Consider the following 144,179-nt stretch of genomic DNA (forward strand, 5'->3'; position numbering starts at 1 on the left):
TTTTTGAAACATTTCCGGGAATTTCAGCACAAGGCTGGAGACTACGGAGCCCCTGTCAGCACCTCCGACTTGGAAAAATTCTGCTCATGGGTGTGGCCAACTTTTGGTTCTGGGTGACCTCCTGAGGGAAACGCAGACCTATCTATAGCTTATAAAGTCCAAAGGATGATTTTTGGTGATTGAGGCCACCCTGACCAAATCCCTTATATACTAATTTGGATTGAAATTTTAACAAAAAAACCCAAGTGGTTATGGTCTTGCCTGGAGTCCCCCCCCCCAAAAGATCCCTCAGAGCCAAAACAGCCCTCTTAATAAAAACCTCTCAAAAAAAAAAAATCTAATGGGATCCCAGTATTGACAGGACCATTGGAGTATCTACTCTTAATGGACCCTCCTCCATACCCAACAGCCCCTCCACCACCTCTAAGGCCAGAGGAGAGAAATGGCCAAGAGGCAGCAACCAGCCCCTCTAATAGCTGGGAAGTGCCCTTCAGTCCCCCCCATTCCAGAAATGGCTCTGCTTACCACCCTTCTTCTTGTTCACAATAACCGGATTCTTCTGGAGTTCCAGTTTTACCTTTGAGGCAGGTTGGCCCTGCCCTGGGGGACGACCACCCACCTTTCATGGTCTATATCCCCTTTTTCTCTAGCAATCTATATAATAAAAAAAACCAGAATCCCTATTTCTCTAAAAAGCCTCAAGGGCTCATCTCCCTCTTGGAGGCTGTCTTTTTTTTTCATTATTAATTTAAAAAATTAACTAACACAACATTTAGAAATCATTCCATTCTACATATACAATCAATAATTCTTAATATCATCACATAGACGCATATGCATCATTTCTTAGTACATTTGCATCGATTTAGAAAAAGAAATAGAAAGACAACAGAAAAAGAAATAAAACGATAATAGAGAGAAAAAAATAATAAATAAATAAATAAATAAATAAATAAATAAAAAAGAAAAAACTATACCTCAGATGCAGCTTCATTCAGTGTTTTAACATAATTACATTACAATTAGGTAGTATTGTGCTGTCCATTTCTGAGTTTTTGTATCCAGTCGTGTTGCACAGTCTGTATCCCTTCAGCTCCAATTACCCATTATCTAACCCTATTTCTATCTCCTGATGGTCTCTGTTACCAATGACATATTCCAAGTTTATTCTATAATGTCGGTTCACAGCAGTGGGACCATACAGTATTTGTCCTTTAGTATTTGGCTAGTCTCACTCAGCATAATGTTTTCTAGGTCCATCCATGTTATTACATGCTTCATAAGTTTATTCTGTCTTAAATCTGCATAATATTCCATCGTATGTATATACCACAGTTTGTTTAGCCACTCATCTGTTGATGGACATTTTGGCTGTTTCCATCTCTTTGCAATTGTAAATAATGCTGCTATAAACATTGGTGTGCAAATGTCCGTTTGTGTCTTTGCCCTTAAGTCCTCTGAGTAGATACCTAGCAATGGTATTGCTGGGTCATATGGCAATTCTATATTCAGCTTTTTGAGGAACCACCAAACTGCCTTCCACAGTGGTTGCACCATTTGACATTCCCACCAAGAATGGATAAGTGTGCCTCTTTCTCCACATCCTCTCCAGCACTTGTCATTTTCTGTTTTGTTGATAATGGCCATTCTGGTGGGTGTGAGATGATATCTCATTGTGGTTTTGATTTGCATTTCTCTAATGGCCAGGGACACTGAGCATCTCTTCATGTGCCTTTTGGCCATTTGTATTTCCTCTTCTGAGAGGTGTCTGTTCAAGTCTTTTTCCCATTTTGTAATTGGGTTGGCTGTCTTTTTGTTGTTGAGTTGAACAATCTCTCTATAAATTCTGGATACTAGACCTTTATCTGATATGTCGTTTCCAAATATTGTCTCCCATTGTGTAGGCTGTCTTTCTACTTTCTTGATGAAGTTCTTTGATGCACAAAAGTGTTTAATTTTGAGGAGCTCCCATTTATTTATTTATTTCTTCAGTGCTCTTGCTTTAGGTTTAAGGTCCATAAAACCACCTCCAATTGTAAGATTCATAAGATATCTCCCTACATTTTCCTCTAACTGTTTTATGGTCTTAGACCTAATGTTTAGATCTTTGATCCATTTTGAGTTAACTTTTGTATAGGGTGTGAGATACGGGTCCCCTTTCATTCTTTTGCATATGGATATCCAGTTGCACCATTTATTGAAGAGACTGTTCTGTCTCAGGTGAGTTGGCTTGACTGCCTTAACAAAGATCAATTGTCCATAGATGAGAGGGTCTATATCTGAGCACTCTATTCAATTCCATTGGTTGATATATCTATCTTTATGCCAGTACCATCCTGTTTTGACCACTGTGGCTTCATAATATGCCTTAAAGTCAGGCAGTGTGAGACCTCCAGCTTCGTTTTTTTTTTTCCTCAAGACACTTTTAGCAATTCGGGGCACCCTGCCATTCCAGATAAATTTGCTTATGGGTTTTTCTATTTCTGAAAAATAAGTTGTTGGGATTTTGATTGGTATTGCATTGAATCTGTAAATCAATTTAGGTAGAATTGACATCTTAACTATATTTAGTCTTCCAATCCATGAACATGGTATGCCCTTCCATCTATTTAGGTCTCCTGTGATTTCTTTTAACAGTTTTTTTTGTACTTTTCTTTGAATAGGTCTTTTGTCTCTTTTGTTAAATTTATTCCTAAGTATTTGATTCTTTTAGTTGCAATTGTAAATGGAATTCATTTCTTGATTTCCCCTTCAGCTTGTTCATTGCTAGTGTATAGAAACACTACAGATTTTTGAATGTTGATCTTGTAACCTGCCACTTTGCTGTACTCATTAGCTCTAGTAGTTTTGCTGTGGATTTTTCAGGGTTTTGGACATATGGTATCATATCATCTGCAAACAGTGATAGTTTTACTTCTTCCTTTCCAATTTTGATGCCTTGTATTTCTTTTTCTTGTCTAATTGCTCTGGCTAGAACCTCCAACACGATGTTGAATAACAGTGGTGATAATGGTCATCCTTGTCTTGTTCCTGATCTTAGGGGGAAAGTTTTCAATTTTTCCCCATTGAAGATGATATTAGCTGTGGGTTTTTCATATATTCCCTGTATCATTTTAAGGAGGTTCCCTTGTATTCCTATCCTTTGAAGTGTTTTCAAAAGGAAAGGATGTTGAATCTTGTCAAATGCCTTCTCTGCATCAATTGAGATGATCATGTGATTTTTCTGCTTTGATTTGTTGATATGGTGTGTTACATTAATTGATTTTCTTATGTTGAACCATCCTTGCATGCCTGGGATGAATCCTACTTGGTCATGATGTATAATTCTTTTAATGTGTTGCTGGATTCGATTTGCTAGAATTTTGTTGAGGATTTTTGCATCTATATTCATTAGAGAGATTGGTCTGTAGTTTTCTTTTTTTGTAATATCTTTGCCTGGTTTTGGTATGAGGGTGATGTTGGCTTCATAGTATGGATTAGGTAGCTTTCCATCCACTTCAATTTTTTTGAAGAGTTTGAGCAGGGTTGGCACTAATTCTTTCTGGAATGTTTGGTAGAATTCAGATGTGAAGCTGTCTGGTCCTGGACTTTTCTTTTTGGGAAGCTTTTGAATGACTGATTCAATTTCTTAACTTGTGATTGGTTTGTTGAGGTCATCTATTTCTTCTTGAGTCAAAGTTGGTTGTTCATGACTTTCTAGAAACTTGTCCATTTCATCTACATTGTTGTGTTTATTAGCATAAAGTTGTTCATAGTATCCTGTTATTACCTCCTTTATTTCTGTGGGGTCAGTGGTTATGTCTCCTCTTCCATTTCTGATCCTATTTATTTGCATCCTCTCTCTTCTTCTTTTTGTCAATCTTGCTAAGGGCCCATCAATCTTGTTGATTTTCTCATAGAACCAACTTCTGGTCTTATTGATTTTCTCTATTGTTTTCATGTCCTCAATTTCATTTATTTCTGCTCTAATCTTTGTTATTTCTTTCCTTTTGCTTGATTTGGGGTTAGTTTGCTGTTCTTTCTCCAGTTCTTCCAAGTGGACAGTTAATTCCCGAATTTTTGCCCTTTCTTCTTTTTTGATATAGGCATTTAGGGCAACAAATTTCCCTCTTAGCACTGCCTTTGCTGCATCCCATAGGTTTTGATATCTTGTGCTTTCATTTTCATTCACCTCGAGGTATTTACTAATTTCTCTTGTAATTTCTTCCTTGGCCCACTGGTTGTTTAAGAGTGTGTTGTTGAGCCTCCACGTATTTGTGAAATGTCTGGCACTCCGCCTATTATTGATTTCCAACTTCATTCCTTTATGATCTGAGAAAGTGTTGTGTAAGATTTCAATCTTTTTAAATTTGTTGAGACTTGCTTTGTGACCCAGCATATGGTCTACCTTTGAGAATGATCCATGAGCACTTGAAAAAAAGGTGTATCCTGCTGTTGTGGGGTGTAATGTCCTATAAATGTCTGTCAAGTCTAGCTCATTTATTGTAAATTCAAATTCTGTTTCTTTATTGATCCTCTGTCTAGATGTTCTTTCCATTGATGAGAGTGGGGAATTCAAGTCTCCAACTATTATGGTAGATGTGTTTATTTCCCTTTTCAGTATTTGTAGTGTATTCCTCATGTATTTTGGGGCATTCTGATTCGGTGTGTAGATATTTATGATTGTTATGTTTTCTTGTTTAATTGTTCCTTTTATTAGTAGATAGTATCCTTCTTTTTCTCTTTTAACTGTTTTACATTTGAAGTCTAATTTGTTGGATACTGGTATAGCTATTCCTGCTCTTTTCTGGTTGTTATTTGCATGAAATATCTTTTTCCAACCTTTCACTTTCAACCTATGTTTATCTTTGGGTCTAAGATGTGTTTCCTGTAGACAGCATATAGAAGGATCCTGTTTTTTAATCCATTCTGCCAGTCTATGTCTTTTGATTGGGGAATTCAGTCCATTAACATTTAGTGTTATTATTGTTTGGGTAATATTTTCCTCTATCATTTTGCCTTTTGTATTATATATGTCATATCTAATTTTCCTTCTTTATACTCTCTTCTCCACACCTCTCTCTTCTGTCTTTTCGTATATGACTCTAGTGCTCCCTTTAGTATTTCTTGCAGAGCTGGTCTCTTGGTCACAAATTCTCTCAGTGACTTTTTGTCTGAAAATGTTTTAATTTCTCCCTAATTTTTGAAGGGCAATTTTGCTGAATATAGAAATCTTGGTTGGCAGTTTTTCTCTTTTAGTAATTCAAGTATAGCATCCCACTGTATCCATGGTTTCTGCTGAGAAATCTACACATAGTCTTATTGGGTTTCCCTTGTATGTGATGGATTGTTTTTCTCTTGCTGCTTTCAAGATCCTCTCTTTCTCTTTGACCTCTGACATTCTAACTAGTAAGTGTCTTGGAGAATGCCTATTTGGATCTATTCTGTTTGGGGTGCACTGCACTTCTTGGATCTGTAATTTTAGGTCTTTCATAAGAGTTGGGAAATTTTCAGTGATAATTTCTTCCATTAGTTTTTCTCCTCCTTTTCCCTTCTCTTCTCCTTCTGTGTGCTTCATATTATCATTCAATTCCCTGAGCCCTTGCTCAAATTTTTCCATTCTTTTCTTATAGTTTCTGTTTCTTTTTGGATTTCAGATGTTCCATCCTCCAGTTCACTAATTCTAACCTCTGTCTCTTGAAATCTACCATTGTAGGTTTCCATTGTTTTTTTCATCTCTTCTTCTGTATCTTTCATTCCCATAAGTTCTGTGATTTGTGTTTTCAGACTTTCCATTTCTTCTTTTTGTTAATCCCTTGCTTTCTTCATGTCCTCTCTCAATTTATTGATTTGGTTTTTGAAGAGCTTTTCCATTTCTGTTCATATATTCAGCATTAGTTGTCTCAGCTCCTGTATCTCATTTGAACTATTGGTTTGTTCCTTTGACTGGGCCATATCTTCAATTTTCCTGGTGTGATTTGTTATTTTATGCTGGCTTCTGGACATTTAATTGGATTTCCCTGAGTGTGAGACCCAGCAGGTTGAAAGATTTTCCTGTGAAGTCTCTGGGCTCTGTTTTTTTTATCCTGCCCAGTATGTGGCACTTGTCTGTCTGTGGGTCCCACCAGCAAAAGGTGTTGTGGCTCCTTTACTAATGCCACTGTTTTTATTTGGTTGGACCCAGTCCAGCCACTGTCAGAAACTCCCTCCTCTCCCTCCAGGCAGCTGCCTGTGGGGAAGGGGTGCCGGTCACCGGCTGCCACGGCTTGGGGAACCTGCTGATTGGAGACTCGTAGCCAGTCCGGGAAGCTGCCCACGAGAGAGGGGTGCCAGCTGCCAGCTGCCGCAGCTTGGGAAACTTGCCTCTCTGAGACTCTCAGCCGGTTCGGGAAGGAGGGAGGGAGGGGTGCCAGCCACCAGCCACCACAGCCCGGGGAAGCGCACGCCACTCAAGGAGCTCACCACAGTGGAGTCTCACAGCTGATCCAGCCAGTCCAGACTGGGGCACGCTGTGTGTCTGGTCCCTGCTGTGGCCCTGGGAGCTGTTCTGCACTGTTTCTGGTCACATAGTAGTTGCTCTGGAGGAGGAATTAAGATGCACATACCTTACTAAGCCACCATCTTGACCCTGACCACTTGGAGGCTGTCTTTTTTACCCACCAGCCCACCTGGGATGACTGCCAACAACTCCAGACCCTCTCACCTCCAAAGAATGAAACCAAGTCAGGAAAGAGGCAAAAAAGTTAATTATTGGACCTAGTGGACAACCTACTACTAAATCAACCTGATTAGAGGCTATGTTCCCCTCCATCTGTCCCAGATGGGACCCCAACACTGATAGAGGTAAGGAAGCTCCTGATCGGTATCGCCAAACTCTGCTCCAGGGAATACAAGCAGTGACCAAGAAGCCGACCAACTTGTCTCAGGTAAGAAAAACCATACAAAAGCCAGACAAATCTCTGGCCACTTTCCTTGAGCACCTCCTTGAGGTATACTGCTTGTACACCCCTATAAATCCAGAGGCACCTAAAAATAGGTGAGCTGTAAATATAGCATTTGTCACCCAATCAGCCCCAAATTTTAAAAAAATTTACAGAAATTAGAAGGATTTGAGAATAAAATGCTGTCCAAACTGATAGAGATTGTCCAAAAGACTTTTTTTTTTACACAGGTAGACACCAGGAATTAAACCCAGGTCCTCTGGCATTGCAGGCAAGTATTCCTGACTGCTGAGCCACTGTGGCCTGCCCCCAAAAGACTTTTAATAACCAAAATGACCCCATGACCATGCAGTCCAAAAACATAGCCAAAATTTTAGTATCCTCAATGGCTGAACAGGAAAAACAAAAAAGAAGACATGAAACCATTAAAAAAAGAAAGGAAAAGGAAAGAAAAAAGGTTGGGCCTAGGTGCAAATCAATGTGCCTACTGCAAAAAAAATGGACATTGGAAAAATGAATGCCCTAAAAAAATACTTAAAAAAATGAAACTGGCCCCTGTTCTGGTTGAAGAGGCGAATTGATGGGGCTGGGGCTCCATTCTGTTAAGCCCCTGGGAGCCCAAGGTCACGTTAAAAATTGGGGGCAAACCTATAAAATTTCTTGTGGATACTGGAGCGACCTTCTTCATTCTCCAGCAAGCAAAAGAGCCCATATCTAAGGAAAAAATCCCCAAAGAGGGAGTAACAGGATAGACAAAGTCTTACCCATGGAGAAAGACTAGGATCACTAACCTTGGAAAAGGAAGTGTCACCCACTCGTTTCTTATAATGCCAGAATGTCCATACCCCCTTTTGGGGAGAGACCTTCTCCAAAAATTGCAAGGCACCATGTCTTTCAAAACTGATTCGGCTGAGCTCTCCTTCAATACAAACCCCTCAGCAATCCTCCTCACTTGCCGCTTACTGGAAGAGTATTTACTTACTGCAGAAGTGGCACTGCTGGCCACAGGCCCATATTTGCAGGAATTAAAAAAAAATACCAGGCGTATGGACAGAAACTAACCTACGAGGATTAACTGCCCACTGGCCCCCCATTGTTGTCCAGCTGATTAGCACCACCATCCCAATCAGAGTTCAACAATACCCAATAAGCTTTAAGGCTAAAAGAAACATTGCAGTCCATATCAAAAGACTCCTGGAGGCAGGTATTCTAGTCCCCTGCCATTTGGCCTGGAACACCCCCCTTCTCCCAGTCCAAAAACCCGGGACTGACCATTTCTGGTCAGTGCAAGATCTCTGAAAAATAAACAAGAGAATTGAAACTATTCACCCCACTGTGCCTAATCCATATATGTTCTTAAGCCTGTTACCTTCCAGCCAGCAGATCTACACTGCTCTGGACTTAGAGGATGCCTTCTTTTCGCTTCCCCTGGCTGCAGTATATCAACCCATCTTTGCTTTTGAATGGACTGACCATGGACTCGGTTGCCACAAGGTTTCAAAAATTCTCCCACCCTGTTCAATGAGGCTGTAAGCCAGGATCTGGCTCATTATAGACAAAAGCATCCAGAGGTAACCCTCTTATAATATGTAAATAACCTCCTACTAGCAACTAGTAACCTGTCAAATTATAAACAAGCAACCAAAAACTTGTTACAGGAGTTAGCTCAGCTGGGCTATCGGGTCTCGTCCAAAAAGGCCCAATTCTGCACTAGTTCAGCAATGCACTTAGGATATAAATTAAAAGGGGGAAAAAGAGCTCTGTCTTCTAATCAAATTAAAGCTATCCTAAAAATACTACAACTGAAAACAAAAAGGCAGGTGTGGGAATTCTTAGGAGCAGTTGGATATTGTCAGCTCTGAATTCCCGGGTTTGCAAAAATAACCAAACCCCTGTACATCAGCACAGGGGGAAAGAAAGAAGCCCTAACATGGACTGAGACTGAGTACAAAGCTTTCAAAATGCTAAAACAAGTGCTTATAAGCGTCCCTACCTTAACCTTGCTAGACCTGTCCAAACCTTTTCAGCTCCACATTGCTGAAACCTGAGAAATATTAAAAGGAGTCCTCACTCAGACACTAAGACCATGGAAAAGGTCGGTTGCCTACCTGTCTAAAAGACTAGACTATGTGGCAGCCAGGTAGCCAAGGCCATTGCTGCCATGGCCATTTTAGTGAAAGAAGCATCTAAACTAACGCTGGGACAGGACATACATATAGTGACCCCACATTCAATAAAAACATTACTAAGAAGCCTACCTAAGAAATGGGTCTCAAACTTCTGGATAACCCAATATCTGGTACTGTTGCTGAATCCCCCAAAAATCTGCTTCTTAAAAATGGCAGCTCTGGGCGGGCCGCGGTGGCTCAGCGGGCAAAGTGCTTGCCTGCTATGCCGGAGGACCTCGGTTCGATTCCCGGCCCCAGCCCATGTAACAAAAACAAAAAAACAAAATACAATAAAACAAGAAAATGTTTAAAGATGTTTCCCTTTCTTCCTTCCTTCCTTCCTTCTCTCTGTCTTTCCTTTAAAAAAAAAAAAAAATGGCAGCTCTTAACCCTGCCACCTTACTTCTGGATAATGACCCGCCCAAGCCCATCCATGACTGTCACAAAATTTTGGAATCTCTCATGAAACTGAGAGCTGACCTGACTGACAACCCCTAGCCAAATCCTGATAAAAAAAAATTATATACCTCTCGGAGGGCATCAGGTATGCGGGGGCAACAATAATAACTGTAGACCAGGTCATCTGGGCTCAGGCTCTAGAACATGGGACTTCAGCCCAGAAGGCCAAGCTAATAGCTCTGACCCAAGCCCTAAGGTGGGGAAAAGAAAAGGTTGTCAACATCTACATGGACAACTGGTATGCCTTTGCAGCTGCGCATGTCCATGGGACACTATATAAAAAATGGGGCCTTTTGACATCAGGGAGAAAAAGAAATAAAAAAGTACCAAAAATACTCGCCTTGCTAAAGGCTATCTGGTTACCAAAAAGGGCAGCTGTTATACATTGCAAATGACATAAGACTGTTAAACTCAAATTGCCAGAGGAAATGCCCTGGCTGATAAAATGGCAAAAGAGGTTGCCCAGAAAACCAGTGGGGACACTGCAGATACTTCCTGTTTTACTGGGGCGAGTGCTGCTAAGTCCTCCAGAATATACCAGGGAAAAAATTAAACTGGGTGAAACTCTGGGCACCAGAACAGATCTGGGCAGTTGGAAACTTCTCCCGAATGGGAGAATCCTAATGCCAGAGCACCTGGGGCACAATTTGGTTGCCCAGGTCCACCAAAATACACATCTGGGCAGTACAAAACTAACTGAACTCTTACAGAGAAATTACTACATTCCCTGATTACAACAACAAGCCTGGAAAATATCTTCCAGATGCCACATCTGCACCCAAGTAAATTCCAGCCAAGGGAGAGAAAAGCCCCAAGGAACCAGGCTGAGGGGACAAGCCCCAGGGGAATGGTGGGAAATAGACTTCACGGAAATATTACCTGGTCCATATGGATACAAATACCTGTTAGTCTTCATCGACACCTTCTCTGAATGGACTGTGGCATTTCCTACCAGAACCAAGACAGCACAAATAATAATAAAAAAAATTAGTTTCTGGAATTGTCCCCTGATTCAGCCTCCCAACTGCAATGGAGTCTGACAATGGGCCGGCGTTCATTGCCCAAGTTACCCAATTGTTAGCAAAAATATTAAATATCAAATAGAAATTACATTATATTTATAAGCCACAAAGTTCAGGGCAAGTTGAAAAAATAAATAGAGCAATAAAGGAAACTTTAAATAAACTAAAGCTCGAGACTGACAAAAACTGAGTACGTCTCCTTCCATTTGCCCTCCTAAAAATTAGATGTACTCCCTATGTTAAAGGAATTACCCCATATGAAATCATGTTTAAGCAACTACCTCCACTAATCCCTAAATTGGGGGAAAAAATAGCTGAATTAAATAACCATTCTCTCCTAGAATCATTACAGGCCCTGCAATCTACCACCCAGCAAACTCAGAAACTGGTGAAAGCAGCCCATCCGGGACCAACAAATCCTGCCCCTAAAAAAAATCTATTTCAGGTGCAGCCCAGAGACCTAGTCTGAATAAAAAAACTTCAGCCAGCCACCTTGGAGGCCCAGTGGACAGGACCCTTGCCAGTGACCCTCTGAACTCCAACAGCAATGAAAGTTGCAGAAAAACGGCACTGGATTCATCACACCCAGATAAAAAAAAAAGCCACCCAGACGAGATCCCCCAAAAATGGACCATCCAGTGAACCAAGAATCCACTAAAGATAAGACTTTCCAGAAATCCCTCTGGGTCCTCTTAATATCCCTGGTGGGGGGCACAGCAAAAAACCCTCACCAGGTTATAAACTATACCTGAAAACTCACAGAAACGGTGGATGGAGTACTGGTGGCTACAACCACCACTCCTTCCCAACCAACTCTCCATTTTGATCTCTGCCAACTGTTTGGACACCTAGGGAAAGGGAGTTATAATAAAATGATCAGATATGGTGTGCTACCCCCCACCAAAAAAAAAAAAAGGCATATGGCATACCCAATACTATACCTGTCCTGTGGAGGAAAATTTAAACTGCCAAGGGCAAAGCCAATATTATTATGCCAACTGGGGTTGTAAAACAATCACAGAATGAACCAATCAAAACCCATTGATAACCTTAACAAAAGCACCAGCCCATAACCCCAAGAATTGCACCTGAGGCAACTGTAACCCAACAATTATTACTATCCTTTCCTGGTGTAGCCAAACCTGGGTGAATGAAAACACTTGGGAATTAAAATTGTATGTCTCAGGTTCCAACCCAGGCACCATTTTCACAATTCAGAGGTTCCTTCCCCATAAAGTGGACAATCCCATAGGACCTAATCAAGCTCTCAATGCTGGCATAAAACTGGCACAGCCCCCCCCCCCAGACTCAGGGTCCCACCTCTGATAGGCTCGAACTCAAAAGCCTATGCTACCCCAAACTCCCAAATAAATTCCTCTCCCTCCCCTAAAAAACCCCTGCTCAACATGTTAAATTCAGTTTTCCAGTTTATAAATCAAACCAATCCACTTATTACTGAAAACTGTTGGTTTTGCTTAAACCATGAACCACTTATTACATAGAAATAAGAGCTAATATCTCCCTAGGCCTCACGGATACCCATATCAGAAACTTCTCAGTCCAAGAAGCACAAGACCAATATCTATGCAGGTGGGGACAGGAACTGAAACACACCCTAGGAAATCTCCAAGAGCAGGGAACCTGTATTTATTCTGAAAATTTTAATCTAGCCAAATCCCCCTATAGTGACTCCTGTGATCTCATCATGTCACTAAAGGGCATTTTAACTTCAACCCCAGGTGAATGGGATCATCTCCCTATAGTCCCTAATAGTACTTGATTTGCCTACACAGCTGGCATTACCCCTTGTATAACTCCCCCAATAATGGCAGTCGAGGAAGAATTTTGTATTTTGGTTCATATTATCCCCCAAGTATATTATCATACTGGGGAAGGAGATAAGAAACATTTAAAACCCACATACCGACAAAACTAATTCAGAATATATGAGCAGACATGGGAAACCTCATCAAAAACCAAATCATTGAATTGAGGGAAGATATGAAGAAGGCAAGGAATGAACAAAAAGAAGAAATCAAAAGTCTGAAAAAATAAATCACAGAACTTATGGGGATGAAAGGTTCAGGAGAAGAGATGAAAAAAACAATGAAAACCTACAATTTGGTAGATTTCAAGAGACAGAGGTTAGGATTAGTGAACTGGAGGATGGAACATCCGAAATCTGACAAGATACAGAAACTATAGAGAAAAAATGGAAAAATATGAGCAGGGACTTAGGGAACTAAATGAGAATATGAAGCACACAAATATATGTGTTGTGGGTGTCTTGGAAGGAGAAGAGAAGAAAAAAGGAGGAGAAAAACTAATGGAAGAAATTATCACTGAAAATTTCCCAACTCTTATGAAAGACCTAAAATTACAGATCCAAGAAGTGCAGCATACCCCAAAGAGAATGGATCCAAATAGATATTCTCCAAGACACTTACTAGTCAGAATGTCAGAGGTCAAAGAGAGAGAATCTTGAAAGCAGCAAGAGAAAAGCAATCCATCACATACAAGGGAAACCCAATAAGACTATGTGTAGATTTCTCAGCAGAAACCATGGAGCCGAGAAGAGAGTGGGATGATATATTTAAATTAATAAAAGAGAAAAACTACCAACCAAGAATTCTATATTCAGCAAAATTGTCCTTCAAAAATGAGGGAGAAATAAAAACATTTTCAGACAAAAAGTCACTGAGAGAATTTGTGATCAAGAGACCAGCTCTGCAAGAAATACTAAAGGGAGCACTAGAGTCAGATATGAAAAGACAGAAGAGAGAGGTGTGGAGAAGAGTGTAGAAAGAAGAAAAATTAGATATGACATATAAAATACAAAAGGCAAATGGTAGAAGAAAGTACTACCTATACAGTAATAACACTAAATGTTAATGAATTGAACTCCCCAATCAAAAGACATAGACTGGCAGAATGGATTAAAAAATAGGATCCTTCTATATGCTGTCCACAGGAAACACATCTTAGACCCAAAGATAAACATAGGTTGAAAGTGAAAGGTTGGGAAAAGATATTTCATGCAATAACAACCAGAAAAGAGCAGGAGTAGCTATACTAATATCCAACAAATTAGACTTCAAATGTAAAACAGTTAAAAGAGACAAAGAAGGATATCATGTATTCATAAAAGGTACAATTCAACATGAAGATATAACAATCATAAATATTTATGCACCAAATCAGAATGCCCCAAAATACATAAGGCAAACACTGCAAACACTGAAAACGGAAATAGACACATCTACCATAATAGTTGGAGACTTCAATTCCCCACTCTCATCAATGGACAGAACATCTAGACAGAGGATCGATAAAGAAACAGAGAATTTGAATATTACAATAAATGAGCTAGAATTAACAGACATTTATAGGACATTACACCCACAACAGCAAGATATGCATTTTTCTCAAGTGCTCATGGATCTTTCTCAAAGATAGACCATATGCTGGGTCACAAAGCAAGTCTCAACAAATTTAATAAGATTGAAATCATACAAAACACTTTCTCAGATCATAAGGGAATGAAGTTGGAAATCAATAATAGGCAAAGCACCAGAAAATTCACAAATATGTGGAGGCTCAACAACACACTCTTAAACAACCAGTGGGTCAAGGAAGAAAGTACAAGAGAAATCAGTAAATATCTCAAGGCAAACGAAAATGAAAACACAACATATCAAAACTTATGGGATGCAGGGCAGGCCATGGTGGCTCAGCAGGCAAGAATGCTTGCCTGCCATGCCAGAGGACCCGGGTTCAATTCCCGGTGCCTGCCCACGTTTAAAAAAAAAAAACTTATGGGATTTAGCAAATGCAGTGCTAAGAGGAAAATTTACTGCCCTAAATGCCTATATCAAAAAAGAAAGGGCAAAAATTCGGGAATTAACTGTCCACCTGGAAGAACTGGAGAAAGAACAGCAAACTAACCCCAAAGCAAGCAAAAGGAAATAAATAACAAAGATTAGAGCAGAAATAAATGAAATTGAGAACATGAAAACAATTGAGAAAATCAACAAAACCAGAAGTTGATTCTATGAGAAAATCAACAAGATTGATGGGCCCTTAGCAAGATTGACAAAAAGAAGAAGAGAGAGGATGCAAATAAATGAGATCAGAAATGGAATAAGAGACATAACCACTGACCTCACAGAAATAAAGGAAATAACAGGATACTATGAACAGCTTTATGCTAACAAATACAACAGTGTAGATGAAATGGACAACTTCCTAGAAAGGCATGAACAACACACTGTGACTCAAGAAGAAATAGATGACCTCAACAAACCAATCACAAGTAAAGAAATTGAATCAGTCATTCAAAAGCTTCCCAAAAAGAAAAGTCCAGGACCAGATGGCTTCACATGTGAATTCTACCAAACATTCCAGAAAGAATTAGTACCAACCCTGCTCAAACTCTTCAAAAAAAATTGAAGTGGGGGGAAAGCTACCTAATTCATTCCATGAAGCCAACATCACCCTCACACCAAAACCAGGCAAAGATATTACAAAAAAAGAAAACTACAGACCAATCTTTCTAATGAGTATAGACGCAAAAATCCTCCACAAAATTCCAGCAAACTGAATCCAGCAACACATTAAAAGAATTATACAACAGGACCAAGTGGGATTCATCCCAGGTATGCAAGGATGGTTCAACATAAGAAAATCAATTAATGTAATACACCATATCAACAAATCAAAGCAGAAAAATCACATGATCATCTCAATTGATGCAGAGAAGGCATTTGACAAAATTCAACACCCTTTCCTCTTGAAAACTCGTCAAAGGATAGGAATGCAAGGGAATTTCCTTAAAATGACAAAGGGAATATATAAAAATCCACAGCTAATATCATCCTCAATGGGGAAAAACTGAAAACTTTCTCCCTAATCAGGAACAAGACAAAGATGTCCACTATCACCACTGTTATTCAACATTGTGATGGAAGTTCCAGCCAGAGCAATTAGACAAGAAAAAGAAATACAAGTCATCAAAATTGGAAAGGAAGAAGTAAAACTCTCAGTTTTTGCAGATGATAGGATACTATATGTTGAAAACCCTGTAAAACCCACAGCAAAACTACTAGGGCTAATAAATGAGTACAGCAAAGTAGCAGGTTACAAGATCAACATTCAAAAATCTGTAGTGTTTCTATACACCAGTAATGAACAATCTGAGGGGGAAATCAAGAAACAAATTCCATTTACAACTGCAACCAAAAGAATCAAATATTTAGGAACAAATTTAACTAAAGAGACAAAAGACCTATATAAAGAAAACTGCAAGAAACTGTTAAAATAAATCACAGAAGACCTAAATAGATGGAAGGGCATATTGTGTTCATGGATTGGAAGACTAAATATAGTCAAGATGTCAATTTCTACCTAAATTGATTCACAGATTCAATGAAATACCAATCAAAATCCCAACAACTTACTTTTCAGAAATAGAAAAAGCAATAAGCAAATTTATGTGGAAGGGCAGGGTGCCCCGAATTGCTAAAAGTATCTTGAGGCAAAAAAAGGAAGCTGGAGGTCTCACGCTGCCTGACTTTAAGGCATATTATGAAGCCACAGTGGTCAAAACAGCATGGTACTGGCATAAAGATAGATATATTGACGATTGGAATTGAATAGAGTGTTCAGATATAGACCCTCTCATCTATGGACATTTGATCTTCGATAAGGCAGTCAAGCCAACTCACCTGGGACAGAACAGTCTCTTCAATAAATGGTGCCTAGAGAACTGGATATTCATACGCAAAAGAATGAAAGAGGACCTATATCTCACACCCTATAGAAAAGTTAACTCAAAATGGATCAAAGGTTTAAACATCAGGTCTAAGACCATAAAACAGTTAGGGGAAAATGTAGGGAAATATCTTATAAATCTTATAATTGGATGCAGTTTTCTAGACCTTACACCCAAAGCAAGAGCACTGAAGAAAGAAAGAAATGGGAAGTCCTCAAAATTAAACATTTTTGTGCATCAAAGAACTTCACCAAGAAAGTAGAAAGACAGCCTACACAATGGGAGACAATATTTGGAAATGACATATTAGATAAAGGCTAGACCCAGAATTTATAAAGAGATTGTTCAACTCAACAGCAAAAAGACAGCCAATCCAATTACAAAATGGGAAAAAGACTTGAACAGACACTTCTCAGAAGAGGAAATACAAATGACCAAAAGGCACATGAAGAGATGCTCAATGTTCCTGGCCATTAGAGAAATGCAAATCAAAACCACAATGAGATATCATCTCACACCCACCAGAATGGCCATTATTAACAAAACAGAAAATGACAAGTGCTGGAGAGGATGTGGAGAAAGAGGCACACTTATTCACTGTTGGTGGGAATGTCAAATGGTGCAACCACTGTGGAAGGCAGTTTGGCAGTTCCTCAAAAAGCTGAATATAGAATTGCCATATGACCCAGCAATACCATTGCTAGGCATCTACTCAGAGGACTTAAGGGCAAAGACACAAATGGACATTTGCACACCAATGTTTATAGCAGCATTATTTACAATTGCAAGGAGATGGAAACAGCCAAAATGTCCATCAACAGAAGAGTGGCTAAACAAACTGTGGTATATACATACAATGGAATATTATGCAGCTATAAGACAGAATAAACTTATGAAGTATGTAACAACATGGATGGACCTTGAGAACATTATGCTGAGTGAGACTAGCCAAATACTAAAGGACAAATACTGTATCATCTCATTGATATGAACTGACATTAGTGAATAAACTTGGAATATGTCATTGGTAACAGAGACCATCAGGAGATAGAAATAGGGTAAGATATTGGGTAATTGGAGCTGAAGGGATAAAACAGTGCAACAGGACTGAATACAAAAACTCAGAAATGGACAGCACAATACTACCTAACTGTTGCTTCCTATTGAAATGGAGCTCAAAGGATATTAAGGAATGATGAGAAAAAAAGAAAGAAAGGAGAGAAAGAAAGACACAGATGTGCTCAGAGGGTCTGAAGTTTGATTTTACTTCAGACAGACTTCGGACAATTTTATTCTTAACCAGATCCTGGTTATGTACCACAGGATGACAATAGGCATGCATGCATTTCCTGAGGGAACAAAGTTCTTATCTTTCAGTGTTCTTCCTTCCTACTTAAAATAACCATTTGGGGTAAACAAACTTTCTCTTCCTCCTAGACTGTCTTACATAAATCAGATAACATAAAGCAGCTTACTGCCACCACCACCCTAATACCATCTACTCCCAAGTAGTTCTGCAGGTCTTATGTTAATCCTATCTCCTACATTTCCCCCTTTTTATTTTATAAGCCAAGGTGACCGTGCCTTTCTTAGGTTGCCCTTAGTCTCTGAAGGAAGGGTCTTACCCATCACTGGCTGCCAGTCAAGCTCTCTGACTTTGATTATTTGTTGTTAAACACAGCTGAGGAGGAAGCCAAGAGTATAAACAGCCACAAACCTAAGATTATTTAGCTCTTGGGTAAGTGATTGTGTAATATCACCTCCATAGGCTACACGTAAATTATTCTGAGATAATTCTAATACCCCTTTTTTGTAATTCTAAGATATCAGGACTTAAACTATCTGAAAGCCCTAAAAGATGCCTTTTTACCTTTTCCCATTCTATTTCAGATAGGTTACATGTTAAAAGGGGGTAATACAAAAACTGCTGTCATTCCATTTATACTTTAAACTTTGTAAAAAATTTAAATTATACATTTTTTTTTTTAAAGGAAAGACAGAGAGAAGGAAGGAAGGAAGGAAGAAAGGGAAACATTTTTAAACATTTTCTTGTTTTATTGTATTCTGTTTCTCCGTTTTTGTTACATGGGCTGGGGCCGGGAATCGAACCGAGGTCCTCCGGCATAGCAGGCAAGCACCCTGCCCGCTGAGCCACCGCGGCCCGCCCTAAATTATACATTTGATCTCCAATTTGAACCAAAGTCATTTCTATATCATTTAATCTATTATTAATTTGCCCATCAATGAGATTATCTATGCCACAGTTCACTGGTGTTTTTCTAACAATGCTGCATCTGTATAGTTTGATGCAATGCATTTCCAGTGACTGCAGCCACTGTGATGCTTCCAATGATTCCAATGGCAGCTGCAATGATGAGTCCAATTAGTCTCTTAGTCCTTTTTAGATATTCTTTTGCCAAATGGATCAGGACTTGTGTTTCTGGAGAGGATTGCCAGGATCTTGACATCTGCGCCAGCAGCCAAATACCTCTTCTTCTCCTTGCTGCTACAATCGTCTCATTTTTCTGCAATATAAATGCTTGGAGACAAGTGAATAGAGAATAATTCTTATAATTAAAAGTTTGATTTCCTGTATGTATATAGTGTTTATGGTGGCTATTTAGAGAGAAGTTATAGTTACTAGAATACGCTATAAAAATTGGTCCCAGTCCTAGGAAAATTTCCCATAAATTTCTCTGACTAATGTATTTATCATCCCAAATTTTGGCAGAAATCATTCTTTATGTATTAAACTCTGGTTTAGCTTGCCTGTCCATATAATCTCAGTTATCTCAAGTTAGAGATGGGAGACCCCACAAGGGCCGCATCTCTTGCAATTCCATAGGAATCATCAATTATGATAACTGCTCAATCCATATGACATAACTACCATCCATTCCAACTTTCCTTCCCATCTAACAGGCAAGTATCCTCTGTTTCCATAGAGTTATGCATACAGGTCTTTCTAAAAATGGAAGAATTAAATTTGACACCAGTTTTCTTCTTACTGGACCTGGGAATCCTAAACTTGTATTCAGATTATTTTGGTAAAGTTGGATTGGCCCATGTTAGGGCTCACAGATAAACCCAATAAGTATAAATATGTCCCTGTCCTTCAGCAATTAAAATTATATGTCCTATAATATACATTACCCATTTAGTTATTTTTGTCCGGGTTGACATGTCTGGGTTTTATTCTCTTTGAGGGAATCCAAACCGAGTTTCCGTCATCTGCAATGACAAGAGCAAAACCCCTACCCCACACCTTTACCATTCCTGGTTTCCATAAATCATCTTTAACATCTTTCCAATAGATTGGCTACACCTGCAGTTCTGTTTGGGTTGTATCATTTTTCTTTCCCAAATTACTAAAATGTTGTTCTGCAGGAGTCTGTGATGAATTATCATAAATGTTTAAAAAATTTAAAGTAAACATTTGGTTTTGCTAATTGATCTTTTGATGTACACATTTTCATAACATCATCCTGATCATCATCTCCCCCTTTTTGTTTCAAGAGCATAGACTTTAGCATCTGGTTTGCTCATTCAATAATTCCTTTCCCAGAGGGATTATGTGGAATTTTTTGTGATATGAATAATAGGAAAAGTAGTATAAAATTTACAAAATTGCTTTCCTGTATCAGCAGGACTATTGTCCATTTTATTAGATAACAGAAAAAGCATTAAGTAAATATGATTGAACATGGCAAAAAAGTTCTCCATATTGTGAGGTAGCCCAGATGAGATGAGAACAAGTGTCTATGATACTGCATTTTACCAAAATGTGAAATATGAATAACATCCATTTGCCATAATTCAGCTTTTTTAGATCTATTTGAACAAGTTGTCCTTTTTGAATGCATTGTTCAATTAATTGTAACTCGTTCAGCTGCAGCTGTTAACTTCCTTTTGCTTAATAAATCAGAATCTCCTTGTAAAATATCAAACAAGTTTTGTGACATATAATTAGGAATCCCTAAAGTGGCAGGTAGCAAAAATAAAAGCAGAGTGTCGATAGTGACGTGTACCCATAGTAAATGACCAGATTTTTAAAATTGAATTCATCAGATTGATTGAAAAGAAATGCAGGAATGTGGATTCTTTATAATTGGTTGTGCATTTTTGCTAAATTTAAATTTATTGCAATCAGTTTTTATGGTATTTTCTCACAATAGTGGCCAAATTTCGATTTGCTTACATGACCGGGCCCAGTTGGGTCCTCTGGGAACTGGCTAGGGACCAAGAGGAGCTTCCTGGGACCTAGATATCTTTATTAAAGTACACTTCCTTCTGGGGGGATAGCCAGTCCTCCCAGCTAGAGTGCACATTTTAATTATTTCTTACCAAGGTCATATGATAGCAACATCAGTTGCATGTAATGGCAACATCAGGTGAACAAAAAGACTCCACAAGTATATTTTTTCCTTGCATTCAGCTCTCAAATCTGATCTGCTCCCAAATAAGCCATGGTTATTTTAGGATAAATTTAGTTTATACATACATAGTTTACATAAAGACTGGAAAAAGCCTTAAGATATTTTGGCTTAAAAGAATATAAGTATTTATATGATTTGAATATGATTTAGCCAGTAATAGATTCATTTATAGTAATAGTATTTAGATTAATAGATTAAGCCACCTGGTTTAGGGCAAAAAAAGAGGCAGTTTTTGCCAGTATAATGATACCCAGGAGAAAATCAGTATTTTTTATACAGATAACAACATGATAAAAGTTAACATAAGTTATTTTGATAAAACACAGATTCTGCTTTTTAACTAATTATTTAGAAAAAAAATTTTTTATATCTTTTCATTAGAACAGCCTAAGAGTCCAAGAAAACATTGTCATTTTAGACTCATTAAATCTTTCTTGATTTTAACCATAATTTCCATTTTTACAAACCTTCAGCACTTATTATACTAGTTTAGGCTTTGTCCTATATTTTTCTCATTTAGTAACAGTTATTCATTTTAGGATAAAACTATTCTGTTTTCCTATTAATAAAAATACATCTTTCATATTTTTAATACTTAAATCATTACTTTGAACAAATATTTTACCACATATAATTACCATCAAAATTAAATGTTAGAATAATGTTAACTACTTAAAATACTTTAGTTAATGTTTCAAATATGCATTAACTATCAATATATAGTTTTTAACAAGAATTTTTAGTTTTAAAATTCTTAAAATATATTTCTTTTTAAAATATGAATAGGAGCTAAACTCATGGCCAGTTTCCAAATTGCTGTTTGTTGAGAATCTAAGTTAACAAAAGGAGATGGGGTTACTATTCCCATTCTTTGTCACAGATATTATTTGTAGCATAAGCCTAATTTCAGTAGAATAATTATTTAGATTAAACCAAGGTAACTTAACAGAACACTTTGAGTCAGAACTACAATCCTGAATTGCATACCCCTTAGGAGACTGATCTATTATAATTCTACAGGAACCATTAATTAGTACTGACTTTTGTTCGGCATGGCATTGTTCCTATTGAATATTTTCTGACTCAGGTGTATACGAATTTTTATATAAAGGCAGCTCATATTGATGTAAAATTTTTGTAATTATGCATCCCATCTTAAGTTATTTATTTGCTGTCCTTTTCCCTTGCCTCAGGTTTACACTTCTGTATTTCTATTTTGAAGATTTTTTTTTTAAGAAATAGCTTCTTTCTTGAAAAAGCTTTTTTAACCTCTTTTTCCCAACTAGAGTTACATTGTCCCTGGCTATTATTTCCTGGCTGTGTCATCTTTATGCTATTAACTACTTCCCTTTACTATTTTCTTCTTAACAACAAGAACATAGTTTCTTTATTTTTCCTAAACTCCCTTCTGTTATGGCCCCATGTGGCTTCACTGTATTGTCATGGAAAACTGTTTTCAACTCAGAACTTTCTTCACTCCTTTTCCCTCAATGTCTCCCATCTCACTATGGGGAGTCTGCTTTAGACTCTTCTCTGCTTTATCCACAAAGTCTTTTTCTTTAAAATACAAATAACTTTTAAACATTATTAGACCTTATTTTAGTAATGGCACCCTAATGATGTTTTCAACACACAAACATACAAACATACATACATACATACTCCTCCAGCCACCTATTGTGATTATCCATTACCCTGATGATCCAAGGAAAATGCTTACTTACCAATATGACTCGAGTACTCTTCTATTGGCTGAACACATGTGCCTCTAATGAGACTTTTCCTTGGTTCCTTAATATTGATTTGGAGTCTTCTTTGAGCCCCATGTTGGATGCCAGATGTTGCTTCCTGTTGAAGGAGCTCAAAGGATATTAAGGAATGATAGGAAAGAAAGGAAGAAGAAGAGAAAGAAAGACACAGACGGGCTCAGGGGGTCTGAAGCCTGAGTTTACTTCAGACAGACTTCAGACAATTTTATTCTTAACCAGATCCTGGTTATATACCACAGGATGACAATAGGCATGCATGCATTTCCTGAGGGAACAAAGTTCTTATCTTTCAGTGTTCTTCCTTCCTACTTAAAATAACCATTTGGGGTAAACAAACTTTCTCTTCCTCCTAGACTGTCTTACATAAATCAGATAACATAAAGCAGCTTACTGCCACCACCACCCTAATGCCATCTACTCCCAAGTGGTTCTGCAGGTCTTATGTTAATCTTATCTCCTACACCTAACTGCAATATAATTATGTTAAAACACCGAATGAAGCTGCATGTGAGAATGATAGAGGGAGGAGGGCTGGGGACATAAATGAAATCAGAAAGAAAGATAGATGTTAATGATTGAGATGGTATAATCTAGGAATGCTTAGAGTGTATAATAATAGTGAAATGTACAAGGTACAAATTTAAAAACGTTTTTGCATGAGGAAGAACAAAGGAATGTCATTATTGCAGGGTGCTGCAAATAGATGGTAATTAATATTTTTAAAAGTCACCTTCTGTGTGAGACTAAAGCAAAAAATGTTTATTTGGTACAAAATTTATATTTTGACTAGTGCATTTCCTAATATAACTTATGTAGATAGTTTGATTGAATGCCATAAGTACTTGGAATCTCAGGTAGGACATGAGATTTTGCTTGTTTGTCCAGAGTGATGCCCTGATGAGTCCAAGAGTGATTCGATCAGTGAGTGGAAAAGTATCTGCAAAGCCCCCTTTGGGGAGTGGTGAGAATGGCGAGAAATTCAACTTCCCCAAGTCGAATTCTTGATATTCTCACAAGCAGTGTGGACAACCAAAGCTATAGGCTGAGCCCCCAGTCTTGGGGTTTGTTCATATGAAACTTAACCCCACAAAGGATAGGTCAAGTCTACTTAAAATTTAGGCCTAAGAGTCACCCCCAAGAGAGCCTCTTTTGTTGCTCAGATATGACCTCTCTCTCCAGCCAACACAACAAGCAGTCTCACCACCCTACCCCTCTCTACAAGGGACATGACTCCCAGGAGTGTGGACCTTCCTGACAATGTGGGACAGAGATCTTGGAATGAACAGAGACTCAGCATCAAGGGATTGAGAAAACCTTCTCGACCAAAAGGGGGAAGAGTGAAAGGAGACAAAGTGTCAATGGCTGAGAGATTCCAAACAGAGTTGAGAGGTCATCCTGAAGGTTATTCTTATGCATCAAGTAGATATAATCTTGTTATTCAAGATGTAATGGAGAGGCTGGAGGGAACTCCCTGAAAATGTAGAGCTGTGTTCCAGTAGCTGTTTCTTGAGGATGACTGAATAATGACACAGCTGTCACAATGTGACTGTGTGATTGTGAAAACCTTGTGTCTGATACTCCTTTTATCTACCTTGTCAACAAAGGAGTAGAACATATGGAATAAAAATAAATAATAGGGGAAATAAATGCTAAAATAAATGTAGTTTGAAATGCTAGTGATCAATGAAAGCAAGGGGTAAGGGGTATGGTAGGTATAATCTTTTTTTTTTTCCTGTGTTCATTTTATTTCTTTTTCTATTGTCTTTTTATTTCTTTTTCTGATTTAATGCAAATGTTCTGAAAAATGATGAATATGCAACTAAGTGATGATAGTGTAAATTACTGATTATGTATGTTGTTTTATTTTGTTTCTTTATTTTTTTAATTAATAAATAAATTGAAAAAAAAAAACCCTTACCGGGCCAAGTGAGCCCCAATCTTAGTGCCCCTCCTTGTCAGACTTGGCATTGCAGGATCAACTGCAGTCACAACTTCAGCTCTTATCACCAGGGACCAAAATTTTAAAACTCTTAGCAAACAAATTAATCTGAATCTTAGGAAATTAAAAAGCTCCATCAGTCATTTGGAAAACTCCCTAAATTCACTGGCTAAAGTCATCCTCCAAAACCGCAGAGGCTTAAACCTCCTATTTCTAAAACAAGGGGGGTTATGCGTGGCCCTCGGAAAAACCTGCTGCTTCTATGCCAATCATTCTGGAATAATTAAAAATAGTCTATCCCTAGTCCATAGCAGGTTATGAAAGTGGGAAAAACGCCGATGAACTAAAACCAATGATATAAAAACTTATTTTTCTGGCCTCCATGGCTATCCACGCTCTTGTCCACTGTAGCAGGGCCCCTAATTCTCATATTATTAGGCTTAATGTTTAGACCCTGTGTAATCAACTGTCTGACCTCTATGTGCAAAAAAAAAATACAAACTGTTAAATTATTAGTCCTTAAAACCCAATATCAACAGATTTATGATCAAAATTAAAAAAATTTAATTCTCTCATAAAACCAGTGGGGAATGTGGAGGGCCAGGAGCAATCAATCAGGCCCAAGCAGGGAAAATCCCCACAACATTGGGGCAGAATGTCCCCAAGAGTTAAACAATAACCAATGTCAGAAAACTGATAAAATGGGATATGTTTTGGCAACAGCTAATGGCATTTTCTGCTTCTATGATCATGCTTGCTTGCTAGCAACTGCAAAAACCACAACATAATTTTAGCCTTTATAAGCACACCTTAAAAACCCCTGGTGCTGCTCCCTGAATCCTCTTTCTTAAAAGTTCCTAAGGCAGTCACCGGCCGGCTAATAAAAACTCCAAATTGGCTTGCAGTTTTAATTTGTGTGGTCTCTCTTTTGGTGCACACCACAACAGAAGGAGAAAAATGAAAGAGAAAAGTTAAGGAAAATCAGAAAAAAAGAAAAGAAAAGAAAGCAAGGTACCAGCAACACCTGTGAACTGTGGACTAAACCTGCTTCATTACAAAAACAGCGGAGAGAGAGTACCGTGGTGGATTCTGGGAATTGTAGTTGCCCAGGTGCATCCTTGTTGAAGTCACTTCTGCAGAGGAAGGGTGGGGCTGTAGCCATCAGTCTCGCGGCATTCTGGGAATTGTAGTTCCTGCGCTGCCTTGGGTTCACGCACTTCCGCTGCTGGAGAGAGTGGCTGCTGCTATGAGTCCCTTCCCAGAGGTGAGTGAGCCCCGCTCTCTGGGTCCTCTCCAAGCTTTCCTGGCCCGGACATGGGGTCTACGGGTGTCGGGGCCTCGCTCTAGTGAAAGAGAAACTGCAGCCAGCGGTGGGGGGTGGGGGCTTAGCGGTTTTGTGACCTTTGGTGTTTGGGGTGGTTCACGGGTACCGTGTCGGGGGCAGATCCCTGTCTTGCATCGCGGGGTTTCAGGGTCTTCACGGCCTTACTCAACCGTGTCCCACCTCCTGGCTGGAAGTCAGAAGGAGAGACAGAGACAGGACAACAGCAGCGGGGAAGGGAAGGTTTATTAGCAGAGGGACAGCAGGGAGAGTTGACTCGAGAAATCAACTCCAGCCGGCCTTTGGTTCGTGTAGGAGTTGTAAAGGAATTTGGGGGTAGGGGATCGAGCAGGGGAGCTTATCACAAGAATGCAACTGTGAAGGTTGAGTAAGGGAGGTTATCACAAGGACCCAGCTGCTGGAGGGTGAGAAATGTGAGTCTGGAAAGTTCCCAGAGGATTGCGGGAAGGTCTGGAGATGTTCATCCTCGGTGCGGTAGTTTCAGTCCTTGCCCATTTCTCCGGCTCAGCTTTCAAGTATTCTGGTCTGTTTCATTATATGGAACAACATTAGAGGAAATTGGGAAGAGTTAGAGGATGGTGTGGTGGAACACGGTTGTTAGATCTGGCTGCTTCCTGCTGTTAGGGTGCCACGGATGGGGTGGTTTCCTCTACCTTTTCATTGGAGGAGTGGAGATTTAGTTTTAATTGGTTATTTTGCTCACCATTGAGACGCTGATATCCGTGATCTTGGAGAAAGAGAATATGATTAATTTGGATTTGGGTTATAGATTAAATAGTTTTTCTTTTTGCAGAAACTGTATAAAAAGTTTGAAAAGTTATGGTTCTAGAGATAGGAAAAGGAGTATTAATAGGAGAGGAGTTAGGAATAGCAGAAGGATGGTTGTTGAAAATACGTGAGGGAGGTGGTAAGACCCGTATTTCTATTCCTGTGGTTATTCCTAGCGTGGTGAGGAAGGTGATGAGGTGCAGTATTTGCTTTATTTTGAAAGAGAGTGCTGATTTCCTTTTGGAGTGTTTGTGTCTTTGGGGTGTAAATCCAGAGGGAAATGGGGGTAAGGATGGCTGAGTATGCTGATGTTGAAAGAGAGAGATAGAGCCAGCAGTTAAAACGTGAGGAATTTGCTTTTTTTTTTTTTTTGGAAGTTTTTGAGTTAGATTGAGTGTGGATTTGAGGTGCTGGGAGAATAAGAGTTCCAGGACCAATGTGGCAGCATAAAACAAAGGATAAGGATGACGGTGGGGGGGAGATAAAAAGGTAGAGGTGACAGCAATGCTTAAGAAAGTAGATTTATGACGCATATTGAATGAATGAAAGTACAGAATTGAATTTTTCCTGTGGTGAAGTCCTGTAGGTTACCCTGTGAACAGATGTACCACGTGAAAAAGAGGAAGTTGGTGATTTCCTATCTGGATAGTCTAAATAATTTAGATTCCCCCGCAGAAGGTTCCTGCTTTTGATTGTTTTACACTTCCATGACCCTGGCCGATACTTATTTAAACTTGTTTTTACTTGTTTGGTGCCAATTTTAGGCTTAAGTCAGAAGTGCCCTCCTTCCCTGCCTGCAGCCTCAGTTGTTCTGCAGCCCTTTCTTGCACCATCTTGTGTGAAAGCTAAACTTAATTTTCTTACATATCCCCTCTCTTTCTTTTTGAACTTTTTTTAGTTTTCACATTTTATTGTTTCTTCAAATTTGATAAGAGCTTTTTCACACTTTTCATCATAGGGATCTTCCTTTTTAAGGGGGTGTAAAATGTTTTGTCTGTACTGAATAGGTATTTGCTTGGTTACGGCAGCCTCAGTTAGTATCTGAACTAACCCTCAGGCACATGGGATAATGCAGCATGCACATGCTGTGAGTACCCCAGCTAGGATGATTAAAGAAATTAACATGGACAGTGCCACCCCTTTTCATTTCCTAGACTAGTTTTTTTTTTAAAGCATCCCATGAGGGGGTCATCAGTGCTTGAATTTTTCACCAATTTTTTAGATAAGACCCTCAGACCTCAGGCTGTATTATTGGGATAAATGTATAACTATCTCCAACCATAAAGCTAACACCTCCATTTTCAGTTCACATCATGTCTAGGGCCATTCTGTTGTCCCATGTCATTTGGCTAGTATCATCCAACACTTCTGCTCATCCTTCAGCTACATCCTTGGTGTAATTGATCTGATTAATCTAATCCACATTTTTGTTGATGGTGACCCACCAGAATAAGAATGACTTAAATTCTGCAGCTACTTAATTTCTAGCCTTAAATTCATCTGAGATTTCCCTTGGTATCCCTATACTTTATAAATTAACTCAGTCCTCCTCCTTTGCAAATGCCAGAGTGAATGGGATGGTCATTTGGACCAGAGCACAGGTCCTTTTCCCCTTCTTGGGTAAAACTGGTTGGAGGATGCCCTTTCCACAATGCCACCAAAGGCCTATTTGTGGTGTGATTAAACTGGAGAAATTGCCAGTACTATCCTCAGTCACATCCCATTCTTGGGTACATAAGACCATGGTCCCAAGGTCCTGGACCCCTTCTTTCCATCTAGAGAGACAGGCAGAGTGGTTTCCTGAACCAAGGCAAGAAACCTATGTGGCCTTGACTTTTCCACCCCTGACTGAAAGGAAAAGAGAAGGCAGTGTACTACAATTTTCACCAAGAGTAGTATTCTGAAAAAGGAGTACCATGCACTTGAACTCCTTTTCATGTTCCTCCGTACCCATCAGAAAAGGCATGACAAGAACAGTGGGTTGGCCTGTTGTGCACACATAACAGTTGCTCTTGTTTAGACTCTACACTGTATATATGATCCAATCCACCCAGGCATTTGTGTCTCTGCACCCTGTCCCTACCCTTATGGTTTCCTCCAAGTTTACTGTTCTGTCTATTCCATCAACTATTAATGCATCTCTGCTGTTGCCCTCCGCTAGAGGTTTGTCTGTTTTCTTTATGGTTATTACCACTAGGTTATAGTACTTTCACATCTGTGAAATTAACTCCATGTCCACGGTTCATCCTTGAAATTGGTTAGTCCATCATACATCATCCCAGGTGGGGGAAGGAGAGGCTCAACTGTAATACCCCTCTACTGGTTCTGGACACAAGTATTTTTTTTCCCACTCAATTGCCATTGATTTGTTAAGTCTCTGCAGTCTATTAGTTGCCAAACATTAAATATTAGGCCTGGAGGACAGGACCCCCTTCCCCCAGGATGTAACCTACCCCCAGCAAATATTTTTAAAAATTTAATTTAAGAAGAAAGCCCCTCTTACTCCAAACTGCCTCATCCCAGCATCTCCTTTGCCCTCCATCAGTTGTCTTTTTATTTAAAAAAAAAACAAAAACATAACAACATACAAACATGAGCATTCTTACTATGTGATCGTTCCATTCTTGGTATATAATCAATAACTCACAAAATCAATACATAGTTGTATATTCATCACCACGATCATTTCTTAGAACATTTGCATCAGTTCAGAAAAAGAAATAGAAAGAAAAAAGAAAAAACTCATACATACCATCCCCCCTTAACCCTCCCTCTCATTGATTGCTAGTATTTCTATCTACCCAATATATTTAAGCCTTTGTTTCCCCTATTTTTTCCATACGCCTTATCACTTCCTTTCACTGATCACTAGCATTTCAATCTACTAAATTTATTTTAACATTTGTTCCCCCTATTATTTATTTATTTTTAATCCACATGTTTCACTCATCTGCCCATACTGAAGATAAAAGGAGCTCAGACACAAGGTTTTCACAATCACATAGTCACATTGTGAAATCTCTATCATTATACAATCATCTTCAAGAAACATGGCTACTGGAACACAGCTGTATGTTTTCAGGCACTTCCTTCCTGCTTCTCCAATATACTTTAACTAAAAAGGTGATATCTATGTTGTTCTAGTTTGCTAGCTGCCAGAATCCAATATACCAGAAACAGAACAGCTTTTAAAAAGGGAAGTTTAGTTGCAAGTTACAGTTTTTAGGCCATGGAAATGTCCTAATTAAAGCAAGTCTATAGAAATGTCCAATCTAAGACATCCAGGGAAAGATACCTTGGTTCAAGAAGGTGATGAAGTTCACGGTTTCTCTCTTAAGTGACAAAGCACGTGGCAAACACAGTCAGGGTTTCTCTCTCATCTGGAAAGGCATGTGACAAACACAGCATCATATGCTAGGTTTCTCTCCTGGCTTCCTGTTTCATGGAGCTCCATGGGAGGCATTTTCTGTCTTCATCTCCAATTGTCGCTGGCTGGTGGACTCTCTGGTTCTCATGGCTATGTTGTTCTTCTCTGCTGTCTTTGAATCACTCTCATTCTCCTCTTTTATAGGATTCTAGTAAACTAATCAAGACCCCTCTGAATGGGTGGAGACATGTCTACACCTAATCCAGTTTAACAACCACTCTTGATTGAGTCACATCTCCAGGGAGATGATCTAATTACAGTTTCAAATATACAGTACTGAATAGGGATTAGAAAAAACAGCTGCCTTTACAAAATGGGATTAGGATTAAAATATGGCTTTTCTAGGGTACATACATCCTTTCAGACCGGCACATTCCACCCTCTGGACCTCAAAAAAAGACATGTTTTCCCAATATACAAAATACATTAATTCCATCACAATATCAGAAGTCCTTAAACCATTTAGTAGCAATACAAATGAAATACAAAGTTAGAAACAGTACAGACTCCTGTCAAAGTTAGTTACAGGCATGGTCTGTTCTAAGGAAAAAATTATCCTCTGGCTCTGGACCTGTAAAACTCAAACCAGTTATTTACTGCCAACATACAAAGGAGGAAAAGATACATATAACCATTTCCATAGGGAGGAAAGAACCCAGGGGTCACTGGACCCATTCAGTTTTGAAAGCCCACAGGGCAAAGTCCATTAGATTTCAAAGTCTGAGACTCATTTATCTTCAGGGCTTTGAAAAGTGGCAGTCCCACCCTTTCCTAGGGCCTATGCAGCAGATTGCCTCTCTCCAAATGCAACCTTGGGGGATGTTGGGGAGATCACCTTTTTCTCAGTTCTACTCTCTCCAAGCATTGGGGCCACACCCGGGATTTCTGCCATCTCCAGGGCACATGCTCAGCCACTCCATGTGGTGGCAGCCAGGCTTTCCCCAAACCCCAAGGAATGTGCATTATCCTGTCCAAGGGCTGAGGCGGCATGACTTTTCCACTGCAATGAGGTGAAAGGCCCATCCTCTGCCTTTGGGGCAAACTCACTCTGTTCATGGGCTTTGGTGGGTCTGCTCTCCTGGTCCAAGGCTTCTTGACTTTAGATCCTGGCCTCCATGGTTTTTCCTCTGAAGTTATTTTCCCTCCAGTGTGTCCCTTCTCTGTCCCTCTCAGTCCTGACTGACAGTGGTTCTGTTTATACAGATCCCATATCTATACAGTAGCCTTGGATCATGCCCATCAGACATAAGAAGCTTCCACAAATTCTTCCTGGATAACTCCATGTGCAATCCTGGCTTTCTCTAAAATGGCTGACTGGTTCTGCATTTGGCCAAATCCTCATGTAGGCACCACTCTCTGGAGTCTCTCTTCCTGGAAGCCCAGAATTTTCCAGAATATCAGTTTTTGGTTTCTTTGTACCCAAGAGTTCAGTTCTCAGCCTATCTTTTTCCTGTCGCATTTTGCAGTAAGCTGAAAGGAGAAACCAGGCTGTGCTTTCCATATTTAATTTGGAAATCTCTTCTGCTAAATATCCAAGTTAATGGCTTTTAAAATCTGTCTTCCAGCCAAAACCACTAATCAGTTTTGCCAGATTATCTGCTATTTTAAAACAATGATTGCCTTCCTTCCAGTTTGCAATAACATGTGCCCCATTTCTGTCTAGAGCTTCATCACGGGTATCTTTAGAGTCCACATTTCTACCAACAGTTTCTTCAAAGCATTCCAGGCCTTCTCTATCAAGATCCTCACAATTCCTCCAAAGTCTTCCCCTTATCCTCTTAAAAAGCTGTTCCAGCATGTTTGGTATTTGCAAACTGCAGCAACACCCGACTCTCTGGTACCAAGCTGTATTAGTTAGGGTTCTCTAGAGAAACAGAATCAATAGGAAATAGCTGTAAATATGAAATTTATAAAAGTGTCTCACATAACTGTGGGAACATAGAGTCCAAAATCTGTAGGGCACACTGTTAAGTTGACAACTCTGATGGCAGGTCTGGACAAACTCCACAGGAGAGGCTTGCCAGCCAAAGCAGGAAGAGAGCCTGTCTCTTCTGAATCCTCCTTAAGAGGTTTCCAGTGATTAGATTAAGCATCACTCATTAAAGAGGACATTCCCCTTGGCTGATTACACATGGAATCAGCTGTGGATATAGCTAACATGATCATGATTTAATTCTATGAAATGTCCTCAATACAACATACAGGCCAGCACTTGCCCAACCAGAAAAACAGGTTTCACCAGCTGGCCAAGTTGACACATGAACCTGACTGTAACATATGTAATGTGCAAGAATAACCTCCAGGATAATCTCTTGACTCTGTTTGAAATCTCTCAGCCATTGACACTTTATTTTGTCTCATTTCTCTCATCCCCCTTTTGATCTAGATGGTTTGGTCTAGGTGGTTTTCTCATTTTGTTGATGCTGAGTCCCAGCTCATTCTAGGATTTCTGTCCCATGTTGCCAGGAAGGTTTACACCCCTGAGAGTCATGTCCCACTTAGAGAGGGGGAGGGCTGTGAGTTTGCTTGTCATGTAGGCTGAGAGAGAGAGGCCACATCTGAGCAACAAAAGAGGTTCTTTGGGGGTGACTTTTAGGCGTAGTTTTAAGTAGGCTTATCCTATCCTTTGCAGGGATATATGAACAAAGCCCAAGGGTGAGGGCTCAGCCTATTGCTTTGGTTGTCCTGACTGCTTGTGAGAATATCAAGAATTCTCCACATGGGGAAGTTGAATTTTCCCCCTTTCTTGCCATTCCCCTAAGGGGACTTTGAAATACTTTTTTATTCACTGTTCAAATCACTCTGGGATTTATTGGGGCATCACTCTGGCCAAACCTACAGCATCTCATGCCCTGCTCAAGGTTCCGTGTACTTACGTTGTTCAATTAAACTGTCCATATAAGTTATATTAGGAAATGCACTAGTCAAATTGTAAATTTTGTACCAAATAAACATTTTTTGCTTTAGTCTTACACATAAATTTAAGTTTTAAAATAAAACAATCACCATCTATTTTCAACACCCTGCAATATTGACATTCCTTTGTTCTTCCTCTTGCAAAAACATTTTTTAATTTGTCCATTTAGTCACTATCATTGTACACTCTAGGCATTCCTAGATTATACCATCTCAGTCTTTATCATTTATTTTTCTTTCATCAGCTGCCATTTTGCAGTTGCTTCTCATTATTCAGCCTCCATTCTCTAGCAAATGCATTCTTGTGTAAACTCCCCTTATTTATTATTCACCTTCTGGTATTTATAACCCTGTCTACCTAAGGCAGCATTGAAATTTTAAACTTTACCAGTGGAAAGTTGCCAACTCCAAACTTAGCCCCCTATTTCTGAAAACTAGCCAATAGGGACTTGCTAACCCTTGCACCCCAACTTTGACCCTAAGCCTTAAAAACCTTTTCTCCACCTGCCACCTCAGGGCAACTGTCTTTCTCTTTCTCTTGAAACACTGCCTGGGTGGCTCTGTTTTTCCCTGAAATAAGGCCTTTGCTTAAACCCTTTTGTTCCACCTCCCTCCTGGTGACTTTGCTGAGTTTGCTTTTCATCAAACTACAGTTTGGGGCTTTAAACTTCAGTTACATCCATTACTAATTTGACAGAGCTTATTTTGTCCCAAATTTGAAACTTTATGACTGGTGTAATTTTTCTCATTTTTAAATTGGGCCCCAGATCCTTTATCTGTCTTACTTGGGTAAGACTTTTCTTTGGCCAGGGTCACTATTAACTATGTTAGATTAAAGTTCCAGAATCCAAACCCCAAATCCAAAAAAACAAAACAAAACAAAACATGTTTACCCTCCCAACTATTGTCTTTTAATGTGATTTTAAAGCATCCAAAGTTGGAATTATTTCCCAGGAATTGGACTGTATTGTTGGGTGTTTATCATCTGGCTTAGGTGTTGGTCCTTTCACTTGGGTAGTGAATCCAGCCTTTCTCTGCCATCTGGATGGCCATTTCAGTTGTCAACATCTTTTCCAGGCTGATTGAAGTTTGGACTCTTTCCACAATTTAGTGCAGACCCAACTGTCAGGTTGGGGTTGATGGGCAGAAAATTCAAGAGGTGGGGTCTCTGCCAGTAAGCCAAGGTGTCTTAGGGACAACAGAGTAGAGGACAAAGCCAATATATAATTCTTAAGGAAGAGGTCCTTTGCAAAGTCAGCTGCTGGCATGGTCTGTCCTAAGGAAGGATGCTCCTCTGGCTCTGGACCTGCCAAGCTCAGAACAAGTCATTTGCTACCAACATACAAAGGCCATAGGATATATATTCCTATCTATATGTGTAGAAATTGGAAGGAACACAGAGTCACCAGACCCAAGCAGCCTCAAAAAACTGGCAGGGCAAACTCCACTGGACTTCAAAGCCTAAAAGTCATTTATCTCCGGGGCCCCAGAAAGTGGCAGTTCCACCCTTTCCAAGACCTACACAGTGGCCCACCTCTCTCTGAATGCAACCCTAGGAAACCCTGGGTAGACCACATCCCTCTTGGCTCCACCCTCTCCAAGCATTGGGCCATACCTGGTCCCTCCTCCACCTTTGGGGCACAGGCTCAACCCCTCTATATGGAGGCAGCCAGACTCCTCCCAGTCCCCAAGGAATGTGCTCAACCCTCTTGTCAAGGCCTGGGGTCTCACCACTCCCCCACCATGACCTGAAAGACCCAACCTCTGTCCTTGGGGCAAACCCACCCTCTCCAAGTACCTGGGTGGGTCTGCTCTCCCAGCCCCAAGGCCTCTTGACTTCAGACCCCAGCCTCCATAGTTTTGTCTCCAAAGCTCCCTTATACCCCTGAAACTGTGAGGGAGCTACCGAGAATTTGAATTCCTATGAGGAGACTTTCAATGCCTCCCTTCCCTGCCCCTCCCAGCCCCGATTGGCAGTGACTTTTTTTTTATACAGGTGCTGCAACACTCTCACTGCCCCTTCATGCAGCAGTTTCAGGTCATCTTTAAATTCAGGCATTTCCTTCTAAATGACCAGGTTTCCCACAGTGATAACACCCTGCTGAGTCTTGTGTCCCCCTCGCCCCTTTATCCCCTTTGGCCAGGACTGTTTCTCTGTTTCACCTCTGCCTGTCTCCTCCTTGTTCTATCTCTAATCCTTCCTTGTCCATGTGGTCGACTGTGCTCAACATGATTTTAATTTGTTGTTTCTGTTTTCCTTTTCCCTTTTCACAACCTATTATAACCAGTGGCATGGGAGGGGAAGCCATCCAGCTAGGTGACTTGGTTTTTGTACTTAGCAGGCAGCCTAGGAAACACCCAGCCAATGTTCGCACTTGGCCTCTTGGCCAAGCTTGTCCCTGGCCCATCCTGGCACTGGTACCCACCCCCAGTGTAGTCCTGGGAGCCCCAGGGTTGGACCATGCTTGGAGGAGGGGTTTGGGGCTTAGAGGAAGGAGCCAGGAGGGTGCTGAGCCCATGCTCTCAGAACTGACTGACCCATATTCAATTACTGTTCACATGAAACCCTTCTCCATTTTGGCCTTCAAAATTCTCATTTGAATATTTGCTATTACCACCAAGATCGTATACCTGTGGTGGCTCTACTGGGGCCTATGTCCTAGGTATCAAGTCTTATCACAGCGGTGCTCATTGCAGCATAGCACCCATGGGGTTGTGGGATCCAGGCAGCAGTGGCCCACCCTGTTCCCATCCTTCTTGGCATGTGTCCTGACTGCTGACCACAGCTGGGTATGTGCCCAACACTCCTGTGCAATCCATTTTTTACAGCCCTGACACTGAACAGTTTTGAACAACTCTCTCTCACCTGCTTCCCACCTCCCTCTTATACAGCTCCTCAAAGCAGACAAATAAGAAACAAATCCCACACCTGTGCCAAAGAAGGAACAGATGATTCTGCATTTAAAATAAAATGTGGAAGCAAAGAAACAAGCCTGATTGGGTCTTAAGGGCCACCATCATCAGTAAAGTAGAATACAGCAAAACATCATGATTAAAATACACTCTGAGACTTTCTTAATAATTTTTCTAGTGGTTTATCCTTCCACATATTTATTTTGGATAATTTTCTGAATGTTAGCCCAAGACCCCTGTTACATACTAGGGCCACAGGACTATCAGGGTTCATCCCTGATATTTCCTTATTTGATCCATCAACTTTAGCAGGTAAGCAGAGTGAGTTTTGTTTAAGTTTATTCCTCAACATACAAACAAAAACAAAAATGTAATACCTGACAAGATTTTGCTGTAAAAGATGCATCTTTAGTTTAACTAAGAATTCTTTGTATCTCTTTAATCATCCAACCTCTCCTTGGCTCAGCTACTTGTCTAGATTAAATTAGAATGCAGGCATCTTTTCTGCCACTTCATATAATGCCAACATTATTGCTCAGAAGTAGTTGGCAGGTCTTGTTAGGAGACACCATAACCCTTCTAGGAGTCCAATTCCTGCATTGACACTTTCATCGAGACTGAACTCCTACAGGAAAATGCTCCCACATCAAGTTAGTTTTATTCACCCATTTGCTTCACTCTTCTTAGTAGCAGGTCTGCAATTTCTGCATTTGGCAAGTGGACTTAATATAGGGAAATCCAGACTCTGCATAAAGTGGTCACATACCACTTTGAAGTAGTTCTATTGAACCAGAGACAAAACTAGAAAATTACCAGAATACAAGTAACTCTGGGTAGCTTCTTCAAGTCCCCTTATAAAGACAAAAAATTACTGGATAGTTTAAGCTGTCTTTTCCATGAGAAACCTCAAAGGCTTTATTTAAGTTCTGAGATCTGGGTACAGCCAATTTTATCCCCTGTATGGTGAGGCTTTAAAAGTCTTGCACAAAACCAATCCTCATATGCCCCATATTTTGGCTAGAGGGAATCGGGTGCCACACTTTCTTTTGTCCAAATGTACATTTTTGTTTCCCTTGGTCTGCCAGTGTTCCAACATTCTCCCTATGGACTATGCAGGGGAATGTTCCCCAGGGTGGGGTTGATTTTATAGGTTCCCCCTCCCTTTATCTCCATCTGACTGACTGCTTCTACCCATTCTTAGTCTTGCCTAATATCCTTTGTTTCCACACCATCTTGCTTCTTTCAACTCTAACCCTTTCCCTTGTGGGAGAAATGAACCACAGATTGGAACTCCACACTTGGTTACTGCCAGACTCATCAGAATTCATCCTGACCACCAAGGTAATATTTAATATTTCTTGCCTTGATCTATGCACAGAGTGATCTGGTCACTGTGAGGCAGATTTACCCCCTTCTTCATAATCAGTAGATTTAAGCATCTGGTTTTGGGTCCTTCTGACTACTGGAGGTGGGCCTCCAGGGGTGGAGTCTGAGACCACTCAATCAGCAGGGCATGCCTTCCCTTCATCCTCCCCTGGGGTCCTCCTCCAAAGCCTTGGATCCTGGACAAGCCCCCAGATTGTTAGAAAGAATACCATACTTGAAAGAGAATAAGCACTGATCCAATTGTGGAGAAGAAAAGAATTCATTCACGATCTTGCAAGAATGGGCATTTACCCAAAAAATGGTGGTCAGTGCACCAAACAATAGAATGCCACAGGTATTTATATCCTAAGCTTAGCATGCAGGCCCCTCCCCTGTTTCTCCATTGATTGGTTACTTTAGAAGTTACTGTCTATCTGGATAGTCTAACTAATTCAAATTTCCTGTGGAAAGTTCCCCTTTGATTATGTTTTACATTTCCATGACCCTGACCGCTATTCATTTAAACTTGTGTCTACTGGTTTGGTGCCAATTCTATGTTAGAGGCACTTTCTTTCCTTGCTTGCAGCCTGAGTTGTTCTGCAGCCCTTTCTTGTGCCATCTTGTCTGAAAGCTAAACTTTATTTTCTTACAGTTTGGAATAAAATTATATTATTTTAGGGTTTGATTTTGAGAAAGCAAAATGTCAAAAGTCATTAGGCTTGAAATGATATTTGGTTCCTTAACTAATGCTGAGGAAAAACAGCCTTTTTAAAAGTGAGATGATATGTAAAAAGTGATGTAATATTTCATCATATGTATATTACCACAGTTTGTTAATCCACTCATCTGTTGATGGATATTTGAGCTGTTTCCATCTCTTGGCAATCAAGAATAATGTTAGTATAAACATTGGTGTACAGCAGCTCAGAAACAAATAGAAATCTTGGTGAAATGTACTTCATCATCTAGAGAAATGCTGTTAAGGAATTTCTTGCTTACAGAATGTAATTTCACATTTAAAGATTTGGTTTTATACAAAGAACCAGAGGCAGGATATTGCCATTTCTGTTCCAATTCATCTATGTTTCTTTTTCATCCTTTTTAATGATGGAATGGCATTTAGTAAGAAAATTTTCATGATTTCCTTTCTTAGAAGACTTCATTGAAAACATGTTGTAGTTACTTTCATCATTGGTTTAATATGTGCTAAATAAATAATTTTAAAAGCCTTATTGAATCCATGTTACTTTTAACCTCAGAAAGCATCACTTATAAGACAATATTTAAGTAGAAGTTAAGTATTATAAATCATTTCGATGAATTATGATACTATCTACATTTAAAATAAAGGGTCCTTTTGAGTATTTAACCTGGAGAAAAGAAAAACATTGGTGTGCAAATGTCCGTTTGTGTCCCTGCTTCAGTTCCTCCAAATCTATACCTAGTTAATGGAATTGCTGGATTGTAAGGCAATTCTATACTTAGTTTCTTGAAGAACCACCAAACTTCCCCTCAAAGTTGTTGCACCACTCAGCATTCCCACCAACAGTGAATAAGTGTGCCTCTTTCTCTACATCTAGTCTGGCATTTGTGGTGTTCTGTTTTCTGTGTTTGTTTGTTTGTTTATGGTTAGTCTAGTAGGTATAATATGATATCTCATTGTGGTTTTGGTTGGCATTTCCCTAATAGCAAGTGAAGTTGAGCTTCTTTTCACATGTGTTTTTCTTTTATTATGAACAACAAACAAACATACAAACATTCTTGACATGCAAACATTCTTGTCAGTGGCTTACAATATCATCACATAGTTGTGTATTCATTGCCATGTTCATTTTTTTTAACATTTGCACCTTTCCAGCAAAAGAAAGAAAAAAGAAAAAAACTCATACATGCCATACCCCTTATCCCTCCCTCTCATTAACTACTACTATTTCAGTCTACTCAATTTATTTTAACCTTTGTTCCCTCTGTTATTTGTTTATTTATTACCAATATTTTTTATTCATCTGTCCATACCATAATGAAAGGAGCATCAGACACAAGGTTTTCACAATCACACAGTCACATTGCAAAAGCTATATCATTATACAATCATCTTCAAGAAACATGGCTACTGGAACACAGCTCTACAGTTTCAGGTACTTCCCTCTAGCCCCTCTAATACACTGTCAACTAAAAAGGGGATAGCTATATAATGCATAAGAATAACCTCCAGGATGGCCTTTTGATTCTGTTTGAAATCTCTCAGCCAAATGACACTTCATTTTGTTTTATATCTCTCCTCCTGCTTTTGATTGAGAGGGTTTTCTCAATGCCTTGATGTCAAGTCCCAACTCATTCTAGGATTTCTGTCTCATGTTGCCAGGGAGGTTTACACCCCTGGGAATCAGGTCCCATGTAGAGTGAGGGAGGGCAGTGAGTTCATTTGCTGTGTTAGCTAAGAGAGAGGCCACATATGAGCAACAAAAGAGATTCTCTGGGGGTGACTCTTGGGCTTAGCTTTAAGTAGGCTTAGCCTACTTAATGGGATAAGTTCATGTGTTTTTGAACTATTTGTAAATGTGTCTTTTGCCCATTTTTAAATTGAGTAGTGTTCTAGTTTGCTAGCTGCCAGAATGCAATATGTCAGAAGTGGAATGGCTTTTAACAAGGGGAATTTAATAAGTTGCTAGTTTAAAGTTCTATGGCTAAGAAAATGTCCCAATTAAAACAAGTCTATAGAAATGTCCAATCAAAAAAGATATGGACATATCCATATCTTTTGGATATGTCCATCCTCTTCTCCAAGCACCATTTATTAAAGAGGCTGCTCTGTCCCAGTTAAGTTGGTTTCACTGCCTTATCAAAGATCAATTGTCCATAGGTGAGAGGGTCTAGTTCTGAATGTTCAGTTCAATTCCATTGGTCAGTATACCTATCTATATGCCAGAATACCATGCTGAGTTTGCAGAATGGCATGCAGAATACCATGCATCCATCCAGGGAAAGATACCTTGGTTCAAGAAGGCTGATGAAGTTCAGGGTTTTTCTCTCCAGTGAGAAGGCACATGGTGAACACAATCAGGGATTCTCTCTCAGCTGGAAGGGCACATGGAGAGCACGGCATCATCTGCTAGCTTTCTCTCCTGGCTTCCAGTTTCATGAAGCTCCCCAGGAGGCATTTTCCTTCTTCATCTCCAAAGGTCAGTTCTGGTGGACTTCTGCTTCTCGTGGCTATGTTGTTCTGCACTGCTCTCTCTGAATCTCCTCATTCTCTGAAATGTTTCCTCTTTTATAGGACTCCAGAAACTTATCAAGACCCACCCAAATGAGTGGAGACATGTTGTCACCTAATCCAGTTTGACAACCACTCTTGATTAAATCACATCTCCAGGGAGATTACAGTTTCAAACATACAGTATTGAATAGGGATTATTCTGCCTTTACAAAATGGGATTTAGATTAAAATATGGTTTTTCTAGGGGCATACATCCTTTCAAGCCAGCACAGGTAGATTGCCTTTTTGTTGTCATGTTGTAAGATCTCTTTATATATTCTGGATATTAAACCCTTATCTGATATGAGGGTTCCAAATACTGTCTCCCATTGCTTAGGCTATGTTTTTACTTACTGATAAAGCCCTTTGATATGAAAAGTATTCAGTTTTGAGGAGCTCCCATTTGTCTATTTTTTCATTGCTCGTGCTGTGGTATAAGGTCTAGGAAACCACCTCTTATCATGAGATTCTTAAGAAATCTCCCTACATTTTCTTCTAAAAGTTTTATGGTCTTAGCTCTAGTGTTTAGGTCTTGGATCCATTTGGACTTAATTTTTGTATGCAAGATAAGATAGGGATCCTCTTTCTTTCTTTTGGATATGTCCATCCTCTTCTCCAAGCACCATTTATTAAAGAGGCTGCTCTGTCCCAGTTAAGTTGGTTTCACTGCCTTATCAAAGATCAATTGTCCATAGATGAGAGGGTCTAGTTCTGAATGTTCAGTTCAATTCCATTGGTCAGTATACCTATCTATATGCCAGAATACCATGCTGAGTTTTTTTTTCTCATTTTTTTAATTGTGAAGAATAACATATACAATAAAGCAAAAAACTTCAAAACACACTGCAACCCTTAGTTGTAGAGCAGATTTCAGAGTTTGGTATGGGCTACAATCCCACAATTTTAGGTTTTTACTTCTAGTTCCGCCAAGACACTGGAGACTAAAAGAAATATCAATACAGTGATTCAGCAGTCATACTCATTTGTTTAATTCTATCTTCTCTGTTATAACTCCATCTTCTTGTTTGATCTTTCTCCCAGTCTTTAGGGGTATTTGGGCTCTGCCCATTCTAACTTTTTCATATCGGAAAGGGATGTTGATAATATGGGATAAGGGGATGGAACTAGTTGATGTTTTTGGAGAGGGACTAGCCCCTCTGGGTTTCAGGACTTATCTGGCCTAGAAACCAGTCTGGAGGTTTTAGATTTCTGAATGGTAATCAAAGGGCAAGTACCATGCTGTTTTTAACACTGTAGCATTCTAACATGCTTTAATGTCAGGTAGCGTGAAATCTACTACTTCATTTTTCTTTCTAAAAATATTGTTAGCTATTTGAGGCACACTGCCCTTCCAAATAAACTTGAGTATTGGTTTTTCTGTTTCTGAGAAGTGAGTTGTTGGGATTTAATTGTATTCCGTTGAATCTATAAATCAGTTTGGGTGGAATTGACATCTTACCTATATTTAGTCTTTCAATCTATGAATATGGAATGTGCTTCCATTTACTTTTAGCAATTTTTTGTAGGTCTTTTTTTTTTTTTGCATGGGTAGGCATCAGGAATCAAACCCGGGTCTCTGACATGGCAGGCAAAAATTCTGCAACTGAGCCACCATTGCTAAATTTAGGTCTTTTATGTTAAATTTATTGCTAAATGTTTGATTCTTTTGGTTGCTACTGTAAATGGAATGTTTTTTCTTCATTTCCTCCTCAGATTGTTCATTAATGCTGTTTACAAGCACTACTCATTTTTGCATATTGGTCTTATAACTTGCAACTTTACTGTACTCATTTATTAGCTCTAGTACTTTGTTGTAGATTTTTTTGAATTTCCTACATATGGTATGTCATCTGCAAGCAGTGAGAGTTTTATTTCTTCCTCTCCAGTTTGGATGCCTTTTATTTCTTTTTCTTGCCTAATTTCTCTAGGTAGAACTTGCAATAGAATGTTGGATAACAGTGGTGACAGTGAGCATCCTTGTTTTTTTCCTGATCACAGATGGAAAGCTTTCAGTCCTTTCCTATTGAGTATGATGTTAGCTGTGGGTTTTTCATATATTCCCTTTATCTGTTGAGGAAGTTTCCTTCTGTTCCTATTGTATGAAGTGTTTTCATCAAGAAACAATGTTCAGTTTTGTCAAACGCCTTTTCTGCATCCATAGAGATGATCATGTGTCCTTTCTGCTTTGTTTTATTGATGTAGTGTATTACATTAATTGATTTTCCTGTGTTGAACCAGCCTTGCATACTTGGAATAAAAACACACTTGGTCATGTTATATAATTATTTTAGTGTGCTGCTGGATTCAATTTATAAGTATTTTGTTGAAGATTTGTTTGTCTAAATTCATTAAAGAGATTGGTCTGTAATTTTTTTTGTAGTATTTTTGTCTGGCTTTGGTATTAGGGTGATGTTGGCTTCATAGAATTAGTTACATTGTTTCCCCCTCTTCAATTTTTGTGACTACTTTGAGCAGAGTTTGCACTCATTTTTTCTTGAATGATAGGTAGAATTCACATGTGAAGCCACCTGGTCCTGGACTTTTCTTTTGTGTGAGGCTTTTGGTAACTGATTCAATCTCTTTACTTGTGGTTGGTTTGTTGAGGTCTTCTATTTCTCGTCAAGTTATTGTTGGTTGTTTATCCTTTTCTAGGAAATTATCCATTTTTTCTAAGTTGTCTAGTCTGTTAGTATACAGTACTTAGAGTATTCTCTCATTATCTCCTTTTTTTCTGTGGGGTCTGTAGTTATGGTCCCTCTCCCATTTTTTACTTTATTTACATCTCCTCTCTTTCTTTTTGTCAGCCAAGCTAAAGTTTTGTCAATTTTATTGATTTCCTCAAAGAACCGATATCTGGTTTCATCGATTCTCTCTGTTGTTCTTATATCCTCAGTGTCATTTATTTTTGTTCTAATTTTAGTTATTTCTTTCCTTCTGTTTGTTTTGGATTTAGTTTCCTGTTTTTTCTCTAGTTCTTCTAAGTGAACAGAAAATCCTTGATTTTTGCTTTTTCTTCTTTTTTAAAATAGGCATTAAGGCAATAAATTTCCCTCTCAGTATTGCATTTGCTGCATTGCATAAGTTTTGATATGTTGTGTTTTCATTTTCCTTGAGAAGTTTACAGACTTCTCTTGTAATTTCCTCCTTCACCCACTAATTGTTTGAGTGTGTTGTTTAGCCTCTATTACTTGTGAATTTTCCTTCCTTCTGCCTGTTATTGATTTGCAGCTTCATTCCATTATGATTTGAGAAAGTGGTTGGTTTTTTATTTCCCCCTTAATTTAAATCCTTTTAAATGTATGGAGACTTGCTTTGTGACCCAATATGTGGTCTATCCTGGAGAATGATCCAAGAGCACTTCAGAAAAATATATATCCTGCTGTTGTGGGCTGTAATATCTGTAAATATCTATTAAGAATAGTTAGTTCATTTATCAAACTATTCAAACTCTCTGTTTCCTGATTGATCCTTTGTTTAGAAATTCTATCCATTGATGAGAACAGTGTTTTGAAGTTTCCAACTATTATTATAGAGGTGACTCCTTCTCCCTTCAGTGTTGTTAGTGTGTGTCTCATGTATTTTGGGGCACTATGGGTCAGTGCATAAATATTTATCATTGTTATGTCTTCTTGATGAATTTTCCCTTTTATTAAAACATAGTATCCTTCTTTGATTCTTTTAATTGTTTTCTATTTCGAGTCCTGTTTTTCTGATGTTAGTATGACTACTCTTGCTCTTTTCTGGTTGTTGTTTGCATGAAATATCTTTTTCAAATCTTTCACTTTCAACCAATTTCTGTCCTTGTGTCTAAAGTGAGTCCCCTGTAAACAGTTATAAATGGTCCTGTGTTTTTTTAATTAGTTTTGCCAGCCTATGTCTTTTAATTAGGGAGTTTAATCCATAACATTTAATGTTGTTACTGTAAAGGCAGTACTTTCTTCTACCATTTTGTCTTTTGGATTTTATGTGCCATATTTTTTTTTCTCTTTTTATCCTTACTGATAGTCTTCATTTCTGCAGTCTTCTAGAAACCCCTCTGTCCTCTTTTCCTATCTGTCTATAGTGCTCCATTAGTAGTTCTTGTACAGCATGTCTATTGTTCATTAACTCTCTCCATGTCTGTTCTCTGAAAACAATTTAAACTCCCTCTCATTTTTGAAGGAGAGTTTTGCCATATATATATTTCTTCACTGGCAGTTTTTCTCTTTCAGTATCTTAAATATATTATACCCCTCCCTTCTTGCCTCCATGGTTCTGCTAAGAAATCTGCACTTAGTCTGTGAACTTCCCTTCTGTGTGTTTGACAATTGACATTTGCCAGTTTGATTACTAAATGTCTTGGAATAGGTCTATTCAGATCTCTTCTATTTCCTGTATGCCGCACTGCTTGAATCTGCTAATTTTAATCTTTCATAACAGTTGGGACTCCAGAAAAGCCATGTCCCTTAATCCTCATTCAGTATTGCTGAGTGGGAGCATTTTGATTGTTCCCATGGAGATGAGACTCACCCAGTTGTGGGTGGTAACATTTCATCAGATAGCTTCCATGGAGTTGAGACTCCACCCATTAACCCTTTAAAAGAGGAAACATTTTGGAGAGAGTCCCTTTTGTAGAGCCACGAGAAAGCCAGCAGATGCCACCATGTTAGCCATGTTCCCTTCTAGCCAAGAGAGAAATGTTGAATGTCATCTGTCTTCTTGAACCAAGGTATCATTCTTTGGATGCCTTAGATTGGACATTTCTATAGACTTGTTTTAATTGGGATATTTTCTTGGTCTTAGAACTGAAAACTAGCAACTTATTAAATTCTCTTTTTAAAAGCTATTCTGTTTCTGATTTATTGCATTCCAGTACCTAGCAAACTAGAACAGCCCCTATTCCTTTCTCTTCTCCTTCTGGGACACCCATAACATGTATATTCATGTGCTTCATGTTGTCATTCAGTTCTCTGAGGCCCTGTTCATATTTCTTCATTCTTTTCCCTATCTGTTCTTTTGGGTGTAGGATTTCAGATGTCCTGTCCTCCAGTTCACTATTCCTTTTTTCTGCCTCTTCAAATCTGCTCTTGTATGTCTCCATTGTGTTCATCTCTCCTATTGTGCCTTTCATTCCCATAAGTTCTATGATTTGTTTTTTCAAGCTTTCGAGCTTTTTTGAATGGTCACACAGTGTCTTCTTTATATCCTTCATCTCTTGCTATATTTTCTTTCACTTCATTGATTTGACTTTTGATTTGATTTAGATGATTTGTTTGCCCATCTTCAATTAGCTGTTTCAACTCCTATATCTATTTGTAGTGTTAGTTTGTTCCTTAGCCTGGGCCAAATCTTTGTGTTTCCTAGGATGACTTGTGATTTTTTTTTTTCCTTTGGCTGGTGTCTAGGCATCTCATGTCCTTTAACTTATTCTGGAAGTTGTTTTCATTCTTTCCTGAGGGTTTTCTTGTTGGTTGACTTTGTCCTCTGTTCTTTGACATTCAGTTCAACGTATTCTAGACCTCTTCCATAGCTTCTGTTTCACTGATCAGAAATTTTCAACTCTTGTTTTTCTGGTTCTTACTCTGCTATATGGAATCTTTTTGAGGAAGATCTCCCTAGTTATGATTGACACTAGTCATCTTTTCCTAGTCAAGACAAGCCCAGGTCTCAGGAAGACAGTGTAATCAGTCTCAAGGTTCCCTAAGGATGAGACACAGTAGCATGCCAGTCTTTCTTGTGAGACCTCTTTATTCTGTGCTTTTGTTTCTGGCTAAATTTCACTCAACATAATGTTCTTAAGGTCTGCCCACATTGTTACATGCTTCATGACTTGATTTTGTCTCAACAATTGTGTAATATTCCATCATATGTGTATGCCACAGCTGGTTTAGCCACTCATCTGTTGATGGACATTTGGGATGTTTCCATTTCTTTGCAATTATAAATATGCTGCTATAAACATTGGTGGCAAATGTCTGTTTGTGTCCTTCCCCTCATGTCCTCTGAATAGATACCTAGCAGTGACATTGCTGGATCATATGGCAATGCTATACTTAGCTTCCTGAGGAACTGCCAAACTGCCTTCCACAGTGGTTGTACCATTTTACATTCCCACTGACAGTGGATAAGTGTGCCTCTTTCTCTACATCCTCTCCAGCACTTGTCATTTTCTCTCTTTTCTATAATGGCCATTCTGGTGGGTGTGAGATGATATCTCATTGTGGTTTTGATATGCATTTCCCTAGTAGCCAGGGAAGTTTGAGTTTCTTTTCATGTGCCTTTTAGCCATTTATATTTCCTGTTCTGAGAAGAGTCCTTTCATGTCTTTTGCCCACTTTTTACTTGGGTTTGTCATTTTGTTGTTCAGTTGAACAATCTCTTTATATAGTCTAGATACTAGACCCTTATTTGATATGTCATTTCCAAATATTGTCTCCCATTATGTAGGCTGCCTTTTTACTTTCTTGACAAAGTTCTTTGATGCACAAAAGTGTTTAATTTTGAAGAGTTCCCATTTATCTATTGCTTTCTTCAGTGCTTGTGCTTTGGGTGTAAGATCTAGGAAACCACCTCCTATTACAAGTTTTATAAGATATTTCCCTACATTTTCTTCTAAAAGTTTTATGGTCTTAGCTCTAATGTTTAGTTCTCTGATCCATTTTGAGTTAATTTTTGTGTAAGGTGTGAGATATAGATCCTGTTTCATTCTTTTGCATATGCATATCCAGTTCTCCAAGAACAACTTACTGAAGAAACTGTTCTGTTCCACATAAGTTGGCTTGACTGCCCTATCAAAAATCAATTGTCCATAAATGAAAGGGTCTATATCTGAACATTCTGTTCAATTTTGGTCAGTGTATCTATTTTTATGACAGTACCATGCTGTTTTGACCACTGTAGCTTCATAATAAGCCTTAAAGTCAGATAGTGTGAGATCTCTGACTTCATTTTTCTTTCTGAAGATATTTTTAGCTATCTGGGGCACCATGCTCTTCCAAGTAAATTTGATTATTGTTTTTTTTTATTTCTGCAAAGTAAGTTTTTTGGGGGATTTTAATTGATATTGCATTGAATCTATAAATCAATTTAGGTAGAATTGACATTGTAACTATATTTAGTCTTCCAATCCATGAACCTAGTATGTCCTTCCATTTATTTAGGTCTTTTAAGATTTCTTTTAGCAATTTCTTCTAGTTTTCTTTGTATAGGTCTTTTGTATCCTTAGTTAAATTTGTTCCTAAATATTTTATTCTTTTAGTTGCAATTTTAGATGGAATTTTTTTCTTGGTTTCTCCCTCAGATTGCTCATTACTAGTGTATAGAAACACTACTGGAGGTTGATCTTGTAACCTGCCACTTTGCTGTAATCATTTTTTAGCTCTAGTAGTTTTGCTGTGTGTCTAATAGTTTTGATGTGAGTTTTTGCAGTTAAGTAGCAGAAACAAAGCAAAAAAAATGTCCCTTTCAGAGCAGGACCCCTGTTCCTTGGATTTAATAACCAAGAGCTTAATTTGGTATATTGCTCTGTGTATCTCCAGGTTCAATGTGTCCCCCTCCCTTTTTTTTAAGTGTCCAGTCCTTTTCAAGTACTTTGTGCTGTCTAATTTCAAAACCTCTGGCTGATTTCCATTGGCCCTGCCTGCTCTGTGTTTGAGCAAAAACTTTTAGTATCTTTAGCTCTTATATGAGGTTTATCTGAGCCAGGGGTCTGTTTTCAGTAGTCAGAATTCATTAATTAATTCTGCAAGTGGAGCTTGGTTGATCTAAGCCCCTGCTGCTAGCAAAGTCTCTTTCCCTTCCCCTCCAGGAACTAGGCTGCCATGATCATGGAGGAGGGGCACCAGCCTCATGTCTTGGGGAACTTACAGTTCTGTGTGAAATTGTTGCTGGTCCAGCTTGTCCAGACTGGTGTATGCTGTGTGTCTTGTCACTTTTGTGGCCACAGCAGTTGTCTGTACTGTTCCTGGCTAATTACTAGCTGCTCTGGAGAATGAACTGAATTTCACACTTCACTAAGCCACCATCTTGGATTTTGCTCCAAATGCATTCCCAACTTTTTTGCCTTGCTTGTGAAAAATAACATACATACAAAACAATAAATTTCAAAGCATAGCACAACAGTTAGTTGTAGATTGATTACAGATTTTGATATGGGTTACAATTCTACAATTTTAGGTTTTTACTTCTGACTGCTCTCAGATACTGGAGACTAAAATAAATATCAATTTAATAATTAAGCAGTATTAGTGCGTTAAGCTCTTCCTTCCATGTATAACTCCACCATCAGCCTTGATCTTTCTATCCCAATCTTTAGGGGTATTTGCGCTATGGTCATTCTTACTTTTTCATGTTAGAAGGGCTGTCAGTAATATGGGGGTAGGGAGATGGAACTGGCTGATGTTCTGGAGAGGTTGGGCCCTCTAGGTTACAGAACTTATCTGATCTAGGGACCCTTCTGGAAGTTTTAGATTTCTGAAAAGTTTCCCTAGTGCATGGAAACTTTGTAGAATCTTTTATATTTCCCTAGGTATTCTTTAGGTTTGGCTGGAATGATTTTGGTTGGGAGTTGGCATGTTATGAGAGGTAGCAGTGTCTAACAGAAGCTTGCATAAGAGCAACCCCCAGAGTAGGCTCTTAACTTTTTTTGAACTCTCTCAGCCACTGATAGTTTATTAGTTACACTTCATTTCCCCCTTTTGATCAGGATGGAATTGTCATCCCATGATGCCAGGGCCAGACTCATCCCTGGGAGTAATCTCCCTCACCACCAGGTATACTTTTATCCCTGGATGTCATGTCTCATATAGCAGGGAGAAGAATGACTTCACTTACAAAATTGGGTGTAAAGAGAGTGAGGCCTCATCTGAGCAACAAAAGAGGTCCTCCAGAAGTCACTCTTAGGCATAACTACATAAAAACTTCACAAGAGTAAGCCTCAAGATTAAGGGCTTGGCCTATTGATTTGGGTGTCCCTAATGATTGACATAGTATCAGGGGATTCCCTGATGGTAAAGTCTAATAGTTCCATATTTTTTCTCCCATCCCTCAAGGGACTTTACCAATACTTTTTGTTTATCTGCTTAATGTCTCCTACGATGTATCCAGGCATTATATTAAGCTATACAGGATTAAAAGCCCTCATTCTTATTCTGGGCTCCCTGTGTTTCAGTTCTTCAAATGAGCCATCCAAACAGGTTGAGTTAGATTATGTGCTACAGAAAAGTTAGGTTTTCTGACTTTTATTTTTTAGCAAAATAAACCTTCCTTTGCTCCCAAAGAGTAGGTGAAGTTCTAAAACATTTTAAGTGTTTTCCTTACCCCTGTGTTCTGAATAACCTTAATCCTGACCTGATCAGCTTCATGCTTATCTCTAAATACCAAGTTATAGATACATAAAACATGCTCTCAAAATCCAAAAATAATAATTACCAGTCTGGGTGCAGTGTTTCTGCTGTACAAGCTTATAATCTAGGCCCTTGTTTTTTTCTTATAAGCATTTTCTAAAGGAGACTGTACAGTAACTGTTCTTTCATTTGTGGCTTATTTTGCCTCACCAAATGCCCCACAGGTTCATTCCCATCATTGTATGCCTCATGACTTCATTCCTTTTTTGTAGCAGCACAGTATTTGAACATATTTATACGCCATCATCCACCAATCTACTTCTCAGTTGGTACATCCTTCAGCCAACTGCATTCTTTAGGCATCACATATAAAGCCCTGAAAACTACAACAAAGTTACTTGAGCTAATATACAAATTCAGCAAAGTGGGAGGATATAAAATTAATGTGCAAAAATTGGTAACATTTCTACACACAAGCAATGACTTAACTAAGAATTCAGTTAAGGAAAAAAATTCATTCAAAATAGCAACTAAGGGTGGACAACAGTGGCTCAGTTGCAGAGTTCTCCCCTGCCATGTCAGAGATCCAAGTTTGATTCCCGGAGCCTGCCCATGTCAAAAAAAAAAGTGCAAAATAGCAACTAAAAGAATCAAATACTTAGGAATGAACTTAGCAAGTAAGGGACTTGTACACAGATAACTACATAACATTGCTAAAAGAAATTAAAGAAGATCTCAAGAATAAGGGAGACAATCCCTGCTCATAGATAGAAAGATTAAATATAAATTGACATCTTAATGTCAATTCTAAATTGATCTACAGATTCAATGTAGTACCAATCAAAATTGAAGATGTGGAAAAGCTTGTTACCAAATTCATCTGGAAGAGAAAGAGACCCTGAATAGGTAAAAGGATCCTAAAAAAGAATGAAGTAGAAGGATTAACACTTCCTGACTTTAAAACTTATTACAAAGCCACAGTGGTCAGAACAGCATGGTACATGCACAAAGAAAGAAGTATTGACTGATGGACTCGAATTGAGACTTCAGAAAGACTACAAAATCTGTGATCAACTGATTTTTGACAAGGTCCCAAAATCCACTGAACTGGGGCAAAATAGCCTTTTCAATAAATGGGCATGGGAGAATTGGATATCAATAGCCAGAAGAATGAAAGAGGACCCTTACTTTTCACCTTTTACAAAAATTAATTCAAAGTGGATCAAACACCTTAATACAGGAACTGGCACCATAAAGTCACTAGAAGAAAATGTAGGGAAACATCTTCAACCCTAGTAATATGAGGTAGCTTCCTAAACTTTTCACCCAAAACACAAGCAAGAAAAGAAAAAGTACATGAATGGGAATGCCTCAAAATCAAATGCTTCTGCACCTCGAAAGGCTTTGTCAAAAATGTGAAGAGGCAGCCAACTCAATGGGAGAAAACATTTGGATATCACACTTTAACAAAGGTTTGATAAAGAAATCATACAACTCAACAACAAAAGAACAACCCAATTATAAAATAGTCTAAAGATATGAATAGGCATTTTTCTGAAGAGCAAATACAGATGGCTCAAAAACACATGAAGATATAGTCATTTTTATTGGCTGTAAGGGAAATGCACATCAAGACTACAATGAGATACCACCTCACACCTGTAAGAATGGCTGCTATTAAACAGGAAACTACAAATATTGGAGAGGATGTAGAGAAATTGGGGCATTTATCTACTGCTTGTGGGAATGTATACTGGCACAGCTGCTGTGGAAGACAGTTTGACAGTTTCTTAGGAAACTACATATCAATTTGCTTTATGACCCAGCAATAGCAGTATTTGGTATATATACTCAGAAGAGATGAAAACAGTGACACAAAGAGACATTTTCACACTGATGTACACAATTGCCAAATGCTCAATCTAAATACCCATCAACAGACAAGTGGGTTAACAAAATGTGGTATATACATACAATGGAATATTATGCAGTACTAAGGCATAATGATGACCTGAAGCACATCACAAAATGAGTGAGTCTGGAGGACATTATGCTGAATGAAATAAGCCAGACACAAAAAAAATAGATACTTTTGTATAGTATGACTCTACTCTTGTGACCATGTAAAGGTAAAATCAGGGGCTTATAATACAGAATTTAGGGAACTTAGAGATACATTGAAGGGAGAGATGGGTGAACAGTTAGCTAATGAGGTTGTACTCAAATGTAAGGGAAGAGATGGAAATGAGGTCCATTCTCTAGTGGGTCTATAAGTATTATTACCATATTGAAGGTGAACATGATTGAAAGGGGTTGTATACACCTATGTGTCCCACTGATTAACACTAGAAAGATAAATAATTTCTTGCAAGAACTACTTCAGTGGTATTCATTTACAAAGAGTGCACCCTACAGGGGTAAACTGCTGTTGTATGCTATGGGCTATGTTTATCAGGAAAACATCAGCAGTACCAGAGGAACAGCAGGGGTAAGTAATGGGGCAAGGGACAAAAGTTAAGATATAGATTTCCCGTTTGGTTAGAGTGTGTTATATCTTTTTCTCTTAATATCTTTCTTTTAATGAAAGTATCTGAAATTGACAGTCTTGATGGACTGAGGACTTTGGACTTTAAACATTATCCCTTTTTTAAAAAAATTCATATGGTATAGGGCCTGTGTCTCATGGCTCTTTTCTGAGCTCTGCCTCCCCAGGACTCTTAACTCCTCCAGAGGAGCAAAAGAAAATGACTAGTTTTCAGCTAAGTTGAGTTTCAAATTTTATCTCTTAGAATGACATCTCTTAAAAAAAATGACATCTCTTTTTGAAAGGTTAGACATATTGTTTTCTTTTATTTGTGAAAGATAAAGGAGGATAACAGATGTTTGTTGTGTGCAAGTTATTTGCTTTTTTATTTCTTCTTTTCTTTTGCATTTAGCTTCTGTTTTGTTTTTAGCATTGATTTGTATTATCTTCTATTCACACATGGTAGGGCAAAATTCATAGGTATCAAAAAAAATGAAATTAAAATAAACCCCTAGTGTTATACTTCTTGCCAGTGAACTGTTTGCTCTGTAAGAATAGCTAAAGGAAATTCTTTAAACAGAAAGGAATGAGAACAGAAAGAGTCTTGGGCCTCCAGGAAGGAAGAAAGAACAATAGAATAGGTACAAAGAGAGTTAAATACAATAGACTGTCCTAGTCTTGAGTTTTCTATTATGTTTCCTGGTTGAAGCAAAACTGATAACATTATCTGATGTGGTTCTAAACATATGTAGAGGAAATATTTAAGGAAATTATAAGTGGAATAGTGTAAATGAATTATAGGGAAGTAAGATTCCTATACTTCCCTCAAACTAGAAAATTTTGATAACAGTAGACTGTGATATGTGTGTATCATGTAGTACCAGAGCAATTACAATTAAAGTTATAAAAGTGATTCAAGAGAAGGTGCAAAGATAGTAGTCCCATGTACCCTCTACCCAGTGTTCCCCAGTAGTTATGACTTAAGGGTCTATAGTACAATATGGAAACAAAATTTGATGTTGGTTTAATGTGCATCTACAGCTCAGTGTCTTTTAGCACATGTGTAGACTTGTGTAACCACCACTTCCAGTCAAGATACAGAACTATTCCATCACCACAAAGACCTCTTCCTGTAAGCCCATTATAGTGACAGCCATACTCCCCCCTTCCACCATCCTTAACCCCTGGCAACTACCAGTCTGTCGACCATGTCTGATATGTTGCCATTTTAAAAATTTTATACAAATGGAATTATACAGTTTGTAAACTCTTGAAATTGGCTTTTTTTTTCACTTAGAGTATTGTCCTTAAGTTCTGTCCAAACAGCATGTAATTCATTCCTTTTATTGCTGAATGGTATTCCATACTCTGGGGTACCTCATTCTGTTTAACCATTCACCCACTGAAGGATCTGGATAAATTCCTGTTTTGGGCTATTTAGAAAATAGTGGCTGTGGACAGTCGTGTACAGGTTTCTGTGTGGATGTATTTTTATTTCTCTGGGTTAAATGCCTAGGAGTGTGGTTGCTGCTGGTGTGGTCAGTGTATGATTACATTTTTATATTGGTTTAGCCTTACATGCCTTCTTTTGATTAATGTGGCTAATGTGACCAATAAACTGAATTTTAAATTTCATTTCAGTTTTAATTGATTTAAATGTACATAGCCACATGTAGCTGATGGCTGCTAAAATGGAATACACAATTCTAAGAATCTCAGGTGCATTCATTAATCTATAGAGGATCTTCTGAGGTGGATACTGTCAGACACAGGGTTGTTAAGGTATCCACACTTGAAAGCAAGTCCAAGCAACACAGATTTATTGAGCAGAATAACAGCAAATGTAAAGGAAGGAGATGGCTCTAGCCTTCTTTCTGAGGGCCAGATTTTTAAAGGAAAAAGTGGGTGGGGGTTAAAAAAAATGGGTAGGGGTGATGTGAGCTGCAGGTTTCACCAGGCATTATCAGGCTAGAGCAGACCATGACCTCATGCTCATGGTTTTCTGGTCTGTGGAGTTGGCATGTCCATGCTTATCTATCTTGCTGCCACATCAGGTCCTGAAAGGGAAGTTGATGTAAAAGAGAAGCTGAAAAGGTCACAGATTCCATTTTATATGTCAAGTGTTTTCTGAGACCTGACATACCTGTCTTTTTATTTTAATAAAATTAGCTGGAGCTGTGTTTAGGTTTGGGGGAATGTCTTAGCCCAGCTGAAAGCAACTTTACAATTTTAGAAGGAGCAGGGACGTCATATTCTTTTTCTGGTTAGTTCTGCTGAGTTCAGGCAAAGTTGGGGGAAGAATTGCTTTGAACTGATCCAGGGCATTATTGATTGGACTTCTGGGTGTCTTTTGTTGGAGCAGGCTGGTCGTGATGTTTTTGCTATGACCAGAGCAGGTCTTCAAATTTTTGTCATAACAAGAGTATGTTTTCAGATTGTTGCTGGTTTGCTACAGCCACTACTGACCTGTGAATAAATATAGATTGACATTGTAAGAGGCAGGGAGGTAGGAAGAAAATTAATAGGAGGATAATGAAGGGTCCAATGAGGGAAAGCAGGATAGCTTGTAGAGGGGTGGAGAAGAATGAAAGAAAATTTGAGAGAAAGTTTTCTAGCCAAGATGAATTTGCATCTGCTTTTGCTAAGCTATTACTATGGCCACATTCTTTCTTAGTATTTTAAAATTTTGTTCTACTTTCCTTGTACTATTGATGTAAAAGTATTGTTTCATTTATTATAGCACAAGTTCTCCCTGCCCTTGTGGTTAGAACATCCAGCGAGCTTCTATTTTGTAGGATTGCTTCAGCTGAGATATTTAAAGATTGTTCTTGTTCTTCTAGAGCCTGGATGGTAGCATTCTATGATTGCTGCATCATTCAGGATATGTTTTAAATAGAAGCTTCTAGTAGGGGGATGCCAACAAACCAGAAAAAGCTTCAATATATAGTGTGACCTAGCCCTGGGTTTTCTAGAATGAGGCTGAAGTGTCCTCTGACATGCCTAGGAGTCTGTTTTAGAGGTTTGTTGAGATGGTTTTCAAGAAAGGATCCCAAGATTGGGAATTGGCCCTGAGGAAGCCATTTCAGAAGGTGTTAAGATTTGGGCTTCAGGGGCTTGTGCAACAATAGTACAGGTTCCTGTCAGTCATCAGGAACTGTGTCTCCCCATAAGAAATAATACCCTGTGCCTATCATAGAAAGAGCTACAGAGGGTCCTTTAAGCAAAACTTGGTGAGAGTTTATAGGGAGGAAGGCAGTTATGGGGTTGAAACTATCCCAGCTTGTGAATAGTTCATCATGACATAGGGGAGAATAAAAGGGTTTACAGGGCTTAAGTGTTTGATGTACTTTACATAGTGTATTGTAGAAGAGGAGTTGGAGTAAATTGTTTCTTTTTGGTACTGCTGGGAATGAGGTATTAGCAGTTAGGTTGGTAGGGCCTTCCATTACTTTACCTGTGCTAGTTTTAGTGCAGCTGAAACAGTCAAGAATTGTGATTTGGCAGGGTTTTAGTAGGAGACTTTGAATATTTGACTGTTCTGATATAGTTATTTTAGTCTTAGTGATTTTATGATTGTTTAGATTGAAACATTGGCCTGAGCAGGTTCCTAGCCCAAATACCAGTGTATTATTTATAGGGCTAGGTAATTGGATTATATCCTCAGTGTATTGGCCTATAGAGTTATATAATTCAGTGCCCCCAAATAAAATACTAATTTGGTTGGTTAGTATGGTGAAATGGTTTAGGTGTCAGGTACCCATTTGAGGAGGTCTGAGTTAAAAATTAGGTTATGAAAAGTTACAAAAAGAAGTATTGAAATGTCCTAAATAGGTAGTGTGGGGTTTGGAAGAGTAATGGGGGAAGCATAGATAGGGTCTGTCCATTAGTCTGTTTCAGTGGGAACAGGCTTCTTGGATGTGTCCATGTGGGATTTTTTCTTGACTTTGTTTCTGACCCTGCTTCTCTTTTATACCTTGTTTCAGTTCTAATTATATGTTCCATGTGCTTGGGTTGGTCCCCTGCATAAAGTACTTTGAATCCATAATATTAGGGAGTAATTTTAGACAGCATTTCTATGCTTACTGGAAAGACTTTGATAGAGAAGTAGAATGTACAGACTTTGGAAATATCCAGTAGTGTATTTTATTAAGGGTTGTGGCAATGTTTGGGGTGACAGGTGCAAAGGGGTGCTGGAGCTGAGAAGACTGTTGAGTAAGGAAGGAAGAATAATGTAAGTTGGAAGAGTAACATGGTGAAAATATGTCAAACAAGCAAGAGATCAGCTGTTAGGAGGATGAAAATGAAGGAGTATAAGGTAATTTGATCAGGGGTGATATCTTGTAAATCTCCCTGAAGCCAAAGGTCAGTAATGAATTCTAAAAGGGTGTGTAGATAGAGGGGACATTTGAGGGGTGGCCAGGCTAGATTGTTAGAGATTATTTGCAGAATGGTGAGAATGGAAGAAAAATTACTCATAAGGCCAGAGAACTGAATATACCCTAGCACTGGATAGAGGAAGAAGAGTTATTTTGCTGTGGATATTTCTACCACCAAATTAGGATAAAGTTAGTTTCTGGGAAATAGCTAAGGTAGATTTCTTCTAGGAGAGCTAAAATTGCTAGCTGAAGAACAAATGCAAATAAAAGGATAAAAAGTGCCACAGATACAGCAGGCTAAAGTACTCATCCTATGTTGGGGCTGGTTTTGGAGATCCTAAGTTTAAGTGCTCCAGTAGGCATGCATGAACTGTTGGTTGAGGTCCCTTGTCTGGTTGGTGTGGACATTGGGGTCCAATTCAGCTAGTTGTTTGCCAATCAAAGGTGCCATTTTCTGGTCAGAGTTTTTGTGATTCTAAAGGGTATTGTAGCCAAGCCAAATTGCAGAGAAAAATAAGTTTTTCTGACTTTATTTTCTTTCTTAATTGAAGTTTACTGAAGTTACGAAGTAAATATCCAGGAGGGGTAGAATCAAGAACTGTTAGGGTATTACCCATGATTGTTTGCTAATTTTTAATATAAAGCGGGAGGCTTGCTACATGCTAGGGATTTTGCTTGCAGGAGGCTTATGGAGGTCTGCTTGTGGAGACTTATGTTTAACTGCTCCTTTCAAGGCTGACTGTTAACCAGCTCTGCTGAAGCCTTATGGTTTCCCTAGGGAATTGCATTTGGGACATTCTGACTCTTGTTGGGGCCCTGCAGACAGGAGGCTTACAGAAGCTACCAGCACCATTGGTGGCTTATGGGCTGGTGTAGCTTTAAGTGTAGCTTTAAGACACTAACTACCCAGATCCAAGATCCAATTGCCACAACAAAGCAGGTATTCCTGGTTTGTTGTCAGGGATTAGTAAAATGTGTCTTTCACTCAGGGCATCCCATGAGCTGTTTTTTTGTTTGTTTGTTTTGTTTTATCACTGCATGGGGAAAATGTTCATAAGGCTGCAGAGTTTGGACCAAGCTCGGGCTTTAGGCCAGGCACACTTGAGGTGAGCCAAGGTGTCGCCGGGACACTGGACAAAACTCTCATGGGGGATCTGGCCAGAAAGGCATCAGTTACCTAGGGCCAGATTAGTTGGAGATGTTCAAATGCTGTGGAGGTGAGCTGACACCACATCAAAATGGTCACAACACACCCATGTCAGAAAATGTTCAAGCCGTCAAGTGCATGGAAACCAGAATGACCATGCTGTTTGGGGCATGGAGTTGACTGGAAGACTGCTCCCATAGCCCTGAGGGGCTGGAAACTCAAACCTCAGTCCAATCTCTGAACAGGGTTGACTGGAAGGTGGTCCCATAGCCCCGAGGGGCTGGAAAGTTAAACCTCAGTCAGACCCCATCCCGGTTTTGGCACCAAATGTCAGGCACAGGGTCGTTAAGGAATACATGCATGACAATGAGTCAAAGCAACACAGATTTATTGAGCAGAATGACAGAGTGAGAGCTAGTGCAAAGGAAGGAGATAGCTCTGGCCTTCTTTCTGAGGGCCAGGTTTTTTAAGGAAACAAGGGTTGGGGGTGGTGTGAGCAGCAGGCATTGCCAGGCATTATCAAGCTGGAGCAGACCATGACTTCATGCTCATGGTTATCTGGTCTTGCTTCTGGTCTGCAGTGTTGGCATGTCCATGCTCATCTATCTTGCTGCAACATCAGGTCCTGTCAGGGAAGTTGCTGTAAGAGAGAAGCTGAAAAGGTCCAGACTCCATTTTATATGTCAAGTTGTTTTTCTGAGACCTGGCAGGTACCTCTCTTCAGATGAAGAAATTGAGAATTTAAGGAATGTCTCTGTCTGACATCATGTGGTTAGTAAGAGGTAGAGCTTTGGAACTTAAACTGAGGTGTTGTGGTTTGAGAAACTTTGATATTAACTTCAGCCCTCTGAGTGCTCTCATAGATGGTTGTCATAGACAGGTGGCATGTGCCTTGAGAACACAGGGAATGATTTATATAACTCCCCAGGAAGGGTGACTGAAGGCCTTTTGGTTTGTTGAAGGGTAACAAAGTGATACTCCCAACTTTAATGAATGTATGAGTGAGAAAGGAAAGATGAAAATTATTAAACCCTGTTGGAACTAAATTGAAGCAACAGTTCTGGGACAATTTGGTAGTACAATCCAACTTTGAAATGTGTATACTCTTTGATTAAAGAGGTTCAGTTCTGGGGGACTTACTGTAGGCTTACTCATTGGTGACAACAACTTAAATATACAAGGATCATTATTATTATTTGTAATAATGTAGCCTTTTATTTGCAACTAAAATAGATGGTATCTGTTGTATAACACAGGTAGTAGTTGTCTATAACTGAAGATTTATTATAATCTAATACAGATCATTTATAAATTCAATTTATTTATTAGAAAGCTTCCACTCTTCTTTGTATACAGTTCGCAAAACTATACTGAAAGCAGAATATATGTGCACAAGTCTATAAAGAGTGCAAATTTAGGATATGGTAAATGTTTTACAGGTTACTTTAAAAAAACTGTCAGGGCGGGCCGCGGTGGCTCAGCGGGCAAAGTGCTTGCCTGCTATGCCGGAGGACCTCGGTTCGATTCCCGGCCCCAGCCCATGTAACAAAAACGGAGAAACAGAATACAATAAAACAAGAAAATGTTTAAAAATGTTTCCCTTTCTTCCTTCCTTCCTTCCTTCTATCCTTCCTTCCTTCTCTCTGTCTTTCCTTTAAAAAAAAAAAAAAAAAAAAAAAAAACTGTCATAACTGCGCCTTTATATTGTCATCTTTTTTTCTTTATCATATTTTGATTCCTGCCTGCCTTCCACTGCCCTAAACAATAAAACATTTTTTAATAAGTTGAAATTAAGGAAGCACTACACCTACTAGAAAAGAAGAAAAAAAAGTTCTATTTGTTTGAGGTTTCAGAATCCCCCCAAACCAGGAACAGTATCTGTGGTAGTTAGGTTCAGGTGTCAACTTGGCCAGGTGATGGTGCCTAGTTCGGTTGCTGTGGATTTGAATCACTGGCTTGTGAAACTCATGTATGGCTGAATACATCTGCAGTCTCTAAGGGAAGTGTCTTCCTCGATGACTGATATTTAATTTAATTCATGGGAAGCTTAAAAGAGAGAGCCTAATGCAGCGCAGCCCAAGCAGCTCAGCATATCTCATCTCAGCACTTACAGCTCAGCCCAGATCTCTGGAGATGCAGAAAGGAATCAACCCAGGGGAAGCTGTTGGGACCCAAAAGCCTGGAGAGAAGGGCAGCAGAGATTGCCCTGTGCCTTCCCTTGTAAGAGAGAACCTCAAATGAAAGTTAGCTGAAGAGCTATATTTTTTTAACTAAATAAATCCTTTTATTAAAAGGTAATCCATCTCTGGTGTGTTACATCCTGGCAGGTTTGGCAGACTAGAACAGTATTTTTGTAAGGCCTAGGCTGGGACCCAGACAGAGTATGAGTATGTGCAGGTAGCATCCCTGAGGATTCAGAGCTTCAGTGGACTGTGAGTATTCCAGCTGCTTGACTCACAAAACTGTCTTGCCAGTTTCTACACTGGCTTGACTGGGTATATTTCAAAAAGGAAAGGCTCATATTCATTCCATTCTTCTGGAGCTCTGTAATAGCATTTAATAACACCCCAATGGGACATCTTCTACATATTGTATTATGGTATTTCTTCAAGTAATTGCTAAAAGATGCAGGGTCTAATTTACTAAAATACTCATATCCAGTTTATCTAGATGTTCAGGGATCTATAAATCTTCCCCTGGGATTCATCACAGTAACTGTAACAGAGCCTTTGACCCCAATGGCAGAAATCAGAGGAAACCACTTACTAGGATCTGCTAGATATTTACAGAAGAGTTTTCCAAATTCCTGTGCTTTTGGCATTCAAAGCTCCAGCCAGTACAGGAATAACAGTAAACATATCCTTATGATTTTCCATGGCTTTAGCTGTGTGAGGCAAATGCAGAGACATGCATTTAAACATTCCTGTCTTCCATAGTTCTGTGTAAATCTTTTGGTCAATATGAAGGTCATACAAAGGTGTCCTATATATATCCACCCTGGAAAGTGCACATCAAGGGAGGAACACACGATGGGAAGGTTCAAGGATGAAAATTCTCTGGTTAATAGAGGAGCCACTTGTTTGTAAGCATGGACAGCACAAGACTCAAATACCTCTATCCTGCATGGGAAGCAGTAATGGCTTTAGCAAGTCTTTGTATAGACCTTACTTGTGAAAGCAGCCTTCAAGCTGCATTCAGCTGAAGTCCTGAGGCTGGTACCAGCTCCTGGTACAACTAGCTTCCAGTAGCACACCCGGGTTGGACTTCTTAGAGCCTGTGCCACCTATGGTACGCGAGGATGAATGAGGAGGCAGTGGCTGTAGGAGCAGCTCCGTGAGAAGAAAGGACACCATTGGCCCAGCCCATGATGAGATGACAGCTAGAAGGGAATCAGGCTGGCCCAGAAGGAGGAGGAAGAGGTGGTTACAGCTGGGGTGATGGCAGCCATAGCCACCACAAACTCACAGCTGCCAGAAGATGGGGTCTGGGGAGGCCTCACTGAAGCCCAGAGAGCCCTGGCACTGGACCCTGGAGTTGCCACCTCCCAGCCAGGGCTGGTTCCTCCCAGGGATTATTTTTTTAGTTGCACAAACTTTTGGTGTGATTGTGGAAAGTCATGTGTGGAATATGGAAGAGGAGGAAAGTACTTAAAGTTAACTCAGGTTCCCCAGAATCCAGAACAGCTTTCCACACATCTTCTATCTTCTCAGTGCTGGCCTTGTTCCAGTGGACAGAGTTGTTTTTTCTTTTTTGTATACTGTATGGTGGGGATCATATTTCATTCTTTTTCCAAGAGAGTATCCCATTATTTCAGCATCATTTTTCTTGAATTGTTCTGTTTTGTTTTCCTTTCTTTGCTTGTTTGTTTTTGGGACATGCATGAACCCGGGTGTTCTAGTTTGCTAGCTGCTGGAATGCAATATACCAGAAACAGAATGGCTTTTAAAAGTGAGAATTTAATGAGTTGCAAGTTTACAGTCCTAAGGCCAAGAAAATGTCCCAGTTACAAGTCTATAGAAATGTCCAGTCACAGGCATCCAGGGAAAGATACCTTGATTCAAGAAGGCCAATGAAGTTCAGGGTTTCTCTCTCAAATGAGCAGGCACATGGTGAACACAGTCAGGGCTTCTCTCAGCTGGAAGGGCACATGGCAAATACAGTGTCATATAGCTTTCTCTCCTGGCTTCCAGTTCCATGAAGCTCCCCAGGAGGCATTTTCCTTCTTCATCTCCAAAGGTCACTGGCTGGTGGACTCTCTGCTTCATGGTGCTGCAGCATTCTCTGCTCTCTCTGAATCTCTCATTCTCCAAAATATTTCCTCTTTTATAGGACTCCAATAAACCAATCAAGACCCATCCAAATGGGTGGAGACATGTCATCACCTAATCCCATTTAACAACCACTCTTGAGTATATCACATCATCCAGGGAGATGATCTGATTATAGTTTCAAACATACAGTATTGAATAGAGATTATTCTACCTTTATGAAATGATATTTTGATTAAAACATGGCTTTCCTAGGGGGCATACTTCCTTTTAAACCAGCACACCGGGTCTCCCGCATGGCAGGTGAGAATTTTACCACTTAACTACCCTTGCACCCCCTGGACACTGAGTTTAAGATGAGTTGTGTTTCATATTGTAGGAGGCAGTGACATTCAAGGATATAGCTGTGGTGTTCACCAAAGAAGAACTGGTGCTGCTGGATCCCACCCAGAAGAAACTGTACCAAGATGTGATGGTGGAGAACTTCAGGAACCTGCTCTCTGTGGGTGAGGAGAGAAGCCCTCTGTACTAAATGTTATCCCCCTGAAGTGTCTTTGTGTCCTCAGGTGTTTAAGACTTCAGGACTCTTGAAATGCTTCCCTGAACTTAAGGATCTGAATTTTCTAATTCCTGTGGGACAATTTGTCTATACCTTATCTATTTTTTCAAATTGCAGTTGTGACATATTATGGGTTATGAAATCAATTCTTTAGTTGCATCATAATGATGTTTGATGAAATAGAATAGAATAGGAATATCATAGCTTCTTCTTAGGAACTGTATATTGTGCAACAATAATTGTGAATAAAAACGGGGAGGATGTGATAAGAATAGATAATGGTTAGAATCAGATCATTTGATCACTTGATGCAGTGATTTACATTAATGGATTTGTATACTGGATCATAGCATAAAAGGTATTTATTACAATACAGTCCCCATCAAAATTTTGAAAAATATTCCTTAGAACTTATATTAGTTTCCTAGGGCTGTCTGAACAAATGATGAGAAACTACATTGATTAAGAGAACAGAAATGTATTATTTTGTAGTTGTGGAGGCCAGAAGTCCAAAATTAATGTGTCGGCAGGGCTACTCTCCCTCCACAGCTCTAGAGAAGAATCCTTCCAGCTTCTGGAGGCTCCTGGCATTCCTTAAGCATCACTCCATTCCCTGCCTTCATCATCACATGGCCTTTTCATCCCTGTGGATTTTTTTTCACTCCTTCTGCCTCTCAGTCTCTTCTAAGGTGATGGTCATTGGACTTAGGCCCTCTCTCATTCAGGGAGATCTCCTTTCAAGATCTTAATTACATCTCTAAAGACCCTTTTTCTAAATAAAGTCACACTTGCAGGTTGCAGTGAAAACTGTAGGGAAACCATAATTTAACCCACTTCAGAGACATGAAAATTATGGAATTGGAAGTAAAATTTAGGTAATTTTTGCCTTTGATGTATTCATCTCATACATATGCCATTTCCTTTTCACAGGATATCAACCCTTCAAGCAAGATATCATATTACATTTGGGGAAAGAAGAGGAACTTTTAAGGATGGAGTCAGAAATACAGGATCAACATTCAGGTGAGAACCATGCAGCCACATCCTTGCTTTGTAATTAACAACCCTGGGTCCTCTACTTCTCACCATCTCTTTGATACCACCTGGCCCAAGCCCCTGATGTTTCAATGCTGTACTTTGATTAGAACACCTTTTTCTCTGCCACCCTACTTCCACTTTTACCCTCTTATAGTTCATTCTCTGCACAGTAGCCAGAGGAGTCCTTTAAAATGTAAATCAGATGATGGTCATTTCTTTGCTCAAAGCTGCCCCATGCTTTCCCATTTTACTCAGCAAAATACAAAATCCTTACAATGGCTTCCAAGGGCTTTACATAACCCAGCCACCCACTAACTCTCTGAATTCATTTCCTATCCTTTGCTCCTTCCTCAGACCCTTGCAAACAGATGGGAGCACTTTCTGTTGAAGATAAAAAATAATACCATTTAGATCAAAAGGATCAGGCATACACTTGAACTCTTTAGAGGGCTTCCTACCCTGAGGCACTAACTTTGATATTTCTGAAGGCTTAACAAAAAATTTTACATTCATGCCCTTAAATTTATGTTTAGACCATATTTGTTGAGAATGTCCTGGATTTAATCTTTACTCAGATGTTATTTCTTTTTTTTTTTTTTTTTTTTTTTACATGGGCAGGCACCGGGAATCAAACCTTGGCAGGCAAGCATTCTTACCTGCTGAGCCACCGTGGCCCACCCTATTTCTTAATAGTAACATCATTTACCATCAAGATATTAAACCCAGCAATTATTGAGTCTGCTTAGTTTAAGTCCTTCGTTTAGCTAATTTTCTCTTGCTTATTTTATTATAAGTGGGAAGAAGAAACTACGCAGCACCTTCAACACTGGCTAACTAGAGTACCTAGTTTATTAAACACATTTTTTTTTAAGTTTCCACATAACTGTAGGCAACAGTCTTGCTAAATTTTCTGCCACTACATGAGGATCCACCTTTGTCCAGTTTCTAGTTGTATTTCCTCACTTCCCTTTAGCTTCTCCCCAGCCTTCTCAAAATCCAGACTTCTACAAAAAATCTTATGGAAGTTCACTAACCCTCTCCTAATAGGCTTTCTAGCTACCCCCTGCTACCTGTTTCCAAAGCCACTCCCACAATTTTAGGCTTTTGTTATGAAGCACCCAAGCACAAAGTCTGTATTTTGTAAAATACCTGTAAGATAGATATCAGTTACCTATTACACTATAACAAACTACTCCCACCCCAACTTAACAACTTACATCAACAAATATTTATTATCTTACATGGTTTCTGAGGGTCAGAAATTCAGGAGCACTTTAGTGTAGCTCACCATCTCATGAGGTTGCAGCAAGGTGTCAACTTGTGCTGCAGTCACTTAAAGGCATGCTTGGGGCTGGAGGATGTGCTGCAAAGATGGGCTCCTTCACATGGTTCATGGCCAGAAGCCTCATTTCCTCACTGGCTCTTGGCAGCAGGCATATTCTTGTTAAATGGGCCTCTCACTAGAGCTTCCTGAGTCTCTGCAAGGTATAGCAACAGGTTTCCCCAGAGCAAGTGAAGCACAAGAGCAGAAGGAAGAAACCACAAAGTCTTTTATGACCTATTCTTGGAAGTGACATACCATCATTTGTGCCATATTCTATTGCTTTTAAAAACTAATTCTGATACACTGTGGGAGGGGAATTTAAAAGCGTATCTATACCTAGAGGAGTCATTGGGAGCCATCTTATTAACTGGTTGTTGCAGCATCTTTTGGTATGTACAGTTACATATCTATGAAGTCTAGAAGATAATATTAGCCATCCATGTTTATCCAAACATTTAGAACAGCTACATAGCAAAAATTAACAAAGGTTCACTTCCATTGCAAGTGTCAGCTATGGGAATGAAATTGTCCAAGTTTTTTCAGGTTATAATGTTCACCAGTGGAATATTGTATACTATAAATTCATTGAAGTCAAAGGGAAATTGTCTCAAATATAGGTCATTGGCATGTTGATTTAATGACTAAATTAAAGAAATAAAAGTGCCATCTTATGGGTGCCTTATTGAAATAGTAGATATTTTCTTTTGCAAATATATCTTTTGCAAAGATTTTCTGAGTACATCACCTCTTCTCCTTGGGGATTATTAGCATACCATGATGATCCATCTGTATACTTTGACCATAAATAAGACTTGGTATAGTTCTAATTGAGTTCCATTAAACACTTAGTGGAAAGGACTACTTTGTTTCCATAGGCATGGAAAAACAAAGTCAAACTGGACTTTCCAGTGGTTGAATAGGTCTTCCAGTGTGGTCTGCATGTGAAATCTTTGGTTCTCTGCATGATACCTTCTGCACACTATCATCTCTGGATTCTCCTTATCCTTCCAGGAAACAGGAATAAAAATGAAGTCGAGACTCTTCAAGAAATAGCATTAAGTTACATTTTACCTGAAGACCTTACATGCTGGCATATGTGGAAACAATCTACAAGTAAATTAGCCAGAAATCAAGATGTGATAACAAATCCTAAGTGCAAGAGGTCAAAGTTGCTAAAACAAGGTGATTCCCCTTCTCAGATGGGGGCATGGGAATCTATTCAGGTTTCAGAAAATGAGAAATATGTAATGAAGCTTCAAGGGAAGAGTACTGGTAGCATTCAAAATACAGAGTTTCCAAATAGGAAAATGTATCTGAGAGAGTCACAGAATTATCAAATGCATATAAGAAATAGACTGTGTAAATGTGATCCATTTGTCACAAAAATGATCTCTCACCACCATGATGGTCATGGGGTACACAGAAGAGAAAAGGCATTTAGCCATAATAATTGTGGAAAAGACTTGAAATCATCCCAGTTTAGTGTAATTCACCGAAGAGAGCAAATCTTTGATGAGAATGGAAAAGTCATCAGCATTGACTGTAAACTTGAACTTGATCAGCAACTTCACATAGGACAAGAACCTTATAAATGTGTTGAGTGTGGAAGGGTCATCAGTTTTAACTCAGTGCTGCCCATTCATGAGAGTATTCACACAGGAGAGAAATACTGTAGGAATGATGGGTGTGGTGAGGGTCTCAGTGAGAGTTCACAACTGCAAACTCACCAGAAAGTCAACACAAGAGAGAAAACCTACAGATGTCAGGTATGTGCTGAGAGGTCGAATCAGAACTCCTTTCCCACAAATGAACTTATTCACACAGGAGAGAAGCCTTATAAGTGTGACAGGTGTGGGAAGGGCTTCAATCACAGCTTAGATCTTAACATTTGCTGTGCAGACAACACTGGAGAGAAATCCTATAAATGTGAAGTGTACAATAAAGATTTAGGTCAGACATCACAACTTCAGGCCAATAAGGGAGCCCGCAATGGAGATAAAACATACAGTTGGGAAACATGCGATAGGGTATATAATCAAAATTCTGGTCTTCATCAGAGAACCCATACCAGAAAGAAATCATATCAATGTGAGGTGTGTGGTAAGGGCTTTAGTAGGGCCTCCAATCTTAAAGCCCATTATAGAATACATACTGGAGAGAAACCATATAAATGTGACCTGTGTGATAAGAACTTCAGCTGTAAGTCTAGCCTTAAAGCCCATCAAAGAGTCCACACAGGACAGAAACCATACAAATGTGAGACATGTGGTAAGGACTTTACTCAGATTTCACATCTTCAGGCTCATCAGAGAGTTCACACAGGAGAGAGGCCATACAAATGTAAGATATGTGGTAAGACCTTTAGTCAGAGTTCAAATCTTCATTACCATAAGAGAGTACATAGAGGAGAGAAACCCTACAAATGTGAGATATGTGGTAAGGGCTATCATCAGAGTTCAGATCTTCGAGACCATCAGAGAGTCCATACAGGAGAGAAACCCTACAAATGTGATTCATGTGGTAAGGCCTTCAGCTCAAGTTCATATGTTCATGCCCATCAGAGGATCCATACAGGAGAGAAACCGTACAAATGTGAAGTGTGTGGGAAAAGTTTCATTTGGAACTCTTATTTTCATTATCATCAGAGGCTCCACAAGGGAGAGAAACCCTATAAATGTAGCATATGTGGTAAAAGCTTTTCTCGGGCCTCTAATCTTCAAAACCATCAGGGAGTCCATACTGGAGATAAACCATACAAATGTTTTGAATGTGATAAAGGCTTTAATCAGCGTTCACGTCTTCAAGTTCATCAGAGAGTCCATAAAAGTGATTAATCCAGTCCATGTAATCAGTGTGGTAGTGGTGTTCTTCAGAATTTGGATTGCTCAGTTTCATCAGAAAATATCCACACAACAGAGAATATTTTTGCAGTGTAGTGTTTTATGATTCAAGAATGAACTGAGTTTTTCAGTCATGAGGTCTATTGAAGAAAACATGTCATAAGAATATGGTCACTGTTTGAAGGAGAGCTCTAATTTTCAGTTATCAAAAGGATAAGGATTTCACATTCCACAGAGTCTATGAAAGAAAGACCTTAACAATGATGGGTAAGGTCAAGACTTAAGGAAAAGTTAGCAGTGGACCTGACAGAATCCACATACACTAAATCTAAGCCCCATGAAGGTGGGAACTTTGTTTACTATATCACTGTGACCTCAAACTAGTGCCTGAAAAATAAGTGCATTTCTATAATTGCTGCTTTAAAATCCTTGTCAAATAATTCCAACATCTGAGTCACTTGGCATGGCATCTGTGATTGTCTTTTCTCACTCAAGTTGTTATTATTCTGTTTCTTGGTTATGGTGAATCATTTTTTATTATATCTTGGATATTTTTGGTATTCTGTTGTGAGACTTTGGGTCCCGTTCAGTCCTTTTTTTGCAGGTAGTCACCTAGTTTGTGTGTAACATGCAAATCCAGGTTCAGTTTCTCCCCTTTCCCCCATCTGACACAGGGAGGAAAGGAGCAGCACTCCATCCCCTTCTTGATGGGTGGGAGTGGAAGGTTTCCTGCTGGTCCCAGCTGGTCACCAGTGAAAGTGAGGAGGTATTAATAGCAAAGAATTGATGGTTGCTGCTGAGTAAGAGTTAAAGGTCAGCTCCCCATTCAAACTTGATGACACCACTCTGTTGGAGGAATTATAGTGCTGACAAGGTCCTTTTCATTCTGCTTCATGACTGTATTGGAGAAGTGCACTGGATGGGTATAAATTCAGACCTCTACTGCCCTGCTGAAATCATCCCAGTGAGAGAAGGGTCAACTCATGTTGCCTCCTCAACACTAGATGGGAGTAGAGTTTCAGCATCCTATTTGAAGTCATTGACCCTGAGAGGTGGAAATGAAAGCCCTACTTACACTATTTTGTTGCTCCCTGGTTGGGGTGGGGAGTCAGCTGTCCACTGGACTCTGCTATCACAGAAGATTGGGGAGAGACAGTTTTCCTGTTTGGGTTTGGCCAGACTAGGTTGGTGTTATCAAAGATTTGCTTTTCTGCTAGGCTACTGTTTCCCAAGTTCCTTCTTGCTAAAAGGAGCAGGATTTTATTTTTCTTGTCTTTACCAGTTGGTTCCCTGTTTCAGACATTTTTTTGTTAATACTTTATGTAATACAAACCAAATAAGAATTTCAATCATTCTTTTAGTTCAATGATAATAACTGATATTTGGGTTGTTGTTTCTTCTTTGTTACAGAATTTAAAGTATTGATAACAATTCAGCATACAGCAGATACTTACTCTACAATAGTATGCACGAATTATCTTTTAACAATTATAATCCTAAAATGTGCTGTTTACATTTTTCCCTTGTAATACAGGAGCCATGCTCCTATTTAAGAAAAATTTATTAATAACAAAAGAAATTTACAAAGAATGACAAACTTTTAAAACAAATCCTTAAATAAAGGTATGCAGCAACAATGGAATGTAAATTGTTGGGTTAAGAAGACAGTTTAAACTAGATCTCAAAACATTAAAAATCCATTTATTTTACAGTTACTCAAATACACATGCATTAAATGAATATATTGCACACAATTAAAATTTTAGATTGTGAAATTTATATTTTCCTTATTTTTTAAAAAATTGAAACACATTTTGGTAGCACTCAACAGTTCAATTTTTTTTTTTTTTGCCAACACCAGCAGCACAAAGTTAAAATGAGCCAACTGAAAATATTCAAGAAATGTTTTTTCTTTTTTTGGAGTTAAGGCTAACCAAGAGCATCCATCGGTCCATGGCACAACTGTTTTCAGCAACTATTCAGAATTTCCTAATTATAGGAAGTGCTATATTTAAATTATACAATCAATTTTTTTAGGTGAATGAACTATAAGTTAGTAGTAATGGTCTCTAGATAGTTTAAATATTACCTGAAAAATCAGAAAACCTAAACAAAAAAAAGATTAATTTTGAAGGTTCTTGCCTAAAGTCACCACTAAAGGCCACAAATTCAAAAATCAAATATCAGAAGACAAAGTTTCTTCATGAATATATTTCATATATGCAATAAATGCATTAATTATAACAACTTTATTAAACATAGTACACTGTACTTATGGGTTATATATTTTACACACAACTTGAACCAAGTCATTAAAAAAGTATCTCTAATTTTAGCATGACCACTGCTCTCTCTGATGTAAAACACAGATGTGCATAAAGAAGATGCACCACTGTTTACATAAACTACCATTTGGCATTTCTGTCTTTGATATATAAACTCTTAAACAAAAGGTATTTTAAAAACCCATTTGATGACATAGTTTTTGGTATGATTGCAGTTATCTTACCAGGCTCTATTATGAAAATTTGCAATATTGCATGACCTTCCCTAGTTGATGACCAGTGTTCCTCACATTCTATAGAAATGTTTTTTCACATGTACACATTAGGCTTTTATATGAATTATTGCATACATTCAGATTTATTTATGTCAAAAATATATTTGAAATAGGCAGGGTATATATGAAAATCATTGCACTTTTGGCCATACTGATGCTTTCTACAGATGTTTCACATGTCCTCACTCTTAAATCCTGGGGCATGGGGAGGGGACAGGGCAGAGACACAGTGAGAAGAAATATTATTTCTTTCTCCAGAGCTACTAAGGATCTTTTCCCACTTGCAAGTTACAAAGAAGGAGATTTATTTCATTTATGCAGTTCTGAAGACATGCAGCACATCCTGAATGTATGCACACAATAAGTATGCACAAGAGCATTAATAAATATGACTCTTAAAAAGCTTTAAAGGGAGGCTTTATTTTGTTAATAGGCTTCACTTTAAGTAGCATCTAAGCAAGTAAAAGAGAAAGTAATGCCTTGTCCACTCTTAAAGCTCCCAAATTACTGGGATACCTAAACTTTGTTCCTTTATCTTAAGCACCCAGACATTTTTTTTTAATACCAGGATCTTGGCTCAGTGGTCTGATTAAGTAGGTTCACTATTTTAAGGTTTTAGTGTTAAATATTTTAAAACAAAAAAGCACTAATACACCCAAATCTTCAATCAATGGAAGTATTTAAAACTATGCAGAATCCCTGCATACAAAGGAATTTGAAGATTTCTGAGATGGACACAATGGAGAATGAGAAAACTATAGGAAATGATACAGAGGCTACAGAATTTGAAAAGGCATTTTATTGTTATTGGCATAAAATTATTTTAGGGACTTAAATGGATACACTGATGGGTTTCATTGATTTGATTCAGTAGAATTTTACATTATATGAAATATAAATAAAGCGTATTTTAAGAAAGATCATAGTTCTATTTTCATTACTTATCTTCATATATGTACAATGTAGTAGAATTAAAAATTTGTATAGTTCCATATAACTAATAAGCTCATTTAATCTTTGACTTGCTATTTTTGCAATTAAATAAGGCATGTCTAGATCACAATTTAAATGATCTTATAACTTTCTCTTATAACTTTATACTATTTTTCTTTTTAGTTTCCTATTTTTAAGAAGGACGGGATGTATTTAAAAGTTCTACCAACAAATGATACCCCTTACTGTCTAATCAGTAATCATTAAAGAAAACTGTAATAATTCTGGAATTTAAACAAGAGCTACCATGTGCCTCTCTGCACAGAAAATGTCAGAAGAAAACTTACAATTGAGAATCACAGGAGCAAAATAGAGCCTTTAAAGAACATAAGAGTCGATCAAAAGTTGCTTTATACCAATGAATTAAAAACCCAATCAGGTTCTGGTTTTGATTGGTTTAATTTTATATTTGGTTTTATTTTGTGTCACAGAATTGTAAGTGTAAGGTTATTTCATACTTTAAGGACATTGTGTTACTTTCCCCAGACCCTAAATAAATAATTCAAAGATAATTCACCTGATCAATCCATATTATGTTAAAATGCTCACATAGACCTACAAAATTATGCCAACAAATCCCCCTAAGTCATACACAGCACAGTCTCCCATTACTAAACAAATTAGCCAATTTATCTGTGAATCACTGTTTTGTGCTTTCTTTAGCTCCCATATATCCACTCTGGCACTTTGTCACTGCTTAAGAATGTTGATTAGTTTGAAACAGAAGTAACCAATAGCATTCCTGCTTGAGGTGGGGGCAGTATCCTGTCAAGGATGCAAAAATATGCATCAAACCATTTAAAATATGGAAACCTCTCTTGGTAGTGGCTGGATTATAGATGAGGATGAGAAGAACTATAGTCTTATGGATGTATTAATAATCTATTTTGAGACACTAAAAGACTGGTGCAGCACAATAGTATATGAGTTAAGCCCCAGAATATCTGTCCATACCATTAGTCCTGGACAAAATGAACACCAGCTTCAGAGATTGGAATATCACCTTTTCTGTAAAGAAGATGCTTGAGTAGTTTGAAGTTTCTGTTTATATTTCTGCCTCTGCTTTGACCGTGAATGCAGTTTGTTGAAAAGTTCACAGAATTTATACTGTGGAAATAAGGTTTCCAAGAACACATAAACCATTCTCCTATTTAGCTGACTGTCCTGAAACACTCCAAAACACAAAGAATACCTTTCCATGTTGTCTCAGCCCCAATCATGTGCTTCAGTTCACCTGGCATAATTGCAAATAATTTAGTTTTTCTTGCAGTTTTGTTCTCATTTGAATAGCTTTATCTCTGCTAAAATGCCATTTGGCCAAAATGCATCTCTGAAATGTTTCACTGAGTCTGCTACTTGCTCAGGTGAGGTCATCCAATCTACCTGGTAAACTGTTTCTCTATTAATAGCATCACCATATGTGGCTCTAATAACCTATTAAAATAGGTTTTTTATATTCCTTGACAACCACTGATTTCTCTCTTTTAAGTTGAATCCTTCATCCATGAGAAGCAGTGTTACTCTAAGTGGAATATTGTCATCCACATTATTGCCAAAGTGAGCTGAAACTTGACAATGTTCAGGATCTGAATCAGACTTTGGAATTAAAGGAGGCACCTTGAAAAATGACTGCTTTATATCTTGATGTAATCTTTCTGACATATTGCCCTTCTTGTCTGACATTTTACTCATTCCGTCTGCCAAACTATCAGGAAGGGATTTAACTACATTTGAAACATTCCTCATAGAACTGTGAAGCAGATTTACAAAAGTGTCCAACTTGTGGGCCAAATCCTTTCCTTTACTATAGGCCTTGTTCTCAAAGAAGTCATACACATAGTGTTATGGTTAGGGACAGGTGTCAGCTTGGCCAAGTTGTGGTACCTGTTCATCTGATTGGGCAAGCGCTGGCCTGTCTGTTGCAATGAGGACATTTCATAGGATTAGGTCATGATCACGTCAGCTACATCCACAGCTGATTCCATTTGTAATCAGCCAAAGGGTAGTGTCTTCTGCAATTAGTGATGCTAAATGCAATCATGGGAAGCCTTTTAAGGAGGACTCAGAGGAGACAGGTTTCATTCCTGCTTTGGCTGGTGAGCCTCTCCTGTGGAGTTCATCCAGGCCATCCATCGGAGTCATCGGCTTCGCAGCCTGCCCTGTGGATTTTGGACTCTGTGTTCCTATGGTCACGTGAGACACTTTCATAAATTTTATATTTGCAAGTGTTCCCTGTTGATTCTGTTTCTCTAGAGAACCCTAACTAATACACATAGTGAGTTAAAGCTGGTGATGCTTTCATCATTTCAGGAGTTAATAACTGCAGATATGCATTTAGATCCTTTTTTCTCTTTTCTAAGAAATCTCTATCCATATTATTAAAAGTCTTTTTTTTCCAGGAAGCTTCAATATGCTTGACAGATTTTCAGACTGTTCAGTGATTCTCATGTGGAAGCCATGGAAGTCACTATAATGACAATAGATTTTCCACATCACCTCACTGTTTAGATTGCATTGGTGTACAGTATTGGCATATACTGAATGTCTTTCCATGGTCATTACAAATGCCTGCCACAGCATATGGGTCATAGTTAGCATATCCAGTATCTGAAATATAAGCACATTACAAGGTCATCTAAAGACAAGCTTATGCTTCTTGTAGGAGACCCATTAGAAGATTCTCCATTGCCATCATCTGACCCTTTGAAATTAGGATCTTTTAACATGCCCAGCTCAGCTAACATGTGCACATAAAGTGCATTCTCTCTAAAGGAAGGGTACAATCTTTCATCTTGCAGCATCAATTCATACACCTTTCTCTGATGTCATCAAGGATTTCAGGAGTTGGATCTTCATTATTCAAAGTATCTGCTAATTTTGCTACCAAATAGTCATCAATAGGAACTCCTGGAGATGACTTTTCTGATAAATACTGTTCACAAATTCCAACAGCAGCTGCTCATAAAAGACCTTTGGTTTGTTTGGTCTGATGTTTTACATCTTTTTTGACAACTTAATAAAACCTCTAGCAGCTGTTGGGCTGTAACCCAGTATCCTTCCACTGTCATCCAGAAGAAATGTGCTTGACCTCCAGTTTGCTGCATGTAATACATAAAAAATTGTAGTGCAACACTGTCTATAAGAATGCTGTTCAGTGGGACTGCAAAGTTTCCCAAAGTTGGCTGCCAGTTTCACAGTATTTCTTTGCTTGACTGCAACCTCTGTATTCTTGAGTTACATACTTTCTTTACAAATAATAAGCTATTTATTTGATTTTTAATAGTGTTGATATCACTGGCTATATCTAGAAATCTAAGATACTGTAATTCTTCTGCTGCCTCATCTCTGATGGCTTCTAGCTCCCCAACATTGTCACTCAACTTAATGTTTATAAAGGCCTCATAGTTGCAATTAGAATTATGGATCATCCATATGAAATACTGATTAATATAATCAGGATGACTGAGTTGATTTATTAATAGAAGAAGAATTCCTTGTGCAAGGATTTCCCTAACAAAGTATCATATGCTTTTGTTCTGGAAATCTCCAGGAGGTAGCAGTAAATATAATAAGACCTTACACAAATTCCTTAAGAATTCTTCTTCATCTTTGGGAGAAGTGTAGACTAAATCGTGGCAAATTCCCGTCTCCATTTCAACTTCAACCTCAAAGAAGCTATCTACAAGATCTTCTGCTGAATCTTTTACTTAATCATCTTTCTCTAATTTTCTGTTGAGTTTTTCTGAATACTCAAAGGTGTGTGCCAAAATCATCTACAATGCGTGTAGTAAAATAAAGATGCCAGTCTATTTCTTTTGACCTAGTAGTAAACTGAATGAGTGCATTTTGAAGAGATCTGCCTAATTGCAAGAAGAAAAGATTCGTCATCACTTACTGTATAATACCAATACTAGACATAATCCCTCAAGGAAAACTGGGTAACTTGCTGGAGAGGTTCATCAGTGATATTGGCACCAGTCAATCTTCTATCAATCTTAATAGTCCTGGCTTCCCAGCTTATCTCTTCTAAGCACTTAGGATCCCAGCAGAGAGTTCACACAGCTCTGGGTACTTCTTTGAGTTTGTTTTTCCAAACAGGAGAGTAGCCACAAAACCTCCACCCACAAAGCAGAGGATATAAAATGCCAAATAAATTACAAAGGGTCCAAAAGTTACTAGGAAAGGGACAATGCCAAGGCTTCCCCATCCCCATGTGTAAAGACTGGCCCCCTGCTAACATTATTAAAACCTGAGGAAGTGAGCTCCTCCCTAGTCTTGCTGCAAGGGAGCAGCAGCAGGAGCAGCAAAAACCGCCCGGACCACCACTGATTGCGGCAACTGCTCCTTCAGGCTTCTCCTAGGGCCTTACTCGGCTTACTCAGCTTTGCCAGCTTCCTGCCCCCCCCCCGTCTCCAGGGGCTCATGACGGATGCGCCGCCATCTTGGAAGGGGGGCTTCCATGTCCTGCGCCAGTTGCAGACCATTTTAGCACCTTACCCAGGTTATTTGTGAGACAAGCTCACTGCCATGTTATTTAAAATAAATTTTTATTGACAAATCTTCATACATATACAGTCTGTGAGAGCTGAGCCAGGGTAACCAGCAAGAATGGAAAGTGCCACCACAGAGAATCAACATCGTGAGGCTCTCCGCCCCTCCAGCAGTTACATTCCAGTGGTGTCCCCTTGTATAACATCCACCCTCCAGCAGCTACAACCTTGCAGTGTGCAATAAATTTCCTTGTCCGAGTCCATCCCCCACCCCACCTCTCACCCCCGACAGCTACAACCTTGCAAAACAAAAGCAGTATTTTAAGTTTTAACTTCACCATAGCCCAAACAACGCAAAAGAGAGGTATGGAAAGATCAAAGGTGATAGTGGAATTATACGTAGAAGATAGGACTTAACAAATGAATATGAATGCTGAATCATTAAATTTATATCTCTTTTAGTCTCCAGTATTTTAGATCAGCTAGAAGTAAAAACCTAAAACTGTGAAATTGTAACCCATGTCAATGTCTGAAATGTTCTACAACTAATTGTGCTGCTGTGCTTTGAAATTGATAGTTTTTTTGTATATATGTTATTTTTCACAAAAAAAGGTCAATTGTGGTGATAAAAAAGTATTTAAGCCCTGTAGCCTCCTGTATTCTGGAGCAGTTAGACGGAAAAATAGAAGAGGATCGTATGGTAGCCCATGACAAACTCTGGGAATTGTCCTGTAACCACTTGTTGAATAGTGCTTTGAAAACTATTGCTTTCTTATTTCTTTGCTTTGTGTATATGTTTTACTATACAATATAAACTTAAAAAAAATAAAATGAAGTTTTAAGGCTGAACTTCAAAAAAAAAAAAAAAAGAATGAAGTCTACTGAAACAGTTCAACAATTTCAGGTACTTCCTTCCAGCCACTCAAATACATGATAAACTAAAAATATATTCTGTATGATACATAAGAATAACCTCCAGGATAATCTCTGGACTCTTTGAAATATCTCATCCACCGAAACTTTATTTTGTCTTATTTCTCTGTTTTGGTCAAGAAGGTTTTCTGGATCCTGTGATGCTGGTTCCCAGCTCATCCCAGTAGTTCTGTCCCATGTTTCCAGGGATATTTACAACACTGGGAGTCAATTAACATGTGTGGGGGGTTGCATTGAGTTCACCTGCTGAATTGGCTTAGAGAGAGAGGCCACATCTGAGTAACAACAGAGGTTCTTGGGGACTCTTAGGCATAATATTAAGTAGGCTTCACCTATCATTTGCAGGTATAAGTTTCATAGCAGCAAACTCCAAGATAGAGGGCTCAGCCTATTGATTTGGTTGTCCCAACTGCTGCAAGAATGTCAGGAATTTTCCAAATGGGGAAGTTGAATATTTTTCTCCATATTTCCCCAAGGGGACTTTACAAATGCTTCTTAATTCCTTCCCAAATTACTATAGAATACATTTGGCATCACAGTAACATAGACAATCTAGCAAGATCTCACTCCCTACTCAAGATTCCATGTACTAGTTCTGGAAAGAGGGTAGAATGGGATAGATAGAATTCATCCTTGCTCCAAGGAACAGCTAGAGAAGGGATGGGAAGGCAACTAAGACTGTGATTCTAGGGTATGAGTGACCTGGGAGAGTCTTCTGCAGCTCATAGGGAGGCCTGGTTGCAAAAACTGATGAACTGAGAGGTAGAGAACCATCCTGCTGGTGCAAAGAGCCTAACTCATAAGCCTAGAGCCCTCAGGAGTGTGTGGATGGGGAAACAGGGACTAAGAAGTAAGCCAATCTGTATATCTTGAATGTGCTTCCTCACCCATGCAGCCCTGTGACCTGCAACTCACCCCATACCTCATACACCTGAATCCCATCACCCACACTCCAAGCATCCCCACCCCACCAAACCCCTGCACACATAACCTCTCCACACCCACACCCCAAATGTGCACACTCCTGTTCCAGCTCAACCCACCTCTCCTGCAAATGTGCAGACTTGCGTGGCCCCTCTGGAGTTTACCTTCCCATCCCTACCCCCTGAAGGTGGTTTTCAGCACATAAAGATTACAGGTGCTTATCTCCATAAAGAGGCTACATCCACCTCCAACCCATACAGTCATGCAACCCCACCCTGCCCTACTGAGCTCTGTGCATGCATACTTCAGTTTATGGCCCTCCCAGATCTGTGTATGTACATGAACCCCAGTTATGCCCTCCAGCTTTGTGCAAGTGCTGACCTGTGCAGCCAGGCCATATCGGCCTCCAGCAGGAACAACACTGACCTGCTGCCCTGATCTCTGCACTTATGCATAAAGGGCCCTGCCCCCTAGACACAAGCACCTGAAAAGCCACATCCTACCCCCCACTGGGTGCACACACTCACAAGCACCAGTGTAATGTCCCCAACTTGTGCCTATACCTGCACTGCAATGCATCACTGCACTGTTGTGCCCTGCCCCAACCCCTGCATTCTGCTCCACATCTATCCCACAACAGCAAGACTTTAGACTACTGAAGGAAATCAACATCTAAAGCCATTCAAAATATTTATATGCTGCAAAGACAGCAGAAGATCACTCAACATATCATGATGCAGACAGATATAGCCCAGCCTAATGACCAAATTAAAACACCACAGGAGACATAGACTTTGGAACAACTAAACAAAGATGTTCATATGACTCTACTAAATAAAATGAATGGGATGGCTAATGACATAAAGGAGATCAAGAAGACACTAGAAGAGCATAAAGAGGAAATTGAAAGAATAAATAGAAACAGAGCTGATATCACAGAGATCAGAAATGCTATAGAACAAATAAAAAATATATACCAGAGAAACAAAACAGCAGATTTTAAGAGGCAGAAAAAAGAATAAGTGAACTAGAGGACAGGACAACTGATTTCAAATGCCAAACAGCAAATGCCAAAAAGATGGAAAAAATTGAATTGGATTTCAGGGAAATGATGGAGAAAACAAAGTGCACAAATATAAGAATCATTGGTGTCTCAGAAAAAGAGAAGAGTAAAGGGCTAGGAAGATTAGTTGAGGATATAATGGGGGAAAACTTTCTCAACACTTATAAAGGACATAAACATGCAAGTCAAAGAAGCCCAATGAATTCCAAATAGAATAAATCCAAATAGGACTTCTCCAAGACACATTCTAATCAGTTTTTCAAATGTTGAAGAGAAGCAGAAAATCCTGAAAGCAATAAGGGAAAAACGATCTACTACATACAATGGTAAGCACATAAGTCTGAATTCAGACCACTCAGCTGGCACTATGGAGATGAGAAAGCACTGTGATGCATTGCAGTGCAGGTATAGGCACAAGTTGGGGACATTACACTGGTGGAAATGAAAGAATGGTGGTATGATATTTTTAAGATCCTGAAAGAGAAAAAGTTCCAGCAAAGAATTCTATACTCAGCCAAATTGTCCTTCAAAACTGAGGGAAACATTAAATTTTCACAGACAAACAAATCCTGAAAGAATTTGCCAACAAGAGACCAGCCCTACAAGAAATACTAAAGGGTGTTCTACCAATTGAAAAAAAAAATGACAGGAGAAGGAGGTCTGGAGGAGGGGAGAGAATTGAAGAGCACCAGTAAGGGCAACTTAAAGGATAAAAAGAGATAGAGGGAAAAGAATATATAGATATGACAAATAAAATCCAAAAGATAAGATGATGGATTCCAGAAATGCCTTTTCAGTGTAACTTTGAATGTTAACTAAACTTACCAATTAAAAGATACAGATCAGTAGAATGGATTAAGAAATACGACCCAGATATAGGCTGCTTACAAGAGACTCATCTTAGACACAAGGATACAAATAGATTGAAAGTAAAAGGATGGAAAAAGATGTTCCGTGCAAGTTGTAACCAAAAGAAAGCAGGAGTAGCTATACTAATATCAGACAAAATAATCTTGAAATGTAAAAACATCATAAGAAATGAAGAAGGACACTATATATTGATAAAAGGGATAATTCAGCAAGAAGAAATAGCAATCATAAATATTGATGTTCCCAATCACATAGCTCCAAAATACATGAGACAGGTATTGGCAAAACTGAAGGAAGTGATAGAAGGTTCAACAATAATAATAGGAGACTTCAATACACCACTCTCCTCTACACATAGAATAGCCAAACATAAGGTCAACAAGGAAATAGAGAAGTTAAATAACTTGATAAATGAATTAGACCTAACATACACATATATAGATCATTGCACTTCAAAATAGCAGGAAATACATTCTTCTGTAGTGCTCATGGAACATTCTCCAGGACAGATCATGTGCTGGGGCACAAGACAGGTCTTTATACATTTTAAAACATTGAAATTATTCAAAGCACTTTCTCTGATCACAGTGGAATGAAGCTGGATATCAATAACCACTGAAGAACAGGAACTTTCACAAATATATGAAGATAAATAACACACTCTTAAACAACCAGTGGGTCAAAGAAGAAATTGCTAAAGAAAAATCAGTAGGTATCTGGAGATGAATGAAAATGAAAATACAACATATCAGAATTCATGGATTGTGACAAAGGCTGTGCTGAAAGGGAAACTTGTTGCACTAAAGGCCCATTTTAAAAAATAAGAAAGAAAAAGAAAAAAGTAAAGAATGAAAAAAGATTTTAAAAAGGAAAAAGATAGAAAGAGCAAAACTTGAGGACTTAACTGCTTACCTGGCAGAACTTGAGAAAGAACAGCAAATTAACCCCAAAACAAAAAGAAGATGAGAAATAGCAGAAATTAAAGCAGATTAAATGAATGAGAGAACAAAAGAACAATATAAAGTATCAATAAAACAAAAAATTGGTGGTTTGAGAAAATCAATTAAATCGATGGGCCTCTAGCAAGACTGACAAGGGAAAAAAGAGAGAGGATTCAGATTTTAAAAATCAGAAATGAGAAGGGGTGTGTTACCACAGGTTCTGAAGAAATAAAAGAAATCATAAGAGGATATTATGAACAACTATATGCCAACAAACTAGACAACTTAGATTAAATGGACAAATTTCTGGAAACATACAAACAAACTACACTGACACAGGAAGAAATAGAAGATCTGAACAAACCAATCACTAAGTAAAGAGATTCAATCTGTCATCAAAAATCTTCCTACAAAGAAAAGCCCAGGTAGATAACTCCCAGGGATGAGTTTGGCCCTGGAACTGTGGGGCCAACAATCCCATCCTGACAAAAAGGGGTGGAAGAAGTGTAACTAATAAAGTATCAGTGGTTGAGAGAGTTCAAATAGAGTCAAGAGGCTACTCTGGAGTTCACTCTTACACAAGCTTCAGTTAGACATTGCTTCCTACCATAGCTTTCCAATCCCCAACCAAAACCATTCCAGCCAGTCCTAAAGAACATCTACAGCAATATATAAGATTCTACAAAATTTCTGCACACAGGGGTTACTTCCCAGAAACCTACAACCTCTAGGTGGTTCCCTGGACCAGATAAGTCCTGAAAACCTCAAGGGCACAATCTCTCCTGAACATCAGCTAATTCCATCTCCCTACCCAATATTACTGACAGCCTCTTCCAACATGAGAAGGTTAGAATGGCCATAGTCCAAATACCTCTAAAGAGTGGGATAGAAAGATCAAAGGTGATAGTGGAGTTATACTGAGAAGTTAGGGTTTAATAAATGAATGTGATTGCTGAACCATTAAATTAATATTTGTTTTTGTCTCCAGTATCTTAGAGCAGCTAGAAATAAAAAACCAAAAATTGTGGAATTGTAACCCATACCAAACTCTGAAATCTGTTCTACAACTAATTGTTGTGCTATGCTTTGAAGTTTATTGCTTTTTTGTATGTATGTTATTTTTCTCAAAAAATAAAAAAAAGTCATTTGTAATGATAAAAAAATATTTATTCCTTCTGAGTTCCTATATTCTGGAGCAGCTAGAAGGAAAAATCTGGGTTGATGATATGGTAGGCCATGACAAACTCTGGGATCGTTCCTGTAACTACTTGTTGAACAGTACTTTGAAAACTATTGCTTTTTCCTTTCTTTGCTTTGTACATATGTTATAAAATTAAAAAAAATTAAAAAGAAAGATTCCATGTACTTATGGTGTTCAACTAAACTGACCATGTAAGTGAAATTAGGTAACACACTACACAAAATACAAATTTTGCACCAAATAAGCCACCTCTCTCTGTTCTCACACACAAGTTGAAATTTCAAAATATGGATGATATCATCCTTTACTCTGCATTTTGGTCTACCTTAGTCCTATTCAGGATTTCAGATGTTCTGTCCTCTAGTTCACTAATCCTTTCTTCTGCCTCTTCAGATTGTAGGTTTCCAATCTTTTTTTTTTTTTTTTTTGCATGGGCAGGCACCGGGAATCAAACCTGGGTCCTCAGGCATGGCAGGCAAGCATTCTTACCTGCTGAGCCACCGTGGCCCGCCCTCCTTTTTTTTTTTCATCTCTTCTCTTGTGCCTTTCATTCCCATAAGTTCTGTTACTTGTGTTTTCAACCTTTCAAGTTCTTTTTGTTCACCCAATGTCTTCTTTGTATTCTCCCTCAACTCTTTGATTTGTTTCTTTTTATTACATGGGCAGGCACCAGGAATTGAACCCAGGTCTCTGGCATGGCAAGCAAGAACTCTGTCACTGAGCCACTGTTGTCCAACCTTTGATTTGATTTTTGATGAAATATATTATGTCTATTTGAACATCCTGAATTAGTTGTTTCAACTATTGTATCTCATTTGAAGTGTTGGTTTGTTCCTTTGACTGGGCCATATCTTCAATTTCCCTAGTATGACTTGTTATTTTTTGCTGGCGTATAGGCATTTGATTTCCTTAATTAATTTATTCTGGTGGTTGTTTTCACTCTTTTACCTAGGGCTTTCTTCCTGGATGGCTTTGTTCTATGTTATTTGATATTCCAGTTCAACTTATTCTATACCTCTAGAATAGGTTCTATTTAACTCATCAGAATTTTTCAGTTCTTGTTTTTCTGTTTCTTGCCCTGTCTGCATGGAGCCTTTTTTTAAGAGGGTCTCTTCAGATATTATAGACACCAGTCAGATTTTCCCAGTCCAGACTGACCCACATCTCAGGCAGAGAGAGTAGGCTGTATCAAGTTTCCCTGTGTGTGAGACCTAGCAGGTTGTCAGACTTTCCTATGAAGCCTCTAGACTCTGTGCTTTGCCTATCCTGCCCAGCATATGGTGCTTCTCTGCCCATGGCTTCCCACCAGCTTAAAGTGATGCAGTGCCATTAATTTCAGCAAATTCTCCCTGTCAGGGGCATGATTGAGACCGAGGTGAAGTAATAGGATGGCTTTGATTGCCTCTGTTTTCTAGTTTCTGTGGTCTGAATTCCTTGAAGGAGGGATTTCACTTGAACTGGGCCCTGCCCCTTCTTTCTTTGGAGAAGATATAACCTTTGGGGAATTAACCCCTTTCACTGGACAAGTTAATTAGTTTCTCAGTTTAGTTCTGCCCTTGCCTGGGACAGTGCTGGAGCCTAAGAGTGCCTGCAGTTTTATCTAGTGAGCTTTTAAGAAGTAAAAATAAAAATCAAAAAAGCCTTTACAGAACTGGACCATCACTCCTTGGGTTTGTCAATCAAGAGCTGGAGTTGGTATGAAGCTCTCTGTCTCTCCAGGCACTACATGCCCCCTTTTCTTTGGGTCCAACTTTTTTCCAGTATTTTGTGTTGTCCAACTTAAAAAAGCCTCTGTTTTTTTGTTTTTATTTTTTTCTGTCAGTCTTTCTTACTCTCTGCTTGAGCAAAAGCTCCTTGTTTCTTTAGTGCTTATTCCAGGTTTATCTGTATTGGGGGCCTGTTTTCAATAGAATTTGTTAATTCTTCAACTGGAGCTTGGTTTATCTAAGCCCTTTCTACTGATAATGTCTGTTTTCTTTCCCCTTGGGGGACCAGTCTTCCCTGCCCATAGGGGAGGGGCACTAGACTCCGTGGCTTGGGGAACTTTTATTTCTATTTGGGATCTCAGCCACTCCATCTGGTCCAGACTGGTGTATGCTGTGTGTCTGATCACTGATGTTCTCTCATCAGTTGTTCTGTACTATCCCTGGCTATTTACTAGCTGCTCTGAAGGACAAACTAAATTTCACAACTCACTATGCCACCATCTTGCCCTGCATCCTGTCGTGTTATTTTTAAAGACCCCATGTCCCTAGCCAGTCTGCCTTTCCATCCTTTCAAGCCTGCTTACATTTGTTTATTGTATTATGCACAAGGTTCTTTAGTTTTGAAATGAAGGCATGGGCTACTCTATGTTAACTGGATCATTTTACTTATTTGAATCAGAATCCAAACAAGGTCTATACATGACTTTTGGTTATTATGTCTGGTAATGTTTTCTTAATCAAGAACAGCTTATTTTTTATATATTTTCCCACCATTGACTTGTTACAGAATCTGGATCATTTGTTTTGTGTAGTACCTCACAGTTAGAATGTGTCTTTGCTGCTTTGTGGTGCAAATTAATTTTTTACCTCTATCTCAATAAATGGAACTTGTATATCCAGAGTTCTGATTAGATGTAAGTTAGGCTTTTGATAAAAGCATCTCAGGTGGTGCTCTGTGCTGAAATGAAGATTTTAAACTTTATATTCATAAGTTATAATAGTGTGTGTTTGCATTCTTTTTGTATCAAGATTATATATGAATAGACCTCCAGGGAAAATTCACTTTCATTACTGCTACATATTTATTAAAATGCCTAAACAGTAGATTTACCTGTTTTATTGGCTGAATTCTGTTTCCTCCATAGCAGAGGACACCAAAAATCTAATTGTGAAATCTTTAAGAAGAGAGGATTGAATTATCACTTATATTAGAAGCTATACTACTGACACATTTAAAACAAAAGGACCAATGAATTGACTGATTCATGATGAATTTCAAGGTGTTTGTTCCTGGTATTTAGGAAAAGATGTTTCTCCACCATGAGTGGGCAGTAAGACCTCTTCAGATTTTTCAAAGTGGCATGTGTAGTAAATATGAAGTCATTCTAGTTTGGAGTATATGTATTGGGTCCCTACCCATAATCTTATAGAAAACCCATATGATGATTAAGACCCAAAATTTTCAGAGAAGATGTAAAAGAATCTATATGGAAAAGCAACTAGATGGATGTTATCCATATGAAAACAATTTCAATTGGACCTCACATAATTTTGATTGTTCACAAATCACAGAGGAGAGAAGTCTTGTAGATATAATGACTTAAAAAGATTTTGTGAAATCAGCATGCAAACAACATATTATAGTCCATATGTGGCTAATCCCTATAATTGTTGACTTGTGGAATTAAGTTTAGTAATGATTCATATCTTCATACTCAATGAGTGTTCTTGAGAACACTCTTTCTAGAGAAAGATTTTAGAGATGTGACTAGTGTGGAAAAGAGTCCTGAAAGAGTCAGGCTGCAAACTGAGTTTATGTTTTTTCAAATATCAGTTTACTACCTCAGGGAGGAAACCATAAATATAATAATGTGCTAAGGACTTTAGAAAGAACTCATCTCTTACAAGTCTTTGAGATACAAAAACTCAAAAATGGACAGCACAATACTACCTAATTGTAATGTAATTATGTTAAAACACTGAATGAAGCTGCATCTGAGCTATAGTTTTTTGTTCGTTTTGTTTTTTTATATATATTTTTTGTATTTTTTACTTTTATTTTTTTCTCTATATTATCATTTTATTTCTTTTTCTGTTGTCTTGCTATTTCTTTTTCTAAATCAATGCAAATGTACTAAGAAATGATGATCATACATCTATGTGATGATATTAAGAATTACTGATTGCATATGTAGAATGGAATGATTTCTAAATGTTGTGTTAGTTAATTTTTTTAATTAATAAAAAAAAAAGAATAACTATTACCCAAGCACTTGCACCCTATTCTGAAGAGATTTAATGTGTTTCCAGTTATATGCAGGACAGTTGAGTATTGTTAGGTGAGAGAAAAAATGTGTGTTTTATTGTTTTTTTAGGTATGGTTTAAGGTGACATGTATATCTGCCAAGTTGACAAGGGGTGGATTGTCATGGTCAGGTTCATGTGTCAACTTGGCCAAGTGTGGTGTCTGTTTATCTGGTTGGGCAAGTGCCGGCCTGTCTGTTCCAATAAGGACATTTCATAGATTAAATCATGATCATGTCAGCTGCATTCACAGCTGATTCCATTTGTAATCAGCCAAGCAGGGTGTCTTCTGCAATGAGTGGTGCTTAATCTAATCACTGGAAGCTTTTTAAGGAGGATTCAGAAGAGAGAGGCTCTCTTTCTGCTTTGGCTGGTGAGCCTGTCCTCTGGAGTTCATCCAGATCCTCCATCAGAATTGTCAGCTTCACAGCCTGCCCTGTGGATTGTGGACTCTGCATTCCCACGGTTACATGAGACACTTTTATAAATTTTATATTTGCAAGTGTTTCCTGTTGATTGTGTTTCTCTAGAGAACCCTTACTAATACAGAGACGATAACTAAGTTACATTTATTGAATGCTTATTATATGCCAAACAGACTTTCTAGAGCTTTTCATATAGTAGATAACAGTTAATTCCTCATAATAATTCTATATTTTCCTGTTTTATTGAAACAGAGGTACAGAGAGTTTCACTGATTTGCAAAAAAGAAAAGAAAAGAAAAGAAAAATCCACTAAGTGGCAAATCAATGATTCAACTTCTACAGCCTGATTCTATTGCCTAGGCTCTTGCCAAAACTCTGCTTTAATTTGCAGAGTAGGATTTAGGAATTCATAAAGGTGAAGCAGAAACTGTCTGCAAGGGCTTTCACATGAAACTCCTCTTCACCAGAGACTACACTTCTATACTTCATGGTCACCCATCCACCATCAATAGCTTGTCCAAAGACTTCTGTGCTCCCAAAAGTAAGTCCTGTAACCCACAGACAGCTTGAAGCAGCTACAGAAGATGGATCATCAGCCTAAATTCCCTTAAGATTAAGGACAGCAGTTGGAGGAACTCCAGTGGCACACATCGTACACCATTCTGGAATTGCTGATATTCAAACAGAACTGTAAGCCTCCCAAGCTTCAAAGGCTGGCATCCCTCCCTTTTGGGCAAAGAAGGCTGGCATCCCTCTTCCCAAGAGAGAAACAAACAGACTCTACTAGTAGCAAGGAAGGCAGCTCAACTAAGCTCCAATTGTGGAATTAATTAACAAATTTGGACTGCTGAAAACAGGCCCCAAGCTCATATAAACCTGAAGTAAGCACTAAAGGAACCAGGAATTTTTGCATCAGAAGAAAAGAAGTGGGGCTGATTAAAAAAAAAAAAAACAGAGGCTTTTTTAGTTAGACAGCACAAAATGCTGGAAAAAGGTTGAGCCCCAAGAAACACAGAGCTACATACCAACTCTACCTCTAAACTGCCAAACCCAAGAGTTGGGATCCAGTATTGAAAAAGCTGTTTTTCTTTCTTTCTCTTTTTTTCCTTCTTAAAACTCATTAGATAGAACCAGAACACTCTCAGGCTTCAGCACTGAGCCAGCAAGGTTAGAATTGTGGCATGTTGGAGAGACATAGTAACTAGTCAGTGAATGGGGATAGTTCCCTAAAGGAGGTATCTTTCCCCAATAACAAGGGGTGGCTCCAAGCTCAAGTGGTGGCCCTCCTTCAGGGAATTCAGGCCCCAGGGGCAGGAAAATAGAAAATATTACCCAGCCTCTGTCTCAACCACACCCACCACAAGGACAAGGTCAGCTTAGAATTAAAGATACCAAATCACTTTACACTGGAGAGAAGCTGTAGGCTGACAAGCACCACCTAGGAAAAACACAGAGTCTAGAGGCTTCATAGGAAAGTCTGACAACTTGCTGGATCTCACCCTCAGGGAATCTTGATACTGTATACTCTCTCCTCCTGAGATTTGGGCCTGATTGTCTTATAAAATTTGAGTGGGGTTGATCAAATCTGAGGAGACCCACCTAAAAAAAAAAGGTTCCATATAGGCGGGGCAAGAACCAGAAAAATAAAAGTTGAAGAATTCTGATTACTGAAACAGAAGCTATTCTAAAGGTCTAGAATAAGTTGAACTGAAGATCAAAGAGCAGATAGAGAACAAAGCCAACCAACAAGAAAACCCTAGATGAAAGAGTGAAAACAATGTCCAGAATAAACTAATTCAAGAAATCAAATGCCTAGACACCAACAAAAAATAATGAGTTGTACTAGGGAAATCAAAGATATGACCCAGTCAAAGGAACAAACCAACATTTCAAATGAGGTACAGAGATGAAACAACTAATTCAGGATGTTAGAACAAATATGCAAAATCAAATCAAAGATCAAGTAACAAACTGAGGAAAGATATGGCAAAAAAGATGAAAGATATAAAGAAGGCACTGGGCAAACATAAAGAAGAACTCAAGAATTTAGAAACAACTGGCAGAACTTATGGGAATGAAATGCACAATAGAAGAAATAAACAACACAATGGAGACCTAACACAGCAGATTTGAAAAAGTATAGAGGATTAGGGAACTAGAGGACAGAGCATCTGAAATCGTACACATAAAGGAACAGATGGGGAAAAGAATTGACAAATATGAGAAGGGTCTCACGAAATTTAAAGATAACATGAAGCACATGAATATACATGTTATTTATGGGTGTCCCAGAGGAGATGAGAAAGGAAAAGTTGCAGGAAGGCTAATGGAGGAAATAAATACAGAAAATATTCTACCTCATATGAAAGGCAAAAATTACAGATCCAAGAAGTGAAGTGTACCCCAAACAGCATAGATCTAAACAGACCTACTCCAAGACATTTACTAATGAGTTTGTCAAGTGTCATAGACAAAGAGAATTGTGAAAGCAGCAGGAGAAAAGCAATGCATCACATACAAGGGTCACTCAATAAGGTTATGTGTGCATTTCTTAGCATAAGCCATGGAGGCAAAAAGGCAAAAAAAAATTTTTAAGTTGATATATTTAAGATTCTGAAAGAGAAAATCTGCAAGACAAGAACTCTATACCCAGAAAGACTGTTCTTAAAAAATGAGGTGGAGTTTTAAATATTTTCAGATAGTAGTTCAGAGAGTTTGAGACTAAGACACCACTCTACAACAAATATTGAAGACAGCACAACAAGCACATAGGCAAAGACAGGAAGGAGAAGTCTGAAGAAGAGTATAGAAATGAATATCAATAAAGGTAAAAAGAGAAAACGTAAATTATGACATATTAAATCCAAAAGTTAAAATGGTAAAATAAAGTTGATTCAGTGGAAATCAAGACTGATTGCTAATGGATTAAATTCCCCAATCAAAAGACAGCTAACAGGCAGAATGGATTAAAAAAGCAGGACCCATCTGTATACTGTCTACAGAGACCCACTTTAGACCCAAGGACAAAAATAGGTTGAAAGTGAAAGGTTGGAAAGAAATATTTCATGCAAATGACAATCAGAAAAGAGAGGGGGTAGTTACACTAATATCTGATGAATTAGACTTCAAATGTAAGATGATTAAAAGGGACAAACAAGGATACATGAATTAATAAAAGGAACAATTTAACAAAAATACATAACAATCATAATTATTTATGTGCCCAAAAATACATAAGGTAAACATAGACAACACTGAAGGGAGAAGTAGACACTGCTACAATAATAGTTGGAGACTTCAACTTCCCACCCTAATCAAGGAATAGTATATCTAGACAGAAGATTAATAAGGAAACAGAGATTTTGAATTATACAATAAATGATCAAGACTTAAATATTTACAGAATACTACACCCACAACAGCAGGATACACATTTTTCTCAAGTGGTCATAGGTCATTCTCAATATAGATCATATGCTGGGTTACAAAGCATGTCTAAATAAATTTTAAAAGATTGAAATTATACAAATCAGTTTCTTGGATCATAATGGAATGAAGTTGGAAATCAAAAACAGGGAGAAGGCCAGAAAATTCACAAATATGTGGAGGCTAAGCAACACACTCTTAAACAACTAGTGAATCAGGGAAGAAATTACAAGAGAAACCAATAAATATCTTAAGGCAACTGAAAATGAAGACAAAACATATCAAAACTTAGAGAAGGCAGTAAAAGTCATGCTGAGAGGAAAATTTATTGCCCTAAATGCCTATATTATGAAAGAAGAAAGAGTAAAAAATTGAAGAATTAACTGTTCACCTGGAAGAATTAGAGAAAGAACAGCAAACTAAACCCGAAGCAGACAAAAAGAAAGAAAGAAAGAAGATTAGAGAAGAAATCAATGAATTGAGAATATGAAAACCAAAGAGAAAATCAACAAAATCAGAATAAATTTAACTAAGGACAAAAAGGACCTTTACACAGCAAGCTACAAGAAATTGATAAAAAGAAATCATGGAAGACCTAAATAAATGGAATGGTATACCATGCTCATGGATTGGAAAAATATGATTGACATCAATTCTACCTAAACTGATTTATAAATTCAAAGCAATACCAATAAAAATCTCAACAACTTACTTTGCAGAAATAGAAAAACCAATAACCAAATTTGTTCAAAAGGCTAAGTTTCCCTGAATAGTTAAAAATATCTTGAGAAAGAAAAATGAAGTGGGAGGCCTCACACTTCCTAACTTTAAGCATATTATTACAAAGCTACAGTGGTCAAAGCAGCATGGTATAGCATAAAGATAGATTTAATTGAATTGAGTGTTCACAAATCAATCTTCTCATCTATGGAAAATTGTTCATGAGGCAGTCAAGCCAACCCAACTGGAAGAGAGCAGCCACTTCAATAAGTGATGTTTTGAACTGGATTTCCATGTACAAAAGAATGAAAGAAGACCCATATCACACCCTATACAAAAATTAACTCAAAATCATTCAAAGACATAAACAGTAGAACTAACACTATAAAACTTTTTAGAAAAAAATGTAGGAATATATCTTATAAATCTTGTGATAGGAGGTGGTTTACTAAACTTTATACCCAAAGCATTAGCAATGAAAGAAGAAATAGATAAATGGGATCACCTTGAAATTAAACACCTTTGTGCATCAAAGAACTTTATCAGGAAAGTAAAACAAGCAGCCTATGCAATGGGAGACCATATTTGGAAACCACATATCAGACAAGCATTTAAAGTCTAGAACATATAAAGAGATTCTACAACTCAACAACAAAAAGACAAACAACCCAATTTTAAAAATGAGTAAAAAACATGAAAAGATATTTTCTAGAAGAGGAAATAAAGGTGGCTAAAACACATATGAAAATATGCTCAATTTCCCTGGTCATTAGGGAAATGCAAATAAAATCCAAAATGAAATATTATCTCTTACTCACTAGAATGTTCAATACCCCCCCAAAAAGAAAACCACGAGTGCTGGAGAGAATATGAAGGAAGAGGCATACTTATTTGCTGTTATGGGAATGTAAAATGGTGCAACCATTCTGGGAGGCAGTTTGGTGGGTCATCAGAATGCTAAATATAGAATTGCCATATAATCCAGCAATCCCATTGCTAGGTATATATTCAGAGGAACTGAAGGCCAGGACACAAACAGACATCAGCAGACAGATATTTATAGCAGCATTATTCATGATTGCTAAGAAATGGAAAAAGACCAAATGCCCTTTAATAGACAAGTGACTGAACAAGCTGTGGTTTATACATATGATGGAATATTACAAAGACATAAGACAGAATAAACCCTTGAAGCATTTGACAACATGGATGAAGCTTGAGGATATTATACTGAGTGAAATAAGACAGAAATAAAAAAGAAAAATACTGAGTGCTTTCACTAATATGAACTAATATTAGTGAGTGAACTTTGAGAGTTAGAGTTAAAAGCACAGGTTATCAGGAGATAGAAAGAAGGTAGAAATTGGGTATTTGATGATGGAAGAGTAAAGAACATGTAGTAGGACTGTAAAGCTCAGATGTGGAAAGCACAATGCTATCTGATTGTAGTGTAATAATATAAGTATACTGAATGAAGCTGAATATAAGTATGGTTGAGGGAGAAGGGCTGGGGCATGTATGAACAGAAGGACAGATGGAGGATAAAGACTGAGATGGTATAACATGCCTAGAGTGGACAATGATGGTGATTAAGTGTACAAATATAAAAATGCTTTGGCATGAGGGATAACAAATGAATGTCAACATTGCAAGGTGTTGAAAATGAGATAAAATACAGTCAACGAAAGCTAAGGTCTATAGTTAATAATAACATTGTAATATGCTTCTGTTGAATGTAACAAATGCCACATGACAAAATCAAATATTGATAAGCAGGGGACATGAGGAAGGGGTAAGGAATTCTTTGTGGAAGAATAGGAAGTATCTTCATACAGATTGTGGTGGCAAAGTCATGGCTATAGATTTTTTACTGATGTTGGATTATATGATGTGCGAATAAAACTATTTAAAAATGAAGAGAAAGATACAAATGCTAGGGAAAATGTGAAGAAAGAGATGTACCTATGCACTGTTGGTAATGAAATAGGGTGGTGGCACCCCTCTGGAGGGCAGTGTGGTGGTTCCCCAGATGACTAGGGATGGATTCTGCCATGAGATCCTGCAAACCCATTGCTGGGTATATAGTTGGGGGAACTGAGAGAGGGTTCACAAATGGACATTTGCACACTGGGGTTTATGGCAGCAATGATTGTGATTTGCAATGGGTGGGTGTGGCCTAAGGGTACACCAACTGAGGAATGGAGGGGCCTGTGCATATAATGGACTACTGAGCTGTTGCAAGAAGTAATGAAGTTGTTTGGCAGTCAACTAGGTGAATGAACCTTGAGGGCATTATGTTGAATGAAATGTCGGAAATGAAAAGACAAATATTATTATGCCTCATTCATATGCACTAACGATAATATACAAATTCAAAGAATTGAAGCTGAGAGTATGCGTTATCAAGGGCCTATGGTGAATGTTCCTCATTTGTAAGCTCTCACAGCAGTCATATATATTCCAGAGTTGTAACTGTTATTTCTAAATTTTGAGATACTGAACCATTTGTGTATAACCTGGTCATTCCCTAAAACTTCAGGTATTTGTGTGACATCTGAAACTCAGAGTTAGAACTCTGAAGCTATGAAAGTCAGCATTCCCCCTATACAGAAACTAAAAGTGTTGAAAAAGTTATCAGAATTTGACTATAGATATGAAAGAAGCTGATCTGGGTAGGATCAAGGTAAATCAGAATATGTGGTAAAGGATGATATGGTCTGTATTTTAAACTTCAACTTCTGTGTGAGATCAAAGGAAGGGATGTATATTTGGTGCAAAATTTATATTTTTGGTAGCAGCTTATCTAATTTAATTTGTACAGTCCATTTATTCAAAAACTGTAATCACATGGAATCTTGAGTAGGGTCTGAGATCTTGTTGGTTTGAACAGGTTAGTGTGATGTCTCAATACATCACAGAGTAATTTGGGCAGGAAATAAAGATGAGTTTGCAAGGTTTCCTTGAGGATGAGGGAGAAAGGAGTAAATATTAAACTTCCCCATCTGGGGACTTGCTGATATTCTCACGAGCAGTGGGGACAACAAATTCAATAGGCTGAGCACTAAAATCTTGGGACTTGCCCCCATGAAACTTATTCCTGCAAAGGAGAATCTAAGCCTACTTATAATTATGCCTAAGAATGACCCTTATGGAATTTGCCCTTTGCTCATCAGCCAGCCACATCCTTAATTCTAACCCTGCCTCAATTATCCCATCAGAGAATTCTAGTTCTTTTTTGAAGATGTCACAATGATCACTTTATTAGAGGCTCACTTTAATCAGAAACAGAATAAAAATGATTATTCAATGCTTTGATTTGCATATAGAAATCCAGGTTCTTAATAATACTTGTCCAATTGAATTTTTTAAATATTTTTATTGATAGATCTTCATGCACATACAATCCATCCTAAGTATACAATCAATGGCTCACAGTGTCATCACATAATTGTATATTCATAATCATGATCATTTTTGGAACATTTGCTTCACTCTAGAAAAATAAATAAAAAAAAGAAAAAGCTCATACATCACATACCCCTTCCCCCCTTTCCATTGACCATGAGTATTGCAATCTACACATTTTTTTAGCCCTTATCCCCTGCTTATTATTTATTTATTTTTGTCCTTATTTCCTTTACTCATCTATCCATACTGGATAAAGGAATCAAAAGACAAAGGTTTTCTATTTCTGCAAAGTTATTTATTGGGATTTTAATTGGCATTGCATTGAATCAATAAATCAACTTAGGCAGAATTGACCATATTTAGTCTTCCAATCCATGAACATAGTATACCTTTCCATTTATTTAGGCCTTCCATTATATCTTTTTATCAATTCCTTAGTTAAATTTATTCCCCAATATTTGATTCTTTGGTTGCCATTTGTGGTAGATTCAGTTATCAACTTGGCCAGGTGAAGGCACCTAGTTCTGTTGCTGTGGACATGAGCCAATGGTATGTGAACCTCATCTGTTTTTTATTACATCTGCAGTAGGCTAGCAGGTGTGCCTGCTGCAATTAATGACATTTGACTTAATTGGCTGTTGCTTAAATGAGAGAGTGCAGCATAGCACAGCCCAAGCAGCTTCACATACCTCATCTCAGCACTCACAGCTCAGCCCAGGCCTTTGGAGATGCAGAAAGGAGTCACCCTGGGGAAAGTTGTTGGAACCCAGAGGTCTGGAGAGAAGGCAAGCAGAGATCACTCTGAGCCTTCCCATGTAAGAAAGAACCTCAGATGGAAGTTAGCTGCCTTTCCTCTGAAGAACTAATGAAATAAATCCCCTTTTATTGAAAGCCAATCTGTCTCTGGTGTGTTGCATTCTGGCAGCTAGCAAACTAGAACAGATTTGGTACTGGAGAAGTGGGGTACTGCTGCAGTGTGCAAATAGTACTGCTGCAGTCTGCAAATACCAGATATGTTGGAACAGTTTTTTTTTGGATGGCTAAGGAGAAGATTTTGGAGGAACTGTGAAGAGAATGATGGAGAAGTCCTGGAGTGCTTGAAGAGACTGTTGGTGCAAATGGAACCACTGCCAATCTGGACAAAGGGGGTCACAGAGGGAAAAATTGGAGTTTGCAGAGTGAGAACCATGGAAGCTCAGGTCTGCAGCCAAGAAGCCTCAGCCAGGAGAGTGGACCCGCCCATATACATGAAGAGGGTGAGTTCATCCTGAAGGATGAGGTTGAGTCTCCCACCTTGTTGCAGTGGAAGAGTCATGCAGCATCAGGCCTTGGAGAAGGTAGAGCATGCTCCATGGGGGACTGGTGAGAGCCTGGCTGCCACCACGTGGAGGGGTTGAGTGTGTGCCCTGGAAATGGCAGAGAGCCCAGGAGTGGCCCTGATGCCTGGAGAGAGTGGTGCTGAGAAAAAGGTGGTCTCAATGTTCCCCAAGGTTGATTTGGAAAGAGGCGGGCTACTGCATAGGCCCTTGGAAAGGGTGGGACTACCACTTTCTAAAGCCAAAGGATGAATGACTTTCAGACTTTGAAATCCAATGGTGTTTGCCCTGCAGGTTTTACATCTGTGTTCTTCCAATTTCTCCCTATGAAAATGAAAACATGTATCCTGTGAATATCCTCCTTTGCATATTGGCACCAGACAACTTGTTTTGAGATTCATAGGTCCACAACTTGAAGAGAATTTTTTTGCACCTTAATATTGTTTAAGGTGAAGTGTGTGTTGCCCAGTTGACAAGGGGTGGACATGTGGTAGTTAGATTCAGTTGTCAAGTTGGCCAGGTGAAGGCACCTAGTTCTGTTGCTGTGGACATGAGCCAATGGTATGTGAACCTCATCTGTTTTTTATTACATCTGCAGTCAGCTAGGAGGTGTGCCTGCTGCAATTAATGACATTTGACTTAATTGGCTGTTGGCTAAATGAGAGAGTGCAATGTAGTACAGTCCAAGCAGCTTCACATACCTCATCTCAGCACTCACAGCTCAGCCCAGGCCTTTGGAGATGCAGAAAGGAATCACCCCAGTGAAAGTTGTTGGAACCCAGAGGCCTGGAGAGAAGGCCAGCAGAGATTACCCTGAGCCTTCCCACATAATAAAGAACCTCAGATGGAAGTTAGTTGCCTTTCCTCTGAAAAACTAATGAAATAAAACCTCTTTTATTCAAAGCTAATCCATCTCTAGTGTGTTGCATTCCAGCAGCTAACAAACTAGAACAACATTATAAATGGAATTTTTTTCTTGATTTCTTCCTCAGATTGCTCATTACTAGTGCATAGAAATACTATTTATTTTTGTGTTTTGATCTTCTACCCTGCCACTTTGCTGTACTCATTTGTTAGTTCTAGTAGTTTTGTTGTAGATATTTCATGATATTTAACATACTATATGTTTTAGTTTGCTAAAGGTGCCAGAATGCAACACACCAGAGATGGGTCAGGATTTATTTACTTAAAAATGTATAGTTCTTCAGAAAAAAAGGCAGCTAGCATTCATTTGAGGTTCTCTGTTATGTAGGAAGGTACATGTTGATGTCTATCTCTCCTTCTCTCCTGGCTTCTGGGTTCCAATAGCTTTTCTAAGATGAATTCCTTTCTGCATCTCCAAACATCTGGGCTGAGCTACAAGTGATGAGATGAGGCATGCTGAGCTGTTTGGCTGTGCTGTGTCAAACTCTTTTATGACCTCTCTCTTTTAAGCCTCCAGCTAATTAAATTAAACCTCATTCCCCTTAGCTGGCTGCACATGAAATCAGCCACAGATGAATTTCACATACTGGTGATTTAAATCCACAGAAACAGAACAATGGGGCATCATCACCTGGACTAGTTAACACCTTTACCAAACTACCACTTGCCTTCCCCTTCTCAACTTGATAACTATCATTAGTCCTGTATAGAATGCAGTAAATCTTTCCATATACAAAATACATTCATTTCATCATAATATCACAAAAACCTTAAATCATTTCCATAACAATACAATGATGATACAAAGTTAAAACCAGTACAAAACTCAACAAAATCAGCTACAGTCATGATCTGTTCTAAGGCAAAAATTCTCTTCTGGCTCTGGACTGTGAAACTCAGAATAAGTTATCTACTGCCAATATAGAAAGGAGGGACAGTTACAGGAAACGTGCTGTCATTGCCATAGGGAGATATTGAAAGGAATACAAGGGTCACTGGAAACAGACAGTTCTGAAAACCTGCAGGGCAAGCTCCATCAGATTCCAAAGTCTGAAAGTAATTTATCCTTGGCACTTTAGAAAGCAGCCATCCCATCCTTTCCAAAGGACTACATAATGACTTTGCTCTCTTCAAACACTGAAGTGGTTGCAACCTTGGAGGACATTGGGGAGATTGCTTTTTTCTCAGTTCCACCATCCCTAAGCTTCAGGCAGCACTTTGGATCACTGCCATCTCTAGGGCACACACTCAACCCCTCCAGAACAAATGAGGGCAGCCAGGCTCCCCTCAATCCCCAGTTTATGCACTCCACCAACTCCAATGCCTGGGGTGGCACAACTCTTCTGAGCAACAAATTGAGAAGCCTGCCCTTTGCTACTGGGGCAAACTCACCCTCTCCATATATATAGGCTGGTCTGCCCTCCTGGCCTGAGATTTCTTGGCTTCAGACCTTAACTTCCATGGTTCCTTCTCTGCAAACTCCAAGCTTGGCTGTGCTGTGTCCAGCTCTCCTCTGGCCTCTCTCTTTTAAGTTTCCAGCTAATTAAATTAAACCTCATTCATTGTGGAAGGTACTCCCCTTAGCAGACCACAAATATAATCAGCCATAGATGAATTTCATATACTGATGACTTAAGTCCACAGAAGCAGAACAATGGGGGTATCATCTCCTGGTCAAGTCGACACCTGACACCTGAACCTAACTACCACACACATTTCATGCCATCTGATAACAATGAGAGTTTTACTTCTTCCTTTCCAGTTTGTATGCCTTTTTTTTTTTTAATTTTTTGTATGGGCAGGCACCGGGAATCGAACCCGGGTCCTCTGGCATGGCAGGCAAGCGTCCTTGCCTGCTGAGCCACCATGGCCTGCCCCAATTTGCATGCCTTTTATTTCCTTTTCTTCTTCAATTAGAACTTCCAGCACAATGTTGAATAACAATGGTGATGGTGGGCATCCTTGTCTCATTCCTGATCTTTACAGGTAAAGTTTTCAGCCTTTCCCCAATGAGGATGATTTTAGCTGTGGGTTTTTCATATATTCCCTTTATCATGATGAGGAAGTTCCACTCTATTTCTATCCTTTGAAGATTTTCATCAAGAAAGGATGTTGAATTTTGTTAAATGCCTTTGCTGCATCAATCAAGATGATCATGTGGTTTTCTGCTTTGACTTATTGAAATGGTATATTACATTAATTGATTTTCTTATATTGAACCAGACTTGTGTACCTGGAATAAATACAACTTGGTCATGGTATTTAATTCTTTTAATGTGCTGCTGGATTTGATTTGCAAGTATTTAGTTGAGTACTTTTGCATCTATGGTCATTAAAGAGATTGGTCTGTAATTTTCTTTTCTTGTATTGTCTTTGTCTGGCTTAGGCTTAGTGTGATGATGGCTTCATAGAATGAGTTAGGTAGTTTTCCTCCTCTTAAATTTTTGTGAAGAATTTGAGCAGGGTTGACATTAATTCTTTCTTGTTTGGGAGAATTCACCTGTGAAGCCATCTGGTCATGGACTTTTCTTTTTAGGAGCTTTTTTTCCGTGTGTGTGTGTAGTACCTTTGTTACACCTGATGAAAGAATATTGCAATTGTGCTATTAATTATAGTCCATAGTTTATATTAAGTGTATTTCCCCCATATACCATATTATTAGTGTGGCACATTTGTTATAATTCATAAAAGAGTATGTTTATTCTTGTACTATGAACTCCAGCCCATCGTTTACAATAGGTTCACTGTATTATACAGTCCTATGTTTATCTTTTGATTTTCATTCTAGTAACATAAATACATGACCCAACTTCTTCTTTTAATCTTGTTCACATATATAATTCAATACTGTTAATTATATTCAAAATAATGTGCTGCCATCACCACCATCCATATCCAAAACTTTACAATCAAAAAAGATTGTAATTCTAAATAGAAATTCAATACATCTTAAGTATTAACTCCCCATTCTCCAACCCAGTCTCTGGTAACCAATATTGTAAATTCTAACTCTATGAGCTTGCTTATTCTAATTATTGCACATCTGTGAGAACCTACAATATTTGTCCTTTTGTGTCTGGCTTATTTCACTCAGCTTAATGTCTCCAAGGTTCATTCATGTTGTCGCTTGTACCAGTATTTCATTCCTTTTACAGCCAAATAACATTCCATTGTATGTACGTACCACATTTGGTTTATCCACTCATTGGTTGATGGGCACTTGTGTTGCTTTTTTTGTTTTTTTTGGTAATTGTGAATAATGCTGCTATGAACATCAGTGTGAAAATATCTGTTTGGATTCCTGTTGTTAATTCTTCTTTTAGGAGCTTCTTGATAACTGATTCAACCTCTTTACTTATTATTGGTTTGTTTAGGTCATCTACTTCTTCTTGAGACAAGGTTGGTTGTACATGACTTTCTAGGAAGTTGTTCATTTCATCCATGTTGTCTGCTTGATTAGCATATAGTTGTTCATAGCATCCTCTTACTACCTCCTTTATTTCTGTGGAGTCAGTGGTTATGGCTTCTCTTCCATTTTTTATTTTATTTATTTGCAGCCTCTGTCTTTTTTTTTTTGCCCCAGCCTAGCTAAGGAACCATTGATTTTATGGATTTTCTTAAAGAGCCAACTTCTGGTTTTGTTGATTTTCTCTACTGTATTCATATTCTCAATTTAATTTATTTCTGCTCTAATCTTCATTATTTCTTTCTTTTTATTTGATTTGGGTTGATTTGCTGTTCCTTCTATAGTGCTTTCAGGTGAAGAGTTAATTTCTTGATTTTTGCTTTTTCTTTTAAAAATATAACCAACAAATTTTCCTCTCAGCCCTGCCCTGCTACATCCTCAAAACTTTGATAGGATGCGTTTTCAATTGCTTTGAGATATTTACTGAGTCCTCTTGTAATTTCCTCTTTGACCCACTGGTTATTTAAGATTGTGTTGCTTAGCCTCCGTATATGTGTGAATTTTCCAGCTTTTGATTTCCACCTTCATTCCATTATGATCTGAGAGTGTTTTGTGTAATTTCAATCTTTTTAAATGTATTGAGACTTGCTTTGTGGCCCAGCATATGGTCTATCTTTGAGAATGATCCCTGAGCACTTGCAAAAATGTGTAGCCTGCTGTTGTGGAGTTTAATATTCTGTGAATATCTGTTAAGATTAGTTCATTTAGTATTAGTCAAAATCTGTTTCCTTACTGATCCACCATCTAGATGTTCCAGCCATTGAGGAGAGTGGGGAATTGTAGTCTCTGACTATTATTGTAGAGATATCTACTTCTCCCTTCAGGGTCATTATTGTTTGCCTCATGCATATTTGAGGACTCTGGCTTGGTCCATAAATATTTATGATTGTTATGTTTTCTTGTTGAATTGTTCCTTTTATTAATATAAGGCATCCTTCTTTATCTCTTTTTTTTTTGGTATGCTGTATGGCATGGTCACATTTCATTATTTTTCCATATGCATATCCTGTTATTGCAGTACCATTTGTTGAATTTTTGTTTGTTTACTTTCATTTGTTTTACTTATTTGTTTTGGGGAAGTGCATGGACCAGGAATCAAACCAACAAGTTGGTGAGGGTGTGTTTATAGGTCTTCTTTCTCTTGGGAACAATGAACTTATCTAAAATTGAGAATGTTGATGGACTGTGGACTTTTGAGCCCTATACATGAAGCCTGATGAATGCAGGTGGCTGAAGGATGCACTGATGGAGAAGTAGATTGGTAAACAATGTTGTATACTTATGAACAAAGGTTATGCTCCTATAAAAAGTAACAAAGTCATGAGACATGCAACGATGTGAATGAAAATGTGGAGCATTTGGTGAGACAAAATCAACCAGAAACAAAAGAACAAGAGTGGAATGGTCACCTTTAAAAGATGCTTATAAGAAAACAGGGGCCTAGATTGTAAGTTTTAGAGCAGACATGTTAAGTCCAGAGTGGTGATGATTATTTCTGGATTTTAACAGGCTGTCTTATATATAATCTGATATTTAGAGATAAGAATGAAGTTAGACAAGTTGAGGTTAAAGTAACTCAGAACATAAGGGTAAGGCAGACAATGTCTATAGTTTAGAACCACACATACTCTTTAAGGGCAATGGAAAAAAGGTTTACTTGGTCTGGAACTGAAATTTTCTGTAGTGCATAATCTAATTCAAACTATCTGTATAGCTCATTTGAACAACTGAAACACAAGGAGCACAGAATAAGAAGAGGTCCTTTAATCCTGTATAAATTATTGTAATGCCTGGATACATCCCAGAGCATATTAAGCAAATAATCAAAAAGAATTGACAAAGTCCCCTGAGGGATGGGAGAAAGAATATGGGACTATTAAACTTAACCATCAGGGAATCCCCTGATACTGTGTCAATCTTTAGGGACACCTAAATCAATGGGTCATGCCTTCGATCCTGAGGCTTACTCTTGTGAAGTTTATGTGGGTAGTTGGAGAAACTTAGACTACCTATAGGCATACCTAAGAGTTACTTCTGGAAGATCTCTTTTATTGCTCAGATATGGCCTCAGTCTCTCTAAGCCCAACTCTGCAAGTGAAATCATTGTCCTACCCCCTACATGGGACATGACATCCAGGGGTGAAAGTCTCCCTGGTGACATGAAAGATGACTCTCAGGGATGAATCCAGACCTGGCACCATGGGACCAACAATTCCATCCTGACCAAAGGAGGGAAAAGAAGTGTAATTAATAAAGTTTCAGTGGCAGAGAGAGTTCAAATAGTCAAGAGGCTACTCTGGAGTTTGCTTTTATGTAAGCTTCACTTAGACCTTACTACCTATCATAACCTGCCAACCCCCACCAGGACCATTTCAGCCAATCCTAAAGAACACCTAAGGCAATATATAAAATTCCACAAATGTTCCATGCACTAGAAAAACTTTCCAGAACCTACAACCTCCAGATGGGTTCTTGGTCCAGATAAGTCCTGAAATCTAGCCCAGCCTCTTCAAAACATCAGGTAGTTCCATATCCCTACCCAATATTAGTGAAAGACCCTTCTAATATGAAAAATTTAGAATTTCCATAGACCAAACACCCCTAAAGAGAGGGAAGGAAAGATCAAAGATGATGGTGGAGTTGTACAGAGAAGCTAGGATTTAACAAATGAATATGAATGCTGAATCATTAAATTGATATCTCTTTTAATCTCCAGTATTTTAGGGCTGCTAGAAGTAAAAACCCAAAATTATAGAACTGTATCCCATGTTAAACTCTGAAATATGTTCTACAACTTGTGGTGCTGTGCTTTGGAATTTATAGCTTTTTTGTATACATGTTATTTTCCACAAAAAAAAGAAGGAAAAAAGTCAATTGTGATGATCTTCAAAAAATTTATGCCCTCTAGCCTTCTATATTCTGGAGCAGCTAGAAGTAAAAATCTGAGAGGATCATAGAGTAGCCCATGGCAAGCTCTGGGATTTGTCCCATAACTACTTGTTGAAGAGTGCTTCAAAAACTATTGCTTTTTTTATTTCTTTGCTTTGTATATATGTTACACTATAAAACAAAAAAGTTAAAAATAAAAAAATCAAGGTAACAAGGAAAAAACCTACACATTTAGATAGCAAAGTTCTTAAACTCTAAATATTAAACACTAGCTTTGATCAACTGTCAAAACTGTGAATGTTCTCAAAATATCAAATAAAAAGTTCTTATAAATATTTGCATGACTATAGTTATGACCTATGTTACTATGTATTTTCCCAATTTCAGGAAAATATGAAGATACAAATGTTTTTTCTTTTTTGCATGAGAAGACACTGGGAATCAAACCTAGGTCTCTAGCATGGGAGGTGAGAACTCTGCCACTGAGCCACCATTGCTTGCCTAATATAGATGTTTTTACAATTAACATTTGGAAATCTTAACAACCTAAAATGGATATCTAAGTCAGATTGTTCATAGGCATATTTTTAAAAATTTAATTAATCATCATAATGTCTATTTATACAGTATGTTTCATAAACAAATTTAAGGTTAAAGCAAGGAAGGAGAAACATCTATAAATGCAGATATCAAAGTTATTTTAATTCTAAACATTAAATGGTATCTTAAATACCATTTCATTAAATATCAAAACTGTGTGTGTTCTCAAAATATCAAGTAAAAATTTATTACAAATATCAACTTTTCTATAGTAATGTGCTATGTTACTAAATATTTTCAAATTTTTAATTTCAGGAATTTAATTTATCTATTATAAAATATCCAATTTTTTAAAAACTGTTTTTAGTTGTAAAATATAACATATATATATATATATGAAGAAAAAAGCATAATTTTCAAATCATCCTTCAACAAGCAGCTACAGAACAGTTCCCAGAGTTTGTCATGGGCTACCATGCCCTCAATTCTTCAACTCAGATTTTTCCTTCTAGCTGCCCCAAAACATTGGTGGCTTTATCAGAGTCATAATAATGGAGTCATACAGTAACTCTCCTTTTGTGTCTGACTTATTTCATTCAGCATTATGTCTTCAAGGTTCATCCACATTGTCATATGCTTCAGGACATCATTTTGTCTAAATGCTGCATAATATTCCATCATATGTATATACTACATTTTGTTTATCCATTCATTTGTTGATGGGCACCCTGAATGTTTCCAACTCTTGGCAATTGGGAATAGTGCCATTATGAACATTGATGTGCAAATGTCTGTTCGAGTCACTGCCCTCAACTCTTCTGGATCTATACTGAGTATTGGTATTGCCGGGTCATAAGATAACTCAATATTTACTTTTTCTAGGAATTGTCAAGCTGATTTCCACAGAGCCTGAATAATTTTACATTCACATCAATAGTGAATAAGTGTTCCAATTTCTCTGCACACTCTCCAACATTTATAGTTTCCTATTTAATAGCAGCCATTCTTATAGGTGTGAGGTGATATCTCACTGTCATCTTCATTTGCATTTCCCTTATAGCCAATGAAGATGAGCAGTTCTTCATGTGCTTTTTAGCCATCTGTATTTGCTCTTCAGAAAAGTGCCTATTCATTTCCTCTGCCCATTTTTATAATGGGTTGTTTGATCTTTTGTTGTTAAGATGTATCATTTCTTTATGTACACAGGATAACAAGCCTTTATCTGGTATGTGGTTTCCAAATATTTTCTCCCATTGAGTTAGCTGCCTCTTCACCTTTTTCACAAAGTCCTTCGAGGCACAAAAGCTCTTGATCTTAAGGAGTTCCCATTTGTCTATTTCTTCTTTCACAGCTTGTGCTTTAGGTGTAAAGTTTAAGAAGCCACCTCCTAGGACTAGATCTTGAAGATGTTTCTGTGCATTTGTTTCAAGAAGTTTTGTGTTACTGGTTCTTACATTTAGGACTTTGATCCATTTTGATTTAATTTTTGCATAGGGTGTAAAAGTATCCTTTTTCATTCTTTTGGCTGTTGACATCCAGTTCTCCCAAGCCCATTTATTGAAGACTATTCTGTCCAAATTCAGTAGATTTGGGGGCTTATCAAAGATCATAAATTTGGTGGTCAATCTGTGGTGTACTTCAATTCTATTCCACTGGTCAATCTTGTCTTTGTGCCAGTACCATGCTATTTTGACCACTGTGGCTTTATAATAAGCTTTAAAGTCGGGAAGTGATAGACCTCCCAGTCACTCTTCTTTTTTATGATGTCTTTAGCTATTTGAGGTCACTTTCCCTTCCACATAAATTTGACAACCAGTTTTTCCAATTCTTCAAAATAGGTTGGTGGAATTTTTATTAGTATTACATTGAATCTGTAGATCAGTTTGGGTATGATTGACATCTTGACAATATTCAACCTTTCTATCCATGAGCATGGAATATCTTTCCATCTATTTAGGTATTTTTTAAATTTATTTTAGCATTTTTTTGGTAATTTTCTGTATATAAGTCCTTGAAAACCCTTATTGGCTTATTCCTAGATACTTAATTCTTCTGTTTGCTATTCTGAACCAAATAGTTCAGAATAGTTAGTTGTCACCTCAGATAGGTCCTTGCTTGTGTATAGAAACATTACTGATTTTTGTACAAATGTACAAAAATTGTATCTTGCCACTTTGGTGAATTTAACAGCTCAAGTAGTTTTACTGTAGATTTCTCAGGATTTTCTAAGTATAGTATCATGTCATCTGCAAATAATGAAATTTTTACTTCTTCCCTTCCTATTTGGGTGCCTTCTATATCTTTCTCCTGTCTAATTGCTCCAGCTAGTACTTCTAATACAATGTTGAATAATAGTGGTGTCAATGGGCATCCTTGTCTCATCCCCAATCTCAATGGGAATGCTTTCAATTTATCACCATTAAGTATGATTTTGGGTATGGGTTTTTCATATATGCCATTTATGATATTGAGAAAGTTTCCTTTGATACCTAACTTTTTTCACATGTCAGGCACTAGAAATCAAACCCAGGTCTCTGGCAGGGCAGGCAAGAACTCTGCCATTGAGCCACTGTGGCCCACCCTGATGCCTAACTTTTGAAATGTTTTTATCTGGAAGGGATGTTGAACTTTGTTGAATGCTTTTTCAGCATCTATTGATATGGTCATGTGATTTTTCCTATTTGATTTGTCAATGTGCTGTATTACATTTATTGATTTTCTTATGCTGAACTACCCTTGCATTCCTGGTATAAATCCCACTTGATCATGATGTATAATTCTTTTAATGTGGTTTTGGATATGTTTTGATAATATTTTGTTAAGAATTATCACATCTATGTTCATTAGGGAGATTGGTCTGTAGTTTTATTTTGTTGTATCATCTTTATTTGATTTTGGTACTAGAATGATATTAGCTTCATAAAATGAGTAGGTAGCATTCCTTTTTCTTCAAATTATTGGAAGAGTTTGAGCAGGATTGGTGTCAGCTATTTTTGAAATGTTTGATAAAATTCTCCTGTGAAGCCATCAGGTCCCAGAATTTTGTTTTTGTGGGAAGATCTTTGATGACTGACTGGATCTCTTTACTTGTAATGGGTTTGTTGAGATTTTCTATTTCTTCTTGAGTCAGTATAGGTAACTTGTATGTTTCTAAGAATTTGTCCATTTCATCTCAGTTATGTAGTTTGTTTGCATGTCATTGTTTATAATATTCTCTTATGACTTTTTAAATTTCTGTATGATCTGTGGAAACAACCACCCTCTCATTTCTGATTTTATTTTTTTGTGCTCTCTCTCTTTTCTTCTTTGTTAGTATAAATAAAAATTTTAAAATTTATTTTATTAATTTTATAAAAGAACCAACTTTTGTTTTGTTGACTTTTTCTATTGTTTTATTGTACTGCAGTTTATTTATTTCTGCTTTAGTCTTTATTGTCAGATCGGTATGTTATTTTCCTTCTCTCTCTCTCTTTCTTTAGATTACCTTTACTCATATTTTTCAATTTTGTGCCTTCCTCCAGACCTCCCTCTCTTGTCTTTTTAAATCAACTGATAGGGCTCCTGTTAGTATGTCTTGTAGTCTCTTGTTGACTAGTTCTCTCAATCTTTCTTTATCTTTGAATATTTTAGTCTCTCCCTCAATTTTGAAGGATAACTTGGCTGGATAAAATATTCTTAGTTGAAAGTCTTCTCATTCAGGATATGAAAAATATCATACCAACTGTCTTCTTGCTTCCATGGTGCTTGTTGAATAGTCTGAAGTCAGTCTTACATGTTTTCCCTTTTATGGACTAGACTGCTTTTCTCACGCTGCTTTCAGGATTTTCTGTTTCTCTTCAACACCTGAAAGCCTGATTAGTATGTCTTTGAGAGGGGTTGTTCAGATTTACTCTGTTTGGGGTTTTCTGGGCCTCTATGATGTGCTTGTTTGTGTCTTTTGTAAGGGTTGGGAAGTTTTCTCCAAATATATCTTTAACTAACTTTCCCAAACCTTTACTCTTCTCTTCCTCTTCTGGGACACCAATAATTCTTGTATTTTTGTTTCTCTTTTTGTCCATCATTTCCCCAAGATCCAGCTGCATTTTAACATCTTTCTTGCCATTTGTTCTTTTGTGCAGTTTAGTTCTATTGTACTATCTTCTAGCTCATTTATTCTTCCTTTGGCTTGTTCTAATCTGCTATAATGTGTCTCATGTATATTTTTTATTTTGTATACTGTATTTTTCACTTCTGTCAGTTTCCTATTTAACCTCTTGAATTCTTCTTTATGCTCTTCTAGTGTCTTCCTGAATTCCTTTATTTTTTTATAAATATTCTTGAGTACTTGTTCCATATTCTGTGTCCCTTCTGGAATTTTGATTTGGTCATTTGGCTGGGCCATTTGGATCTTCTTGTGTTTTGTGATTTTCTGTTGTGTTTGGGGCATTTGCTTATGTTGATATGGTTGGTTTCCTTCACTCTTCTAAAATTTTGTATTTACTTAATTTATGCTGAATGTTTCCTTTTGCACTTGTTTGTTGGTTATTCTCTGCCAAATCAAAGTCCAAATCTCATGGAGGGGATACAATTCAACTTAAGGGTCTATTATAAGGTAGGCCAGAGTGTACAGGAACTCCAGTGGCAGAATGGCTGACTACCATTCAGGAGACCCAAGGTGGACACCTAGCTTATGCATACACACAAAAAAAGAATGATAAAAGAAAAGATAAGGTAATAATAATAATAAGGTAAAATAATAATATAATAAAAATGTGAAGCACAAAAACAAAAACCACACCTTTGTACCTCAACAGTAGTATGCACCAGAATCAAAAGGAGACACCCCAGGACACACTGGGAGTGAAGTCAGGCAGGTGTCTGTCAAAGGGAGGGAGAATTTAAGAGAAAAAGAATAATAGTAATAATAAAATGAAGTGGAATAATAAAAATAATATGTGAAATAAAATATAGAAAATAAGAAAATATAATAATATAAATATCTATAACTTTTTTAAATAATGAAAAGGACAATTATATTACTAGTAAAATGTATAGAAAGAATATGTTTTAAATGGGGAGAAAATAAAAAAGGAATATTAAGGAGAAAAAAATTTTAAATGAAATAAAAAGTAGATATAAAGACCTAGGCAGATAGGGAGTTCACTTGCCTGCACTTAACACTTCTTCCCAGCAGGTGGTGACTGTGATGCTCCTCCTCCCTCAAGCTCTCCCCTCTCTGCCTTGTGCAGCCAACATGCACTTACCACATCCAGCCAGCAGGTACTGAGGTCTCCCTCCTCAGCCCCACCTCTCCTGGCAGGAGGGAGTGGAGGTTGATGTGCTCAGCAGCAGGTCTGCTCCAGCAGGGGAGCTGCTCTGCCAGGGGCAGCTGACTATCTAGCTCAAACTTGCATCACAGTAACCTCCAGAATGACCTCTTGACTCAATTTGAAATCTCTCAACCATTGAAATTCAATTTCTTTTCCCCCTTTTCATCAGTTCATCCATGTCAGGGCCAGGCTCATTCTTGGAACCTATGTCTCACAGTGCCAGGGCTAGTTTTGTCCCATGATGCCAGTGCCAGTTGTGTTTCATGCTGCCAACACCAGGCTTACACCCCTGGAAATTATGTCCCATGTTTGAGGGAACCTCAGAGTTTGGTTTAGAGAGAGACCACATTTAAGCAACAGCAGAGACTTTCTGGAGAAGGCTCTTAGGCACTAATATGAAGTAGGTTCAGTTTATTATTACAGAAATAAGTTTCATAAGGCCAAACCTCAAAGTTTAGGCCTTGGCTTACTAAATTGGGAGCCTCTCTTGCTTAAGAAAAATGTCAGGAATTTCCCAGGTGGGACAGCTTAATAGTTCTATCTTTTCCAGTTCCTTAAGGGACTTTGCAAACACTTTCATTTTCTGCTCAATATATTCTGAAATGCATCATTGCATGTTAACTTGTGCACAACGTTAAGATTTTGTTCCCTGTTCCAGATTTATATCAAGTAAAGCTGAATTAGATCGTCTAACTGATGAGACCAATTGAATCATATAGGGCAAATTTTAGACAAAATAAACATTTTTCTTTTATCTCACACAAAAGCTAAAGCTTTCAAATACAGACAATATTATTCTTTACTTAGCTTTTTTGTTTTAATTTTTATTGATACAACAATGTGAAAGTACACACATTCATTTTTTTTTTTTTTTGCTTGGACAGGCACTGGGAATTGATTCTTAACATTCAAATATTCCACAAATGGTGTACAATCAAAGGTTTACCTTAGTTTTAACCAGATCAGTTTCATCACGTTTTTAATTGTAGTTTGATATTTTTCAGTTTTTTTTTAACCATTGCTGTGTGGACCCATGATAACTTTTAGAGTTGGAGAACCAAATCTGAGTTTCAGGTGTCATGCAGACACTTAAAGTTCCAGGGAGCTACTGGGCTATATACAGAGAGTAAAGCACATCAGAATTTAATAATGAATAGTTAATGCTTACAATCTGAGTTTAAATAAAGCTTCTTTCAAACATAAAAAAACATTAGACAATTGTTTTATATTAAGAAACCATAGAGGTTTTGTTCTGTTTCACTTTTATACATTTACCAGAGTTCTGCTCCCAACAGATAAAATATAACATGTACATTTGTTCAAGCTTTCTTTTAAAGTTGAGCACAGCATAGCTTAGATCCAACCAATCTAACCTTAACACATCTTCCTTGACAGGGCAGATGTATGTGTGGCTGATTGAGCAGAGGACTTTCCTAGTCCCAGCAGCCACATACCATGCACTTATGAACACCCAGCTCTTTAGGACCATTATCTAATGCATCCTTGTAATATCTTGTATTATTTTAATAAATATCCTTTTTAGTTAAAAAATAAAGTTGAGCACTTGTACTTTTAGAAGTAGAGCAAAGCAGTGCAACTGACAACTTGGCAGTTTTTATAATCTGTAGCCTTTTTAGAATAATTGAAAAAAAAAACCATACCATTGCTTAACAGCATACAGATTAGTATCAGGCCATATGACATCAACAGTGAGAACAATATAAAAGTTTTAGGTGTCTATACAATCTCTAAGTATATGAATAATATTTTACCTATACAAATTTAACCAGAAACTGGATAGAAAATTCCTTTTAACTACTTTAATTAACTTCCCCAAAACCTCTCTGCAACAGGTTAAACTATTTTAGTACCTTATTTATGTACGGTGAAAGAATAAAGTATTTGTAACAATTTTTCCTTAACAGTGAGAAGACTTGTCTCCTGAAAGAAAGGATAATGCCAACATAAACATCAACAAGGACATTATTCTGCGGTCCACATTATTTTAACAAGGAGAAAACTAAACTTTAGTTTTGTATGAAAACTCAGCTTAATAAAAAGCTTTCTCTTATTAAATATATGATACACAAAGCTTTTGAACCTCCATACTTCCTTCCAATAATGGTATTCATGAAGGGGAAAGAGACAGAGATACTATAAAATAATGGAAGAAAGAAGAAATTTATGGCTTGGGTTTAGAACACAGCCAAGCATTTATATACTTTATACTCAGAAAACACTAATGCTTACTTTATAATATACCTAAAATCTCAGTCCAATTCAGCACTACCTTCAAAGGCCAGGAAAGCCCCAAGTTTGAAGGATAATCAATTTTTTGATATTTAAGGGATTTATATCCAGGAAAAAACCCTCAAATTTTTCTCAACTGCTAATAATGTCAGGAATATGTCATTTCACAAAATTAAGTTACAGTTTCTAAAAACTAGTTCAGAGTTCTTTTTGTTTAAATGCTATTTCCTTATTTAAAGGTTTTACATGTGTCATCTGTGAGGACTTTTTAGGACTTTCTGCTTTTTAAATTCTTCCAGCATTCTTTTTCCTTCATTATGACTATTTTACATGATGCCTTGGTACAAGTATATTCTAACTAGAATATAAACTCTTTTAAGTTAAGAATTAGATTTTATCTATTTATGATAGCATTTACTAACAGAAATACTCTGATTGACATTAACAAATCCCCTACAAATTCAGATTCTTCCATATACTAAGATAAACAAATGGTCAGGTAACCAAAAGCCAGATTCTTTGAAATTCAGGCAATCAAAGTTATAAAAAATCCATTTATATTTCTTACTGAACTTAACTGATTTCTTAAATAAAATGTCTGAAGCATTAGCATATTTTAATTTTTTATACTTTATATATGTTATTATTACCAGATGCATTGCTCAGTTCATGTAACCTAACCTATCTAGTTAAGCTATTTTAAAAGGAATTTGAAGAATATATTTACAATACTAGCTTAATTTATCAGTAAGTTTATAGAGATTTAGGAAGAACACACCCAAGCAGAATAAAATTGCATTTGTTTGATTCAAAATTTATCATAAAACTCCTGTTTTCATAATATCTTAAAATAACAATGATTGTAAAAAAATATTGACTATCAGGTTTTAGAAAATATACACAATTATTTATTTTGTCCCAAGTCTAAATCCAGGGAAACATTTTTTTATCCCTCAAAGATCTTTCATTTTACTTACTGAAATTTGCTAATTAGATTTTATTCAGTTATTCCTATCCCAAGATTATTTATATATTAATAATGATTTGATTATTACCACTGCAAAGACAATGTTTAAAAATGTAGCCTATTTTATAGCATTTTTCTTTTCTTTTCTTTTCTTTTTCACAGGCAGGCACTGGGAATTGAACCCAGGTCTCTGGAATGGCAAGTAAGAACTCTGCCACTGAGCCACCATTGCACCACCCTTTTATTTTATTTATTTATTTATTTATTTATTTATTTATTTATTTATTTATTTTCTTTTTGCATGTATTTTATAGCATTTTTTATGCTTAACATCTCTAATCTCCAGGCCCAGTAAAAAAATAATTCTATAACACATCTTCCCATATCTTTCTGTGCATTGCCCTCATCCATACCTGCTTTAGGTGTTTGGGTCTTAGGGCAGGAATTGGTTGCACAGACAGAAAGATATCCAGCTTGCTGGGTTTGGATTTGAAAGTTCTAAGTGTGGGCCATGGAATTGAGAGTTCCTATGCTCTTCTTTTAACTATTTCCAATTATTAGATTTATTTTACTAAAAGGTATGACCATGGCCATTGGAAAATATCTTTGCTTTTTCCAGAAGTAGGCTTTGGCAGTTTTCTGCTGCCTTAAGGAAATTCCAGGAACAGTTTCTTTCTAATGTCCCAGTTTGTTTACAGTAATTACAAAACTAAGGTTTTGAGTCTTGCCATTCAGAGAGTTTTTTCTCTTCTTACTCTTTTACTTCAGAACTAACAAACAGGCACCTAATTATTTCTAAGCAGTTCAAATAGAGCTCTTTAGGAATTTCTTATTAATTTGCTATTACTATCTAGAGGTATGAGATTATACATTGAAAATGCATGCAGCACAAATAGAAAATTAGTTACTCAAAAATCAGAACACAGAAATCCTTTTGAAAGGAACAAATAAAGGATTTATTATATTTTCTCATCCCATTTCTATTTTTTTGCAGAATAATTCTAACTGTAATATCTTTGACTTTAACTATAATGGTAGTATTTTCATTTTAAATCATATTAAGGCAAATCATGTTACAGAAATAAAATCTTTTTTATACTCATAACCAAAGTCTTTTCAATTATCAATACAGCCCAAATTTGTAAAAGTAACCAGTTATGAGCATTTGAACAATACAAATGCAAGAACACATCAATTGATAACTAGACTGAATGCACCAGCTAATAAACAGGCTTTAAATGCTTAAAACAGACATTAACTGCTACTATAGCCAGGTAACATACTGGTTAGCATTTAAACATGCCTAATTAACTCCATTAAATTTTAATTAATTGTTGGATTACTCATTTTTTAGAGTATAGTTAACAGACAAATTTAGGCCAGGGCCTCAAATGCTGTACAGAATACACACTGAATACATCAATTAACAATTGAACTGGCACAAAACACTTATAACACCAATTTAGCAATTAACCAATATCCAGGTAACACACCAGTTAACACTTAAACAGGCCTACTTAATTTCATTAAGCATCAGTCAATTGTGAGATTAGGTCAGGGCTTCAGATCCTGTACAGAATGAAATCCAAAAACATAAGTTGTAGGAGTCAGAGCAAAGGGGATTGTTCTGGAAGCATGACCTGGCCTAGATCAAGGGGATTTGAACTGCCTATTTTATCCCCAATCCATTTTTACCCTGGTGACCCACTCATCCAGTCAGACACTAATTTATGGTTAGATTACATGGCTTCAAATGCTGCATAGTATGGTACCCAAAATCAGAAGATGTAGAGGTCAGAGCAAAGGGATCATTGTGGAAGCATGACCCTGGCCTAGGTCAATGGGACTTGAACCACCTGTTTACTCCCCAATCCACTTTTTTACCCTGATGACCCACTTACCCAGTTAGATGTCTGGATCTGGAACCAAAATGGTTTCTCTTTTTGAAGCTTTTCAAGGCACCAAAAGTCTCTGGAGTGCCAGCAGAACAGAGAAACCCTGGTGACCAAGACACCAGACTAAATTCAGTCCAGTGGCTGCAAAAAGCTCAGTTGCCAGGCTCACATGCTCTGCTGGGGCTCCAGAGATTTGGATATCTGTCCCTTTATGGTCACCAAATTATTACCAGACAAAGGCTGTGAATTATTCTGCCCAATGCACTCAATAACTAATTCCTGAGACATTGGGGTTTCAAAGAGAGGAAGAGTTTATTACTACACATGTAGCAGGAGAGGGTACAGCCTAATGGCCCAAAATCTGTCTCCCCAAGTTTAGAAGGTCCAAGGTTTTTAAGGATTTTAGCAAGGGGAGATGATGTTATTTCAGATAGTAAGTTCAAAACACAAAAGGAGATGATTGTTATCATGATCATTTCAATAGGAGAACATATGTTGAAAAGAAGGGAGGCAGAGCTATTACTTCAATACTAAAGGTGTGAACTAAAAGGAAGAAGTAGTTAATGGCCAACCTCATTAGCATTAAGGCCTTCTACAAGAAAATGATCAGCTCTTACAATCACAAAGGCACAGGATAAGGGCTTTTTACACTCATTTCAGATATCAAGGCAGCTGAACTACAATTCAGAGATCTCAGGTATTTCCCTGTCTGCTGAGTACAGCTCAGCAAAGGGTGAGATTGAATAGAAATGAGGCAGAATTTAGGAAAAAGTAACAAAAAAGAAGATTTAAAGATGGGAACAGAGGACTCACAGTCTCAAGGACTGAGAGCCTCACCACTGAGTTCCTCATTGTATTTATTAAGAAGCTTCAAAACAGAAAGTATCTTTCAAGGTTCTTAGTAAGTTTTTTTTTTTGCCTGAACTGCCACATCAACATTAATCTCAGGTGTGCCATACAAAATTCAGAATCTTTCCTTCTGCAAACAACCATGTGCTTGCCAGGACAGTGTTCCACCCTGGCAGCACCTGGTGTTCCGAGGTATCTGCATTATGGAAACGTTCTGGCCTCCAGCCATTTTCCCCACACCTGTCTACTCCAACATTCCAGAAAGCAAAAAGGAATTTTTATATAATGATTCACTCATCAAAATCATCCCACAAATCCTGATTTCTGGTTTACCAGATGCTCTAGTTTGCTAGCTGCCGGAATGCAACACACCAGAGACGGATTGGCTTTTAATAAAAGGGGATTTATTTTGTTGGTTCTTCAGAGGAAAGGCAGCTAACTTTCCACTGAGGTTCTTTTTTACGTGGAAGGCACAGGATGGTCTCTGCTTGTCTTCTCTCCACGCCCCTGGGTTCCAACAACTTTCCCCGGGGTGATTTCTTTCTCCATCTCCAAGGGCCCAGGCTGAGCTGCAAGTGCTGAGATGAGGAATGCCAAGCTGCTAGACTGTGCTACATTGCGTTCTCTCATTTAAGCACAAGCCAATTAAGTTAAACGTCACTCATTGCAGCAGACACGCCTCCTAGCCGACTGCGGATGTAATTAGCAACAGATGAGATTCACCTACCATTGGCTCATGTCCACAGCAACAGAACTAGGTGCTTTCACCTGGCCAAGTTGACAACTGAATCTAACTACCACACCAGGCCTGCAAACTAATCTTGAACATGACAAAGGCTTGGGTTTTTGCAGTGATATATGTAGAAATTCTCAAAGTTCTTACTGTGTTCTGTGGGACTGAACAAATGGATAAATGGATTGATGGTGCTAGGGCCAAATTTCAGACTCTTGGAAAATGAAGAAGCAAATGTAGAATGGGGACTAGAAATAATCCTGTGAAATTGAGTTGAAAGTAGAGATATCAGTGAATGAACTCATACACAATGCGCACTCTGCTGGATTATATGGTCCAAGTGGCAAAGTAGCTTGTACAGCAGTCTGGACCTGTCATAGAGCCTCCTCTTGCACAGATCCCCACTGAAAATTAGCTGCTTTTCTGGTCACTAGATAAATGGGCTGGAGTAGCAACCCAAATGAGGAATATATTGTTGCCAAAATCCAAAGAAACCAACTAGGTGTTGGTTCTCTTTTTGGTCATAGGAGGACCAGATGCAGCAAACTATCTTTCACCTTAGAAAGGGTATTTTGACATGCCCACACCACTGGACACCTAGAAATTTCACTGAGGTGTAAGGCCCCTGCATTTTTGTTGGATTTATCTCCCATCCTCTGACATGCCAATTCTTTACCAATAAGTCTAGAGTAGTTGTTATTTCTTGCTCACTAGATCTAATCAACATGATATCCTCAATATAAGGACCAGTGTGATGTCCTGTGGGAGGGAAAAATGATCAAGGTCCTTGCAGACAAGATTATGACATAAGGCTGGAAAATTGATGTACTCCTGAGGTAGGAAAGTGAAAGTATATTGCTGACCTTTCTAGGTGAAGGCAAACGGTTTCTGGTGGTCCTTACTAAGAGCTATTGAGAAAAAAATGTTTTCCAGATCAATAGCTGCATACTAGGTACCAGGGGATGCTCAAGCAATTATACCATATCTGGAACAGCAGGTGCAGTTGGAGTTACCACCTGGTTGAGCTTACTATAATCCACTGTCATCCTCCAAGACCCATCTGTTTTCTGCACAGGCCATATAGGAGAGCTGAATGGGAACATGGTGGGAATCACCACCCCTACATCCTTCAAGTCATTAAGAGTGGCAGTAATCTCTGCAATCCCTTTAAGAATCTGCTATTGTTTCTGATTTACTATTTTGCTTGGTAGGAGCAGTTCTAGTGGTTTCCACTTGGCCTTTCCTACCATAATAACCTTCACTGCCCTAGTTAGAGAACCAATGTGGGGATTCTGCCACTTGCTCCATATGTCTATTCCAATTATGCATTCTGGAACTGGACAAATAACTACAGAATGGGTCCAGGGGCCCACTGGACCCACTGTGAGATGGACCTGAGCTAAAACTCCATTAATCACCTGACTTCCATAAGCCTCCACTCTGACTGGTGGAACAAAGTGATGTTTTGGGTCCCCTGGAATTAGTGTTGCTTCTGAACCAGTATCTAATAATCCCCAAAATGTCTGATTATTTCCTTTTCCCCAATGCACAGTGTACTGGTTTGAAAGGAAGTATGCCCCCTAAGAGACGCCATATTTTAATACAAATCCCATTTCATAAAGGTAGAATAATCCCTATTCAATACTGTATGTTTGAAACTGTAATCAGATCATCTCCCTGGATGATGTGATTTAGTCAAGAGTGGTTGTTAAACTGGATTAAGGGACGACATGTCTCCACCCATTTGGGTGGGTCTTGATTGGCTTATTGGAGTCCTGTAAAAGAGGAAACACTTTGAAGAATAAGAGAATCAGAGAGAGCAACACTTCTAAGCAGAGAGTCCACCAGCCAGCGATCTTTGGAGATGAAGAAGGAAAACACCTCCCAGAGAGCTTCATGAACCCGGAATCCAGGAGAAGCTAGCAGATGATGCTGTGTTTACCATGTGCCCTTCCAGATGACAGTGAGAAGCCCTGACTGTTCTTGCCATGTGCCATTCCACTTGAGAGAGAAACCCTGAACTTTATCAGCCTTCTTGAACCAAGGTATCTTTCTCTGGATGCCTTAGATTGGACATTTCTATAGACTTGTTTTAATTGGGACATTTTCTTGGCCTTAGAACTGTAAACCAGCAATTCATTAAATTTCCCTTGTTAAAAGCTGTTCCATTTCTGGTATATTGCATTCTGGCAGCTAGAAAACTAGAACACACAGTTACCCTGATATAATGCCATTGTTTCCTTGGGGGAGGCTTGGAGGAAGATTAACATAAAAAGATAAATTTGTAGCAGTATAAGAGGGTCTTCCCCCAAAAGGGACCTGGCCTCCCCCTAATTCAAGGGACTCTTGGTCTGTAAACTGTCTCAAGTCTGGAAATTCATTAAGGGCCCATGACTCTGTTTTTGTAGTTTGAGTTAGACTTCTGTTCACTTGACCTAGAACACTTTTGTTTATACAGCTCAAGCAAGAATTTAGTAGACCACCCCTCTATTGTACTTCTAGGTACCCCATGATTTACTAGCCAATGCCACAAATCTCTGTGAGTCAGATTATTTTGACTCCTGCTTTGAGTCTGCTGTCTATTATGATAGTTACATCCACCTTGTCTTTGGTGTTTCCACCAGGAGGAATAACAATGATTCCATTGAACTGGAAACTAAGGCTGCCACATGGTCACTTTGGGCTACTCATGCCCCTCAATCAACAAACCAAGAAGGAGAATACTTTACTGGCTGGGGTGGCTGATCACAATTGTCAGGGGAAAAAAGACTGCAACTACACAATGGAGGTAAGGAAGAGTTTTCCTGGAATATAGGAGATCCCTTAGGGTATCTCTTAGTATTACCATGCCCGGTGATTAAAATCAATGGAAAACTGCAACAACCCAAACCAGAGAAGACTACCAACGGGTCTGAAACTTCAGAAATGGAGGTTTGGGTCACCCCAGTAGGCAAAAAAACCACGGCCAGCTGAAGTGCATGCTGAGGGTAAAGGAAACATGGAATGGGTAGTGGAAGAAAGTGGTTATAAATATGAACTATAACCACGTGATCAGTTACAGAAATCAGGACTGTAATGCTTTTTTGTTCATGTTTTATTATTTGAGTTGTAAGATATCAAGCTTAGGAATGAATAATACCCAAGGACTTGCACACTAATCTGGGGAAATGTAATTCATTTCTGGTTGTATGTGGGACAGTTGAGTATTGTTAGGCATGGAAAAAATATGTCTGTTATTGTTTTCTATTTAGAGATTAAGTATGGTTTAAGGTGATGTGTATAGCTGTCAAGCTGACAAGGGGTGGACTGTCATTGTCAGGTTCATGTGTCAGCTTGGACAAGTGGTTGTGCCCATTTGTCTAGTTGGGCAAGTACTGGCCTGTCTGTTGCTATGAGGACATTTTATGGACTTAAATGATGATTACTTTGGCTGCCTGCACAGTTGATTGCATTTGTAATCAGTCAAGGGAAGCATCTTCTGCAATGAGTGACATTTAATCTAATCACTGGAGGCTTTTAAAAAGGATTCAGAAGAGACAGCTCTCTTCCTGCTTTAGCCAGTGAGCCTCTCCTGTGGAGTGTGTCAGGACCCTTCATTGTAGAAGACACTCCCCTTTGGTTGATTACAAATGGTATCAGCTGTGGATGCAGCTGACATGATCATGATCTAATTCTATGATATGTCCTCACTGAAACAGACAGGCCAGCACTTGCCCAACAAGATAAACAGGTACCACAACTTGGCCAAGTTGACACATATCCTTGACCATGACAGCAATCATAACTAATTACCATCAGTAATTGCTGACTCAGACAAGAATCATCAAGGGATACATATGTATTATATATATATATATAACCTGATATTTAGAGATAGGAATGAAACTGATCAGGTTGGGATTAAAGTAATTCAGATCACAGGGGTGGGAAAGACAGTGTCTATGTTTTAGAACCACATATACTCTTTGAGAGCAAAGGAATAAAGATTTATTTGGGCTTGTTCTAGTGTGCTAGCCGCCAGAATGCAATACACCAGAAACAGAATGGCTTTCAAAAAGGGGAATTTAATAAGTTGCTAGTTTACAGTTCTAAGGCTGAGAAAATGTTCCAATTAAAACAGGTCTATAGAAATGTCAATCAAAGACATCCAGGGAAAGATACCTTGGTTCAAGAAGGCCATTGAAGTTCAGGGTTTCTCTCTCAAGTGATAAGGTGCATGGCAAACACAGTCAGGGAGAAACCCTGGAAGAGCACATGGCAAACATGGCATCATCTACTAGCTTTCTCTCCTGGCTTCTGGTTTCATGAGGCTTCCCAGGAGACATTTTCCTACTTCATCTCCAAAGGTCGCTGGGTCATGGACTCTCTGCTTCATGGTGCTGCAGCATTCTCTGCTCTCTCTGAATCTCTCATTCTCTGAAATGTTTCCTCTTTTATAGGGCTCCAAATGGGTGGAGACACATCTCCCCTAATCCAGTTTAATAACCACTCTTGATTGAGTTACATATCCAGGGAGATGATCTGATTACAGATCCAAACATACAGTATTGAATAGGGATTATTCTGCCTTTATGAAATGGAATTTTGATTAAAACATGGCTTTTCTAGCATCCATACATCCTTTCAAACTAGCACAGGTCTGAAACTGAAATTTTCTTTAGCACATAATCTAACACAACCTGTCTGCATAGCTCATTTGAACAATTCAAACACAGGGAGCACAAAAATGAGAAAGAGGTCATTTAATCCTGTACAGATTGATGTAATGTCTGGGTACATCCTAGAGTATATTAAGTAGATAATCAAAAAGAATTGGCAAAGTCCCTTGAGGGATGGGAGAAAGACTATGAACTATTAAACCTTACCATCAGGGAGTCCCCTGATACTGTATCAAACTTTAGGGACACCTAAATCAATAGATCATGCCCTTGATCCTGAGGTTTACTCATGTGAAGTTTATGTAGGTAGAAGAGAAGCTTAGACTACCTACAGGTATGCCTATGAGTTATTTCTGGAGGACCTCTTTTGTTGCTCAGATGTGGCCTCACTCTCTCTAAGCCCAACTCTGCAAATGAAATTATTGCCCTTCCCCCTACATGGGACATGACATCAAGAGGTGAAAGTCTCCCTGGTGACATAGGAGATAATTCCCAGGGATGAATCTTGCCCTGGCACTGTGGGATCAACAATTCCATCTTGATCAAAATGGGGGAAAGAAAGAAGCCAGGAGAGAAAGCTAGCGGGTGACACCGTGTTCGCCATGTGCCTTTCCACTTGAGAAAGAAACCGTGAACTTCATAGGCCTTCTTGAACCAAGGACGAGTACTGGATGAAAATTTCAGCTCCTACTCTGAAAGAATGGCTAACGGAAGTTTTCTTAACAAAAAGAATGCACTAAAAGAAAGAATCTCTGAACTCTGTGACCAACGACAGAGGAGAAAAATACAGCGCTCCATCCCGCAGCCACCTGGAAGCAAAAAGACAGGAGAGATTGTAGAGAAGATGCCGGATAAGAGAACCAACTGACAACAATGGCTGTTATTACTTGGCATGAAGGAAGCACTTATTGCCCGAAGTCCAAACTTCTTAACTTAGTATCCCTGTTCTTTCAGGAGGCTTTAGATCAGTTTCCCCAGAAACAGATCCTGAGATAAGAGCTTGTGTGCATGCAATATTTTGGGAGGTAATCTCAGGAGGCACCAGTGGGGAGTGGGGAAGTGAGATAGAGAAGGTAAGGCGTGTGGTCAAGCAAGTATCAGTGGGCAGCTGATGGAGAATCACATCACTTTGGCCCAGGCTCAGCTCGATACTTCAGGGAAGAGGACAGGACATCCAGGTCCTCAAGACAAAGGAGGAGTTGTTGGGGTTATCAGCATGGACGACTCTTACCCGTAGTTCCAGAGACCTGCCAGCAGATGGCACCATTCTCCCACATCTTTGACAGTCTCCTGCTGCTTCTTCCCTGACAAATGGCCCATTTACAGAGAAATCCGTTCTGTGAGTCTTTATCCGAGGATCTACTTGAGATTCAGGGTCGTCTGCTAGGCCCTGAGGGAGTGGGGGCAGGAGAGGGATATGAGAAAAGGAAGGCTTAGCTCACTTTTCCGACGGGACAGGTCCAGGGGTTAGGGGAGAGAACTTAAGCCCCAGTATCTTCATTCATAAAACAAGGAGATTGGAACGGGAGATGTTCGGGGTTCCTTACGGCCCCTGAATTCCCTCCGTGCATCAAAGCATGCTCGGTAACAGCCTGAAAAAGAGGTCAGCATGCCCAGATGCAGGTTTCATGGAAGAGATGGAGCGGACTCAGAAAGACGGGCAGGGCTTGGTAAATGAAGTGGAGAATCACCTACCCCAGCAAAGGCATGTCTCTCATCTTAATCTGCATTTCTGGGCGCCTGGTCCTTTTTTTTTTTTAAATTTATTTATTAATTTAAAAAATTAACAAACCAAATAAAACATCAACACATACAATAAAAAAAATGGGGGAAAGAAGTATAACTAATAAAGTATCAAAGGCAGAGAGAGTTCAACAGACTTGAGAGGCTGCTCTGGAGGTTGCTCTTATGTAAGCTTCAGTTAGACCTTGCTAACCTATCATAATCTGCCATCCTCAACCAAGACCATTCCAGCCAATCCTAAAGAACACTTAAGGCAACATATAAGATTCTACAAGTGTTCAATATGCTAGAGTAACTTTCCAGAAACCTATGACCTCCAGAAGGGTCCCTGGACTACATAAGTCCTGAAATCTAGAAGGCCTAGCCTCTCTAGAACATCAGAGAGTTCCATCTCCCTACCCCATATTAGTGACAGACTCTTACAACATGAAAAAGTTAGAATGACCAAAACCCAAATACCCCTAAAGAGAAGAATGGAAAGATCAAAGATGATGGTAGAGTTATACAGAGAAGATAGGATTTAGCAAATGAATGTGAATGCTGAATCTTTAAATTGTTATTTCTTTTAGTCTCCAGTATCTTAGAGCAGCTAGAAGTAAAAACCTAAAGTTGTGGAATTGTAACCTATGTTAAACTCTGAAATATGTTCTACAACTAATTGTGGTGCTGTGCTTTGAAATTTATTGCTTTTTTGTATATATGTTATCTTTCACAAAAAAGGAAAGAAAAAAGTCAATTGTGATGATAAAAAAATTTAAGCCTTCTAGCATCCTATATTCTGGAGCAGCTAGAAGTAAAAATTTGAGAGGATCATATAGTAGGCCATGGTGAACTCTGAGATCTGTCCTGTAACTACTTGTTGAAGAGTACTTTGGAAACTATTACTTTTTAATTTCTTTGCTTTGTATTTATGTTATACTATACAATAAAAAAGTTTTTAAAAAGTGGTGTATTAAAGTCTTCTAATACTAATATATAACTTTTTTTTTTTTTTTTTAAAGGAAAGACAGAGAGAAGGAAGGAAGGAAGAAAGGGAAACATTTTTAAACATTTTCTTGTTTTATTGTATTCTGTTTCTCCGTTTTTGTTACATGGGCTGGGGCCGGGAATCGAACCGAGGTCCTCCGGCATAGCAGGCAAGCACTTTGCCCGCTGAGCCACCGCGGCCCGCCCCTAATATATAACTTTATTTCTCCTTCAGTTCTGTCAATATTTGCTTCACATATTTTGGGACTGTGTTGCTATATGTGATTATATTTATAATCATTACCTCTCCTTGAACAGATCCTTATATCAGAAATATGTCTTCCTCTTTGACTCATTTGTCAGATACCTTCCTCTTTGGCCCTTAAAGCCTATTTTGTCTGATATTAGTATAGCTAGCCCTGCTCTCCTGTAGATACTATTTGCATAGAATATATATTTCCATCCTTTCACTTTCAATCAACCAATGCTTTGAATTCAGGTGAGTTTTTTTAAAACAGCATAGTTGAGTCATCATTTTTTTATCCAATCTGCCAATCTTTCTATTTTGACTGAGAGTTTAATCATTTTGCATTTAAAGTAACTACTGATAAAGCTGGACTTATTTCTGCCATTTGCTATTTGGTTTTGTAAGTCCTTTCTGTCCCTCAATTCTTCCATTACTGCCTTCTTTTGTATTTAGTTGTATTTTTGCAGCAAACCCTTTATAATCTTTTCTAATTTACTTTTATTTAAATTTGTTTTTATTATCAAACAAAAACAACATATAACATGAACAATCTTTTTTAAATATATTCATCATCATGTTAATTTCTTAGAACATTTGCATCAATCTAATTTCCTTTTGTGCATTTATTTCCATTCATTTCTTTGTAGATACTTTCGGTGTTACCTTTAAGCCCTAAATCTATAACGATCTTGCTTCGCTTAATACCAACTTAACTTCAAGAGCACACATAAGTTATGTTTCTCTATCCCTCTCTCCATCTTTACATAGATTTTTTTCACAAATTACACTTTTATACACTATGAGCTTCAAACCATTGATTTTTTATTACTTCTTACGCACTTGCAGAGAATATCCTGGAGGAAGTAAAAAAGTGGAGTAACAAATAAAACAGAGTATTTATATTTACCCATGTTGTTACCTTCACCAAACATCTTTATTTCTTCATATGACTTTGATCAATTTTTTAGTTTCCTTCCTTTCAAACTAAGGACTTCCTTTAACATTTTTTAACAGTTTTATTTATACATCATAAAATCCACCCAAGTGTACAATCAATGGCTGTTGGTATAAGCACATAGTCATGCATTTACCACCACAATCAATATGAGAACATCTTCATTTCTCCACAATTAAATTCCATACCCCTTATAACTCCCTGTTGTTGATGTTCAGCTTTGGTATAGTACCTTGTTACAATTGATGAAACATATTGCAATATTTCTGTTAACTATAGTCCTTAGTTTGCATAATTGTATTTTCCCATATACCACCAGATTATTAACATCTTGTAAGAGTGACATACATTTGTTCTAGTTCATGTAAGAAGTTTCTTATATTTGTACAATTAACCATGGTCATCATCCACAATAGGTTTTACTGTGTAATACAGTACCAAGATTTATCCTCTAGTTTTCCTTTTAGTGATAGATAACCCTAGACTTCACCTTTCAACCATACTCTCACTCAGCATTGTTAGTTATACTTACAGTATTGTGTTACCATCCTCTTTATCCATTTCTGAACATTTACAATAAAGTTTATTAAACATTCTGCATCATCTGCCCATTCTCTACCCTCTTTCTGTGTCACATGAACCTATATTCTAGATATTTACTCCTAGAATTTGCTCATTATAATTAGTTCACTTTACTGGGGCAATACAATATTTGTCCTTCTGTACCTGGCTTATTTCACTCAACATAATGTCCCCAAGGCAATCTATGTTATGGCATGCCTCAGGACTTCAGTCATTCTTAAAGCTGAATAATAATCCATCATATGTATATACCACATCTTTTTAAAGCCACTCATCAGTTGATAGACACTTGGGCTGTTTAAATCTACTGGGAATCATGAATAATACTGATATAAAATCAGTGTGCAAGTATCTATTCAAGTACCTACTTTCAGTTCTTCTGTGTATATATCTTGTAACAGGATTGCTGGATCATGTGGCAATCTTATACTTAGGTTCCAAAGTGCCTGCATCATTTTACATTAATACCACCAGTGAATAAGTGTTCCTATTTCTCCCCATCCTTTCTAGCATTTGAAGTTTTCTGTTCTTTCTTTTTATAATGGTCATTCTAGTATGTGTGAAATGATATTTCATGGCTTTGAATTTGTATTTCCCTAATAGTAATGTTGATCATCTTTTATGTGCTTTTTCAGCAATTTGTATTTCTTCTTTGGAAAAGTCTCTCTTCATGTCTTTGCCCATTTTTAAATCAAATTTTTTGTCCTTTTATTGCTGAGTTATAAATTTCTTTTTATATTCTAGATACGAAACCCTTATTATAGATGTGGTTTCTAAATATTTTGTTCCATTGTATCTTGCTGTTCTACCTTCTTGAAGAAGTCCTTTGCACCACAAAAGTATTCAGTTTTGAGGAGATCCAATTTATTTCTTTTTTCATTGTTTGTGCTTTGGGTGTAAGGTCTTAGAATCCAAGCTCTAATGTTTCAGCCTTCAATCCATTTTGAGTTAATTTTTGTATAAAGTGTGACATGTGGGTCATCTTTCATTCTTTTGGACATAGGTATACAGTTCTCCTAGCACCGTTTACTGAGAAGACCATTATATCCCAGATGAATGGAATTGGATGCCTTATGAAAAATCAAATGACCATAGATGAGAGGATCTACTTCTGAACTTTCAATCCAGTTCAATTGATCAATATGTCAATTGTTATGCCTGTACCATGCTGTTTGATTATTGTAGCTTTGTGATATACTTTAAAGTCAGGCCACCTGGCCCTCCAAAATACATTTGATGGTTTTTTTTACCATTTTTGCTAAGTAAGCTGTTGGAATTTTGATAGGTATTACATTGAATCTATAAATCAATTTGGGTAAAATTAACATCTTAACTATATATAGTCTTCCAACCCATGAACACAGTAGGGCTTTCCATCAATTTAGGTCTTCCTTGATTTCTTTTAGCAATAGTTTTTAGTTTTCTGTGAATAAGTATTTTTTTTTTAGTTTGGTAATGCTGCCAGAATGCAATATGCAAGAAATGGACTGGCTTTTTAAGAGGGAATTTATATAATTACAAATTTACAGTTCCTCAGATAAAGTGCATGTGGCTTTCATCTGAGTTCCTATGTTACATGGGAAGGCACATGGATTCAAAAGCTTTCCCCAGGGTGATTCTTTCTGAATCTCCAAACATCTAGGTCTGAATTCCTGAATTTTCTTCTGATCACTCTCTTTAAGCCTCCAGCTAATTAAATGAACTGTCAGTCGTTGCAGAAGCCATTGGCTCATGTCCATATGGCTTAGCTGAGCACAGCTGTAACCAGCCACAGATGAATTTCACATGCTGATGATTAAGTTCACAGCAGCAGAACAACTAGTTAATATCACCAGACCAAGTTGACACCTGAACTTAACTGCTACAACATCCTTGGTTAAATTTATTCATGCATATTTTATTTTAATTACTATTGTAAATGTAAATTTTTCCTTGATTTCCTCCTGAGACTGCTCCTTACTAGTGTATAGAAACACTACTGATTTTTGCATATTGTTAGTATATCCCACCACTTTGCTGAGCTTGTTTATTAGTTCTAGTAGCCTTGCTGTAGATTTTTGGGGATTTTCTGCATACAGGATCATGTCATCTGCAAAGAATGATAGTTTTACTTCTTCCTTTCCAATTTGGATGCATTTTATTTCTTTTTCTTACTTAATTGCTCTAGCTAGAACTTTCAGCATAATGATTAATAACAAAGGTGACAGTGGGCATCCTTGTCGTTTCCCAGATCTTATAGAGAAAGCTTTCCATCTTTCCCCATTGAGTTTTTTAGCTTTGCATTTTTCATATATGCCCTTTATCAAGTGTGATGTTTCTTTTTATTCCTACCTTTTTTGTGTGTGTCCCCAGCCCTCCTCCCTCAATCATTCTCACATGCAGCTTCATTCAGTGTTTTAACATAATTGTATTACAGTTAGGTAGTATTGTGCTGTCCATTTCTGAGCTTTTGTATCCAGTCCTGTTGCACATTCTGTATCCCTTCAGCTCCAATTACCCAGTATCTTACCCTATTTCTATCTCCTGATGGTCTCTGTTACCAATGAAATATTCCAAGTTTATTCACTAATGTCAGTTCATATCAATGAGACCATACAGTATTTGTCCTTTAGTTTTTGGCTAGTCTCACTCAGCATAATGTTCTCAAGGTCCATCCATGTTGTTACATACTTCATAAGTTTATTCTTTCTTAGAGCTGCATAACATTCCATCGTATGTATATACCACAGTTTGTTTAGCCACTCTTCTGTTGATGGACATTTTGGCTGTTTCCATCTCCTTGCAATTGTAAATAATGCTGCTATAAACATTGGTGCGCAAATGTCCATTTGTGTCTTTACCCTTATGTCCTCTGAGTAGATGCCTAGCAATGGTATTCCTGGGTCATATGGCAATTCTATATTCAGCTTTTTGAGGAACCTCCAAACTGCCTTCCACAGTGGTTGCACCATTTGATATTCCCACCAACAGTGAATAAGTGTGCCTCTTTCTCTACATCCTCTCCAGCACTTGTCATTTTCTGTTTTGTTGATAATGGCCATTCTGGTGGGTGTGAGATGATATCTCATTGTGGTTTTGATATGCATTTCTCTATTGGCCAGGGACGTTGAGCATCTCTTCATGTGCCTTTTGGCCATTTGTATTTCCTCTTCTGAGAAGTATCTGTTCAAGTCTTTTTCCCATTTTGTAATTGGATTGGCTATCTTTTTGTTGTTGAGTTGAACAATCTCTTTATAAATTCTGGATACTAGACATTTATCTGTTATGTCGTATCCAAATATTGTCTCCCATTGTGTAGGCTGTCTTTTTACTTTCTTGATGAAGTTCTTTGATGCATAAGTGTTTAATTTTGAGGAATTCCCATTTATTTCTTTCTTTAATCAGTGCTCTTGCTTTGGGTGTAAGGTCTATAAAACCACCTCCACATATAAGATTTATAAGATATTTCCCTACATTTTCCTCTAACTGTTTTATGGTCTTAGACCTGATGTTTAGATCTTTGATCCATTTCGAGTTAACTTTTGTATAGGGTGTGAAATACGGGTCCTCTTTCACTCTTTTGCATAGGGATATCCAGTTCTCTAGGCACCATTTATTGAAGAGACTGTTCTGTCCCAGGTGAGTTGGTTTGACTGCCTTGTCAAAGATCAAATGTCCATAGAGGAGAGGGTCTATATCTGAACACTCTATTCAATTCCTACCCTTTGAAGTGTCTTTATCAAGAAAGGATGCTGAATTTCATCATGTGCCTTTTTTGCATCAATTGAGATGTTCATGTGCTTTATCCTCTTTAATTTGCTAATTTTGTGTATTATATTAATTGATTTTCTTGTGTTAAGCCATTTTTGCATGCCTTGGATAGAACCCACTTGGTCATGGTGTAGAATTCTTTTTAGTGTGTTGCTGGATTCAATTTGTGCATATTTTGTTGAAGATTTTTGCATCTGTATTCATTAGACAGGTTGGTCTGTAATTTTTTTTCTTGTAGTATCTTTGTCTAGCTTTTAGTGATGTTAACTTCATAGAATAAGTTATGTAGCATTCTTTTTCCTTCAGTTTTTTTGGAACAGTCTGAGTAGGATGTACTAATTCTAATTAGTACTAATTCCTCTTGGAATGCTTAGCAGAATTCACCTCCAAAAGCATCTGATCCTGGACTTTTCCTTTTGGGGAGGTTTTTGAGTACTGATTCAAAATAAATCAGTAAAAAGAACTGATTCAATCTCTTTACTTGTGATTGGTTTGGTGAAGTATTCTATTTATTCTAGAGTCAGTGTTTCTAGGAAGTTGTCCCTTTCACCCAAGTGTCTAGTTGGCATACAATAGCTCATTGTATCCTCTTATGATCTTTAATTTCTGTGGGGTCAGTAGTAATATGCCATTCATTTCTGATTTTATTTGTTTGCAACCTCTCTCTCTTTTTCCTTGTCAGTATAGCTAAAGGTCTATTAATTTTATTGATTTTCTCAAAGAACCAGTGTGGTAGTTAGATTCAGGTATCACCTTGGCTAGGTCAAGGTGCTTAGTTCTATTGCTGTGGACCTGAGCCAATGGCATGTGAACCTCATCTGTTCCTGATTACATCTGCAGTCAGCTAGGAGGCATGCCTTCTGCAATGAATGATGTTTGATTTAATTGGCTGGTGCTTAAATGAGAGAGCTCAACATAGCACAGCCAAAGCAGCTCAGCATACCTCATCTCAGCACTTGCAGCTCAGCCCAGGCCTTTGGAGATGCAGAAAGGAATCACTCTGGGGAAACTTATTGGAACCTAGAGACCTGGAGAGAAGGCCAGCAGAGATTGCCCTGTGCCTTCCCATGTAAGAAAGAACTTCAGTTGAAATTTAGCTGCCTTTCTTCTGAAGAACTATACATTAACTAAATAAATCCCCTTTTATTGAAAGCCAATCCATCTCTGGTGTGTTGCATTCCAGCAGCTAGCAAACTAGAACAACCAGCTTCTGGTTTTGTTGGTTCCCTCTGCTGTTTTTTTGTTCTCAATTTCATTTATTTCTGCTCTAATCTTCATTTCTTTCCTTCTGTTTGCTTTGGGATGAGTTTGTTGTTCTGTTTCTAGTTCCTCCAGATGTGCAGTTAAATCTTTGAATTTAATTCTTTCTTATTTTTTTATATAGGCATTTTAGGCAGTAAATTTTCCTCTTAGCACTTCCATCACTGCATCCCATAAGTTTGGGTATGTTGTGGCCTCATTTGCCTCATGATATTTACTAATTTCTCTTGGAATTTCTTCTTTGACCCATGGTTGTTTAAGAGTGTGTTGTTTATCATCCACACATTTTTAAATTTTCCAGTCCTCCACTTGTTATTGGTTTCCAGCTTCATTCCATTATGATCAGAGAAACTGCTTTGTATAATTTCAATCTTCTAAAATTTATTGAGATATGATTTGTGACCCAGTATGTAGTCTGTCCTTGAAAATTACCCATGAGCACTTGGAAAGAATGTATATCTGGCTGTTATGGAGTTCAATGTTCTGTAAATGTCTGTTAAGTCTAGTTCATTTATCATATTATTGAAGATCTCTGTTTCCTCACTGACCCTCTGTCTAGATGTTCTATTCATTGATTAAAGTAGTATATTGAAGTCTCCAATTTTATTTTAAAGATGTTTATTTCTCTCTTCATTGCTGGTAGTGTTTGCCACATATATCTTTGGGCACTCTGGCAAGGTACATAAATATTTTTATTGCTATTCCTTCTTGGTGGACCTCCTTTGCATCTTTTAATATTTCTGCCACTTTGAAGATATTATGTACCCCAGAAAGGTCATGTTTTAATCCTGATCCAATCTTGGACAATACATTGATTCAATATTGAAGGGTGGAAACTTTTTTATTAGATTATCTACATGGAGATGTGATGCACCCAAGTGAAATTTTAATTGGATAAGCTGTAACTCCACCCATATAAGGTGGATCTTGATTAGTTTACTGGAATCCTTTAGAAGTGGAAACATTATGAAGAAAGTTCAGAACTAACAGAGAGAGTTGAGGCAGACATTTGGAGATTGAGACAGAAATAGCCCATGTGCTAAGCAAGGACTTTTTACCTAAAAAGAGACTCAATTTAGAATCAAGAACACAAATAAGTTGAAAGTAAAAGACTGGAGAAAGAATTTCATGCAAACGATAATCATAAAAGAGCAGAGGTAGCTATACTAATGTTGGACAAAATACAAAACTATTGTATTAGTTTGTTAAGTGGCTAGAATGCAATATAGTAGAAATGGAATAGCTTTCAAAAAGGGAATTTAATAAATTACAAGTTTACAGTTCTAAGACCATGAAAGTGTCCAAATTAAGGTATCAATAGGAGGGTGCCTTCACTCAAGAAAGATTAATGCCATCTGGAACACTTCTGTGAACTGGGAATGCACATGGCTGGCATTTGTTGGCCCCTTGCTCACAAACTCCATTGCATTCAGCCTCCATTTCCTTACTTGCTGTCTGTGGGCCTTCAGTTAACTGCTCCAGGCCAAAACTCTTGGTTTCATCCTTAACATAGCATCTGCCAGGGCTGGAGATTTCTTCTCTTCAAGTCTGGCTATACAAGAGACTCAATTTAGAATTCTATGAAGATAATTCTAAATCGAGTCTCTTATACATAGCACAGAGATGGATCATGTTCTTTTAATCCATTCCTCCAGTCCATGTCTTTTGACTGAGTTTAATCCATGCACATTCAATGATATTACTGTAAAGGCAGTACAGTTTTCAACTATTTTGTCCTCTAGATTTTTAATGCCATTTCTTATTTTTTTCTCTTTTTACTGTCTTAGTTACTCTTACTGATATTCTACATTTCTACACTCTCTTCCAAATCTCTCTGTCCTTTCTTTTCCTATAAGCCCTTAGCATGCCCTTTAGTATTTCTCATAGAGTAGGTCTCCCGAAAATGAACTTTCAGTTTATGTTTATCTGCGAATATTTTAAATCCTGCCTCATTTTTGAAGTACAGTTTTGCTGGATAAAGAAATCCTGGCTGGCAGTTTTTCTCTTTCAGTATCTTAAATATTTCATACCACTGCCTTCTTGCCTCCATTGTTTCTGATGTGAAAATTAATCTTAGACACTTAAATTTATCTGGCTTTCCTTGCATATGATGGATCACTTTCCTCTTGATGCTTTCAGAATTCTCTTTGGCATTTAATAGTTGGATAAGTAAGTGTCTTGGAGTAGTCTATTCAGATTTTTGATGTATGTTGCACTTCTTGGGCCTATAAATTGAGGTCTTTCAAAACAGGAAATTTTGGGATATTATTTCCTCAAATATCCTTTCCACTCCATTTCCCCCTCTATTCTCCTTCTGGGACATCCGTGACAGATATAGTCATGTGCTTTGTGCTGTCATTCAGTTCCCTGCTCAAAATTTTCCATTCTTATTCCTATGTGTTACTTTGTGTGTAAAAATTTTTATGTCTTATCCCCCAGTTTGCTGGTTCATTCTTTTGTCTCTCCAAATCTGCTGTTGTATAAATCCATTGTACTTTTCAATATTTTCTATTGTGCATTTAATTCCCATATGTTTTGTTTTACTTTTTTAGCATGCTTCTGAGTTCTTCTTCATGTTCATCCAGTTTGTTCTTTATATTCTTCAACTCTTTTGTCACAGTCCCTTTATGTCATTGAATTTATTTAAGAGTGTTTTTGAAAATCCTTAATTAGTTGTTTCACCTCCTGTATCTCATCTGAAGTTTAGTTTGTTCCTTTGACTGGGCCATAACTTCATTTTTCTTGGTGTGAATTGAGATTTTTTTGTTGGTATCTAGGCATCTGATTTTCTTGATCAGCTTATACTCAAGGTCGTGTTTTCTTTTATGCATGGGTTTTTTTGTTGATTTTATTTGTGCTGAAACTTTTCTTTGACACTTGGTTCAACTTGTTCTAGACCTCTATAGTAGTTCATGTTTATCAGATCAGAATTTTTTCACCTCTCATTATCTGATACTTGTCCTGCATATACTGAATGTTTTTTGAGATTACTCTATTTGTGCAATTGTTTCACACTCAGAAAAAAATTTTCTCTTCCCTGTTCCTCATCATGGAGTATTGATCTGTTCTGTTTATTTTTCATTTGCCTCCATCTTTTTTTTTAAACAATCCTTTACTTTATCTAGCTACTTTTACCTTGAGGGCTGACTCTGGGAGGAGAATCCCCTGGACAGGACCTATCCCAGTTAGTTTTTCCAGACAAGACAAGACAGGTCCAGGACTGATGAATGGAGTGTATATCAGTACCAAGGATCCCTGGGGAGAAGATCCAGCAGGATAGCAATCTTTTTTGTGAAGTCTCCTGAGTCTGTGCTTTTCTTTTTCTACCCAATGTATGGTATTCTTCAGCTTGCTGCTCCCCAAAGGCCTAAAAGGATACTATTTCTTTAATTCTCAGCTGACCCCATCCCTGCTGGGGGTGCAGTTGAGACAAGAGACTGCAGGAAAGTGGGTTGAAATTGTTTCTGTTATATATATATAACAACCTCTCAAAAATCAGGAATAATAATCACCACTCCAGACTTAATGTGTCTGCTCTAAAAGCTTACAATCTAGGCCACTGTTTTCTTATAAGCATTTTCTAAAGATTACCATAACATTGTTGTGTTTTTGTTTCTGGCTTATTTTGTCTCACAAAATGTCCCACATGTTCATTTGCATCATTGTATGCCTCAGGACATTGTTTCTTTTTGCAACAGCACAACCTTCACTCATAAGTATATACCATCATTCATCAATCTGCTTCTCCATCAGTGCATCCTTCAGCTACCTGCATTCATTGGCCATTATGTAGCGGGCCCAAAGTCCACAGTCCATCAACATTCTCAATTTTAGATAATTTCATTGTTCCCAAGAGAAAGAAAACCGATAAACACACCCTCACCAAATAGGAAATCTAAGCCTTCTCTTAACTCTTGTTCCTCCCCCCATTATTTACCTCTGCTCTTGCTGTGGTAGTGCTGGTGGTTTCCTTTTGAACATAGCCTATAGCCTGCAATAGCAGTTTTCCCCCTGTATGCTGGACTTAAACACTCTTTATGCAAGAATCATATCTTTGAAGTAATTCTTATGAGAACTCATTCATATTTCTTGCATGAATCAGTGGAACACATGGGTCTATATGACCCCTTTCAATCTTGTTCATCTTCAATATGGTAATATTAGTTATGGACCCACTAGAGAATCAACTTGCTCCTATCTGTTCTCTTACATTGGAGTTCAACCTAATTAGCTAATGGTTCTCCCATCTTTAGCTTCTATGTATCTCTAAGTTCTCTATACTCTGTATTATAAGTCTCTGATTATACCTTTATGCTGGTCATACAAATGGAGTTGTAGGGGATTGATCCTTTGTGTCTGGCTAACTTCACTCAGCATTATGTCACCCATCTTGTCAGGTGCTTCAGGACATCATTTTGTCTTACTGCTGCCTGATAGTTCATCATATGTATATACCACATTTTGTTGATCCACTTATCTGTTGATGGGCATTTGCTTCATTTCCATCTTTTGGCAATTGCAAACTGCTATGAGCATCGGTATGCAAATGTCTGTTTGTGTCATTGCTTTCAGCTCTTCTGGGTATATACCAAGTAGTGCTATTACTAGGTCATAGGGAAACTCAAGATTTAGTTTCCTAAGGAGCTGTCAAACAGTCTTCCATAGTGGCTGCACCATTAGACCTTCCCACCAGCAATGCATAAGTGTCCCAGGTTCTCCACATGCTCTCCAACATTTAGAGTTTCCCATTTGTTTAACAGCAACCATTCTTGTACATGTGAGGTGGTATCTCATTGCAGTCTTGGTCTGCATTTCCCTTATAGCCAGTGAAAATGAGCACCTCTTCAGTTGCTTTTGAGCCATCTGTATTTGTTATTCATAAAAATGCCTATTCATACCTTAGGCCAATTTTATAATTGGATTGTTTGTTCTTTTGTTGTTGAGTTGTATGATTTCTTTGTATATACACGAAATCAAACTTTTGTCTGATATATGATTTCCAAATATTTTCTCCCATTGAGTTGGTTGCCTCTTAACCTTTTTGACAAAGTCTTTTCAGGAGCAGAAGCATTTGATTTTGAGGAGTTCCCATTTATCTATTATTTCTTTTGTTGCTTGTCCTTTGGGTGTAAAGTTTAGGACCTACCTCCTATTACTAGGTCTTGAAGATGTTTCCTCACATTTTTTTCTAGAAGCTTTATGGTCTAGTTCTTATATTTAAGTGTTTGATCCACTTTGAGTTAATTTTTGTGTAGGGTGTAAGATAGGGGTCCTTTTTCATTCTTTTGGCTGTTAATATCAAGTTCTTCTATGCCCAATTATTGAATAGACCATTTTGTCCCAGTTCAGAGGATTTGGGGCCTTGCCAAAAATAAGTTGACCATAGATTTGGTGGTCTATTTCTGCACTCTCAATTCTATTCCATTGGTCAATGCTTCTGTCTTTGTGCCAGTACCATGCTGTTTTGACCATGTGGCTTTATACTAGGTTTTAAACTCAAGGACTATTAATCCTCCCACTTCATTCTTCTTTTTTAAGATGCTTTTAGCTACTTGGGGTCTCCTTTCCCTTCCAGATGAATTTGGAAGTTAGCTTTTCCAAATCTTCAAAGTAGGTTGTTGGAATTTTGACTGGTATTGTGTTGAATCTGTACATCAATTTGGGGAGAATTGACATCTTAACTATATTTAGTCTTCCTATCCATGAGCAGGCAGTGTCTTTTCACCTATATGAATTTCCTTTGATTTCTTTTAGCAATGTTATGTAGTTTTCTGTGTGCAAGTCCTTTACTTAAATCCCTAGTTAAGTTCATTCCTTAGTATTTGATTCTCTTAGGTGCTAGTTTGAATGCAATTTTTTTCCTTAACTGACTCCTCAGCTAGCTCATTGCTTGTGTATAAAAATGTTACTGATTTTTGCATATTAATTTTATATCTGCCACCTTGCTGAATTTATTAGCTCAATGAACTTTGCCATATACTTCTCAGGATTTTCCGAGTATAATATCATATCATTTGCAAATGATGAAGGTTTTACTTCTTCCTTTCCAATTTGGATGCCTTTTATTTCTTTGCCCTGCCTGATTGCTCTACCTAGAGCTTCCAGCACAATGTTGAATAATGGTGGTGACAGTGGGCATTATTGTCTTGTATCTAATCATAGGGGGCAAGGCTTTCAGTCTCTCTCCACTGAGTACAATGCTGGCTATCCATTTTTCATATATTCCCATTATCATACTGAGGTAGTTACCTTTGATTCCTATCTTTTGGAGTGGTTTTATCAGAAAGGATGCTGAATTTTGTCAAATGCTTTTTCAGCATCAATCAAGATGATTTGTTAATGTTATATGCTACATTAATAGATTTTCTTGTGTTGAATCCTCCTTGCATTCCTGGTATAAACTCCATTTGGTAGCACTATGTCATTCTTTTAATATGCTGTTGGACTCGATTTGCTAATATCTGTGGAGAATTTTGGGATCTATGTCCATTAGAGAGATTGGCCTGTGGTTTTCCTTTCTTATAGCATCTATACCAGGTTTTGGTATTAAAATGATATTAGCTTCATAAAATGAGTTATGTTGAGTTCTTTTTTCCTCTATTGTTTGGAAAAGTTTGAGCAAGATTGATGGTAGTTCTTTCTGGACTGTTTGATAAAATTTCCCTATGAAGCCATATGACCCTGGGCTTTTCTTTGTAGGAAGATTTTTGATGACTGATTGAACCTCTTTATTTGTGATTGGTTTGATGAGATCTTCTATTTCTTCCTGAGTAAGTGTAGCTTGTTTGTGTGTCTCCAGAAATTTGTCCATTTCATCTAAGTTGTCTAATTTGTTGCATATAGTTGTTGATAGTATACTCTTATGATTTCTTTTATTTCTTCAGTGTCTCTGGTAATGCACCCCCTTCTCATTTCTGATTTTGTTTATTTGCATCCTCTTTCTTTTCTTCTTTGGCAGTCTTGCTAGTGGTCCATCAATTTTATTGATTTCCTCAAAGAACCAACTTTTGGCTTTATTGCTTCTTTCTATTGTTTTTTGTTTGTTTGTTTTCCATTCATTATCTCTGCTTTAATCTTTGTTATTTCTCTTCTCTTTTTAGCTTTGGGGTTAGTTTGCTGTTCTTTCTCAAGTTCCTCCAATTTTGCTGTTAAGTCCTCAATTTTTGTTCTTTCTTGTTTTTTAATATAGTAATTTAAAGTGATGTATTTCCCCTCTCATCACAACCTTTGCCACATCCCATTAGTTCTGATAAGTTGAATTCTCATTTTCATTCCTCTCCAGATAGCTACTGATTTCTCTATCAATTTCTTCTTTGACCCACTGATTGTTTAAGAGTGTGTTATTTGGGTGGGCCACGGTGGCTCAGCAGGCAATAATGTGCGCCTGCCATGCCAGAGGACCCGGGTTCAATTCCCGGTGCCTGCCCATGTAAAAAAAAAAAAAAAAGAGTGTGTTATTTAATCTCCATATATTTGTGAATGTCTTCCTTCTTTAGTGGTTAATGACATCTAACTTCATCCCATTGTGATCAGTGACAGTGCTTTGAATAATTTCAATGTTTTTAAATTTATAGAGACCTGTTTTGTGACACAGCATATGATCTATCCTGGAGAATGTTCCGTGAGCACTAGAGAAGAACGTATAACCTTGTGCTTTGGGATGCAATAACCTATATATGTCTGTTAGGTTTAATTCATTCATCATGTTATTTAACTTCTCTATTTATGTTTTGATCTTCTCTTTGGTTGTTTTATCTATAGGGGAGTGTGGTGTATTGAAATCTCCTACTATTATTGTTAAGACATCTATTGCTCCCTTCAGTTTTGCCAATGTTTGTCTCATATACTTTGGAGCTCTCTGATTGGGAGCATAAACGTTTATGATTGTCATATCTTCTTGGTGAATTGACCCTTTAATTAGTATATAGTGTCCTTCTTTGTCTCTTATGATGTCTTTACATTTAAAGTCTATTTTGTCCAATATTAGTATAGCTACCTCTGCTTTCTTTCTTTTTTTTTTTTTTTACATGGGCAAGCACCGGGAATCGAACCCAGGTCCTCTGGCATCGCATGCAAGCATTCCTGCCTGCTGAGCCACTGTGGCCCGCCCTCTCTGCTTTCTTTTTGATACAACTTGTGTGGAAAGTCTTTTTGCATCCTTTCACTTTCAATCTACTTGTATCCTTGTGTTTAATATGAGTCTCTTGTAAGCAGCATATACCTGGATTATGTTTCTTGATCCAATCTGTCAATCTTTATCTTTTAATTGGTAACTTTAGTCCATTAACATTCAAAGTTATTACTGAAAAGGCATTTATGGATTCCACCACCTTATTTTTTAATGTTATTTCTCAGATCTATATATTCTTTTCCCTCTTTCTTTTTGTATTCTTTAAATTACTCTTAGTAGTACTCTTCAATTGTATGTCCTCCTCCAGACCTCTCTCTCCTGTCTTTTTTCAGCCAGCACTCCTTTTAATATTTCTTGTAGAACCAGTCTCTTATTGACAAATTCTTTTAAAACTTCTTAGTCTGTGAAAACTTTAATCTCTCCCTCAATTTTGAAGGACAATTTGGCTGGACACAGAATTCTTGGTTGGAAGTGTTTCTCTTTCAGGATCTTGCATTTATCATACCACTGCCTTCTTACCTATGTATGTTCACAAGGGACCCTATGCCTTGGACCAGTGCACAGCAAGGTTATGCCCCCCCCCAGGCCTGTGCACACACATATCCTCACTGGCTGCTGGGTGCCCACGTTCACAAGGATCAGTGTAACACTCTCACCTGCACCCATACCTACCCTGAAACAAATCACTGTACTGAGTGCTCCACCCCATGGCCTGCTCCTGCTGCACAACCATCGCACAAACACTAGGCCTTAGTCTACTGAAAGAAATCAATTCCCAAAGCAAATCAATCAATATGTTTACATGAGACAAAAAACAACAGGTCATTTAGCATATCACAATGCAGACAGATATAGACCTGCCTAATGACCAAATTAAAACAACTGAGAAGACACAGACATTGGAACAACTAATCAAAGATGTTCATATAACTCTGCTTAGTAAAATAAGTGGGATAGCAAATGACATAAAGGAGATCAAGAAGACAGTAGAAGAGCACAAAGAGGAATCTGAAAGAATAAATAGAAAAATAGTGGAAATCACAGAGATTAAAGATTCTGTTGACCAAATAAAAAACATACTAGAGGCACACAACACCAGATTTGAAGAGACAGAAAAAAGAATAAGTGATATACAGGGCAAGATAATTGACTTTGAAGACTCAAAACAGCAAATGGCAAAAAGAAGATGGAGAAAATTGAATAGGATCTAAAGGAAATGATAGACAAAACAAAGTGCACAAATATAAGAATCATTGGTGTCCCAGAAGGAGAAGAAAGGAGTAAAGGGCTAGGAAGAGTAGTTGAGTATATGATGGGGAAAATCTTCTTAATCTCATAAAGGACATTAATATACAAGTCAAAGTAGCCCAAAGAACTCCAAGCAGAATAAATCCAAATAGGCCTTCCCCAAGGCACATACTAATCAGTCTGTCAAATGTTGAAGAGAAGCAGAAAATCCTGAAAATGGCAAGAGGAAAACAATCTATATATACAAGGGAAATCAAATAAGACTGCATTCAGACTATTCAACTAGCACCCTGGAGGTGTAGAGCTGTGGCAGCAGGTTAGCAATATGCCTTCATGGATTGGGATCAAATGTGACCTGGCTGTGCATGTCAGCACTTTCTGAGAGTTGGGAAGTAAGGCTGAGGACTGTGTGCATGTGTGGTTCTAGGACTGCTGTAAAGTGCGGTTTCCAGAGCTGAATGATGTGATTGGGGACACGTGTGCATACGTGGGCCTAGGAGTGCCATAAAGGGATGCACTGAACTCAGGCAGGGCAGGGTGATGCTGTGTGACACTATGGATGGGGGGCAAGGGTAGCCTAGGTATGGAAGTTAGTGCCCACAACCTTTGTGCACTGGCAACAGCCTGCAGGGAACAGGGAGGGGGAGGTAGTGCTCTGGAGGGATGCAGGAGAGGTGGGTTGGACTGCACTTGGGGTGGGGGTGTGGGGTAGGTACCTGCACTGGAGGCTGGTGGGGTGGGGTCACCTGGAGCCATGGGAATGGGAGAGTATGATGGGGTTCAGGTGCACAGGGTGTGGGGTGAGTCACCAGTCATGGGGCTATGCTGGTGAGGATAGCGCACCCAAGGAATGCAGCCTGGCTTACTTCCTAGTCCTGCACACCAGTCTGTGCATCCCATGTGCTCCCAGCTCCATGCCTTCCTGCCAGGCTCAAGTCTTCTGCCTCTCAGTCCCCTGGTCTCCACAGCCAGGGCTGCTGCTTGTGATACAGAATTATCTCCCAAGTCAGCTGTACTCTCGACTTGCTGACTCAGTTGCCTTCCTGTCCCCTCTCCAACCTTTCCATGGAGTAACTCAAGTTGGCCATCTTCTCAGAAATCCTCCATATAATTTTTAAAGTTCTGGTTCTTTGGTGGTTATTGATCTCCAGCTTCATTCCATTGTGGTCAGAGACAGTGCTTTGAATAATTTCAATGTTTTTAAATTTATAAGAAGTTCTTTTGTGATCCAGCATATGATCTGTCCTGGAGAACATTCCATGAGCATTAGAGAAGAATGTATATCTTGGTGCTTTGGGGTGTAATGATCTATATATGTCTGTTAAGTCTAATTTATTTATCAAATGGCTTAAGTTCTCTATTTCTTCATTGATTCTCTTTCTGGTTGTTCTAATTATAGAGGAAAGTGATGTATTGGAGTCTCCTACTACTATTCTTGAAATGTCTTTTGCTCCCTTCAGTTTTATCAATGTTTGCCTCATTGACTTTGGAGCTTCTTAATTGGGACTATAAGTATTTATGATTATTATTTCTTCTTGGTGAATTGTCCCTTTCATTAATATGTAGTGCCCTTCTTTGTCTCTTATGATGTTTTTACACTTAAAGTCTATTTTGTCTGATACTTGTATAGCTACTACTGCTCTCTTCTGGTTATAGCTTGCATGGAACATCTATTTTTCCATCCTTTCACTTCAATCTATTTGTATCCTAGATCTAAGATGAGTCTCTTGTAAGAAACATATAGATAGATCATATTCCTTAATCCAGTCTGCCTAACTGCAACTTTTCATTGGTGAGTTTAGAATGTTAGCATTCAATGTTATTACTGTAAAGACATTTCTTGAATCTACCTTCTTATCCTTTGTCTTTTATTTGTCAGAACAACATATTCTTTTCCCTATTTCTCTTTTTATCCTTTAAACTACCCTTACTGGTACTCTTCAGCTCTGTGTTCTCCTCCAGACCTCCCTTACTGGTCTTTATCTTTTCAGCCAATGAAATTCCCTTTAGTATTTCTTGTAGGGTTGGTCTCTTGTTGACAGATTCTCTCAGACTCTGTCTGTCTTTGAAAATTTTAACCTCTCCTTCACTTTTTGGCTGGATACAAATTTCCTGCCTGGGAATATTTCTCTTTTAGAATTTTAAATATATCATACCACTGCTTTATTGCTTCCATGATTCCTGTTGAGTAGACCAAACTCAGTCTTATGTGGTTTCCATTGTATGTCACAAGTCACTTTTCTCTTGCTGCTTTTGGGATTTTTGCTTCTCTTCAACATTTGAGAGACTGGTTAGTTTGTGCCTTGTAGGCCTATCAGTATTTATTCTACTGGGAATCCTTTGGGCTTCATTCATTTGCATATTTATATTCTTTAGAAGGGTTGGGAAGTTTCCCCCCATTATCTCCTCAACTAATATTCCTAGTCATTTACTTGTCTCTTCTCCTTCTGGGACACCAATGATTATTATGTTTGTGTTCTTCGTGTTGTCTGCCATTTTTTTCCTGACATCCAATTCAAAATTTTCCATCTTTTTTTTTCTTTGTCATTTGTTCTTTTGGGCATTCAAATTCAATTGTTCTATCCTCTAGTTTGCTTATTCTTTTTTTAGCCTCTTCAAATCTTGTATTATGTGTCTCTAGTGTATTTTGTACTTGGCCACAGTATATTTCATCTCTGTGATATCTGCTATTTTTCTATTTATTCCTTCAAATTCTTCTTTATGCTCTTCTAGTGCATTCTTGCTATCTTTCATGACATTAGCCAACTCATTGAGTTTATTAAGCAGAGTTGTATGTATTCTCTAACTTCCAAAGTTTATCTCCTCCAGTATTTTAATTTCATCATTTGCCTGGGCTATATCTGCCTGCATCTTCATATGTTTGTGATTTTCTCTTGGCTTCAAGGCATTTAGTTATCTTGATAGGGCTACTTTGGGGAAGTTGCTTTCCCTCAATTGTCTAAGGTTTTGTATTTACTTGGATTTACATTGAAAGTCTCCTTTTGCACTTGGTTCATCAATAATTCTACACCAAAACAAGGCCTATATCTTATACAGGAGATGCAATTCTACTTGAGGATCTGGTTGAAGCTAAACAGACAGTCAGTTTGCCATACTGTACTGTCTGTTTCTTCAAGAAGATGGTGTTCTTGGGACTCCAGCCCCCATCAGGCCCACCTCTCTCTGACTATAGCAGCCAAGTGAGCTTGATGGAGACCTGGTACATATCCAGCCAGGTCCACTGGTGTCAGTGCACAATGAAAACTGCCAACCCCAGGGCTGGGAGCTGGGTAGTGTGTATCTCAGTGGAGATTCTATTGTGGCCCTGATGTGGCTGATAGCCCACAGGCTCCCACTTTGAATGACCTTTGGTTGTCAGACTGGCTATGTCCACTGCTCTTGTCAACAGCCAAAATGGAAATGCATGCTGGCTAAGTGTGGCTTGGGATGTGAGGTGTGGAGGCATGGGGTGCAGGAAATGGGGTTGTGGCTTTGAGGTGCCAGGCAGGTTGCATGGTGGCAGTGGCAGCTTGCACTGGGGTGTTGCATGGGTGCCAGGGGTGTGGAGTGTGGGGAATAGAGAAATGGGGAGTGGCAAGGGGATGAGGTGGGGCACAGGCTTAGTGCACAGTGCAGGGATGGGGTGCAGCACTGGAGATGCAGGCAGGGCATGTTGGGAGGTTGTTTGAGGCATGGTGCTGGTTCACATGTGTCTAAGTGCATAAGGCATGGGAGTGCAGGGTGCATGGAGAGATGGGACACAGGGAGGGAGATGGAGAGCAGGTGCACATGTGCGCAGGACAGGTGGGCATGGAATGGGTGGTGAGGCAAGGAGTAGGGGGGTGGTGCACATGTAGGCTGGGGTGCATCTGCATGATTGCATAGGCATGGGGTTTGGGGGAAGGGACATAAGTGCATGGAGTGAGACAGGCAGGATGTGGTACTTGGGGGATGGGGTGTGAGCACATGGGTTGAATGTGTGCAGAGTTTGGGGGGGCATGTGTCAATGTGGTGGTGGGCTGTGGGTGTGTAGTGTGCAGGGGATGGGATGTGGGTGCATGGGATAGGGAAGCAGGTGATCATGGGCATATGGGGGCACATTGGTGCTTGGGCATGGAGTGGACAGGTAGTGCAAGAGCAGAGTGACTTGCTTCCTCATGCCCACCTCCCTTTCCATATACTCCTGAGGGCTGTAGACCTCCATTTGGAAAGGGATGTGATAGGCTCTTTGCATTAGTTGGAGCATCTGTATAAGCAAGTAAGGGTAATTTACTGGCTTCTGTGTTCCCCAAGGGAGCTCTGTGCTGCAGAACTGTGGGAGCTGACATCCCAAGCTAAATGCAGTGGCAGGCATTTTCCTGAGTGCAGACTTTTGTCCCTGGTAGATTCCCAATTGAGTCCACTGATCCAGTTCTCTGCATCTCGTTCCTCAGCTTTTTCATCCAGGACATCACTATATAGTGTAGAAGATCCTGTCAGGTCATTTGCAACCTGGATATCATTATTCTGTCACTTCTCTAGTTGTTCCTTGGAGCAGGGGTGAACACAGCATATCCATTTCTGCCACCTTCCCAGAAGTCCAGAGTGCTGAATTTAACATCACAGTTTTTTCAACAATAAAACCTCAGTTTAAGTTCCAAAATTTCTGCCTCCTATTAACTTCATGACCTTTGTTCTAGTTTGTTAGCTGCAAGAAATTGAGTGGCTTTTAAAAGAGAGAATTTAACAAGTTACAAGTTTACAGTTCTAAGGCCATGAAATTGTCCAAATTAAAACAAGTCTATAAAAATGTCCAATCTAATGTATCCAGGAAAAGATACCTTGGTTCAAGAAGTCCAATGACATTCAGCATTTCTCTCTCAGCTGGAAGGGCACATGGTGAATATGGCAGGATCTGCTAGCTTTCTCCTCAAGCCTCTTGTTTCATGAAGCTCCCTGGGTGACTTTTTCCTTCTTCATCTCCAAAGGTCACTGGATGATGGACTCTGTGGTTCTCCATCATACTGTTATGGTTCTGTGGCTCTCTCCTCATTCTCAAAAGCAAGTGTCTCCTCTTTTATAGGATTCTAGTAAACTAATCAAGACCCACATAGAATGGGTGGAGACATGTCTCCATCTAATCAAGTTTAATACCCACAATTGATTGAGTCACATATCCATGGACACAACCTAATCAAGTTTCCAACCTACAGTACTGAATAAGGATTAGAAGAAACTGTTGCTCACACAGATTGATTAGAATTAGAACATGGCTTTTCAAACAGACAAAACCTTAGATAGACACATTACTTAAACTCTCAATTTATTCACCTGCACAATGGTACACATCCAGAAGATCCTTTTAAAGACTTAATGAATGGAGATTCCAGAAAGGTGGAACATGGTAGATTGAGTTCAGCCCTGCTCCAAGGAAAAGTTAGAGAAAGGATAGGAGGGCAACTGAGATGGTGATTCAAGAGTACAACTGACTGGGGAGAGCCTTCTGCACCACATAGGGTGGCCCTAGTTGCAAAAGCTGAGGAACTGAGAAGTAGAAAACTGGAGCTTAATGTGGAAGTGTGTGGCCCATGGGAGTACACAGATGGGGAGATGGTGACTAAGAAGTAAGCCAAACCATGTTCCTTGAAGGCATTGCCCTCAACAGTGCAGTCGCATGACCTGCCATTCA

At 38.2% G+C, this 144,179-nt stretch overlaps 1 protein-coding gene and 3 pseudogenes across 1 annotated transcript; 1 reads left to right on the forward strand and 3 right to left on the reverse strand.

Moving 5' to 3' along the window:
• Positions 1-25,668: 25,668 nt before the first annotated feature.
• On the forward strand, positions 25,669-75,752 carry LOC143659037 (uncharacterized). The gene is given in 5 exon segments (XM_077131540.1): positions 25,669-25,747; positions 62,488-62,614; positions 63,598-63,690; positions 66,041-67,822; positions 67,825-75,752. Coding segments are annotated over 5 exon segments (2,049 nt in total). The 5' UTR covers positions 25,669-25,729; the 3' UTR covers positions 67,854-75,752.
• LOC143659040 (protein MEMO1-like) lies at positions 60,263-60,936 on the reverse strand (annotated as a pseudogene).
• LOC143658335 (sorting nexin-13 pseudogene) lies at positions 72,366-73,264 on the reverse strand (annotated as a pseudogene).
• Positions 73,286-75,090, reverse strand: LOC143659039 (sorting nexin-13 pseudogene; annotated as a pseudogene).
• Positions 75,753-144,179: the final 68,427 nt, after the last annotated feature.

The sequence above is a fragment of the Tamandua tetradactyla genome, chromosome 16, assembly GCF_023851605.1.
Source record: "Tamandua tetradactyla isolate mTamTet1 chromosome 16, mTamTet1.pri, whole genome shotgun sequence".
Classification (NCBI taxonomy): domain Eukaryota; kingdom Metazoa; phylum Chordata; class Mammalia; order Pilosa; family Myrmecophagidae; genus Tamandua; species Tamandua tetradactyla.